The sequence below is a fragment of the Pecten maximus genome, chromosome 10 (assembly GCF_902652985.1).
Source record: "Pecten maximus chromosome 10, xPecMax1.1, whole genome shotgun sequence".
Classification (NCBI taxonomy): Eukaryota; Metazoa; Mollusca; class Bivalvia; order Pectinida; family Pectinidae; genus Pecten; species Pecten maximus.
Window position 1 is genome coordinate 30,406,142 of NC_047024.1, and position 144,179 is coordinate 30,550,320.

General features: G+C 37.2%; 1 protein-coding gene across 1 annotated transcript; it reads left to right on the forward strand.

Annotated features, from left to right (window-relative positions):
- The first annotated feature begins 812 nt into the window (after positions 1-812).
- LOC117336287 lies at positions 813-63,229 on the forward strand. Its single transcript, XM_033896769.1, has 3 exons — positions 813-1,015; positions 53,765-54,906; positions 62,780-63,229. Exons 2-3 carry the CDS (start codon positions 53,781-53,783, stop codon positions 62,809-62,811), a joined length of 1,158 nt encoding a protein of 385 aa, XP_033752660.1. The 5' UTR covers positions 813-1,015; positions 53,765-53,780; the 3' UTR covers positions 62,812-63,229.
- The last annotated feature ends 80,950 nt before the right edge of the window (positions 63,230-144,179 follow it).

Consider the following 144,179-nt stretch of genomic DNA (forward strand, 5'->3'; position numbering starts at 1 on the left):
GATTTGTTATAAATATCGAAACGTTATCATAGCTGTTACGATGACGTAAATATGGGAAAAAAGATCACACATGCTGACAACTTCAAGTAAGAAGTCTTTAAGATTATTTGAGCAGATCATATCTTTAAATGGATGTTTATTTGTTTCGGTTTTATCTTCTACAGTATAGATTGCACAAAATAATGCCAAAATGAAATGGTCCACAAGCCGTAAAACAAACCAAAACGGTAACATCCGGTACTGAATGGCCTTGTATGTTGTAGAATAATAAACAGCTCCTGCATTGCGATGAATAGTCATATATTGTGACGTATCAGATAGTTTTATGATCAAAACCAATATTAAAGATATACACAAGGGGTGTTTTACTATCGTCTGCTTGCTCAATTAGCGTAGGCCATTAGTGTATCAACGCAAGTGCCGTTTTGGCATCAGAGATTCACCTTTAATTTGACAATGATTTAAAGAGCCATGTCTATACGGAACCAGCGTTGTACCTACTACCTATCAAGATATATCCTGGGACAGCAATTACTCTAGTCCTGGCCCTGTCAGACCGCCTCTCTGGGTACTCATTTATAAAGCCCACGGAACAGCTCGAGCGTACCTAATTGGATTCATCTCAACAATATGACATTAAGATGCTGTGACCCTTGCATGACGATTGGTTCGCCAATAGCGCTGATAGGAGCAATCCCGAGCCGTCAGATATAGTTGTTTGGATATCGATTAATGACGGCCGCCTCCCCACCATCCCACCGACTCCGCTACGGTGTATCTGTATAAATAAGGAGCGCGAGTTGTCGTACAGTGGCTTGCAGAGAGATCAATGCAGTAACTTTACTCATATATTTATTGAACCAAGGCAATAATACTCCACAAAGTCGTGTTCACATCCTTGGGTACTTATTCACTCACGAGCTGTACGCTTATCGACAAACGGGGAATCAATTCTGTTGAACACTCACAGACAAAGAACTGAGGGACAGGAAAGTTTGTTATTCTGACTTTAAAGGTACGTTGTTGATTACAATTTATTTTTTGAATTCAACTTCAATTAACAAATTAATGTATGTGTAATTTGTTGAAAGTGTCCTCTTTATATAGGGGTCGCAACTAAGTATATAGTTGAAATATTCTATTTCTTATTGTCAATCATCACAAGAACAAAAGAAAAATAAAGACGTGAAAGTTAAGAAAGGATTGATACCTGTTTTCCCCACTATGTTCATAGAGATGTTAGAACCAATAGTAAATACAAATTCGTAGCCCGATCACCACTGATCAGTTCATTTGTTTTGTGTGTTTCTTTTTGAAAATGAAAATAATTGTTTCTTGAGACATTGATCAGACACATTATCAAACTGAGTACTGTGCGTGGCGATATTGATGTTTTAATATTGAAACTTCATATTCACTGGAGATGAGTAGACATGACAAGTAGTTTCTTTATTTTTAAAAAGTTTGTCAAGGCCAATTTTAACACTAATCCAATATACACAATCTTCCAATTTGTATATCACATATATTTTAATTTTAATGTATGCGCATTTCATACACAATTATGCTTGCCACTTTCAAATTTCTCATTCAGACTGAACCACAAATGTACATGATGCGTATTCCGTCTCTGTGATGAAGTTAAAATTAAATAAAACGTGTGTGAAACAAAAAACGTCTGAAAAGCAATCGGAATTTACACATGTAGACAAAATCCCGAAACATGGTATAGGGTTGTACTTTGCCTATCGAATTAAGACGTAATCGAAGTAAAATTAATATTTCTCTTTGTCCTCGTTTGTTTAGACTAGAAAGGAAACGGGAATATTGGCTTCATTAACAAATTAAACATTTTTCTAGGATTTATGTGGTTTCACTTTTGCGTCTGTAATGTTTTCATGAACTTGATGTCGTTTCCTAAATTGCAGATGGATGTTCTATAAAAAAAAAAACAATATTAAAATAGGTTTACTTAACCGTAATCGTTAAAAAAAAACCTGCAGGAAAATCGCCACAATGAGTTCTAATAGGTGAATTATGAAATATGTTCTGTATCTAATTAGCTTATTGCACGATATCTAAGGTGACACATGAATGGAAAGTAATTAGTACGTTCAATGGAAGATTTGAAAAGATTGCATTGGTCTACAACCAACAGGTGATATTTTACTTAAACAAAACAAATTTCAGGTCTCTCTTTTTTAATGATAGCCTGTTCGACCAAATTTAGCTAACCATTTATACTAGTTTTTATCTGAATGTGAGCATAGGGTCAATCTGTTTTTGTGTGTTTGTATAATACTGTTAGAGTACATCGGTACAGACTTTTATCATTAAAAAAATCCTTTTCGCCTACATGACCCACCATTTGTTTGCTCCAATGATATTTTCTGTGTAGATAGGCCGTTGAAATCAATATGGCCAATAAAATTAATATGAAAATAATAATAATCATGTGTTGACAGTAACTTGATTTTAAAATATCGATATCTGTAGTGTTTTTTCATTTCAATTTGTAAAAGTAAAATCGTATCAACAGGTATTTTGTAACCGGATGAGCAAGGGTTAGGCTACTAATATACAGAAATTAAAACACAAACATCGTAGAACACGCACGTTTTTGGGTGGATCATAGATTTCCGTACCTTCCATGGTGGTAGTAAAATCTTTGCTCTACCGATCACAACCGAAACTGATAAAACTCATTTAATAAGCGTCAATATTTAATCCAAATTATCTGGTTGATGGTTCAGGAAAACTTTATTTCAAAATCATTAACGGTAAACTGTGTATACTATTTATATGAGTAATTGAATTCAACAGAGTGTTCCTTACCTTTTGGGATTAGTAAATCCCCTTCGGTATTGTACGATTTCTAATTTATGTTAGTCATTACATATGCAGAGCATAATTCTGTCGGAAGGAACAGCATATGGCTAAGTTATGGCTTCGTACGTTTTTATTGGAAATAAATTATGTACACTGCCAATAATTCTTATTTCACTTGGGAAATAAAAGGTACCAGTAATTGCTTAATTGGAAGCTATTGCTATACCTTCGTGAAATGCCAATACTAAAGGAGGAACATTTCATATATTTTGCATGGGTGTCATCTTTGTTCGATACAATATTATAATGTTACTCACGTCATAGGTCTACCCATACATCACCAAGACGCCCACATTTTGTACCTTAATCTTTAATAAAGGACACCGTAGGCGTTAATTACTATGTTGCTTTCATCATTATGGCCCATTTTGCGAGGTAAATTATTATGTGTTACAAATGTTCAAAGTAGAATTTCATATATCATTACCCACCTTCAATCATCGGAACGTTGCTCACATTAAAATATTTTTACTCAAAGTTGTGTCATTTCGTTATGAACACCAAAGGATTGCATTGTTAAAATTAATTGTCAGCTTCATCACTTTTGACTCGCTCTACGAAAAAGAGCAACGTGCTCTAAACTTTACTTCATATCATTCAAAGCTATTATGAGGACTACATTGATATCGTGACGTAACGAATTTGTTGTTGAAGCTTCATAATTAACAGCCAGTTTCCGCTTGTCAAAATATCGCATTATGTCTTTGATACTTTTCCAGATATTATAAAATTGTGTGGGCGGACAAAAGGTCACCCAACTTCAAAGTTGCGTAACCCAAACACGTTTCATCATAAATAAATTTTAAGTTAAGGAATTAGAAAAATGATCACACATTTTTACAAGCTTTTAGTCATTATTTGATAAATTCCATATGAAACTTTTTGTTTGCTTGACTCAAAACTACGCCTTTCCGCTATTTATTCAATATTAATAGATCGGCTTGGCGATCATGACAAATACAGTTTACCTCCATATTTTTTGTTTACCATAAAAATTGGCCACTTCACAAATTATTAAATTTTCAATAACGTATCAATGGATGGTATGTTAGCATGGCAGAGCTATGCATATATATGATGTTACATATACATATATATGTATTTGTGTTATTGCTTTAGGAGTTTGCTGTTTTAAAAGTCCGGAAATAAAATTATATTATCAAATATTTCCTTATGATTACTGTGTCCGATATAATTTGTAAATAATATTAGCCATGTGTCGTTGCATGCTATCGTCAGAGGCGACCAATATGTCTTTTCCTCCTGTTGGGAGTTAAGTGTCCAAAATTCATATTTGCAACTCATGGGACTCTCATGACTACTCATTTCACAAAACGTCAATGCCCTGACTTCAAACTGTCACAGGTTGTTGACCCAGTGATATACGTGTTTTCCCTCTGGAGGGAACTCAAATTGAACAAATTCAGGATATATTGATGTCAGACTTCCTCAAGAGATATAACTGTCCAGAAAACTTTGTCTACACGTCATTTCGCAACCAAATTAAAACAGTCGTTAGCGATATATTATCGGCATGCAGTTGATTTTAAAGGCATGACGTTGTCTCTGTATCTCACTGCATCTTCTATTTACGGGACATTGGAGAAACCAAAATAAATCTTCTTTCTCAGTTGCAACACCTGCACCTTTCCTCTCCTTCCTCACTGCTCTGTCTTTCTGTGCTCGGTTTTCTCCCTCTGGATGTCTCCTTGACACCCGTTTTCCCATGACCCCTGCCGTTGCGAGGACGTTAAACTCCTAATGAGAAAAATGCCTCTTATAAGAGTTTAAACCATCCGGATTAATAACAGCTCTTTTCTGTTCTACATATATTTTGTATGTTGCCATTAATACGGGGCATTAATATATAATATATAATATATACAATAAAACATAATGAAATGAAATATAACCGGAATGTTTTCTCTGAATAATTCTACTTAATAGAAATTGTACCCGACGTTTCTGGAATTATGAAATAGTTTGGTAAACAGGTATTCGGCCAAGGATGTTATGGTATATTTTTTTAGGATTATTGTGCATTTTATAGAACATTTTGCGGTAATACTTACAATCTAGATTCCTATTAAAAATCTTAGATATGTCAGTGTTGCAGTCATATCCACTTGAAACAATCAAAAAATATTATTACTAGGGAAGTAATTGTTTTCATGGATAAACTGGACATGCACACTATCAAAAATCTTTAAAAATAAAAAGGTTAACGGCTTGCCTTATAATCTGACTGATAATCTATTCTAGGGAGCCAATAGATACAAGTATGGTCAAATTTACCTCCTTTCCGTATTGCCTTATATCCAGGACACCGTTTAGAGGCATGTACTTTATTTCAGTATTTCATTCGTCTTTCTTGCCATTTGGACTTAAATCGGTTTAAAAAGAGTTACTTCTAAAACAAGTTATTTAATCTTCTGATATTTCAGGACTGAGAACAGTCCTCGCAAAGTTGTTTGTAAACAAAAGGTACACAGAACTTAAGATGTATTTATCTGTAAATTGAACCATGCATTTCCAAGAGTTCATCGGTTGTTAATCTAATATGACAGTCTTGGAGTTCACGCTACTGTGGTTATGTCACGAGACTATCAGACATTTCTTTGTATATCTGTATGGGTTTATGACTTCGAGTACTATTCAATAAAGGCTCCAAGACGGTTAAATTCACGAATACCTTGCATTATATTCCACGTTTAAACAACAGTACTAACAGAACGGAGACAGCAACCTGAAAAAAAAAAAAAAAAAAAAAACAATATCTGACCGACACTATACAGACACGTGTAAACGCTTTCAAATATATTTAAATAACCTATTTAATACTCTAAAGTATCAAATATTTATACAGGTATTTATTAAACGTATTTATATTAAATTCTTTTTTTTCTTGGTTACACTTGGAACAATTTACATAATATTTTTACACTCACTTAGACTCCACCGAACCCGACCACATGTGTGTCCTCATGTAAATTAAAGATATATTTAAACTGTAATTATAATAAATTGATGTATTTATCATCTAAAGTAAATAGTTTAATTAGATTAAATATTTCATTTATATAACTTATGTTTAATTAATCTTACCTTTTTAACACTGTGGCTGTAAGGCACACAGGTTTTTATGGGACGTCTATCCGTGCTGGTCTTATAGCGTGGTGTGGTTTGACCTTACCTGGAAAGGGTCCGACAAGGCCTTGCACGTGCACGGGTATCCGCGGGGTCATGCAGGGTCAAAGTGACACTCTCAACCAATCATTTCACTCGTCTCTCACACGTCACAACGACAACTATATACACAGGTAGAATATACAGGGACTGATACAAACTATACACAATACACAGCGCAAGTATTTTGAACACACACTCGCATGTGGGGTTAATGTTGCATATATAATCAAAAAGAACTAAAATCGTTATGTTTTTTAATAAATGCATTATTTAATAATTTCCCCGTCAGTTCTGTTTGTTTCCTTGACCGGATGTTAATGTTAGGTGTCCAACGTCCTTATCGGGATGTTTTCGTCGGTCCTCGTGTTGTCGCGTGGTCACGTGACCGGCACGTAGGACTACATTAACACTTGGTCGGTAAATATGGCCAGAGAAACCAACTAACGTTTTTTGCCGTACAAACAAACGTGATACACTTGTTCATCGTACTAAGAAACCGAGGAAAAGTGCTGTACATTCTTCTATTTATTCACGTACAGTTACATAACGGCGTTATAAACTGGTATTAATTGACGAAGAGCCGATTAATTGACTACTTTTTTGATAATTGTGACGATGTTTGTCATTTTCGTAAGAATGTACAGCACTTTTCGTATTGATATTGGGTAGTCGGGTGCCATTTATAGAGCAAGTGTTAATGTCCACGCTTCAATATTGGAACTCTCCAGTGTTTCAAGTATCGAAATTGGCATAAAGAAACGAATAAACGTTGATAGACGAATGCAATGGATCGTAATTAATTCAATTAATTATTTACAGACGATTTCCAAAGACATAAGGTATAGTTGGAAGTTTTCGGTTGTACAAACAAGATTGTAGATTCGACACTGGTAAAACCACCGTCCTCGTCGTTGCCATGACAGCCGATTTAAGCCGCGATCACGAATGCACGGACCAAGTGAAAGTTGAAGTCTTTTGCGCAACATGCCGTTTTTTCATAAAAATACATTCACACCTCATATTGATTGAGGTTGTTTTACCATACCTGATCAATTGAAATTAAAGAAAACTAACAAAAACACTAAAAAATACAGAATGAAGCTTTCGTGTCAGGCAGTGCAGACACAACGCGGGATCTGTAAACAATGTGACGTCATCGGAATGTATGACAAGTTGCAACAATGTACAACAATGTTTATTTTACATGAATACACTAATGAGCAACGAAATGGGACGCAACATTAACCCATATGCGAATCCTATTTAAAATACCTAAAAGATTAGGTCAAACTTTAACATATAACGTTTGAACACCGCGACAGGAGGGGGAGTATGTAACCCGATCCCTAGCGGAGGCAGTGATTAAATTTACTTAATCATGCGCTCTGTTACAGTTATGTTTAGTATTTAAGAGCGGAAACATATTCTTTAAATGTCTCCGAGTTATCTGATGTCACGTTGCCCGCCTTAACATGTCTGATTATGACGAAATGGAATGAAAAAAACCAACACGACATAAAATGGTAATTACTGTCTGCTATCTGCCGATAAAACACCGCCATGCAATCTTTAAGTGTTTTCCACCTTCTTTCCGAAATGGTTATGATGTAATAAGTGTCATTTTCGAAATATCAACAAATCAAAAACCTTTTGTATTAGCTATTTTGAAGTCATTGCTTATGTCGTTAGATTCTAAGTTAACAAGTATTTTTAATGCGTCGACAAACAAATGATCGGGAATACGAGTTAACTGCAATGGTAATATCACCGGATACAGTTATATAGTTTTTTGACACCAGCTTCGCGAAATTCTAGAACCACATGTGAATGTCAAAGATTCGTGTTAGAGTAATACTAGTACCACCTGGAGCTACAATAAATTATATCATGAATGTGTACCGTTATTCAATTTCATAGTACACGTGACATTGGTTACAGCTATATACAATTACAGTAAACACGTTTCAGCAACGGTGTATTATACATGCGCTACAGCACGCTGTTCGAATTAAGCATTTACCGTCACTCTAGGTATGATTTTGAATTGATTTACGTCATGTTCACACCGAACAGACGGCGTTTCCAAATCATCATCTGTATGCAATTACACAATACAATGAAGTATGAAGAATGTTAGACAAACAACACTTTGACAACAAATACTTTATCAGATGACCTACATTTTGTTGTAAGTGTATCTTTAAATTATCGATTATGATTGTTTTTATCGCCTGTACTGTTGCATGAACACAATGGTCGAGAATAGAATACAAAAAATAGTTTGATCACTTTATTAACATGCCTTTTTCAAAACTTTATTTAAAAAAAAAAACTGCATCTTCTCTCAATTTTAGAAAAAAACGAACCACAATATACTATTCTCAAACCAATCAATAGAACTTCTTCATTATTATCAAATAGAAATGTATTTATTTTCTTCTTGGTAATGTTTTAGCATTACACTAGCAAGCTTCCAACACATGAAACATTGGCACGTCTTCTTTTCGAATCTTTGAAAGTTAAATTCGCCATATGATGCAGAATTTGTCACCTGTGCCTGTATTATTTAACGTGTATACCTCCTGGGTACGATTGGTCGGCAAGAGCCATGTGAGTTATTAGTGATTAATATCTTGTTTACCTGTCCAATTTATTTCGTAAAACGTGTATAGACTTCAGTCTGGTAAATCCTAACCTAAATACGACGCCAACAGGTAGAACAAATACCCAATAGACTTTGTAATGCGAATGTTTACCTTCTGATTACGTTTGGCCCTAACTGTTGGACTGCATGACCTATTGTCTCTGATCATACCGATTGCTTATAGTGTGAATAGCTAAAATGTGTGAATGGATGTCATTAATACCCGTACTCGGAGAGTGTCAAACCGCAGGCGGTCGGCATATAATGTCACGAGTATTGCATATTTCAGTGCATCACCGCAAGGATAAACTATCAATCAAAATCAGTTCATCTTCAGGGTATAATACACGTATGGGAGAATTCAGATGTACAGGATAGCCATATAGTAAGCTCATGCATGGGTGTCATTTCAGGTGTACAATAATCATTTCTGATAAACATCAATGCATCGAGAGTTTGATCAAGTATCTATACTGTAAAAGAATCTTACTCATTACTGTTAAAAGTGGTCAATATTCTAGTCATAAATTTTCTCTAAAACAAAAATTGTCACCCACTTAACAAGACAATATATTGTGAACATCATTTAAACACTTCCATAGATGTCTAGTATATTCGAAACACTCTGAGGAACTCTGTAATGACGGGAACCGTCTGCTCTTGTCCCGGAAGAGGCTGGAGGAGTGCCACACGCAAAATTCCGCTTCAATACTCGGTAAAATCTGACATGTAGGTTAACGAGCTTGCACGATCGCAACCAAAAACAACTTAAGCTAATTCTACTCAGACGTCAATTGGTATAAAATTGAAACAACGACTATGGAAATTAAATCACATGTACTGTAAATAACGCCCAGTCGCATCACACAATACATACAAGCGCCTTCAAGACATGCAAGCGTGTAAATGGAACTGATCAATTTAAATCATCGGACTGTGTACAACAATCAATCAATCACAGTGCAAGAACACGTTAAAAAGTGAAACTATGGTAGATTCCTAGTATAAAATTACATTACCTTACTTATAATGTTAAGGAGGAAGAACATAGTGTAGGGGATTCCTCGTTAAAAGAGGATTGCACAAAAAGATATTAACATAATCAAAAACAAAAGAGGTAAGGTTTGCCAGAGAAAAATGAATTAAACTGCACCATACGGCTCCTCAGCGATGGTTTGGGCCTAAAGCTTTGATGCCGATCTCGAATTAGGTTTGGTTTGGTTTGGTTTGGTTTATTTTGTTTAACGTCTTATTAAAAGCTAAGGTCATTTAAGGACGGCCTCCCGTGCGTGCGACATGTATGCGTGTGGCGAGTGCGTTGTCTCGAATAAGGTCAAAATGCCAATATCTACATTGGGACGCGCGAAAGACCTACAATGTATTATTTTATATATTTGTATTATAAGTTTAATAAAGATTATGAAGTTGCATTCCCGTTCGTCTGTCACTCAGCCCTGCAGGTAGGGCGTAAGAATTGTATCTGCTGCCCCATTGCATTATCGTAAGAGACGACTAAATTTGGGATCTTATCTTTTCTCTTCTTTCTGAACAACTTTCTTCTTCCTAATGTCTCCCTTAACAATGCTTCACTTTTGGTCTTCAGTTGAGCGTTCGCCCCTGTGAGGAAGGCTTTGGGTTCTGTCCCATGGGCGAGACATACCATAGTCATAAAAATGGTAGTTGCTACTCCTGCTAAGCGCTCAGCATTTTTGGAGTGGGACCACTGGTTTGCCCGTTGTCAGCATAATTTGACCGGGTGGGGTGTCCTGCTGGGTGTCTTCGGCAGTATGCTTCAGTGAGGTAGCACTATTAATCGGTAAAAGTTCCGGCCTATCACAAGGACACTTAACACGTACATACCGCAGCCTCCAAAAAATACACATACGCACTCGCCACACGCATGCATATCGCAAACACGGGAGGCTGTCCTTAAATGACCTTAGCTGTTAATAGGACGTTAAACAAATAAAACCAAAACCAAAAACCAAACCTGTCACTCACTTTTAGCACTTTTCTCAGTCATGCTTCAAGTATGTTGATGAACGTTGGTAGGTTACTGAAGTACGTGCAGCTACAAATCATGTTCCAGTTTTAAGGTTTTTAGGTCAATGTCAGGGTTCATAATTTAGCGTGGAGTGGTAGGGGACATGTATTTCTTTATCAATACCCAACATGCTTGTTTTTAATATTTTTTACAATTTCCAATATTTCATTTCAAAGTCACATTAAGACCATGTGTATGTCATGAATTGTATCACTACTCGAACAATTAAAACGTTACAAGCATGTTACAATAAGCTTCGAGGCCTAAAAAAACTTCAGCAGTGTCTATCACCTGCAATATCAAAGGATTGGACAAAAGGTAAACAAGATATTAGCACCTTTCGAAACATATCTATAATTAAGGTTCAGTAAAGCAAAACATCTGCAACAAACAGCTTATTCGTCTTTCTAGGACTCGTCAGTGATGGGACTTATTTAAGATAATTCCACTATGTCTACTTTACAATGATTGAATTTTAATCAAATCGGATTAGTTGGAGCAATTATTAAAAGATGTTATGAAGTAATTTGCTTTAGACGTTTTACAGATGATTGAAATAGCAGTTTCCGTTCTTTCGTTTGTACATGTAGCACTTCAATGTATGGCATATTAGTTTATGTTGATCTGGCAAGAAATAATTAAATTTGAATCAATATGTCTTTAAGAACAATAACACCATGCAGAACCGAAGAGTTCTCGCCTGTGTCCTAAATTTAGCGGACTATCTAGAGACAAGAATGATCTGTTATCCACGCAATAATGTAGGCCACACTAATATGGTGTTTCTAGATGAGTCATTCAAAAGGGTAATTTATAGCATCCTCACACTGAAATATGATGGACACAGTTGCATGACATTTCGTTAGGCAAATGGGTCGTACGTATTGTACTAATGCTCCCCAAAATTGCATGATTAAAAGAGATGACTAAGTTAGGGATCTTATCTTTTTTTTTTTACTTTATCTGAAAAAAGCACTTTCTTCAAAATGTCTGCCCTGGCACTGCCTTGCATTCGGCGTTTGGTGTTCAAAATTGCAGTTGCTGCTACTGCTTAGCACTAAGAATATCAGATAGTTTCCCCGGAAACGGATCATCGTATGTGTTTTGGGATGCTGCGGTATGTTGGTGTTAAGTCTCCTTGTGATAGGCCGGAACTTTCGCCGATTTATAGTGCTACCTCACTGAAGCATACTGCCGAAGACACCCAGCAGCACACCCCACCCGGTCACATTATACTGACAACGGGCGAACCAGTCGTCCCACTCCTAATATGATGAGCGCTAAGCAGGAGTAGCAACTACCATTTTTAAAGACTTTGGTATGTCTCGGCAAGGGGACAGAACCCAAAGCCGTCCTCCCAGCGGCGAACGCTCAACTAAAGACCAAAAGTAAGAAAGAAGAGAAAAGATAAGATACCAAATTTAGTCGCCTCATACGATCATGCCATGGGGGCAGCAGGTACAATTATTACGCCCTACCTGCCAGGCAGCGGAAACGGATCAGATGAATTCCGAGTATAAGTGATCGTATACTTGTACAGCTTGAACATATCCAGTGTACGGTGTAGACTATAGTAGTAAGTGGCACTGTCACAATTTGTGATTGACAAGGAATGATTGTTAGCAAAAAGTTGACAAACCAGAATCCACGGTATAAATCAAAAGTAACCTTAATGAGAAATTCCTTGGTTTTTCTTTCATTGTTTTGATCGATCGCAGCAAATGATAGGCGATATAGTGTTTGCCAAGTACATACCGTTGGGAATGGACCACACTGTTTTATTAGCATTACACAAGGCAAACTCTCGTTCTAATGTACACCAAACCCGAGAAAAGAACAAACAAACGGATTGTATGGGCCTTTAAGTTTTCTAAATAAAAAAACCTGTTAAGCAATAAACTGATCAATGGTGTTTCATTCGTCTTAAGAAGTTATTTTAAAGAAACATCATTTTAAATCCGTTTTAAAAGAAATACTTCTACGTAGCATTTGGCTGTTGAACCGTCGAAAGCGTGCCGAATAATGTAATTAAAACAGACATGGCAATCTACTTTGACCCTTGTGTAATTTCAGCGAGTGAATTTGGCTGTTGTAACAGCGGCGCGTAACGAGAAGACTTACATGTACATAATGTAGCTGGATACTATGAACGATTTTGTGTAGAAAATGATGGATGTAATAGACGTTGTGCACATAACCAATGTCAATCGGCGTACAGACTTTAGTGGTCAGATTTTTTAAAATGTATAAAAAACAATATATGATCAATCCAAATAAAAAGCCACTTCCGCAATTGACGTTTATCTTAATATATGTTTCATATTGTAAGTTTAAGATCAATTGAAACATAAAAACATACATCACAAACATCGGAACTTGTCAAACTTTTACGCAGATTGAACGTCGTCATGTATATCAAGTTTGATAACACGAACATAAATTCGACATACATCAGAGAAACATCGATCCAAAAAGAAGACCGGTGAAACGGATGTAATATAAAACACTCCATCAAGCAACAAGGAATATAATCAAAGGGCTGTTAAAATCCGGAAACGAAAGCATAACAGCTCGTGCTCCGTAAGCGTAATCGTTTCCTGTACTAAATGTGGCATCCATCGTGATGTTTCCCGCAACAACAAAACAGGTGTGTATCATCTAAGGTAAATGTCTTGATAGCAACATATTTCCGAAAAAAAAGTAGAAAACACGGAAGTATTGACTAATGCCCTATGGGATAGCCAACATGATATATTAGTAGCTTTACGACCGGTAAGTATTATCTGAAAGTTGTTGATCTGTACCACAAAATTTTAATAATCATAGCCGCATTTCAATAGGTCACCTGACCATCAGTTTTGAACACAACAACTTGGGTACATGTAACCTGTGATTGATGAAACTTGGTATAAAGTCTTAAATCGATAAGATCTCGGGCGAGTTTTAAAATCAGAATTATTCAACAGTAATTTGCATAGTTATTGACTTTTTGTAATAATATTATTATTGGACATTGTTAACACGATACCTTGAGTAAAAATTAACCAAGTTTAAATTAATGTGTATGTCGCCATATACTGACGGGATCTCGAATGAGTTCGAAAAGAGGAATTATTCGATGGTAACTTACGGAGTTATTGTTCTTTTAAATATATTATTATTGCCCTTGCTAATATTTTGTCTGCCCTGCAGGTAGGGACGTAAGAATTGTACCTGCTGTCCCCATTGCATGATCGTAAGAGGCGACAAAATTTGGGATCTTAATTTTTCCTCTCTTTCTTACTAACTTCCTAATGTCTCCCTTGACAATGCCTCACTTTTGGCCTTTAGTTGAGCGTTCGCCACTGTTAGGAAGACTTTGGGTTCTGTCCCCTGGCCGAGACATACCAGAGTCTTTAAAAGTGGTAGTTGCTGCTCCTGCTTTGCGCCCAGCATATAAGGAGTGGGACGACTGGTTTGCCCGTTGTCAGTATAATGTGACCGGGTGGGGTATGCTGCTGGGTGTCTTCGGCAGTATGCTTCAGTGAGGTGGCACTATAAATCGGCGAAAGTTCCGGCCTATCACAAGGAGACTAAACACCAACATACGCATTCGCCACACGCATGTATGTCTCACGCACGGGAGGCCGTCCTTAAATGACCTTAGCTGTTAATAGGACGTTAAACAAAATAAACCAAACCAAATCAAGATAGCACTATGAAATCAATGTCACTTTTGCACCAATACAAGATGGCAAACACGGACATACAGCGATCTCTCAAACACGCACACGCATGCATCTCACACGAGATGCCGTCATTACCCGACCATCAATGTTTGAGACGTTAACAAAAATAGCATCATTACCATGATTTATTATATTTATGTGAATGCATAACAAGATTATATTTTATTCTTGGGTAAATACATGTTATGAATTTAAACTTGAAATCAAGTATGCCCGTGTTGACAACAGTAATCAAGTTATCTATTCTTAACGGCCCATCAACAATGTAAAGGTCATTAAGGCCAGACAAAGATGACTATAAATGTTGAAATATGACGTTAAACAAAATAAACCAAACCAAATTACTTTTGTCCTTTTAAATATGATAATTAACACTTTTTAGGTCATCTAAGACAACGTCTCAAGTGATCTATTCTTAATGCTTTTTGTTCTGCGTCGTCCATTTGTAACCAGTATAAATTTTCGAAATCTTTTCCATAACTGCTGAACCAAATTCAATCTTTTGCCCATTTATTCATAATTTGACTTACAATGTTGTGGCCCTAACTACCTTTATTTAAAGTGTTTATGGGCCGTTGAAAACTAATAGCCTACTAACTAGCTTACATGGCTAAAAGTCATTAAAAGTTGTGTAATATATAGTCCCAACACACAAGGTGCATGAGAGGCGGGACCAAAATGAGTCGAATAAAATAAAATATCATATAATGTCGCCGCCTAGATATGGTACAATCAAATACTCTTCACAAATAGAAAGGTCTTAAGGTCCTTTACCTTAGCTGTTAATAGGACGTTAAACAAAATAAACCAAACCAAACCAATTAATGTCCTTTACAACAAATGTGAATATTATGACCCTTGGGTCTCATGTTTGCCCCTGGGGAGGGGGTAACCTTTACTATAGTACATATAGGGAAATCACATGTTGGCCGGAACTTTTGCCGATTTATAGTGCTACCTCACTGAAGCATACTACCGAAGACACACAGCAGCACACCCCACCCGGTCACATTATACTGACAACGGGCAAACCAGTCGTCCCACTCCAAATAGAGCTATCTTACTGGAGCATATAAATCGGCAAAAGTTCCGGCCTATCACAAGGAGACTTAACACGTACATACTGCAGCCTCCCAAAACACACATACGCACTCGCTACATGCATGCATATCGCAAACACGGGAGGCCGTCCTTAAAAGAACTTAGCTGTTAATAGGACATTAAAGAAATAAAACCAAACCAAACCTAGTAAGATATCACATCCGGTTACATTATAAAAACATTCTGTGCTATATAGTAGAGGCTAATTTAAGACGATTTCAAACTATAAAATGTAATTTAGAAAAGTCGTTTACCGATTTTTTCCCATTTTATGACTAAGTGTATCTTTTTAAGATGTGGTATTATCTTGTGTCTTTTGTACAATCCTTGTTTGGTCCTGCATGACTCATGGCGATATAATATATTAAGTTAATTATGACAACGTCTGATTTGTAAGTTATCTTCAACATAAATGAGGCTTAAGCTAATATAACTCGATAAGTCCAAGCTATTAAATTGAGTTTTGTTTGTTATGGTCTAAAACCCTTTAACAGCTATGGTCATTTAGGGATCGCCTCCCCTATGTGCAAGATTAATGCGTTGATGAGTGCTCGTTTTCGAACACCTGTCGTGTCGTGTTTGTCTCCATTTGAAAGTGCGCATTTAATGTCGACTTGATAGTAAATATTTAATGCCAGGTCCTTATTTTACTAGCATCACAATGCATGTAATGGAAGATGTCAAGGAACGGTATACCACATAGAATTCTATCACACTTTCCAGGATAACAGGGACACTCGAGAGACATTGGGATGCAATTTCATAGCATGGACACAAATTATGACACTGCATCTGGTCATATTCTACTGACAGTGGGTAAACTCGGTCAGGAAATAAAATACATAACATTCCCTTAATACGGTGGACTTCTCGTGCTAAGGGCAAGGAATAAATACGGTAACTGCTTTAATGAGTTGTAAGACGTGAATTGTATTTTACAACAGTTGCAATACGAGTTATATTAATTTATATTAATCACCGAGGGGTCTTGCTTTGAGAGAAAACTGGAGTCCGATCAAAAACCGTATGGTCAGCCGGTAACCCCTATACCTTTAAAATTTTCATTTTATTGTGTTCTGGCCTATCGCCAATTTGAGACATTTTGATCAATATAAACAGAATCGAATCAAAACCTAAATGTTAAACGGATTAATATTTTGGCTGAACCACAAGTTTTGAGTAACCATAGCCAAATCGTTAATTTCAAAATAAAAACGCGAGTGTTCAAATATATGTTTTATATTGAAATGTATTAACTAACTAACTAACTAACTGAACAAACGCTATTGTTGTACTAGTATATGGTTTGGTTGGTTTGGTTTTATTTGTTTAACGTCCTATTACCAGCTAAGGTCATTTAAGGACGGCCTCCCGTGTTTGCGACATGTGTGTTTTGGGAGGCTGCGGTATGTTCGTGTTAAGTCTCCTTGCGATAGGCCGGAACGTTTGCCGATTTATAGTGCTACCTCACTGAAGCATACTGCCGAAGACACCCCACCCCGCCCGGTCAAAAACTGCTACGGGCCAACCAGTCGGCCCACTCCCAAAATGCTGAGCGTTAAGCAGGGGTAGCAACTACCATTTTAATGACTATGGTATGTCTCGGCCAGGAGACAGAACCCAAAGCATTCCTCACTGGGGCGATTGCTTTGATTTGGTTTATTTTGTTTAACGTCCTATTAACAGCTAAGGTCATTTAAGGACGGCCTCCCGTGCGTGCGACATGCATGCGTGTGGCGAGTGCGTATGTGTGTTTTGGGAGGTTGCGGTATTTCCGTGTAAAGTCTCCTTGTTGGAACTTTTGCCGATGTATAGTGCTACCTCACTGAAGCATACTGCCGAAGACACCCAGCAGCACACCCCACCCGGTCACATTATACTGACAACGGGCGAACCAGTCATCCCACTCCTAATATGCTGAGCGCTAAGCAGGAGTAGCAACTACCATTATTGACTCTGGTATGTCTCGGCCAGGGGACAGAACCCAAAGCCTTCCTCGCAGGGGCGAACGCTCAACTAAAGACCAAAAGTGAGACATTGTCAAGGAAGACATTATTAGGAAGAGAGTTGTTAAGGAAGAAGAGAAAAGATAAGATCCCAAATTTAGTCGCCTCTTACGATCATGCAATTTAGATCAAAATAGCACTAGCCTAGAAGGACGTTCACAGAAAAAAAAACCCCAATAAACTAAAATGTTCAAAGATAAAAATATATAATTCACTTACATTTAATGATCTGTTAACCAGATCCCTGTTACGCAATAGAAACTAAATAAAATGCAATTTTAAGCCATTCCCGAAGATATATAACTAATCGATTGAAGTATATAAATGACTGACCAAATATACTTTTGCATTTGAATATTTAAAAGCCGTAAAACACTTTTAAACTTGTTGCTTCTATTATATACCTACGTTTTGAAGTTATTCGATCCATAACGTGTTTAATGTGCAAAATAGCACCCTTGATTATTGTGTGAATTTGTACAAAACTAAAAAGGATTCTTAAAATATTCAAAAACTGGAATATTGGAAATTAGATACTGCTCTTGCGTGCCAAAAAAACGCATGAGTTTTTTGGAATTATAACCTGCCTTAATGTCATCAACTGCGTGTTACTGTGTTACTGTATTGAATGTACTGCGAGGTTTGGATAGAAACACAATTACTGAAACACCAAACATCGACATGTTCTCACTTCAGCTGTAATTTGATCAGTGCTGATACTGGTATACTTCTGTCCCTTTAACAAAACCACAAAGGAACCCAGATTTTTGTAAAAATGTTATGTAAATAACTATCACCAAAACACAAACAAAATACACTAAAACATAATCGAATTTAAAGGAATAAAGGGGCAAATCAGTGTGCAATTACAGGATAAGTAGCACATAGAGATGTTGTTAAAAGTAAGAAAACATCTATTAATGCCACCGTATTTGGTCTAGCTTGTTTCATCTAATGCTATTGAGTAGTCTTAACTTTGACATATTTGGTTTGCGTTTTGTCATTATAACGCACAAATGCATGCATATGAAAATTGCAAAGCATTTATAAGGGACATATTTATATTAGTACGAGTATAGTTGGTTTGGTTTTATTTGTTTAACGTCCTATTAACATTGGTATGATCCATTGGCCCATTAGGTCACTGTCACTGTCACTTGCTATTATAATAAGGTAATGTGCCTGAATGGGTAAAACCTCAAACACTTTGTTCAATTAGTTAGTTGCTACATTGGTTTGGTTTGGTTTATTTTGTTTAACGTCCTATTAACAGCTATTTGCTACATTCCAAAAGGTCAATTGGCGCTGTAAGGTTTGGTTTGGTTTGTTTTTGTTTAACGTCCTATTAACAGCCAGGGTCATTTAAGGACATGCCAGGTTTTGGAGGTGGAGGAAAGCCGGAGTACCAGGAGAAAAACCACCGGCCTACATTCAGTACCTGGCAACTGCCCCACGTAGGTTTCGAACCCGCAACCCAGAGGTGGAGGGCTAGTGATAAAGTGTCGGGACACCTTAACCACTCTGCCACCGCTGGCGCTGTATGGATCATGACTAAACGGGCAAGTAAAATGGGCATAAAACGAACCATAAAGGAACCATAAAGGAAAGTAATATGACAAAACATATATTGACAAACCTACGTTACATTTTGAAATTAAAGGTTCAGACCAAATATTTGAAGAAAAAAAATTTTAGCATTTAATTTCGCATTAGGATGTAGACCTAAGTGTATGGCAATAACATCAAAACCTCTTCACTTAAAAACACCAGTGCATCAATGTACATAGTTGATTTTCAAATTGTTGAATCACGGTTATATTCTGAGAAACATTAATTGCATTTCTTGTGTTGAGAATTTGAACCGCATCATATATACTTCTTATCTCAATGCCGTTTCTCTCGATATTTGATATTGTTTCAATGTGAAATACGAATTAAACAGTTGTGTGCGAGAGATTTCAATGTTTCTGTTTTTCTCACATGGACAAATTCTCAGTTATGTGATGTAGAGTCATATAACACTATTTTGATACAAGTTTCAATCTTGTATGTCTTACTAAAAGAGATCAAGTTCTGTATTACAATTGTATTTGAATACATAACGTAAAGGACATCTATACACTATATGTAACCGAAAACATGAAACCAGATTTAATATAAGCTATAACCTAATCAAATCTAAAGTAACGTAGTTGACATTTTGTGTTGCTTCATCTGAATCTGGTCTATATTTACAGTGTATGGTTAGCTCCCTGACATTGTAGTTGAAAGGTAAAACACTAAGGCTTCCGGATTGTTAATGCGCTGGATGCCGCTATTCATATTAAATTTTGTTGTGTAACCGATTCAATTAAAATGGTTTTCATACAGTTCGGAAAATTTTATGCGCAATTTTGTCGAGTAAGGAGTATGGTCGATATCATCTTTAATTCATATAGAATATAGTGTACCATATGATATGCAATTATTTAGAAATTGTAATTAGAAAACGAAGTTTTTTTATCTGAAAATGCGTCTCCTGAGGTACAATGAGTATATATTTATATTATTTGTATGACCTTACGGTGTTACCTGGTATTGCAATACGATACATTTTACATTCCTACATATTGTATATTGATAATGTAAAAGGATACATTTATATTATATTTATACTATAAAAAGGTAGTGGCTCCTACCATCGTGGATACGGTCTTTGTGTGATGTACCGTTAGTTAATTAGTTAAAGTGATTAACGGCTCATCAACACTAAAGGTCATTTTGGCCAAAAAGTGATTAAATATATGAGCAAAATGGGAAAGAGAAATGGGAAATAAAACAAAAATGAAAATAAAAAAACAAACAAAAAAAACGAAACATGTAAATGTATATAGCTACACTTACGTTTAGTTTAAAATCAAAACGTGGCTATGGTTACTCAAATCTCAAGTCTGCTACAGACCAATAACTTTCAAATATTTCAAAATTTTGCATATACTAACAGACTCGTAAAGAATCTCAAGATTGCCATGCTTTAGTAAAAACAATCACGAGTTGAAAAATACGTTATAAGACGGGAATAATGTGCACTACGTCAACCTGTTACTATCACTGTCTCATCTACTACTTGTTTATATGTTAAAGGTCTTTTTTATAATGAAATGACCGGAAGTCAGAACAATTTATATCCTATTTGAACCCTCTTCTGACCTTTTTATCGTTCGATTTGTATCAACAGTTGTTATTCATCAAAGAAGAGTATGATAAAAGTCTCTTGAAAATTGTACGTACTTGTAACCTAATCGCTTTGCTTCAATCGTTTTTTTCCAAATGTTAGGGTTCTCGAGCCTATAAGGTGACGTCGTTTGGACGGATTTGTCATCCATCACGTTTCCTTTCCATGGTATTTCATCGTTGCCAATCCTACCATTGAGTCCATTAAAGAACAGTTCAAGCATAAAAATACCATAATAGCATTTAATAATAGGTATCAATTTTCAAACAAACATGAAATACCATACCTCTGTCCCATCCTTGCGTTCACGTCACCAGATTGTGTATGAATTAGGTGCATTTAACGCTTTTAAAATACATCTGTTTCTGAAAGAGGAAGAGGAGTTTTTATCGTCAAAGACATGTTTAAAATCCAATCGCTCGACCATCAGTACCTGTGTTTTCTTCATACTGTTACACATTCACTGTTTTATACAATGTTAACACCGTCGTCTTGACTATGTTATATTGGTTTTAAGTATGCACTTGTTTACAGAACACTCAATAGGGGTGGGTGATGTTAGTGTAGGTACACTAAAAATCATGTGTGCGTGTTCTTACCCGTTGTCGGGATTGGGGAGTCAGCGGGATTAACTTTGACAGCCATTGTAAAAGTTATGATTTGGCTTGGTTGCGAAACAGATGCCAACTACTGCCAAAGACTAAGCAGGACTACTCGCATAGTCAGAACAGGCGAACCAGTCGTTTTATTTTCAAAGAGTTAAGCTGGATTAGCAACTTCCATTTTCAGAGAACATAGCACAGAACCAACAGCCTTTAAAGGGCGTGAATGCTCTAGTAAAAGTTAAAGGTGAGGCAGTGCCATGGTAGGCATTAAGGGTAATAATAAGAGCCGCAGTGGTGTTTATTGTTTCTATATCGTAAATTTTAGTGCCATATTTATGGACGACCTCCCTTGGTCTTCAGTTGAGCGTTCTCTCCTGTGAGGATTTGGTTTGGTTTATTTTGTTTAACGTCCTATTAACAGCTATGGTCATTTAAGGACGGCATTCGGTGCGTGCGACATGCATGCGTGTGGTTAGTGCGTATGTGTGTTTTGGGAGGCTGCGGTATGTTCGTGTTGTCTCCTTGTGATAGGCCGGAACTTTTGCCGATTTATAGTGCTACCTCACTGAAGCATACTGCCGAAGACACCCAGCAGGACACCCAGCAGGACACCCAGCAGGACACCCCACCCGGTCACATTATACTAAGCGCTAAGCAGGAGTAGCAACTACCATTTTTATCCCCGGGGGAATATTTAATTGGGCTCCGTCCGTCCGTGCGTCCGAAATTCTTTTCCGGGCTATAACTCCATAACCGTTCAACGCAGCTCCTTGAAACTTTCTGTATATATCAGACTAGTGCCCTAGTTGTGCCTTTTGCTATTGCGGACCTTCCATTTTCGGTATTTTTTCTGTCACCATGGAAACTTATTAAAAATAACCAATTACTGTTTCCTTTGTTTCCGGGGATAATAACTCAAAAACCGTTAAGCGCAGCTCCTTGAAACTTTCTGTATGGATCAGACTAGTACTCTAGTCGTGCCTTTTGCTATTGCAGACCTTCCTTTTCGGAATTTTTTCTGTTATAATGAAAAAACTTGTCAAAACCAACAAATTACTAATGTTTCCTTTTGTTTGTAGTATCCTAGTTGTGTCCTATCTGTCCATTTGACATACTTTTCTGGGCTACAGCTGCAAAACAGTTCACCAGAACTTTTATGTACCTGTATTAGATTAATTCCCTAGTTGTGCCTCTTGTTCTTTCATATTATTTCTGTCACTATGGAAACATAGTAAAAAAAAACCCACAATATTATTGTTGTTTCCTTTCCTTTCTATGCTTCAACTTCATAACAGTTCACAAAAAAATATGATTTAACTGTACATGTGCAATTATGAGCGTTTTATAGGCAGTATGATGTTTTATTACTGAGGTATGAACGATTATTTTCTACGCTGTTTTCCATTAAGTTCCTCATCCACTTTGACCAACAGTGTATTATGTGAACCACACGGCATACACAAATTATACAATGTACATATTTAGGTATTAGAGCTTTTGTTATGTTTTGTTGTGTCAACAACTGCCTATCAGAATTCAGAATTGATTAGTTACCTCTAAAAATTCAGATAACTATTGTATATCAACATTATACATGGACTATCTTTGGTCATAAAAAGTGATTATTAAATTTCCTGTTTTGCTACATAAATATCATCATCATTTTGTATATATTGCATCAATTCTGTGTTATTTTATTGTTTTTATTTCATTCAAGGACGATGCCAAACTCAAATACATACATTTAAAGTTATACTTTAATAACTCTTACTTTGAGCTTGATATATACATGTATTTGGGTTTTCATACCAACTGCGGGGTGCGGGGGATAATGCCAAGCTTTGCGGCTCCTTGCTAATGAGGTGTTTGTGACAGTGCGAATCTGATGTTGACATTATAGTGCTACCTCACTGAGGCCGTCCTTAAATGACCTTAGCTGTTAATAGGACGTTAAACAAAATAAACCAAACGAAACCAAACCCCACTGAAGCATACTGCCGAAGACACCCAGAAGCCCAGCAGACTAGATTTGAATGCTGGGCGTGAAGCAGGTGCAGCAGCTACCATTTGTATAGACTTTGGTGCGTCAAGTCCAAAGGACAGAACCCTAAGCCTTCCTCAAATAGGCGAACGCTTTTATTAAGCTCAAATGTAAGGCATTGTCCATGGATACGTTTGAAAGAATGTTGTATAGAAAGGGAAAAGAAAAGATACCAATATTAGTCCTTTACTGTGATGAAATGTTGATAGCAAGTACAATGATTACGCCCAACCAAAGTCTGAAATCGGTACTTGTTCATTAGCTTGGTGATAAGATCTGGTTTACCTGTTGTCAAAACCATTTGACCGGTTCGGTTGGAATAATGCCACTTAGAGATAGAACAATATAAATGCACATTATAGCTATTATCAGCACGAATATGAAAACCTGGACATATACATCAGGTGTTCCGATAATATAAACAGAGAATGTTAAAGGCTGTAATATTACCGATACTGGTCTGATATAGCATCATTGTATCAAATATCATTTTTCATTCGTCTGTTGTTTACTTATATTGTTGATGATGGTATGTAATTTGTCTGTAAAATACCCATTTATTGCGAATAAATATGTATTTGTCGTCTTATAATTATACAAGAAACGCTATAATATGAGCTCTAATGTGCCATTGTCGCCAATATAATGAGATAAACGATGCAAACACGCTCGTTTTAAAAGACCATTATGATCCTATAATTTATATGCAAGTCGTCGACGGGATAATTAGCTGACAGGTAATGCATATTAATACGGTTTCTTACTTATTACCGTAACAGTAACTTGATGTAATGCCAATATGGCATTTGAAGGATTGCTGTGCTCTTAATAAACTTCGATTTCAAAGCAGTTTTCTCGACAGATTAAATCTGAGTAAACAGTTCAGCTGTTTCTTTTGTTTGATATGTATTCAGTATTCAGGATTTGCCCCCACACTCTACGCATAGAGAAAATTAATTTCTATATTTCCTCCAGCAGTTTTAACGCATGGACGATATTGATGAGCAGCAGCGATATAACAGACATGTGGACGTGAATTCACGTAACGGATATGTAGTATTTATGAACATGCACATTTATGTAATCTCACGAAAAGGTCCATATTAACACCGGTTATTCTCAAAAAATGTTTACTGGCCAGTAACATCTTCTTTCGAAAACATCTTCATCTGCGAATTTCGAATGGTATAAATGCAAAAATGAAACTTATCGTGTATTATATATTCTGCATTATAACATACGACTTAAATCTTTCATTAACTGATCTGAAAATGAAGATGGAAAGCAGGAATGGTTTCAGACATTGATTTAATAAGCATACCATTCAACATAGGGTCCATATCACAAGACAATGGTACAGAAGCTACGTGTTAATAATCCAGCAAAATACTTTTAGTACGACTATTGAGAAATAACTGCTATATCAAATTTAATTCATAAGAGACGACTAATTGCATCCAACTAATATGCCTTTTAGAGGAATCAGGAACCAGATGATGTTCTGACTTTTGCACTTTTTTAAATGGTGGCATTTGTCCTATTAACACAATATCATATGAGGGCCTTCCCTTAATGGTGAAAGCTGTTGTTAGAATGTTTAACAGTACAAAATCAAAAGTATAAAAAGGCAAATATAGGATTCATAGGAGGCAAGTAGATATAATGCCGCCAAACAATTTGCTTTGTATTTAACGCAGATTTCTTGTAGTTTTGATTATGGAACGCCTGACTTCGTTTAATATTCGGTGTAAGGAGTACGTTCATGTCGAAACAAATAATTTCAACATCACGTTTTGTAATGCTATTTAAAACTTACAATTACTTCAATGAGTCATAGGAAAAACAAGTACATTAAATGACTCGAACTGTCTTTGGGCCGTTAAACAATACAATACTTGAGTAGATTTAAAAGAGTTATTGTTATGGTGAAATGGAAAATTCATGAATCCTTTATATTGTTTCAATTGATACTAACAACTAACTTCAGTGCATATGTGTAGACCTTTTATTACCATGTTAGGCTCGCTGCTGCGACAAGAGCAAAAGAATAATAATACTAAAAGTGTTCTAACGTGATTTAGGATTTTATTTTTTTATAAATGTCGTGAAATGACTGTGTACATGTGTCTTCGAAGATATACGAGTCCTTTTGTATGCGCAATGTTATTTCATCATCATCAGTCTTTCAAAATTGACTGCTATTCTAGGTAAACACGATTGGGGATCTCATTTTAACCCAGCCTCTTTGTGTGTGCAGGTTGTCGATATTTCTGTTGATGTTATTACTCTCTACCCATTGGGATATGTACAATCAGGGCTTCGTCTCCGCTGATAAATTCCTTGTTTAGCTTCATACAGGCGGTTTTGTTCATCTGTAACATGATCCACCATCATAATTAGTGTGTATCCGTGTGTTGACACCAAATTTCAGCTTTCCAGACATAAATTTTCAAAATATTCAAATAGATTAATTTTACGCAACACACTGTCGTATCCCAAAGAAATTTGGCGCTGGATACGAGTTGTTAATATTGAACAAATCCGTATGTAGAATGTTTGATTTCCGATGCCAACCAAACATTCATCACATTCATTCATGTCGCATACATAGAAGGCCATCTTCAATGGCCTTAGCTGTTCGAAGGACGTTAAATAATACTTTACCAAACCAAACTACGGACGGTGTAAACTGAGCGGGTGATTTAAAGCACTATTACATTTCCGCATACTGAATGCCGTTATATCTCGTAACGGACTTTGCGTACCGATAACAGAAAAGGGCAGTAATGTCTTTTTTGTGTATTCATTTCGTTGTTGAGAATCATATATGTAGGATTATGAGTTATCTTAATGATTTTGTTACGTAACATTCATCAGTATACACACCTAGATGTCTCGAAATGACAGCATACATTTTGGACGTGTCAACCTTTTTTTTTTCATTTTCGACATCAAATAGGTCTAATGGTTAACACACACACAGAAATGCTGACTTGCGGTCAGTATGTTCGAAAAATGATTTTGTATTTACTCCTTATTACTTAGAAAGTGAATGGAATATGTCTACACGATAAATAACTAGGTATATATAAAGGAAATATTTTCGTGTTTGTTTTCAATACCGCTTTTATCTGGATCTACCATCTGTTTAGATATACAACGTCTAGTCACCTGCGCGTTTCTATTGAAAGATCATTCTCTTATCAATTATGAGTGTGTGGAATTGTCTTCCCAAAATCAATTCAAAACCAAAACCTGTGTGAAATGACTAAATGGTTGTCTGTTGTGCTTTGATACTATTATAACATCTAGAGCCATATGATGACGTCGATGGATGACGAGACTGAAATATCAAGGGCTTTTGTAAAGTGTATATCACTTAAATGTCAAGCTCTGAATCTCATTTTCACACCGATATCCGGATAAGAAGATCTTGTGTTTCACACAACTTATGTAAATGATGACATAGCATGTGTCTGAAAGGCATATGAGCTGAAGTTGTTAAAATTGGGGATACTGCTTGAAAAACGACACCGTCAGTAAAGTTCTCTTCGCTTTTCTCTTCTTACTCTTAATTATTTCAAAACAAACCTAAATAATAATTTTGAGAAAAATTCCAAAAAACTTCTCCATAAAAAAGCTTCGACTTTCTGAGAAATAACCATCAAATATTTTAGCTGACATAATTCAAAATGATCACTTGTTCGCCATCTTATTAAATCAGTCTCCAAGTTGAATATACACAAATTAGAACCAAGAGAAACATACATGTGAAAATTTGGAGAATAATCTATAAAATACTTCAACTACCAAAATTCAAAATAGTCTCAAATTATATCATTCACAACTGCGGATCAAGCAAAACCTACAAATGGCTTCAACGTGTCATTATTATTTTATTTCATTATCTTTTTTCCGATTTATCTCAAATTTCAATATGCACAGCAAGCGACCATTTGGATCGTACAAATATAACTTGAAACGTTCCAATCATTACTGATTGAGAAAGATCTACACAGTACTTTTTGAGAAATAGCGATAAAAAAAGAACGGACGGATGGAATGACAGACCAAGGTCCACAATCTGATGATGTTGGCTAACAAACGTTATAACGGACCCTATCTCTAGGTTACAAATGAATCGGTCGAATTTTCGAGATCTTAGTGATATAAGGATACGCATGACGATGGACTGGACAAAACATGACTGGAATAAGGTGACCGAAAAAAAAGTTGCTGATTTTGACCTATTGCTGATGCTACAACAGTATGCAACTCCAATGACGAGATAATATTAAATTTTTGTTTTTTAAATTTTCACTTTTAATATGCATTAGAGATTAAGTACGTGAATGTCGAATTCTACTTTCTAGTATGTGCTGAAAGTGTTGCCTACTTCATAGAGAATCGCTAACACATTAACCGGTTAGCTTCCAAACCAATGAATACATGAATACATAAAAATACTTCTTAACAGGAAAAACACACCTCTCTCTAAAATCTCTCAAATGTCTGCATTTTAAAGAATAATTTAAACAAGTTTGATTACAATAAGTGAGGATGTCTATGAAAAAACAACATTCTAAGTTTGGTTTTGAAGTGGCATCTTTATATGGTTCATCGAGAAAAGAATTATTTCAAAATCAACATTTAGGAAGAGATATACACAAAGAAATCCATCAATTTGTTTTCCTAGGGATTTTTGCGGTCTCAGAACATCTTCGGCGAAATGAAGAAGGGAAATTAGACTTTTGAAGTGCTATCACACCGAAATCGCTGGAAACGACACAAAATCTGAACAAAACACTTAAATATGAGAGAGAGAGAAAGAAAGATGTGAAAAAATAGAAAGTGACATCATCGAATTGGTTGCATCATGTAGATATGTAGTTTTTGGTTGTCTAGCGTTGTCTCAATACCGTTGAAGAATTCTACCTGCTGCCCCCATTGTATGACCATAGTAGGCGACTAAATTCTTTTTATAATCTCTCACTTTTGGCCTTTAATTGAGCGTTTGCCCACCTATGTGAGGAATGTTCTGGGGTCGGTCCCCTAGCCGATACACACCAGGGTCTTTGAAAATGGAAGTTGCTACTCATGCTTAGCGCACGTTGACAGTATAATGTTACCGGGTTGAGTGTTCTGCTGGGTGTCCTACGCAGTATGCGTCATTGAAGTAGCACTATAAATCTACAAAAGTTTCCTACTACTGCTACTACTACTATTAAAAGAGACTTAACACGAACATATCACAGACTCCAAAAACACATTCGCATTCACCACACGCGCGAATGGCCGTTCTTAAATTAACTTAGCTGTTGGTAGGACGTTAAATAATTACAAACTAAACCAAGCTATCACACTGAAATGACAGTCCTTGATAAGGTAGCAGAAAAACTCCATTCGATCACAAACTGATTCTGTATGATGCCAAGATGATCTATCTACAAGTAAACGCGTAAGGATGAATTATGTGATTTCTCATTAAATTACAAACTATTTATTACATCCTCATATGTTTTAAATGCTTATTATAGTACGCTTTTTGTTATGTCTAAAAACAAAGTAACATGGTGAACACGCTTGAAAATGTCACTTTTTCGGTCCAATCATGAATAAACAAAAACCAGCATGTGATCTCGTAGTGTACATATATTATTTTCAAAAATGAAGCTCTTCGACAAAAAGAGAATACAACAATGAAACTATTAGATATAAGTTATAACTTGCTATATGTTATATCGGGGGATGTTACTGTGAGACACCTTTTATAAGAATTTCGAATGATTGGACCTTGGCATATACATGTAAAAGTCGGCTGGAAATATCAAAATACCGACACAAGGATATAGATGTAAACCAAGACAAGTTTTATAGCAGCTTAGTACTATTCTATTACTGTCAACATATAGTCAATATCGTATGACACTGCGATTATTGACGTAGTCTCGTGTTGATGGTATATGTTAATAAAAACATACATATGAAAGTACCACGTGGTAATCAAGATAACATAGCAATGTAACGATGGATTAAAGCATAGCCAATACATTGACAATCCTGACTGCTTGTTTCCAAGCTCACCAGACCATGGGAAGCCTGGGAACGATTTTCTTTGTAAATTAGTGCAAACTGACATTATTACTGATATAACCTCCGTAACTATCGATAAACATATTTATATTTCTCAGTGCAACCTTTTGTATGTCATAATACTAATTATCCCACTCGCGTACATATTAAGTATGAACCGCCAATAGGCATTGTTTAAAATAGTAATACCTCAATATAGTTTCAACGAGTTGCGGTGTCGTGTTTGCGACCTGTCACCGCGATGATGCGCTTGTATCGATTGTTCTTGCCGGTACCAGTCACGGCTGTTTTCAATTGAACGTTCTCAACACGACAACTACAGATTTTCATATACACGGTGAATTGGTCTATCAGAGCCATCACGCTACAGCTAGAACTATCGGAGAGAAATCAATTTCACTGAATTGAAAAATAACAATCTGTGAGTTCTTGATTCATATATCTTCTTTTTCACACAAAGCAATTATCCTTTGAAACACTGAAATGTATTCTGATTGATTACACAGATTTTAGACACGATCACGACAGTTATTACTGCATGACCTGCCTGATAAAATATCATTGTTAACGCCAATATGTCCCGTATCTTTTTTTGTAAATGGTCTATATCAAAATTTGAAATAGTGTCAACGTAGCGCTAGTAATTATAATTAAATTTTCAATCTTCTTGTCATTTGGTTCCATTGTCAGATATGAAGCGAGGCAATTGTCCGTTAATTTTGGTACCCTCGCATGAATGGTACAAATGATAAATATGACCTTTGTTGTTTAACACACATATACGTTCGTGATACAGTGATTTTAGGATTTTATTGAAGGTTTTATGCCATTAATTTTTTTTTGAAAACCAATGTCTGACATTATTTTATATACGATGATAAGATTTTAGGAAAGTTGATTTATATATATATGAGGTTTTTGTGCAGATTTGGATCTCTCGGTTAGCCTCGTTCTTTTGGATTAAGTTGTGGGTCTGTTGTTATTGGATGATACGCCCTAAAATGACCGAGATCATATTTCATAATTATGAAGACGTAGGACACGTTTGTAGTACCATCAGATTGCCATATTATGACTTAAAACCTGTACGTGACTTTTTAGTTCGAGCATTAATAACGAATTCCTTCTAGGTGAAGCGCAAGGACCAGCATTAGTTCATCGCATGTAATGAACCACTTACCGGTTAATTGTTTCTTTTTGATTGCGTTGATCTACATCCTACAAGAGAAAGTTTCTACAACAGAATTGTTTGTCTAAACATTCTTTTCAACAAAACATACGGTATATTTCAGTGAGATAATACTATCAAATCGGCATCATTTCCGCGCTATCACAAGAAGGCAGACAAATATATTACAGCCTCCAAAAACTCGCACACATACACCACTCGAAACATCTTCTAAAATGTTGAACGTATAGCATATTGTAGGAACCACTTTTTTGTAAACCTACATATTCAAATCGCCCTGCGTCCGTGGTCCGTCCCTCCGTCCGTAAACGATTCTTGTTATCGCTATTTCTCGACCTTAGCTGTTAATAGGACGTTAAACAAAATAAACCAAACCAAACCAATTTCTCAGAAAGTACTGAAGGGGTCTATTTCAAATTTCATATGTAGGTTCCCCTTGGTGCCTAGTTATGAATATTCCATTTTGAGACCAATCCGAAAACAACATGGCCGACAGCCAGCCATCTTGGATTTTGACAATTGAATTTTGTTATCGCTATTTCTCAGAAAGTACTGAAGAGGTCTTTCTGAAATTTCATATGTAGGTTGGCCTTGATCCCTAGTTAAGCATATTCCATTTTGGGACCAGTTGGAAAACAACTTGGCCGAGAGACAGCCATCTTGGATTTTGACAATTGAAGTTTGTTATTGCTATTTCTCAGAAAGTACTGTAGGGATCTTTCTCAAATTTCATATGTAGGTTCCCCTTGGTCCTTCATATTGCATTTTGGGACCAATCTGTCCTGAAAACAACCTGGCCAACAAAGAGCCATTATCGCTAAGTTTCAAATTTCATATATAGCTAGGATTCCCTTGTTTGAAACGTACTGGAGGGATGTTTCTCAATTTGCACAGATTAGTAAAAGGAAGGGGAAAATAGAGAGAAGATCAATCTGACATAGAACCTATAACGATCATTCAATGGTGGGCGCCAAGATCCCTCTGGGATCTCTTGTTAATATTTTTATTTTGCCCTCCCTTAATTGATTTTGACTTTGAATGATGGCTCCGTTATTATGTCGGTAGACTTTAAGGACCATGATCCAAAGCCTTCCTCACAGGGGCGAACGCTTAATTAAAGACCAAAAGTGAGACATTGTCAATGGAGACAGAAGAAAACAAAATATTGTTTTTATTTAAAAAAAAGATAATGTTTAAAACTAGATTCCTGCTGAGAGTCGTACTGTTTCTGAAACCAACATTTGGAGGTTAGGCAAAACTATGGCATGTGCTTAGATGAAATACGAAGCGCTGTTGTAATCAAAGTGACGTCAGATTATCCTCACTTGGATTAGATATACTTTCATGCAATTCGGATTAGCAGCTAGTTAATTGGAAACCACGATACAATTGGTATATGAATATTTGAACACCTTACATATAACATATGATTAATTCACTATTTACGCCAGTGGCGGTCAATATAACAGAACGTCGAGAGGAAATAAGAGAAAAGTTCAAACATACCTGGAAGCAATAACTGTCACAAATATCACACTAGAGTTGGCAATGGGATATCGCAGATATCGCTTGTATTAAACTATTCACATCCATGTCAAAAGCATTTGTCATGTTAAAGCTTAACTATCAGGTTTTTTTAAGTAATAATGTTCGTTCGACGTCTTATTTATAGCTCTTTGATAAAGTTTAAATACAAGACAGAGTTTAAAGCTCATCCGAGACCGGGCGCGGAGCCGTTTGACATTTAACGCATGAACTTTTAACCATTTATGACAAAATTGTCAATCTCACGGGTAACATATTCTTATTTAAATGCTTCCTACATGGTTATGTGGCAGCATTTGTTTTACATTGGTGAGCTGTCGTTGTTTTCTTCTCTCGATGTAACACTAAAAGAAGACTGATCAGAAGCTAGTCTGTGTCTGTGACAACCATTACGCAAGTGCTTGGTTACTACTCTCGAAATTAAAGTACATAAATCAAAATTAAAAGAATGTTATTAAAGATGAACGCGAAGAGTGGGGTCTACACTTTGCCTTACTCAGTCTGTCTGACCAACAGGTGTTTTTTCCGATTTTTCATGTCAAAATGTAGATTTATTTATAACTGGCGAAACCACAAATATAGAGTCCTAGTAGAACATTGATACAACAATTGTTGTAGTAATGATCGGCATTTAATGTTTCCGTTACAAAGTTAGTGTTAAATGACGCCATTAACCCGTGCTGTTTTTATTTTACAATCCATTGATATAAACGGTCGGGGGTACACCATTGACTAACAATATGGTTATTACATGTTTATATTTATATCTCTAATCTAATAAACGAATTGTCATAATGATCATGACAGTGTTTTTGGCCGACCATTACTGCGCCATTACAACGTGGATGTGGTGCATGCATACCAGCAGTGAGTTCGAGGTCCGATCGGAGCACAAATCATAGCATTGTCTCTCTTCGTCATTTGTGTAACAATATTACATAATTTAATATTTACATATTTATCAATTACTGATGCAATCATTGTAATACTTCGTATTCTATCCGTAACATTAAATAATTTAAACAGGTGTCATGATAATTATCATGATGATAATCATGTTAATTATAACTTTCATACTTAAACTACATGTATACATGTACGTATTTTATACAAAACCACATCAACATTATAAAAAAGATGATTTAATAAACTATTTTTAATTGCACTCTTTTTCTTGTCTTCGGCAACTACTATTATATTGTTGTTCATAATATATTACATAATTAAAGCCCATATATGAGCGGGGACAGAATATATATTGTATCTCGCTTCATTGTGTAAAGGCGACAACAATTGTAAAATGACCTGCAGGGTTGGGGGTGGTTTCTCTCATGTCGTCTGTTCAGGGGACATAGAAGAGCCCAAACCTAAGACCCGCTGCATTTTGATCGTAGAAGTATACTAAAAGTGTGTCCCCTGAAGAATTGGAGATTGTGTTTAGGTGTCTTCTATATAGGGGACATAGAAGAGATCGACATAGATCTCCTGCGACACCATTTCGGTTCCTGGACATGTCATTTCTTTGATCAGTGCCCTGTCTAAATGTGCTTTGTTTTCCATTAAACGTGTCTCCTGGCACCAGTTATCATATGACCCTTGCTATTGCAAGGACGTTTACGCCCTAACAACCAAATATTAACATTCATAACGGCCGATCAACAATGATTAGGTCATTGATGCCAATAAATGGTAAGTAAAAATGGTATCTAACGGAACACCAAAGAAACGAACTATTTATGAAATCTTTTGGGACACTTACATATATAGTTTATGATCACAAACATCAGCATTGCATGTACTATATGCTTAAGTTGACGATTTACAATTGCTGGACATCGTGAAAATGGCGGTTGATGTTTAAGCTTTTCGTTGGCGTAATTCTCGGCACGTCAGCAGGATGATGCGTTCCGTGTTTAGCTTTACAATTTCCGATGCGATTCCACGGTCGCTATGGGAAGGTTCAGTATATACCACAGGTGTCCAGACTCACTCTTACGTCGACTAAACCATACTATGCGAAGAGCATTTAATGCAAGAAAGTGTACTCTGAAGAACTACATATATTTATTCATTTACGAATACGTTCCATGTTTTACGACAAACTGCGAGGATTTTACGGTACAGGTGATATAATACATACATTAAATAGTTCCACATAGGTGAAAGATTCTATAAATGGAACGTGTTCTGCTAGCTTTACTTTTGATTTCGTTTCGGAAACTGGAAATGTTCCGTTCTTTATTCTTAGAATTCCTTATTTTCGTTACAAGTGAGGGCTTGCTGAAAGCTACAATATAATGATGATGAGAGTCTGGCTGTGCCGACTAATTATTCACTAGTTGATATACATTTACCCTTCTGGCTAGATGCTGGCATGCTCAGTATATATATAAATAGAATATCTTTTGTGGAAAACTTCAGCAAATATTCAAAACATTTTCGCGAGAAAATGATTTCTATGATGAAAGACACTTCCCCTAAAATAATGAGACATACTAACAGGAAAAAACAAAATTTCTGTACACAACAATGGTGTGTCCAAAGGCCGTTTCATTTTAACGATAGGCGGCTATTTCCAAAATGCCCTTTGCATGTACAAACATTTAAGCCAATGTTGTATTCGATGACTCGTCCAGTACGATAACGATAGAGGATTGTTTACTAAATACAGTCTGCACACATCTGATGGAATGTGAGGTATTTACCCGACGTTGGGATATTGCGAATATAAGATACATAATGCTACTGACGACGTCATTTTACGACAACATTATGACACACGATGACCAATGCCATTGTTGTATTTCTGGTAGAATGCACTCAAAAGAAGCCTGTATGAACAAAGACGTTGAGTTGATAAAACATTGGATGCGCCTTTAAATTATGAGTTATGTCACCAGGCCAAAGTATAATGTATGGCAAAAACATGTTATTCAACTTCTATTCATAATTCTTTTTGGTCAGGATAAAAGAGACTGTTTGAGGAACTCGGGAGTTCCGGGGAAACCCACGTGGTCGAGCAAATGATGAAATTACCTTTTCACACCCGATCGGAAAATCAAGCCCCGGCGGCCTAGGTGAAAAGCAGGTGTGATACCACTGTGCTACCCGACTACCGAAAGTACATAAAACTGGTACGTGATGGACGTTCAGTATTTAATGGTCGTAGTAGTGACTGGATAGCGCGTATAACCGGGTAGAAGCTACATGTATATGCAAACATTTACAAAAATAACATTCCAATGTACTAGCACTATAAAATTATGACATATGAAGTGTTAAGACCAGCATCGATGCATCGTATTAAATAAATCATTTAAATAATTTACAGTTTAACACATTTTATTCAATTGCTTTAATCTACACAACCTACAAAAGAAAGTTTATATATCAGCATAACAAGTAACCATATCCACGTTTGTTCGTAAGTGTACCAATATAGAGACTCTATGAAATGATATATATTATCATATTTCTTATGTTTCATGTGATGCCAATTTGTTTCGCTCTAATGACCATTACAGTACTGTTGGGCTGTTTAGAATAAAATACCCCGAAATAGGTTTTAATATAACGTTTTGCCAATATTTGTCTATTCCTTCGCATTACCAATGTGCCCTTATCGTTATAGATCAATATTCTTTTCTCAATCCACATAGACGACTCGTCTTCGTACAGATTCATTGAAGTACTGATAAACTTGTGTCTTTGTGAATAGCCCAGTAAAATAAATGGCTTTTGATAGGCGACATATCAATGATTAATAGGCAACAGTGGAATAGCACATTATATTAACTCTGATAATTTAAGTGTTGCAAAATAAGAATCTATCTGCTTAACAAATTGGGAGTGAGTAATCGCCAAATGGATTACAATGTTGAAACATATATTAAGCAATGTCCGAAAGAACAGTTACTCACACGTCAAGTCAAGTTTAAAATTGCATCAAATTTACAAGAAAAATGTTTAGATAATTTCATTTGAAATCGAATAAATGGAAATTGAATTATGCCGGATTTGTAAGTGGGTTCAGCTCAAAAGAAGTCTTTCGGCATACAGAAACGTCATTACCATCCTTGTTAATACGACCGTTTCCATTTCATTCATTCCGTAAAAAATAAGTTATTTCCGTCATATTACTCCACGATACCAGAATATGATCAGCGTAAACCACACTAATCCTTGACTTTCTGGAAACACGTCGATTTTCAGTTATTGCATGATCTTTTACTTAACGACAATCGATAAAATGAAAGAAGTCATGAATTTCAACCTGGTTATCTCTTATCCCTGCCAGAGACCCTGTGAAGTTTTTCTTTTATTTGTTGACACTAATTCCTTTATTGAGTCTAGCGGGTAAGTGGTAAAACGTTACAGCCGAGACCGTGCTACTCGTTCCATGCATACTTGAGATCACATCAGCGTGTGTTCCAGAGAGATTGACTTTTCTATTACGGGTTTGTTGTAGATTTGATGGCTGCTCTCTACAATAATCACAACTATAGATGGTTTGGCATAAGTAAAGAGTTTGGCATCTGTCGCAATATCTGAAGGTAGCATACGAGAGTTGTTTTTACACTACACATTAGAATAACTGTAAAGAAAGTCTTCATATACTGCATTTGATTCTGAATGTGTGATTTAGCACCAAATACATCATCGTGGATAAAATATTTTTCAAAAAATATTTCATAGTATAGGGAAATAGTGGTGTAAAATGATATCAAATCGAACGAATTTAATATTTTACAGTAATACAATGTTGAATGGTTGTTGATATTGTGCCTATAGGATATTTTATGTCATTCGGGACCAAACAACACCAGATTAGAAAGACACCCACAGAAATAACACACACTCAAACGTTAAAATCTAAAAAAAAAAAAATTAATTTCCAACTGTTGGCAGAGCACATGATATTTATTTTATTGTATAGCAATATTGCATGCGAATAATCAAATATAAATAATAAAGCCTTCCTCACAGGGGCGAACGATCAACTAAAGTGATGTATTGTCAAGGGAAACATTAGGAAGAAAGTTAAGAAAGAAGAGAAGGGAATGAATTCATTTATTCGTCATGAAATGTATTTTGTGAAGTGTATAGTTTAATGACTTCACGTTTTGTACTAATATAACCTTATATGCTGTTGATGGGCCGTTAATCGTTTTATCAATAATTTCAGATAGTTCCGGGGAACAGGATTCATTGATAGCATAATAAAGATCAAGATAAAAGGTGATATATCTAAACTCGAATTAAAAGGTTGTTATATTGGTTACGGAAACATACAACGGGCAGCTATGTTAAGAAAATAAAATAAAAATAGAATGGTACTATTATTTTTAAGATAATAAGGGAAACTGTTTCATGTTATTAAATACTAATATCATCAGAAATGGTACTTTTGCCTTTTGTTTCTAAATGTACCAAAACTGTTACCGAAAAAAACATTCCTCCAGAATGATGTCGGTATAATGTGGCCGGGTGGGGTGTCCTGCTGGTTGTCTTCGGCAGTATGCTTCAGTGAGGTAGCACTATAAATCGGCAAAAGTCCCGGCCTATCACAAGGAGACATAACACGATCATACCGCAGCTTCCCAAAATACACATACGCACTCACCACACGCATGCATGTCGCACGCACGGGAGGCCGTCCTTAAATGACCTTAGCTGTTAAACAAAATAAACCAAACCAAACCAGACGTAAGAAAAACGTTATTGCCAAATACGTGTTGTAAACTTCACGAATTTATTTGAAATAGTGGTTACTAAAGTTAAAAAGGATAAATATAGTTTTCTTGTAATCAGCTTAGCTATGACCAGTTTCTACGACCCATCGGCAATTTGAGTCATTTAGGGCAAAAAAACACCAGACACAAATATACCGCAACCTCCCAGATCACCTTTATCTCCCACAAAGGGAAGGCCGTCCGCGAATGACCTAAACGGTTGGATGTTTTAAGGTATAATCTGAAAACCACCTCAATAAAAATCCAGGTGACGGTTAAACAAAATAAGCCAAACTAAACGCTGCAAAAATCTAGGTATATTTCTTTTAACCGATACAGCTGATTGTGACTATTAAAACACCTTCATGATCGTGTCAGCACAAAAAGCTGATATTTCCCAAAATACACATACGCACTCACCACACGCATGCATGTCGCACGCACGGGAGGCCGTCCTTAAATGACCTTAGCTGTTAAACAAAATAAACCAAACCAAACCAGACGTAAGAAAAACGTTATTGCCAAATACGTGTTGTAAACTTCACGAATTTATTTGAAATAGTGGTTACTAAAGTTAAAAAGGATAAATATAGTTTGCTTGTAATCAGCTTAGCTATGACCAGTTTCTACGACCCATCGGCAATTTGAGTCATTTAGGGCAAAAAAACACCAGACACAAATATACCGCAACCTCCCAGATCACCTTTATCTCCCACAAAGGGAAGGCCGTCCGCGAATGACCTAAACGGTTGGATGTTTTAAGGTATAATCTGAAAACCACCTCAATAAAAATCCAGGTGACAATAAACAAAATAAACCAAACCAAACTAAACGCTGCAAAAATCTAGGTATATTTCTTTTAACCGATACAGCTGATTGTGACTATTAAAACACCTTCATGATCGTGTCAGCACAAAAAGCTGATATTTAAGGCAAGATCCTTTCGATTGACTTCAATATTTGCACCATAAACAATGACATACATTGGCAGATTTTTCCTCGCCATAAATCAGGATTATTGTTTTGTCATTTTAAAGCTGTAGGCAGTATTAACATATTGACAATGCGTAATTTACACAAGAATGTCCGTAGAGCCTCATTCAGCGTCGACTGATCTAAGATTGCTAATTGTATATGTTTTCATTCAGGATACGTTCCAAACTGTCTAATCTAATCAATCAGTCAATTATTGTTAAGGAAATATATGGTAATATTTTCTCTACAATGCGACTTTAGACAGACGTTTGTTGATCTTTGAGTCAGCTACACTCCGTATGTGGGATGCATCTAAGGACAAAACAACTTGCGAAGCGGAACTCTTATAGTTATTTAGGTATGTTCATCCACCTACAAGCCATCAAACGCAAGATCTCATTTCGGGTCATGAAAATACCACAATATTTATAATGAGTCGTTGTGATTAGTGGTCCAAGGTAGTACTTTTGGAATTATTTGTTTAACGTCCTATTAAACGCTAAGGTCATTTAAGGACGGCCTCCCGTGTTTGCGATATGCATGCGTGTGGTGAGTGCGTATGTGTGTTTTGGGAGGCTGCGGTATGTTCGTGCTAGGTCTCCTTGTGATAGGCCAGAACTTTTACCTCACTGAAGCATACTGCCGAAGACACCCAGCAGCACACCCCACCTGATCACATTATACTGACAACGGGAGAACCTGTCGTTCCACTCCTAATATGCTGGGCGCTAAGCAGAAGTAGCAAATACTATTTTTAATGACTCTTGTATGTCTCGGCTAGGGAACAGAATCCTAAGCCTTCCTCACAGGGGCGAACGCTCAACTGAAGACAAAAAGTAAGGCATTGTCAAGGAAGACATTAGGAAGAAGAAAGTTGTTCAGAAAGAAAAGAAAAGGTAAAATCCCAAATTTAGTCGCCTCTTACGATCATGCAAAGTGGGCAGCAGGTACAATTCTCTTAGCCCTACCTGCAGGGACAATGGATGATGTAAGAAATTATCAAAGGATGGTCGAAACTGATATCAATCATAGCAGAATTAGGGTTATCAACGTATTCCGACCAGGATGTTGCTGTATAAACAAATATATCAACAGCTGAATGGATTTTGGGTCGATTCGTGAACAATTACTATTTTATACGATAATGTTGGGTAAGGCTTAAACAAAAAAAACAAAAGTATGTTAGATTCATGAATGGCTGCAGCGTTTCTAGTGCATGTCCTACCAAGAAGTGCAAATTTTACTGTTACATAGGTAATCCATAGACAATAAAGCTATCACTGATAATAATTATGTGAAGCATGAGGGAACAAGTATGTCAGAGAGGCATAGAGGGAAATGGCAAAATAGTGTACATAAGAAGGGTTCAATATTCTAACAAGAGGCCCATGGGCCTTAACGGTCATCTGACAAACACTTACACTTACAGCAGGGACACACACCCCAATCCAGCATTATTACCATAAATTATTTATTGCAGCCAGTTATGTTTTAGATCAAATTTGGTTTTTATCCATTTAGCTTGTCCAGGAAGAGCAGCATCATAAAGCAAAATTTTAGCCAAGTTCCCATTTTTGGGGCATGGGCAATGGGTCAGACAAGACTCATTTATATCAATTAGGATTGCCTTTCCCCAATGATGTTTCATACTAAATATGGTTGTAATCAATTCAGGCATTAAGGAGGAATTGCATTTTTAAGAAATGTTTAACCTAAGCGCTCCTTTTGCCCCATCTTTTTTTTCCCCAGGGGTCAAACCTGTCTCATTAAAAAATATGATTGCCGTCACCTTATGTTTCACATCAAATTTGGTTGTAATCCACCAAAAGGTTAGGGAGGATTAGGATTTAACAGCAAATATTCACCAAAGTTCCCCTTTTGGGGCCCTGCCCCTCAGGCCCCAGGGGTCACACTAGCCTCGTTTATATAAAATATGACCACGCTTCCCAAAGGATGTTTCACACCATATTTCGTATTAATCCACCCAAGGGTTAGAGAGAAGTAGGATTTATAGCAAAAATTCACCAAAGTTCCCCTTTTGGGGCCCCGCCCCTCTGGCCCTAGGGGTCAAACCAGCCTCATTTATATAAAATATGATTGTCCTCCTCCAATGATGTTTCACACCAAATTTGGTAATAATTCACTATGGGTGTTAGGAGGAGTAGGATTTTATAGCAAAATTTTATCAAAGTTCCCCTTTTGGGGCCCCGCCCCTCTGGCCCCAGGGGCCACACCAGCCTCATTTATATAAAATATGACCACCCTCCACCAATGATGTTTCACACAATATCTGGTTGAAATCCACCAAAGGGTTAAGGACGAGTAGGATTTTATAGCAAAATTTCATCAAAGTTCCCTTTTTTGGGCCCGTCACTCTGGCCCCAGGGCTCACACCAGCCTCATTTATATAAAATATGACCATCCTCCCCCAATGATGTTTCACAACATATCTGGTTGAAATCTACTAAAGGTTAAGGAGGAGTAGGATTTTATAGCAAAATTTCATCAAAGTTCCCCATTTGGGGCCCCACCCCTCAGGCCCCAGGGGTCACACCAGCCTCATTTATATAAAATATGACCGCCCTCCCCAAATGATGTTTCACAACATATCTGGTTGAAATCCACTAAAGGGTTAAGGAGGAGTAGGATTTTATAGCAAAATTTCATCAAAGTTCCCCATTTTGGGCCCCGCCCCTCAGGCCCTAGTGGTCACACCAGCCTCATTTATATAAAATATGACCGCCCTCCCCAAATGATGTTTCACAACATATCTGGTTGAAATCCACTAAAGGGTTAAGGAGGAGTAGGATTTTATAGCAAAATTTCATCAAAGTTCCCCTTTTGGGGCCCCGCCCCTCAGGCCCCAGGGGTCACACCAACTTCATTTATATAAAATATGACCGCCCTCCCCCAATGATGTTTCACACCAAATTTAGTTGTAATCCACCCAAGGGTAAAGGAGGAGTAGGATTTTATAGCAATATTCACCTAAGTTCCCTTTTTGGGGCCCCGCCCTTCTGGCCCCAGGGGTCAGACCAGCCTCATTTATATAAAATATGATTTTCCTCCCCCAATGATGCTTCAAACCAAATTTGGAAGTAATCCACCCAAGCGTTAAGGAGGAGTAGCGTTTTGAAAGAAAAAGTTTACGGACGGCGGACGGCGCACGGCGGACGACGACGGACGAAGCACGATGACTATAGGTCATCCTGACCCTTTGGGTCAGATGACCTAAAAAGGAAGGTCGTCGGCTATAGTAATTGGGAAAAAGTGCACATTCAATGTTTAAACAATGCAAATATAAAGTGATAGCAATTTCTTTGTTAGATAGTATACATGCTCAACGACCAGTTATAAGAATTATCACGTGTCAGTCTTCCCTTTGTGCATTGGACTACACATATTCTTTTTTAGTATTGCGTCTATGAAACACTTATTGGATACACTTTCTTCATCGCTTAAAATTTGATAATTTGCGTGCAATAGAACTATACAATCAAATGTTTTGTAACCAAATTATAACACAATTATCTACAGCTCCACTGGCCAAAGGTGATACTAGCCATTGAGTACTGAAAATAATTTAACCAAATTTGGTCAGAAATATCCTTGGGGGGGGGGGGGGGGGGGGGGGCAGGTTTTGAATACATGATGAGACTGACTCCATGGGGCCAGACGGGTAGGGTCAAATAGAAACAAGAGATCCCAGAGGGATCTTGGCGCCCACCATTGAACGATCTTTATAGGTTCCATGTCAGATTGATCTTTTCTCTATTTTCCCCTTCCTTTTACTAATCTGTGTCAATTGAGAAAGATCCCTCTAGTACTTTTCAAACAAGGGGAAGCTATATATGTAATTTGAGAAAGATCCCTTCAGTACTCTCTGAGAAATAGCGATAACAATCTTCAATTGTCAAAATCCAAGATGGCTGCCTGTCAGCCATGTTGTTTTCCATTTTGGTCTCAAAATGCAATATGTATAACTAGGAACCAAGGGGAACCTACATATGAAATTTTAGAAAGATCCCTTCAGTACTTTCTGAGAAATAGCGATTACAAACTTCAATTGTCAAAATCCAAGATGGCTGCCAGTCGGCCATGTTGTTTTTCCGATTAGTCTCAAAATGCAATATGCATAACTAGGCACCAAGGGGAACCTACATATGAAATTTGAGATGATGGTGGGCTAAAAATAGAAGCAAATACTTCAAATCGCTACCTATTACAAAGTACTGAATAAATTTCAACCAAATTTAAACAGAAACACCATTAGGGGGAGGGAAACTCTTAAATGGGTATGAGCCCATTAGGCAGGAAGTGCGGATGTGACCGGCTGGGTGTCCTCGGCAGTATGCTTCAGTGAGGTAGCACTATAAATCAGCAAAAGTTCCGGCCTATCACAAGGTGACTTAACACGAACATATCGCAGCCTCCCAAACACCCATACGCACTCGCCACATGCATGCATATCGCACGCACGAGGGGCGTCCTTAAAATTACCTTAGCTGTTAATAGGACGTTGAATAAATAAAACTTAAACCAAACCAAGCGGATTCCATTTCTGATAATTGTTGAAACACTTCGCAGGAGCTTGCCGCAGCCTCCCAAAACACACGTACGCACTCACCACACTCATGCATGTCGCACGCACGGGAGGCCGTCCTTAAATGACCTTAGCTGTTAATAGGACGTTAAACAAATAAAACCAAACAAAACCAAAAGGGGAAGTAAAGGAATAAGTACTGAATAGATTTGCATTGAAAGAATGTTTTCATATTTCGTGACTTCTGACCCAAAGGAGCCAGAGGACGGGACCGAATAGGGGAAATAGAAGTAAAACATTCCAAATACTATTTGTCATCATGGCAATAATTGATTTGGTCCATATTTAGTCTGAAGCAGTCTTTGGTGACGTAGAAACATTTTTAGCCCACCATCATCAGATGGTGGGCTATTCAAATCGCCCTACGTCCGTCCGTCCGTAAACAATTCTTGTTATCGCTATTTCTCAAAAAGTACTGAAGGGATCTTTCTCAAATTGTATATATAGGTTTCCCTTGGTGTTTAGTTATGGATATTGCATTTTTAGACCAATCGAAAAACAAAAATGGCCGACAGGCAGCCATCTTGGATTTTGACAATTGAAGTTTGCTATCGCTATTTATCATAAATTGCTGGAAGGATCTTTCTGAAATTTCATTTGTAGGTTGCCCTCTGTGCTTAGTTATGCATATTGGATTTTGAGACCAGTCAGAAAACAACCTGGCCGACAGGCAGACATCTTGTATTTTGACAATTGAAGTTTGTTATCGCAATTTTACAAAAGGTACTGAAGGGATCTTTCTCAAATTTCATATATAGGTTCCCCTTGGTCCCTGGTATTGAATTTTGGGACCAATCCGAAAACAACATGGCCGACAGACAGCCATTATCGCTTAATCTTAAATTTTGTATATAGGTTCACCTTGTTTGAAAAGTACTAGAGGGCTGTTTCTGAATTTACACAGATTAGTAAGACTTAGAGGAAGGGAAAAGTAGAGAAAAGATCAATCTGACATGGAACCTATAAAGATCATTCAATGGTGGGCGCCAAGATCCCTCTAGGGTCTCTTGTTGTAAAGTCTGACCCTCGGGGGCTTGAGGGAAGGAGGCGTACAGGACATATTTTGCATATTATTTCACATTCTTCTATAAGAATGAAGGGTTTGTTCTGAAAACTCCTTTGGCCCTCTTGTGATATTTTTTATAATTTAATAGGAGTAAGAGTTTGGTGGGTTTTTTCAGTGGATGTCCTTTTAATTTGTTGATGGCCCTAAATGACTCAAATTATCGATGGACCATAAAACAATACAATGCAATAAATACAGTAGGTTTTTTTCTCTTTCATATCCTGGTATGGCGTTGTAGTGTGTTGACACTATAAAGACGTCCCCGTCGTCTGTGATCAACGTCATTTAAACATTTGAATATTATGCACAGATATTTGCGCTGTAGCAAAAGGCATGTGCATCATGTAGGAAATACCTTTTCAGATAATTGACGGCGCTTTAGAAGAAAATATCAGTGTTGATGCATGTCGTACACACCAGATAACATTGTCTAACTAATAGGGACGTTAGGAACGTGTTAACATTTAACTAATATGGAATAACCAAATACGGCAATTTGATTTGGAATTAATTATTTATTGGACAATAAATCTGTTGTCTTTAATGTCGAATCGATTAGTTTTATCCAAGAAATACTGTGGTTTGAAAAGTCCCGACACTGTACTCAAATCTGTCCAACCATCTGCTTGAAAGTACTGACAGGGACTTCGCGTGTTACCATAAATGACACTAGCTGCTAAACGTACGTGATGAGGACAGTTTGATAGGTATTTTATAGTCACAGTCCTTATTTCTGTCCGTATTCTGACATTCACAAACGGCATCAAAGGGCTGACGTTACACAGTCGGGACAAACATATATGTTTGGTTGAGTAATACTAATGAGTAAATCATGTCATGCAACCGGATGTCTTCCTGTTAAGGTAGGGGGCGCCAGGAATTACTCGGTAACGTAAGTAACACAAGGGGATGTTTGGTCCTAAGTAGGAATTTAATGTACAATATTGTTTTAAATGAATTTCATAGTTTTTGCGATCGACATTTCTTAAAAAGAAATTGAACGTAACTATCCAAACTATTGCATGTTTGTGTGGTTTGCAATGATTCGTGCAAACTTCAAACATTATAGCATATACTGTGTACCAAAACATGGGCCTGAATATACCTTTAATGACAGGCTTCAATAGTCTCGATTAATCTGTTCTATATTTAAATGAAATGCTAAATAGCACACGACGTCCAATGGAAATCTAACTTTTATAGAGCTTTTGATTTACGTTTTAATCACAGTAAGTAAAATGTATGCATAATTTTTTTTTTTTTACCGAACTCTGATCAACTTCACAATTTTCCTTCTATGCTCGGTTTAGTTAATTTTGAATTGTAAACGATTTATCAGCAACTATGGTGATTAAAGGCTGTGTGCGAGTTGTATGTGTGGGTGTTTAGGATTTGGTTTGGTTTGGTTTATTTTGTTTAACGTCCTATTAACAGCTAAGGTCATTTAAGGACGGCCTCCCGTGCGTGCGACATGCATGCGTATGTGTGTTTTGGGAGGCTGCGGTATGAAGGATGCGGTATATTTGTGTTTGTCTCATTGTGATATCGCGACACTGATGTCCATTTTATATTACTACTTCACTAAAGCATATTGCTGAAGACATTAAGCAGGACACCCCACCCGGTCACATTGCACTGAGAACGGGAAAACTAAACCAATAGTCGCACTACCAAATGCTGAACATTAAGCAGAAGTCGCAAATGCTATTTTTATAAACTCTGGGAATATCTGGACCAGGGGTAAAAACCGAAATCCTTCCTCACGGGATGAACAGGTTTAATATTCATACATTTTTGGTGTATAGTAGCGCATTATATATATTTTTTTACAGATAAGCGCAATAATGAATTGGCATTATTGCTACAACTCTGGTATAAGCGTACTGATATTTAAACAGAAAAATAAGATAGTCGCTCAAATATGTATATATTTGCAGTGTTTGATGATATCCTTGTACCTTTTAAGGATTTATCAACTTGCCGTTGTTCTTTGCTATATTTTTGCCCCTTGCAGTTATTAAGAAACCCTCATGTTGCTAAAACACATGAAAGTGCTACATCGATTGAAAAAAACACCCTCCAAAAGTTTTAACTTCTCTTTTTATCTATTAAAATTGAAATGGACAATTCATTAATTGTACTCTCTAGAAAATCTACTTTGCTCGGCTTCTTTTTTTATGTACCTTTCGTTATTTAATGCGATCAATTCTCGGGTGCTTCATTTAAAATGCAATGCTATCATTTTTCAGTGTATATTAGATATAGTTCTGACCATTTGTTGGTGTTAATTATATATATTTCTATACCGTGGGTGCCATTTGTTTGTATTGATTTTATTTCTATACCGTGTTTATCATTTATTGAAATTAATTACATATATTTCTATACAACGGGTGCCATTTTATGCATTTTTGTAAGAAGCACGCTGTCGGTGCAATGGAAGTTTTGTGTTTATTATATACGTCTACACATCTCGCAATCCCCTTCCAGAACAGTTTTGCTTACGGTACCTGTATCTTATCCCGCCCATTGAACGATTCTCCTCTTATCAATACAAAACGAATACTTTAATACTTTCTAAATATTACATTTCGGTTACGATAGGAATGAATCAATCCTAATCCAACGACTAGTATATTTTTTCGCCAGGTTTTTGCCGTCATATTAAAAAAATAAAGACTTATATTTGCAATCGATCGTTCAGTTACCGCGTGATCCTTGCGACAGATACATGGAAACCTGCCAGCAGTGTCCATAAATGATATGTAATGTACATGGCAAGAAGGTATCTACCATGAAACACATTCTAGGCTAATACGACGATACCGAGCCCTTGTCTACATGCCAAATAAAGGAATTCTACGTTTGAGTTCCTAATTAAGATATATTATGACAAGGATCGTACAAGATAAATGTCGAAAACAGAGTTTATGGAATTTGGTTTCGTTCGTCATGATAAGAATTATAAATCATCCCTGCCACGATATGATATCAAGACTATGTACGAAGAAGGGAATCCTGCTACATGTTGCGCAGTTTTGAAGACAAATAAATATTTTCTAGGCTATCCCTTCTGAAGAAGTAACAGTGTATTATTTTCAGAATTGACGATCAATGTTGTACAGTATGTAATGAGCATCTCCTTGTAATAGGTGGATATTAAACACTTTTTAAAAAAAAAATACTAATCTATCTCGTACATTGGTACAAGGGAGTACTGCTGCTACATGTGGCGCGTGGCGCAGTAGAACATGAACTATTTGCGGATAATTTCTTACGTTTTGAAGACAAATACATATCTTCGTGCCTACTCCTTCAGAAGAAGTGACAGTGTATGATTTTCAGAATTGACGATCAATGTTGTTTGTAATGAGCATCTCCTTTTATGTAATATGTGGATATTAAAAAGTTTTTTTAATACTAATTTATCGCCTACATTGGTATGAGACAGATCATTTTGATAATGCATCGATTGCGATAAATTATTCAATATATGATACTCAACTAAATGCCATATTTAAATTATAAAGGGTCTTCTTACGTTTACATTATTGTATATTTGAAATAAAAATCAACATGTGTACTTTGATTGCAATAGATCTTGAAGATCATTTTTATTTTATTTTTTAGTTTTAATGAGTTTCCTAGCTATCACTTATATTCTACGATCACAGGCAGTCGGCCACCGCTAGTCGAAGTGAGTTGTCCAATGCCACGTTAACGGGATACATTGGACAGTTCACATCCCGATATACTGGTGTATATATCCCGTTATTGGCATTTAAGAATGTAAATGTGGTAACAATTGTTTAAAACAAACTTTAAGTATATTATTTCTGTGCCGGTTTGTGTTCGTCTTTAAATCGAACGCTTCGTGTGTATATGTCAAACATGATAGCAGTGTTTCTAATACATTATGGGAAACACGCTATAATCACAGTACTGGAGACCGCCTCTAGTGGTATTACAGGGAGCATTTCAAGATATCGATTGGGAAGGAAACCTACAATGTGACAGCAATTCGCGTCTACGTGTCATTATAAGTACTTTTAGCGATCAGAAAACTTCCCTAGTATCCTCTTAACTACACGCCCGTGAATATGGATTTAGTTGTCATGATTACACCGCTAGTGGCGCACAGGTTATTTGGAAATAACAGATTAATGAAGATATCGGGGACATAAACTTCCAAAAAGCCATTTGACCAAATAGAGGTTCCATTGGTCATAAATATTCCGGTCCTAGGGAATAACAGTATCGTTTAACGACATGCCCGGAAAGTTTCGTCCAAATGCTAAATCAGGGGTCATATTCGACCTTGGCCAAACTCGTGTAATTTGACTGTAACGGCATGTTCGGACGCCATTGGGGCAAGTTTATCCATGCAGGGCACCAGCGATTCTGCCAACTGTCTGTGTAAACATAGAATGATATTCATCTATTGAATGATATTGATGACATTACGTCTAAAAATTGTACTGTTAAGTTATTATTATATTCAGGATCTCATCTTCTACTTTAATTGCGTAACTTGAATTGAAATTAACACCTCAAGACAACATGAATAAATAGGTATACATTAAGGACGCTATTGAAAAAAATCATTTACTAGAATATTTCCTCAATAAAATTAATATGGTTTATCAAAAGAATACATGAAAGTGATTCCCGTAATACAAGAGTTCAGTCTCGTGTACAATTAACATTTATATACAAACAATGAAGCAGACCTTAAGAATGGAATCTTTATCAAATTACCTTTTTTTCCATTTTACTCCGATCAACTTATCAAATAACTGATTTAAGGTCCGACCTCAACGATTTAATGTCCGACGTCTTGGATGAAGGGATAAATACGTATCTGTAAATTCACTGGGTGATTTGTGGCTATAAACGGCACTGGGTTGATTTCCCAATGCTCTTACTTTCGTAAGCGACGATGTGCGCAGACAGTTTTCTAAGAATGCTTCCAAGTCATAATGTTTTGAGAATTACATTTTTGTATAGGAAAGACAATGGTAAGATAATCTTACCATTTACCATAGCCACTCTTTGATTTTAAAGTGATCATGAGTGTACTTATATCTACATTTTTACATTTTGTCTGTTGCTTATTTCGCTCGAATTTTAATCACATTTTTTGCCCTTATGACCTTTATAGTGTTATTGGGCCGTTAAACACTTAAACTAACTAACTCTATGTTGATAAGACCACTGAATTTACAGTAAGGTGGGTTTTTTTTTAATGTCCTATCAACAGCCAAGGTCTCCCGTCCGTGCGATATGCATGGGTGTGGTGAGTGCCTATGTGTGTTTTGGAAGGCTGCGGTATGTTTGTGTTAAGTATCTTTGTGATAGGCAGGAATGTTTGCCAATCTATAGTGCTACCTCATTGAAGCATACTGCCGATGACACCCCACCCGATCACATTATACTGATAGCGGGCCTGGATTTTCAGAATAATTAGTAACTCAATAATATCATCCTTTTTAATCCGCATTTGAAAAAAAAAGTATATCTTGTCGTATAAAACCATTGTTGTAGCTGTTAAGCAATGATAAGTCAGCGCGTCAAAGCTTAACCGAGCAGTCTCCAAAACACATTCACTATACGTATGTATCTCGCAAAATGAGGAGGCCGCTTCTTGACAGGACATTAAACAATACAACCCAAAGTGATTGACCATTTTCAGAGTTAATGTCGATGAACTCTCAACTGTGACAACTGTTTAGACAGGGACATCTGAATATGTTTCCTGTTAAACTTTGTAAAATATGGCATGAGCAGTACATTCATATTGTTTATCCACTTAAGTGTATTGGAAGTAGATGACTTGTGTACAGCTTACGTTGTTTTCATGTCATCAGTATGTTGTGTTTACGCACAAATAATGCCTGATAATTGTCTACAAATAAGATCAATCGAGCACGTACGATACAGTAGATAGACATAGGTTTAATTAATCTGTTGTAATTCCCCAATTAACTCGCTACATTAAATTACAATGATAGTATCGCATTTACCTCCCGTAGGGTACCACGTACTTAATCTCTAACATAGGCTATCACCTTTTGGAATTAATTAAGCGCGCCTTCGCGTACTTGCTGATGAAATATAGCACGGTGATCGATTTTAACGTAGTCGATGAATTCGTCCAACCATACGCCGATGTGCCTCAGTGGAATATATTGCACTTACGCTTGTTCACTATTATATAAGAAAACTTAGACTTGCCTGACCAATTAACTAATGGGACAGTTGGTGTTTCATCTCATCATGTACAGCGCTTTATTAGTTTACTTTGCCGACCGACATATCGCCGATATCTAATTTCAATATAAACACACATGTTCCGGGTCATTGTTTACTCAGTTGTGTTGACCAATATTTCCTTCAAATCAATTTATACAGATTTCAACCATTTGTAATCATTTCACTTGTAACACCTTGCAGCTTCCGTTTACAATTAAATTTGAACACTTGACTGGCTAATCGATACTATGTTCACTGAGCTAAATGTAAATATTGTGTTGTTGGTTATATGAAATGGAAGACAGTATTTGGTTCGTTATCTGTATTTACTGTATACATCGAAGTTCCTGGAATATATAATGACTTGAAAGAAGGTTTAACAAAATACAGAAAAAATGATAGTTTGATTTTGTATTGTTTAACATTCTGGTCTTATAAAAATAAGGATGGCGTCCCTTTTGTACTAGATGCATACATGCGAGTATTTTTAGGTTTATGAGGTTGTGGTATGTTCGTGTTTCTGCTGGAGATTACGCGGAGCTGATGCCGATTGTTTAATTGCTACCTAAATCAAGAATTGGTCTGGAAACTCACTTTTGTCTTGCCTGGGATCAACCTTTACTGTCAAGCATTTTATGCTGGAGTGCTCCGATTCCAAATGGACTCGAGAGAACGTGTTTAACGTTACGACTATGAAATGATTAATCGAATATTAGCGATGCAAAAAAATGACTTCCTCACAGGCGAACGTTCAAATAAAGTCCGAAATTGACACTACTATTGAGGAAGGGAGACAATAGAAAGATTGCAAATTTAGTTGACACTTCCGATCATGCAATTGGGCGAGCCGATACAATTCGTACGCCCTGCATCCAGGGCAGATTCAGAACAAAAGATGTTAACGGGATGTATTAGGCCATTTTGTAATGCTTACAGGAAGTCTTATTTCTAGAAGGTGCGAGAAGATCGGTTGAAACCGACATTGGTCGGCGGCTAGAGCACCTGTGGGAGTACATACGACACAGTCCCGCTAGACTAAGGTTCCTTTTCGTATCAAAGTGATGCAAAGCTTATTTTGTTTAAAACTCGTTATCACCTTTGGGCGTTTAATACAATAATGCAATTTTGATGAAAGTAATGGTATACATTTATGATGTTTGCGAGTAATAGATCTACATGTATCGTGTGTCGTACCGTATAATTTAATATAATATCCACTATAAAATGTTAATAATTTGATTGCATTGAGAATAAACACCACTCTTAAAATCTGTGGTCATAAATAAATGATGTCGATACCCTCATTCATTTAGACTGCTATACTGTGATATTTAAAACTTCAATAAAAATATTATATTTCGCAGACCTTGTTTGATACTCGTGAAATTGAATACAATGTACCATGCCGAGTAGATAATAATGACATTGCAATTATTTAAATGGGAATACGCGTGGTTTAACCATCGTCAACCAAATGGATATATACAGGTTCATTCTTTATTTGTAGTTATGTGTTATTGACTTTTGACTTAAACGAAACAGACGTTCTTCAAGAATTTAAAACAGTTAAATATAAATAAGTCAGGATACAATAATCCAAAATATCTTGTTTTTCTTTGACTTGTTTACGTTTTTCGTTTCCTTCTCTCTTTTCGTTTCCTTCTCTCAACGGTCAAATAGCATGTATGCCTATTACGAAAGGAAGGTCCTCACCTTTGCCTGCCTTGCCTTTGTAGGGCCAAACTAGCTATGTTTGATGTTTGAAGGACTTCTCTAGAAGTATGCGATGAATATCATTCATATTTAAATGGAAGCATTCCTGGTCAGTGGTGATTCAAAATTGTACAAAGGCCGACACTCGAGTTGCCTGATAGACAGGACCAAACAAGAGAAATATAGCAAGTCATTCGTAGGAATAAAAGGACTAGGTTCATATTTGGTGTGAAGCATACTTTAGTGAAGGGGAACCCATTTGGTATAAACGTTGAGGCTGCTAAAGCTTTAGTTCCCGACTGTTACCTTAGTATTAATTGACTGTTTTACACAAAATACATGCAATTTGGTCAAAATGTTAGAATCAATGGTGTCAAATTTCAAAAATCTTCCCAATACCTATATCAGATAGAATCAAATACTATCCATAGATGGAAGGGTCTTATGGTGCTTTACTAAAACTGTGAATTTAATGACCCTTGGGTCTCACGTTTGCTCCTGGGGAGGGCGTAAACTTTAGTATAGTTTATATAGGGAAATCACATGTTTGACCATTATTTGTTGGATTTGTATTGGAACTCATTCTAACCTGGTCAACATTATCAGCATTGAATAACAGTTTGATGGTATGCATATGTTGGCCATGACTGACCCCCAGGGGCTGATGGGCGGGGCTAAAAAGGGTCAAATCGACTGAAATTTCAAAAATCTTATTCTCAATACCTGTATAAAATAGAATCAAATACTTTTCATAGAAGGAAGGGTTTGATGGTGTTTTACTTAAATTGTGAATTTCATGACCCTGGGATCTCACGTTTGCCCCTAGGGAGAGGGTAAACTTTGCTATAGTTTATATTGGGAATTCATATTTTTGACAATCATTTGTATTATTTCTATTGGAATTCATTCTTACTTTCTTAAAATTATCACCATGGGATGACAGCTTAATGATAAACACATATTGGCCCTGACTGACCCCAAGGACTGATGGGTGGGGCCAAAAAGGGTCACTTAAATTAACTGAAATATTTCAAATATCAGGTGACCGTTAAGGCCCTTTGGGCCTCTTGTTATATAAAGTGTGAATTGAGTTTACTATTCATGTATAACCAATAATGTGTTTAATCTGTTACAGGCGTGTATTAGTTGAGATGACGAATGGACAACACAAATCGCAGCACTTGACAACTATACTTGCCTTCTTCTGTCTTGTTATTGCGGTTCACAGCTCAAAAGAGACTATCCAGTCACACAACACCAAACTCGTCAATAATATTCAGAAGCGGGAAGCAGACACAAGTCCTGAGAATGCCGATTTAGACTATAACTCTTTTAGTGTAGAACCTGTGAAACGTAGTACCAATGATATGCACATTGACGATTTACTGTTATCAGATTCCCCTGACAAGAGGGGACGAGGAGGCAATAGATATGGTTTCTACGGTACTCTTGGAAAACGAGCTGATTTAGAGGATATGGAAAAACGACGCAGGCGTAAAATGTTTTACGGATCGTTAGGAAAACGCAGGCAATCATTTTTCGCCGGATTGGGAAAACGAGATGAAGATTCTGCCGGGAACACACTTAATGATGATGATTTAGACAAACGAGGAAGGGCTAACAGATACTTCTTCGGAAATCTGGGAAAGAGAGATTTCCTAGAGGGGAAAGATGATGAAGAGGATGTAGACAAACGAAGGATGCCATTTTTTGGATCATTAGGCAAGCGGGGTGGCAATAGAAACTTTCGTTTCTATGGTAATCTTGGAAAACGGGTCGGAACCTCAATTGATGAGGACAGTGACATGGCCGAAAGTGACGAAATGGAAAAAAGGAGATATAGGCAACAATTCTTCGGAACACTTGGAAAACGCGATGACGGTTTGGATTTAGAAAAAAGACGAAGATATGCTTTTGCTTCATTGGGAAAGAGGTTTGATGATATTGAAGATGACGAGGACATCGAAAAGCGTCGAATGAAAATGCGCCCATCTTTTTATGGATCTCTTGGAAAACGGCGTCAAATGTTCTTTGGCACGCTTGGAAAAAGATCGATATCCTCTCCCGAAGAAGAACTCTTTGACGACCAGACTGAGAACGGCCATACCCGCAGGAAAAGGTCCATTTCATCGTTGAATCTGCCTAGGGCACTGAGGAATGGTTCGTCTTATGGTCGTGCTAGACGTTACAATAGGATTGCGCTTGGACGGCGTCTCATTCGGAGGACACAGGACTTTCGGTTCTTCCCCCAGCTTGGCAAGCGGTCATTTGAAACATGTGAGTATAATGCAGTGAACATTGCTTATTTCATTTCATAAGTTACCTTATACCGATTATTCTAATCGATTCAAACATGGTTGGTTTATAATCCTCATTGATATATGTGGATAATTGTTTGTGGAATGACACAGCATAATATAAGCGGTCCTCAATACCTATCTCTCCGAAATGTAAGTAAAGTATGATGCAACAAATGTAGGATCTTCAACGGTAACGAATGCGACATTGGAAAAACGGCCCTATGCCCAAGCGCGGGGTAGTGGCGGTGTTGAAAGGGTGATGCTGAAATATCCGCTTCCCCTACAACATACTGATCTACCAACATGGACACATTGTACTCTTTTCCTGTGGCTTTTTTTAGCGCAAGATTAACAAAATACAAAATATTTGATTTCATTTGTTAAGTATTAGTTAACGTCTTATCAACAACAAAGGTCATTTAGAGTGTGTCTTGGGAGACTGTTGTGTAACATAAGGAAGGAAAGTATTTAGAACGAGGAAAAATGATTAGATCCATAATTGCAAACTGCAAGGTAGCATTATAAAATACATTGACGACCATTCGTTTTATTAGCTCACCTGGACCGAGCGTTTGTCATGGTGCAGCGTCCGTCGTCCGTCAACATTTGCTTCAAATCGCTACTAGTCAAAAAGTTTGTATTGGATTTTGACCAAATTTGACCAGAAACATCCTTAGCAGAAGGGGAACAGATTTTGCATAAATGGTGACTCTGCCCCCAAAGAGGCCCAATAGGGGAAATAGATGTAATTCCTATAAATCCCTACTAGTCATAAAGTTCTACTAGTCATAAAGTTATGAATGGATTTGATCCCAACTTGGTCAGAAACATCCTTGTGGGAAGGGGAACAGATTTTGCATAAATGGTGACTCTGACCCCCAAGCGGCCAAAGGGGCGGGCCCAATAGGGGAAATAGAGGTAGTTTCTTTAAATCGCTACTAGTCATAAAGTTATGAATGGATTTGAACCCAATTTAGTCAGGAACATCCTTTGGGAAAGGGGATAAGATTTTGCATAAATGGTGACTGTGCCTCCCAAGGGGCCAAAGGGGCGGGGCCCAATAGGGGAAAGTAATTCCTTTCAAATCGCTACTAGTCATAAAGTTATGAATTGATTTCAACCCAAATTAGTCAGGAACATCCTTGGAGAAAGGGGAACATATATTGCACAAATGGCGACTCTGACCCCCGAGGGGCCAAAGGGACGGGGCCCGATAGGGGAAATAGAGGTAATTCATTTAAATCGCTACTTGTCATAAAGTTATGTATGGATTTGAACCCAATTTAGTCTGAAACATCTTTGGGGGGAAGGGGAACAGTTAATGCATAAATGGTGACTGAGCCCTGAGGGGCCAAAAATTGGCAGGGCCAAATAGGGGAAATAAAGGTAATTCCTTTAAATCGCTACTAGTCATAAAGTTATGAATGGATTTGAACCCAGTCTGATCAGAAATATCCTTCGGGGAAGGTGAACAGGTTTTGCATAAATGGTGAATTTGACCCCAAGGGGCCAAATAGGGGAAATAGAGGTAATTCCTTTAAACCGCTACTAGTCATAAAGTTATGAATGCATTTAAACCCAATTTAGTCGGAAACATCCTTGGGGAAGGGAAACTGATAATGCATAAATGGTGACTCTGACTCCCGAGGGGCCAAAGGGACGGGGCCCAATAGGGGAAATAGAGGTAATTCATTTAAATCGCTACTTGTCATAAAGTTATGAATGTATTTAAAGCCAATTTAGTCGGAAACATCCTTGGGGGACGGGGAACACATACTGAATAAATGGTGACTCTGACCCCCAATGGGACAAAGGGGCGGGGCCCAATAGGGGAAATAGAGGTAATTCCTTTAAATCACTACTTGTCATAAAGCTATTTTTGGGTTTGAACTTAATTTAGTAAAAAAAACATCCTAGGGGGAAGGGGATCAGATATGGCATAAATGGCGACTCTGACCCTGGGGGCCGAAGGGGCGGGGCCCAATAGGGGAAATAGAGGTAATTACTTTAAATTGCTACTCTAAAATCCTTCTTTGACGTGTTAGGGCGTTAGGAAAGTAATAATCAAATGTGTTTCGAAACAAATATCTTAAACGACTTGCAAATTAAAATATTTTAGTTTTATTAACAAACGACAGACTGTAGCGATTCATTAATATTATTATTGATTTTTTTTTAAATTCATCAATTTAAGACATCAAAATGAAGGTAATGAAAACGACATGTTTGCGTAAGCAAATTAACAATTTAATTTTTTTCATATACAATTCCCGTTAAATGTAATAATGATGCACCACTTAACTAAGAACAATAACCTTACAGTGCAATACGTAATCAAGAGTTAACAAGAGCTTCCGTAAAATGTTAAACCAGTAATGACGATCAGATGTATGCAATAAATGACGTCCAAAACTCATTGTTGCTGTTTGTCCATGCACTATTTAAGTTATTACAAATGTCATAAGGCCATGTAGGATACAACACACTGAGGCAGACTGACAGAAATCCAAATGTTACCTATAAAACATAGCGAAAACAACACGGACTATTTAAAATGGCAACGATGGTTAATATAAATCGCACCAGTGCTAACTTCCTGTCCATTTAGTGAGAGACAGTCACCGGTGTATCTCAATTACCGTAACACGATCACTAACGACTCTTAACTCATTTCAATGACAGCCGGTCATTACCAAAGTAACAAAAACGTTTAAATAACATTAAGAGTGGCGGCACAACAGTGTATTGTGGATGGTTGTATACGTAGAAAATACTCATCGAAACAAAACGGCACGAACACTTATTGCTTTGACACAACACTATATAGAGCCGAGCGACACGTGTGGGTGATATTTTTCCAAACCTACTTATTAGTCAATTGCTCTCTTCCTACACCAGGTGGTGATATTATATTAACAAGCAAGAAATCGATGTATAACGACCGATACGTTATGTTTTCACAAAGTTTGACTCCGTAATGTTTTGAGTTCGTATGTAGATGCATGTCAATGTATGCATACAAAATATCAGTCCTGAGGTCTTATGATGGGCGTTACATATACGTATATAACGCATTTGATATCATTGACGCGTGATGACCACCCTCAGTACGTCGCATGCAACACAAACCATTTACCGTTAAACGCATTTTATTTGGTTGTATTGATCAACAACTTAAAATTGATTCTTTCTTTAACATCAAAGCAGTTCTTAAAACATTTCTTTATTGAATTCTGTTTCCATATACAAAAGCTGTTGTTCTTCACCACAAGAGATGAGTAAGGATAGTCGCATTTCTCACTTAAAACTATAGCAAGATATATTATATCATTAGTGTATCACGATTTATTTCTATATTTTCTTCATATTTCGTTTACTTAATGTTATTTTGATTAATACCCATTTTACTTACTCATCTGTGGTCTCAATGATTTTTTTCGGAAACAAGATCCATAGCGGATATCTTGTATAAGCGTTCGATAGTCATGTTTAGATCAAATGAATCGGTCATTGTTTGTAATGAAAAGATTTGTTACAAGCTGGTTGGTTAATAGAGAAAGCAATCGAATCCTCACATTATACACGTAGAAAACATTTTGATCACACACAAAAATCGACCTTTCACACTGTACATTTTCCGATGTTGCTGCGAATGTTATAAAACTTACCTGTGTTGATGACATCAGTGTGTCTCTCCCCCCCCCCCCCCCCCCCCCCCCCCCCCCCTAGGATTATCGTTATATGAACAGTAGTTCCTCAAAATAAGTTCAATGTTCTGTCCCCTAGCCGAGACATACCAGAGTCTTAAAAATGATAGTTGCTGTCAGTATAATGTGACCGAGTGGGGTGTGCTGCTGGGTGTCTTCGGCAGTATTCTTCAGTGAGATAGCACTATAAATCGGCAAAAGTTCCGGCCTATCACAAGGAGACTTAACACGAACATACCACAGCCTCCAACCAGAGGGATCTTGGCGCCCACCATTGAATGATCTTTATAGGTTCCATGTCAGATTGATCTTTTCTCTTTTTTCCCTTCCTCTTACTAATCTGTATAAATTGAGAAACATCCCTCCAGTGCTTTTTAAACAAGGGAAACTTATATATGAAATTTGAGATAATGGTTGTCTGTCGACAATGTTTTCAGATTGGTCCAAAAATGCAATACAACTGACCAAGGAGAACCTACATATGAAATTTGAGAAAGATCCCTTCAGTACTTCCTCAGAAATAGCGATAACAAACTTTAATGGTCAAAATCCAAGATGGCTGCCTGTCGGCCATCTTGTTTTCCGATCGGTCCCAAAATATAATATGCATAACAAGGCACCAAAGGGAACCTACATATGAAATTTGAGAAAGATCCCTTCAGTTCTTTCTCAGAAATAGCGATAACAAACTTTAATTGTCAAAATCCAAGATGGCTGCCTGTCGGCCATGTTGTTTTCCGATCGGTCCCAAAATGCAATATGCATAACTAGGCACCAAAGGGAACCTACATATGAAATTTGAGAAAGATCCCTTCAGTACTTCCTCAGAAATAGCGATAACAAACTTCAATTGTCAAAATCCAAGATGGCTGCCTGTCGGCCATGTTGTTTTTCGATCGGTCCCAAAATGCAATAGGCCTAACTAGGCACCAAAGGGAACCTACATATGAAATTTGAGAAAGATCCCATCAGTAGTTTCTCAGAAATAGCGATAACAAGAATTGTTTACGGACGGAGGGACGGAGGGACGGACGGACGACGGACCACGGACGCAGGGCGATTTGAATAGCCCACCATCTGATGATGGTGGGCTAAAAACACACATACGCACTCACCACACGCATGCATATCGCACGCACGGGAGGCCGTCCTTAAATGATCTTAGCTGTAAATAGGACGTTACACAAGTAAACCAAACCAACTTCAACGTCTCCTTAACATTTAGTTATGCTTTCTTTCAAAAATGCAATTTTATTATGATACCATATGTTATACGTGCAGAGCAGCCAGGATGAAGCTTTGATATGTAGAATTGAAATGACAGTACTGGACAGTTGCGATCTCCTGAAATATATTGAATGGATGAAATATTTTAAAACATTAAATTGTACAAGATCCACACACTTACAATATGGGTTATATGATACTGATCAAAAAAGCAACACATATTACATTTACTACCGGTAATAACTTTCCATTTCGATGACTGGAATAAAAATCAGACTTGATCGTTACATGTAGCTCATGCGGTATTCTGTTCTAATGATATTTTCATTAAAATGAAATTTCAAATTAATTAGAATTCCTGCATGCAGATAATCAACTGTGATATACACATTATTCATGTACTGTAGACTTCTATTTTATGCATTAAACTGATTTTATGTATCTTTTTTCTATGTTTCTCAAAATATTTTCAGAAAAAGAAAGTGAAAATTATATTTATATATTAACATTTTGACAATTCGATCACTTACCAACAATTTCGTACATGCGCCCCTCTGTAACACCAGCAGTGTTGTTCTCTCTGTGATTTTTGTCCATTTCATCAATAAATTGGTACACAAAACGTTTCCCCGAATCATCAGTTCCAATCCGGAAAGTATCTTTAGTCATCTGTCTGGAATTTTCCCTCCCTCGCCTGCATAAGTAATACATGATCTCAAACCACACTTTATTCTGAAGTCCGCATGGTGAGCTTATGTAAAATACTGGTGTTTTCCCCGAGTACAGTGACTTCAGATCTTGTTCAGCGATTGGGGGGTAGTGGTCAACTTTACCATAGCCACGCCTTTTTAGATTGACCGACACGGCCTTAAATAAGTCAGAACTAGAAGTAAACTCTTGTTTACTGATGTCAACACCCATTTCCTTTAATATGTGTTTCTTCAGACCATATTTTAAGCAATTCATTGACGAACGCTTCAAAGACGTCCCGTCGCCTTTTTGTACTCCGGCATAAAATTCTCGAAGTCGAGAGTTCAAAGTAGCAGTATCCAGACTCTCAAAATCTCGGGACCGGCCTGTTGCTGTTAAAAAGTTTCGGAACGATTCTACCGCCCCATCGACGACCCTTTTGGTGTTCTTCGAATCCATTTCTTTCACCAAATTTGACATTTCTTCTTCAGTTGGCAGACGATAGCGCCCAGCACCCGCCATTGTTGTTGTCAATCGTTCGGAACTGTGCGGTCTTTACTTCACCGTACAAAACGGAGGTAATGACAGAGAGCTCCGAATGTGGGGCTCACGCGAGGGTGACATAACGATTTTCGGGGGCTCACGAGAGGGTGACATAACGATTTCCGGAGGGTGACATGATGTTTCCATAGCGATATCCAGCAAATGTTGAAAGCTTTCACAATTTTCGGTCGACATAAGAAATGTTTTTAGTCACATGACACGATTTTGACTAATCACAAATCAGGATACATACATGAGGTATAATAATCGGCGATGTGTAGACATGGGATTGACCGATATTTAGGGAGGCCGTCCTAAAATTACCTTCGCTGTCGAAAGGACGTAAAACTACGATAAACCAAATCAAGGCAATGAGTGAGACTGAGCAATAATAACGGCTTGATTTGATGAGGATTAAACAAGTGTATAAATATGATGAAGACTAGCAGATTTACTATGTTCGCCATATAAAAATAATTGACCTTTTACAATGTAAAAAAACTATTGCATATTAAACAAGTCCTGTACTCAATGCTTAGACATCATATTCATTTTCCAACCTTGAATTCTTAGTGGCTCCAATTCACAATATGAACAATGCCACTCATGCAAACACAACTTACCTATCTTGATTATAAAGTATACAGTTTTAAAGAGATCGGTTGAACATAAGAATGTAGTAGATATCGGGACAGGAACTCGTCAAATATTTATAAACGTATACAACCACCTAGTGAACTAGCACAAGCCGGCTTCAGTTCATCATTTTTACAAGGAGGCAAACAAGATATACCACAATCATATCAGAACAAAAAGAATACCGACATAAAAGCAAGCTCAAGATTGATAAAACGAAGACAAAATATGATCAAAATTTACATTGCTAAATGCACAAGCGAACAAGACCATGAATTGTGGAAGGGTATAAGCGCTCTCTGTTTCATCGACGACACCCGACGTACAAGTCTATGTCAAATAGGGGTTAAGTGACAACCAATCTAATTAAAATCTAGATGGTCATTCTCACTACGTTATATGCTCGTAGTGAGAAATGACCATCTAGATTTTGACTAGATTGAGTGACAAGCGACGAAACACACCACACGCATGCAGCTCGAACTTACGGCTGGTATTGATCAAGTGACCATGGCTGTTGATAGGATGTTGACGATTTAAAGTCTTTTTTCGTCAGATTATATACAAAAATACCATGTATCTTATATGAGTATCAAATGAGTTGTATTCGGTATGCGTTCATATTATAAATCAGACATATTTATCGATCGCCTAGGTCCATATATTTGAACACTCAAAAAGTGACGGTATCTTTAGGGTTGATGCACATTATAGTATTGTATTGTAATAAACATGCATTGAGTAAACTGACAGATACCGTTTTATAAATGTACGTACACGTGTTCTGAACAAGTATCGCTACCGGCCTTCTCCCCTAGACTGTTTTTCATAGTTTGTTTTTTTAAATAATCCAATTATTTAGCCATTAGTGTCTGAAGTTAAACCTATGCTGTCATGCATTCACAACATGCGAGAAATTAACAAATCAAAGATAATTATACATTCTTTACGATTCTTGTAAAATTCTTGTTGAAAAAAGAAAACGTATGAATAATGACTTTATTTGTTAACTGTATTCATAATTGCTATGTTTTGTACTATTTTCAGTCGAGGTTCCAGAGTATAACGGACAGTACTGAATGGGGACTTATTCATATGACCTAACCTGTGATTGGCTGGCTTTTGCACACTAATTTCCTACCAGCCATGGGGATTCATTTGACAGTGTTGACTTCATCTGATGGATCTAAACTTGTTTTCAAAGAAACTGTTTTAATATTTTGCTGAAATACGCGTAACAGAATCATCATATTCTATTTTTAATTAAATTATGATATTTTTCTTTGTATAGTGTCGTGTTCTGCAAATATATTTTATCTTACGTTACGTCAATGTAATTCCCTGTACAGTTTTCAAAAAGTTTTCTTTCTCGATCATTCCTTAAAATATTTGTTTTAAAATTCATCGACTTTAGTTTTTTTTTTCTATTTTCGAAACCAATATGTTGAATACATAATGACTGTTTTCTTTCGTTGAATAAAGTATTTTTCTACTCAACACAGGTGCTGCATTTTACTGTCGATTTCGAGAAGCATATCCATGACACTATTTTTTATCAGTAATTTCGCGCCAAAGTCAACAAGGCCATTCATTCAGGCCACTGTGAAAGCATGAACGCGCTTGTTATGTTTTCTCGATATCAAAAGACATGAAATATATATAAATTGGAAGTATTTAAGTTGACATCAAATTTAAATCTCAGCTCTACCTGCTTGCAGAGCTCACTGCACGGGACCCAGTCCTTTAACATAACACATCCGTATTTGATGATAGTTAATCTTACATAGAAATTATTACACATGCCATGTTGCTATTACGTCAGAAAATAGAGGAGAGCGATTTGGAAACCAAATAGATATATTGGAGCTGTCACTTCATCTCTGTTTAATTCAGTATTCATCGTAAGTTTGTATTTTACTACCGAATGTTCCCTGAGCTATCTTCTAAAATGTAATTCGTGTTGTTAATTCGTTAAGGTGATGTTTGTGCCATGGTCCCTTATATTGATGCATCGGAGGAGTTGTCGGATTATTAACGGCAATTGACGGGTTTCCTTGTTTGTGGAGAACTAATAATCACATCGAACCCGCCCAAAAAGTACGGAAACATGGCTAAGTTGTCCGTCATTTGCGTTTATTGTCATCTCATCAGTAATTATATACTACGCTAGAGGAGACGGCGAATAGACTAGCGCATCGTAATGGTCATGTTCAGCCAGACGTTTGATGTAAGCCGATTTTGCCAGGAGTGATGGAGAAGAAAAAATAACCACACACAGAAAATGACGAAGGTCAATACAGCAAGGAAGCCACAATTTGGATTAAGCCAAACTTCGACGTTTTCGAATGGAATAATTGCTTCCTTCAATCGTATGATTACAATAAACGGCCCACCTCGAAAGATGAGATTAGGTGTCGGTGACACGTCTAACAATGATTTCAACGGGTGTAAATATTAGATGCACTTCCTTGTTATACAAAAACCCAATTCTAGGACTAGCGACAAAATTTAAACGGAATGTACTTTTCTTAAAACGTTTAACTGAATATACCACCCAAACATGTAAACGAGAGGAAGATTAAGCACGAGGAACATTATTGTAATGACTAAAGCTGGTGACGGTACAACAACTGAAGACAAAAACAGCTCCAGCAAATGGTAACGATTGGTATTGATGCACGCAATATCTCTATTATATACTAGCACAAGAAGATGGACGAACACCTTAATCAGTTATGAACGCTACCCATTTCTCAACCTTCCAAACCAAATCGTATCGAAGAATTCGACAACAAAGCATATCTATCGAGTTTAATTGTAATGTTTGCGAATCAAACTAATATTTCCTCATGTTAAAACAGCAGAGCGAACCACATGGAGATAATTTTCTCACATACTTCACAGGGTCATCCCATGCTAGGGATGAGATAGCTAATACGAGGTATGACGCTATCTATAATTGCGTAACATCATCATTTATGTAGCTTAAACACCTCGCAAATTTATGCACATTCGATAGGAAATTGATGATAGCGCGATGAAAAGGTTTCATTTTAAAAGTGAGAAAATCATCCAACGGTTCCGTGAACAGATATATCAACCCTCGTGAGTTTGGCTGAACAGTACTCAGCAAGGCAGCTGACCAGACAATCACTTACACAGTGGTTGAGATAACCCTTAACATGGAACAGACCCATGCAAGACTTTATTAATCCCTGGACCAAATTTACATTTCGTAATCGGATGTAAAATCAACACGTAAAATAAGGTTATATTAAGGGGGGAAATTCTGATGGTTAAGGTAAATCACATGTTTTAATTGGCTGTGACTGTATAAAATCTCTCATTTCTTTAAAATCCATTACTCTTATCATGAAATTTGTAACTGTTGGCCTTCCGTTTTGTTTAATAAATAAGCGTGTATAACATTAGGAGTGGCCTGTGCTTAAACGCAACAAAACAATTTGATCTCGTCACTTTGTTCTACTGGAAGTGAAGATTCTTTTTTTGAGAGCGATGGTTTTGCCAATTCGTTTTAATGTAATTTGTTATAGGATTTCTAAAATCGGAGTACGGTATTTTTGAGAATATTTTTTGCCTTTAGGCAAGTTCTGCTTTAGAAGCTTTATCGGATTTTTCCTTCCAACTAATTTCTTCATAACCGGGAATTCAAAATGATTTCAAAACAGCATAGCAAGTTCCTTGTATTTTCTTTTTTTATAAATGTTTGATTCTTTAACGAACAGGCAGTAACACCGAACAAAATATTGGATTAGTTTCAAAATTATTACAAAAACTCATTATAAGTACATGCTAACAACCAAACATGAATTTGACTACTTCCATGGAGTTGAGGAAATGACGTCCGAAGCATGCTCCACAGGTCTCCTTGTGATAGCCGCCCTGCAGGTAAGGCGTAAGAATTGTACCTGCTGCCCCCATTGCATGATCGTAAGAGGCGACTAAATTTGGGATATTATATTTTCTCTTCTTAAATACATTCCTCATGTCTCGCTTGACAATGCCTTACTTTTGGCCTTTAGTTGAGCGTTCGCCCCTGTGAGGAAGGCAGTATGTTTCAGTGAGGTAGCAATATAAATCGGCAAAAGTTCCGGCTTATCACAAGGAGACTTAACACAAACATACCGCAGTCACCACACGCATGCATGTCGCACGCACGGGAGGCCGTCCTTAAATGACCTTAGCTTTTAATAGGACGTTAAACAAAATAAACCAAACCAAACTGCACAGCCCTCTATCTTACTATTCACACTTGCAGCATTATTCTCGCATTTTCGGTTGTTTTTTAAGTTGTGATAGGCTGTCAACTTTTGCCGATTTATAGTGCTACCTCACTGAAGCATACCGCCGAAGACACCCAGCAGCACACCCAACCCGGTCACATTATACTGACATCGGGCGAACCAGTCGTCCCACTCCAAATATGCTGAGCGCTAAGCAGGAGTAGCAACTACAATTTTTAAAGACTCTTGTATGTCTCGGCTAGGGAACATAACCCAAAGCCTTCCTCACAGGGGCGAAAGCTCAACTGAAGACCTAAAGTGACTAGTGAGGCATTGTCACGGGAGACACTTCGGAAGAAGAAAGTTGTTCAGAAAAAAAAATAAAATATAAGATTCCAATTTTAGTTGCCTCTTACGATCATGCAATGGGGGCAGCAGGTACAATTCTAACGCCCTACCTGCAGGGCAATCTTTGAAACCCCGAGATCCTGACCCAATAACCATACATTGCTGGCCATGAAGAGATGAACACCATTCTAATGTAAAAAGTATGCCCAGGGGTTTCTTAAACCAAAGGGACCCGGATTCCCTAAACAGAATCATGTTGTAAAACAATCCATGTTTGACATCAACAAATAAAACTTTAAACCAATATTGAACATATTTGATGTTTGGTCCAATCCAATCAAGTAAGTGATACAGGCCCTCTGAGCCTCTTATATCGTTTGATTGCCTTTCGTTATTTTGAGCCATTTAATGAAAAAAAAACTCAGATTATAAGGACATTCACAGGGCAAACCACAACAAACTGGAACTAAAAATTTTAAAAGATAAACATTCAATCGACACTGATATTTAACGAAGTGTTTGTTAAACACATTATGTTTAATAATATATACTTCTATTGAAAGGAAAACTAATCCAATATAAGCGATGCAAGACTTGTATGGGATAAACATTTGATATACATTCAAAAAGGTCTTCCAAGTTTGTTAAATATCGAAGTTCTCTTTCATTAACCACCTCGCAGTACAACATTGATAGCAGGCATGACAAAGGAGTGAATCTTCCTTTCGTCAGTATCAAGGAAACTGATAACATGCGTGTTTAATTTTGTTAGCATTTTGTTATAGGCTTACACGAAACATAAAAAGGAGCATTTACGGATCTTTAAAATTATGGCATAAGAAAATTTTCGACACATTATCGTGCCATTTAAAGCCCCATTCCGGGAAAGTTTGTTTAATATTTATTATTTTCTACAGAAAACATTCCTAACAAAGGAAAAAAACAATAAAAAATTAAAATTCGTCGTATTTATGGAGTTATTAACGGAATTCCATCGAAACGCTAAAATTTCTAGTGGTGAATGAGATATGGTAATTTCATATGTTAATGAGATAAAGCGCCACCTACCGGAGACCTATTATCGAGAAGCAATATGGCGTCCAAAACAAAAACGCCAAAGCTCGTTCGAAAAAAAAAACTTTTCTAAGTAACTCTGAAAAAAAACACCGCAGGAAACAGCGGTATGCAACGGAGCATCAGCAAATAACACTTGGAAAGGAGCATACCCGTTGGAGAGCTCTGAGGGAAGAACTGAGTCTGAAATCTGACCAGAAATTGGCGTCGATCGTGCTCGATCACTGGTAAGTGAAAGTGGTAGCGTTGAAGGAAAAAAGACCATTTCAGTCGCAGTGATCGCTTTATTGTTGTCAAACATTTGTATGTAATAGCTAGCATCGAATATCTAAATGTCTGCAAGAAAAGAAGTGCATGATTCAGTGAGACGTTGCTGTCAGAACTCGCCATGCTGCACACGTTTGTTTTGGGTATCATACAGCCTCATTTTCGATTTCTCTTCATTACCATACTATTTTGGGAGTTTATAAATAGATATGTACGCTCGGAATTTCCCGCGATTAATTAAGTAATTAATTAGTATTCAACTCTAAAAATACGACGAAACAACATGTAAATAAGCATTATATGCACACAGAAAAGTTTATTTATGAACATTGCTTCCCGGAATGGGGCTTTAAGATGAAACACTACCATAGTTGTCCACGTCGTCTGCTAGCGACGGGGACTTAAACAACCTAACACTGTACTCACGATGAGATACAATGTTGTGGGAAAGTCATTTAAACCAGCAATTCTGCAAGAAACATAAACTTCCAAAGGACAATTGATTGCTGCGCTTTTTTAAAGCAGGTGATAATACGTAAAGAATGAAGTGTAGTAAGGGGCGATAACTCGTTATCGTTCCTTACGGAACGTAATGATAGTATGAGCTAATTCGCGATTTTTGCCGGCTATTGTAGCGATTTGGGGGTGGAAAAAATGGCACATACAATTTTGAAGGGGTTTTGAACCATTGTAAAACTCGGCTCGATCTAGGTCTGGATGTATCTGGTATCCCTGTGGAAATTAGTATTTATGAGATATTTTGGGTCAAACATGCCAAAATCGTCATTTTGACTAAGAGGTTCTGTTTAAATCGCCCTCAAAATTCCCCCAAAAAATCCAGAAAACATATATGATGCACATGTAAATAGATAAATGTTTCCTGAAGAAAATGGTCTGTTTAGTTTTTCGATATCATTAACAGAACGGTCACAAGATTGTTTTGAAAATGGCCTATTTTTTCGACCTTCTCAGTATTTTTCCACTCTACAGTGGTATTTTCCTATAAATAGGCTGCCTGTTTTGATGACGTAAGACCGGGCGTTTCCATTCCGTTTAGCGGTTGAACAGATAGACCGGGTAGGCATATAAAGTTGTTAGCATTAAAATAATTATGGATCAGCCGGTTTTATATTTGTTTAGGGCGAATCATCTTCATGATGTCTTTCAAAGCCTGCAGAAACATAAACAGGTCCGTTAAGATTGATGTATGAAATTTATACGTAATATACTATTGACACAACTGGTTTGGTCGGCTTGTCCGCATATATAAAGGACAACTATAGAATAACGCCATCCTGAACTCATCGGGTATTGTCGCTGAAATGATTCCCCGAGGAGTTCCGGATGGAATAACACCGGGGACTTCACGCCGCTTACTCGTTCGACTCAAAGGCGTTTAGCTGCAGTCTAAGTAAGCTGTATTACATTTTCCCGTCAGGACTAGGATTTTTTAATATTATATCATATTAAAAGTGACATTTGAGGTTAAAGCTGTTCTACTATGACCAAATTTGTTGCTTGACAGGATCAGTATTCATCGTAAACCCAGACCAGCGTTCCATTGTTTTCGATAACAAATCTGTTATCTGGTAAGCTTCCAGTAGATCTACAGTCAATGTCATACGTGTTCATTAACGTTTTAGAGACAGGCGACGTTTAAATATGTTACATGCATATTTATTTTCTTAATTGTTTGTTTGTTTAATGAAATTAGGCCTACTGTTTCGTTACCTTTAGTTGATGCATGTTTATGTTTTGAAATCTTGACCAGCTGATATTTTGTTGATGTCGAGGAGCAACGTTTCGAGAATCGTATCACATACATATTAGCTTACGAAGACACGAACTTTCAAGGAACTACTGACTGTACACGTACTTCAGTACACACTAGCAGTATATTGAACAATTTGTTTTCTATAATAGAAGGTTTTTTTTCTCAAATTTTGAATGAAATATTTATATTCAAATGCTTTAAATTTTGAAACAAAAGTCTCTGACCTGCCCTTTATTGAGATGGTTCTTAGGACAGGGTCAAATTATATCATCTTTTGCATTAAATAGATAAATGAAGTAAATTTTCAAATATATTTGCCTCAAATACCATACGACATATTTAAACCTTTCACTTTTATACACCGCAGAAACTAATATGCAAGAGTGCTGTTGTGACAAATTTAAGCTAAAATACTGTCAATTATTATGTCGCATTAAGTAAAATTCAGTCACTTTGGGTGTAGAAAGATGTCATGTTTTTTTTTCTTCACCTGTTGAAATTAAATTAATTTCGACTTATATTAATACAAAAGGTATAAGATGGAAAATTATTTGACAAAATCAAAGAGTTTCCAAGTTTAAGCTATCTCAATTTAACAAAATAGTCTATGTAGACATTTCATAAATTAGTAAACTTTCAGATATCTATAGGTTGCGTTATTATAAACTCCATATCAACATATTTCAACCTTTTGTTAACATGTGCCAAAGAAAACATTGTGCGGGAAACCTGTTGTGACAAAATTTTACTAAAATTATGTCAATTGTTTCATTGCATTAAGTTAATTAACTAATTTAGGGTGTGGAACCATGTTGTATTTTTGTTTTATATATCTTTTGAGGTTAAATCAGTTTCAGCTTATTACAAAAGGTATTATAGAAAACTACTTGACAAAATTATGGAATTACCAATATTTTATTATCACTATTTTACAAAATAGTTTTTCTTCAAAATGTCATCTGCATACAAGTAGCAATAAGTAAATTTTGAAATATCTTTGCTTTAAATACCATACCAACATATTTCAACCTTTCGCTTACATATACCAAAAAAAAAAAAAATATGCAAGAAACCAATTCTGACAGATTTATACTAAAAGTTTTTGAACTATTATGTATATATTGTGTCGCACGAAGTTAAATTCAATTATTTTGGGGTGGGGAACCATGTAGTTGAATTTTTTTTATCTTTTGAATTTAAATTTATTTCAACTTATTGCTAAAGGTATTATAGAAAATTATTTGACAAATTCAAACAATGACCAGGATTCAATGATAGCAATTTTACAAAATAGTCTTCTTCGAAATGTCATCTGCACACAGGTAAAATACAGTAACACAGGGACTAGTGTAAATAGTTAATATGTTTCTATTTTTAGGCCAATGCCGCCATAGGCAAATATTTACATTAGGAAGCATGTTCTAAATTGCTGGCCAAAGACCATAGTTAATTTCCCTCTTTGTTCTATTGAAGAAACATATTCAGAATTTTGAAACTTTACATAAAATCTGGCTTTATTTTCATATTGTAGAAAAATTCTCTCAATTTCAAAGTATTTTGATATTGGGATAACACAATTATCTTCAATATTCACATCTTATACAATTGCAACTGTGACAAATAAGAAGAATTAGAAAGTTTAGACAGTTATTGTAATTGCAGACCTCAGACTGCATGAAATTACCCTCCATGATCTACTATTCTCTCAATTTCAAGCCATTTAGATATAATTTATAAAGAAACACATTTTCCCATAATTTTCACTTCTTTGGTGCTATTGCCACTGTGAGATAGTTTCTTTTCTCTTCTTTCTGAACAACTTTCTTCTTCCTAATGTCTCCCTTGACAATGCCTCACATTTGGCCTTTAGATGAGCGTTCGCCGCTGTGAGGAAGGCTATGGGCTCTGTCCCCTAGCCGAGACATACTAAAGTCTTTAAAAATGGTAGTTGCTGCTCCTGATTAGCGCTCAGCATATTAGGAGTGGGACGACTGGTTCGCCCGTTGTCAGTATAATGTGACCGGGTGGGGTGTGCTGCTGGGTGTCTTCAGCAGTATGCTTCAGTGAGGTAGCACTATAAATCGGAAAAAGTTCCGGCTTATCACAAGGAGACTTAACATGAATATACCGCAGCCTCCCAGAACACACATACGCACTCAGCACACGCATGCATGTCGCACGCACGGGAGGCCGTCCTTAAATGACCTTAGCTGTTAATAGGACGTTAAACAAAATAAACCAAACCAAACCAAATTAATAATTATTAATTATTGTGGGGCCGCGGTGGCCGAGTGGTAAAGGTGTCACGATACTTTAGCACTAGTCCACCACCTCTGGGTTGCTAGTTCGAAACCTATGGTGGGCAGTTGCCTGGTACTGAACGTAGACCGATGGATTTTCTCTGGGTACTCCAGGCACATCCTTAAATGACCCGTCTGTTAAACCAAACATACCTGTCTTTTAAACCAGATACACTGAAGAGTTTGAACAGTTATCCTGCAAAAGAAAAGGGAAGCTGACAATCAGGCCAGTATGTGCTGTCATGGTTGTGTCTTTGGGCAAGATTACTTTACCCTTATTGCCCTGGATGGCATGCAATGGGCCTCTTGTATGTTGTTCAGTCAGGTAGTCACCAACTATTACAAGGAGACCCAGCCACCGACTAAGAGATGCTACTGATTTTTCAGAAACCAGGTAAACTGGCCTACACTACTACCTTATAAGAAGTTTTAAACATTTATTTGAAAAGATAAAATGATTTTTTTTGCTTGGCAAACTTCATTTTCATAAATTATTGTTCCATTTCCTGGATGGCATGTGGACAGACAGGCTTCCTGCATGTTGTTCAGAGGTAGTCACTAACTACTACAAGGAGACCCAGCCTCAAACTGACTCTGGCTATTCACAGGGTGATAACCCAAGCTAACAAAGCAAATATATGTAAGAGTAAGAGATAATTGCCACTTAATTTTCAGAAACTGGGCAAACTGGTGTACACTGCTACCTGATAAAAGGTATTGACAAATAAAAACATGATTTATTATGCATGGTTAAGCTTACATAAATTATTGTTCAAATTCACATAAAACAATTTAAAACTTGCTAATGACCTTATTTTCATCTGTGATAGAAAAAGGGAGATAACTCGCTCACCTGTTCTTGATATTTGATTAATTATAATGTACCATTCATATTAATTAAATGCTTTTCCAGATATTTCCCTTAAGTTCTATTCATGATCGATCAATTATCGATATGATGATGATCGATCATGAACTCAAAAGTGATTCCCAACACTACTGAAGAAGTTGCACAATTTTCAAATAAAAAACAAATGTTATAAACAATTTCCAAATCTGCTCAACATGGACCACTGACATTGTCTGACAAAGAAACTGATAATGACTTTGAACTATAGGGAAAGTCTCGAAATACCATTTTAAGGAAATGGCTATTTCAAACAAAGAGACACTTTTCCTTCTCTCATTTGTATCACTATGTTCCACTGGGGAATTGAAACAAAAATGGGATTTTCCTCGTGCAAGTGTGATTTATTAACAATTTTCTCCCAAGATTAATATTGGGGCGAGCAAATTCCCCTCAAATCCTGGATATTCCTTTCGGAATGAGTTAATCCCAATTTTTCGAGAATATTTGTCCAAATTTAGAAATTTAGAAATTCATTGCAATGAAGTTTGGTATGCAGGTACATCATGGGTCACCGGTTACTCTTATAACCTCACTTTAACTTTTGTAACAAAATGGTTTTCATTTCCTGGTCTTTAATTGGTCCAAATTAAGATATATTGTCTGTCTGATTTTAATGACATTTGATATGTATATATATAGATACATCATGGGGCACCAGTCTTTCTCTTAAACTCATTTTCACATTTCAACAAAATGGTTGCCATTTCCTGGACTCTGAATTGGTCCAAATTTAGTTATTGTCTGACTTTGATGAAATTTGCTGTGTAAGTACATCTATGGACACCTGTCACACTTGTAACCTCATATTCACATTTAAAGAAAATGGCCGCAATTAACTGGCCTCTGATTGGTCCAAATTAAGATGTGGGATTTTGATGAAATTTGATAATGATACAGGTACATAATGGGACACTGTTTACTCTCATCACCTCACTTAAACGTTTTAACAAAATGGCCTCCATTTATACTGACCACTGATTGGTCAACATTTAGATATTGTCGGATTTCAATGAGATTTGGTATGTAGGTACATAATTGGACACCGGTCACTCTTGTAGCCTCACTTTCGCATTTAACAAAATGGCCGCCTTTTCTAGGCCTCTGATTGGTCCAATTTAAGATATTGTCCGATTTTGATGACATTTGATATGCAGGTACATCATGGGACAGCAGTTACTCTTGTAACCTCACTTTCACATTTAAACTATATGGCCGCCAATTGCTGGCGTCTAATTGGTCAAAATTAAGATATTGTTCGATTACGATTAAATTTGGTATGTAGGTGTATTAGGGGACTGCAAATTCGACTTTATGGGTTTCGTTGCCATGTGAACAACACAGTCTTTTATTGGTCGAAATGTATATATTAAGCGGTTTTGATGAAAACCGTGCTGAAAAGGAGCTATCGCCCCTCACTACACTTCATTCTTTCTGTGACACTCCTTTAGGTGTCACCCCACTAGTTTACTAATGTTGAAGAGAATGGCATGATTGCGAAGTGTTTCAACAATTATCAGAAATGGAATCCGCTTGGTTTGGTTTAAGTTTCATTTAGTCAACGTCATATTAACAGCTAAGGTAATTTTAAGGACGCCCCTCGTGCGTGCGATATGCATGCATGTGGCGAGTGCGTATGGGTGTTTGGGAGGCTGCGATATGTTTGTGTTAAGTCACCTTGTGATAGGCCGGATCGTTTGCCGATTTATAGTGCTACCTCACTGAAGCTTACTGCCGAAGACACCCCACCCGGTCACATTATACTGACAGCAGACGAACCGGTCGTCCCACTCCTAATATGCTGAGCTCTAAGCAGGAGTAGCAACTACCATTTTTAAAGACTCCAGTATGTCTCGACTAGGGAACAGAACCCAAAAACCTTCCTCACAGCGGCGAACGCTCGACTAAAGGCCAAATGTGAGGCATTGTCAAGGGAGACATTAGGAAGAAGAAAGTTGTTCTGAAAGAAGAGAAAAGATAAGATCCAAAATTTAGTCGCCTCTTACGATCATGCAATGGGGGCAGCAGGTACAATTCTTACGCCCTACCTGAAGGGCTAAGGAAATTTCAGTTAAACAAATCAAACTAAAAAACTGTGATACACATTTGGCCAACTTGAAACGCAAGTAGAAAAACTTCCTCTCGGTGATTCGCTCTGCTTGAAGAACATGTATCCACATTAGGTATGGAAAACAAAATATATCAACCTAGTCACTCTCAAAGCGTACATTTGGTACTCTAGTGAAATAAATTCAACTCTTATGGATTGCTCTAGTGTCTTCATTGATAAATATAGGAAATGACCAATACTATAAGCGTGCAGGAAGATTAATGATAGTCTTAGGATTACAACAGTACATCAAACTTTCACATTGACCAGACGAAGGTAATTGACTTTCTGGTGACGAATTTGTTACGATATCCAATATATCAGATTCAGGTCACCACGACAGGTTTCCTCGCCAATCAGATATGTACATGTACTTGTAACAGTGAAACATAAAAATCAAAACAAAGTTCTGTTAGTGCGATCAGGTCTAGATTTGTCCCAGAATCCCAAGGGAAACCGGACATGTTGCCGTTAGCCATATGTCAGTGAACTTAAGATTACTTGTGAGGTTATCATTAAGAGACTGCTCAGCCTTAGACGTCATTAAAGAAACCAATATACTGGGGTCGAGTATTTTTATCTCTGAATCTCTCGATGAGTTATTTACGGAAATTATCCCTAGCAAGGTTCTTTACCAAGCCAAACATCAAACGAAACAGTAAAAGACTTTCACAACGTCATAGAAAATTGTTAATTGCAATTTTTATTATCATATTGTTAACGACCCATCAACACAAAATATGAAAAATAATGTTAGTACACACACTTATATATCTTACAAAAGTAAACGAGGCGGTGGTTTGTCAATTATTGTGATCTAGACCGACGGCTTACAATTTTACTCATTTGAACAGTTTCGAATAGAAGTTTTAGGCTTGTTATAGGGTAATCAAAACTAAGCCCCTAGCTTAAACGCAGACTGATATCGGGACGTATATATAAGGGAGTATTCATTAGGTTGGATGTGTTTTACCACTTTATGGGTTTTAGTTGTAGAAAAGAAAATACTGATAAAATGCCGCTTTGGAATGCTAATCCATGTACAACCAACCTAGCTTACAGGTGTTTATATACCTTGTTACCAGATGTTTGACGAAACACGCGCTACATTCCCGTACACTGGGCATACCATTTTATCAAAAAATAAGTTGAAGAAACATTAATTATACAGTGATAGTTAACAGTATTTCTTTTGAATTTGATGCAAAGATCATCGCCTCTAGCAACCCCATACGCATATACCTAAAATGAACATGTGCATGAATTGACACAGGGACCCGGTGGGTTATTTTAATTATAAATTATAAAATGGTGACGTAAAGTTTTTCGTTATTGTTCGAGATTTACTGACAGATTAAAATAATAAAATTCCTCTTTCTGGTTTGCTGCCCTGCAGGCAGGGCGTAAGAATTGTACCTGCTGCCCCCATTGCATGATCGTAAGAGGCGACTAAATTTGTGATCTTATCTTTTCTATTCTTTCTGAACTTTCTTCCTAATGTCTCTCTTGACAATGCCTCACTTTTGGCCTTTAGTTGAGCGTTCGCCCCTGTGAGGAAGGCTTTGGGTTCTGTCCCATGGCCGAGACATACCAGAGTCTTGTGGTAGTTGCTACTCCTGCTTAGCGCTCAGCATATTGGGAGTGGGACGACTGGTTGGCCCGTTGTCAGTATAATGTGACCGGGTGGGGTCTGCTGCTGGGTGTCTTCGGCAGTATGCTTCAGTGAGGTAGCACTATAAATCGGCAAAAGTTCCGGCCTATCACAAGGAGACTTAACACAAACATACCGCAGCCTCCCAAAACACATACGCACTCACCACACGCATGGGAGGCCGTACTTAAATGACCTTAGATGTTAATAGGACGTTAAACAAAATAAACCAAACCAAACATTTTACTCTGTTAGGCCCAATATGACCGAAGATACTAATTGGTCATTAAATATCCTATCAATCGATCAATAATGAAGTCGATATGTTATGTCCTTCTTTCCAGATAGAGACATTTGAAACGGCATCAGAATGAATATATATGTAGTGAATAAGGCTGATAGGGTCAAACAACCTCAGATTCGAAAATAATTTTGAAAACATATTGAAATGCCAACCAATTTGAACCTTTTGGGCCCCGTCGCTCAGTCCTTGAGAGTAAGCATGGGGCCAACATGTGCACAACATCACATATAATGATACCTACCCTGTTTGAATTATTTCAAATATAAACGAAACAAATGGTGCTCAAAAATGATTAAGTTGGAATTCGCCTCTCCCAAGGTAGAAACGTCCATGGAATTGACATTTTCGATAATCACCCTTCTATTTATTAAGAGCCTTTTATTCTTCTATATCTGGGTCTTAAGAAGAACTGTTCAGAAATTGAAAATGTCATCGATTTGACAATCTTTGGCTTTGTCCTTCATGCCCCTTCAATGGTGATTGGGACCATATAATTGATCTTAAGCCCAGGAATGCTGCAAAAACATAGCAGTGGGGAAAGATTTCAAATCGAAAGTGTTACGAAAGGAGATACGATCTATTTTGGTCTTTACTTTGCCACGATAAGTCGCCTTTTTCGACATCAGTGAGACACTGCAGGCATGCTCCTCCTACGCTCGAGCTTGGTTTTCTGGGTACCTGTATTAGCTTGTTATCGGTAACGTTCAATGCCTTATTCAGCGTTGTCAGTATAATAGGGCGGAGCGGGATATCCTGTTCGGTGTCTTTGTTTATATGATTCAGTGAAGAAACAACATAAAGTCGGGATCAGATCCTGCTGCCACAAGGAGACTAACAAACTGCTAACTTCCAAACCACACGCATACATCCCGCCTATAAGGTAGGCCGTTTATCGTTGAGTGCGTTAAACAATTCAAAATCAAACCAAACCGAACAAGTCCATTCAGCAATTGATGTATCCCTGTAGTTTAAAGGTACTTCAAATGATGTTTTAGTCATGGTGGGGAAACTGGTATATCGCTTAGTAAAATGAACGTTTTTTTTTTTTCTACTTCTAAAGGAAATGACATTAGCATGCCAAGTCAGAAATTGGGTATAAAGGGATTTAAGGAGGAAATTAATTGTCAAATGATGAAATTGTTTACATCGTACATCTGATATTTCAGCTGTCAAGTAAAATGTTCAGTGTCTTGGGATTAGCAAATTAACTATTTATTAGGTGAAAATGATAAATGAGAAGCTACAGCAGTCATGTGCTGTCTTTTACAACTCTAGATCTAATATGTGACATGTAGCGCCGGTTCTTTTTTTCCATTTCGATCAAACTCCCTCAGTAGTCTTTTAACGATGTCTTTTGTACGTCATTTTAGCGGAAATTTGCTAATATCTCTTGGGTATCTGAACTGATAATGTTGTTCTTAACAGATGAATTTACGGATATCTCTCAGAATTGTCAAGTGCAAAATTATAACGTAAACCACATCGGTAACGTTATCCCGCATATCTTCATGTATATTTCATGTCATAATACAAGAGTTTGAGCTGCATTGACTTTGTATACCGTAATTTCCTGTGTATTGCAATGGTTTAACACATTAAAAATGTCATCTGCAGCTATCTGACACAATGTTTTCTATAAACATGAAAACTGCCGGCTATACAATACGATATTTGTGTTGATCAAGTATCGGCATTGCTGTTTACATCAGAAATATGAATTGTGCATTTACCTATGCGTCGAATTAGCAAGTAAAAACCAATCGAAAGTAATTCTAGAGATATGTGTATTAACAATGTTCACTTTCACTTAACATTGCAATACATGTCTTAACTGTGAGAGCAAAACACGCACAGCGAGTTTTCAGTTTTAACTTAATTATGTAATAGAAGATAACTCCCGGGCAATGTACTAAAGCGGGCTATCTGCAGGTTTGTAAGTACATGTACTTGGTTTGGTTTGGTTGATTTTGATCAACGTCCTATTAACAGAAGTTCATTTAAGGACGGCCTCCCATGCGTGCGACATGCATGCGTGTGGTGAGTGCGTATGTGTGTTTTGGGAGGCTGTGGTATGTTCGTGTTAACTCCTGCAGGTAGGGCGTAAGAATTGTACCTGCTGCCCCCATTGCATGATCGTAAGAGGCGACTAAATTTGGGATCTTATCTTTTCTCTTCTTTCTGAACAACTTTCTTCTTTCTAATGTCTCCCTTGACAATGCCTCACTTTTGGCCTTTAGTTGAGCGTTCGCCCCTGTGAGGAAGGCTTTGGGCCCTGTCCCCTAGCCGAGACATACCAGAGTCTTTAAAAATGGTAGTTGCTGCTCCTTGCTTAGCGCTCAGCATATTAGGAGTGGGACGACTGGTTCGCCCGTTGTCAGTATAATGTGACCGGGTGGGGTGTGCTGCTGGGTGTCTTCGGCAGTATGCTTCAGTGAGGTAGCACTATAAATCGGCAAAAGTTCCGGCCTATCACAAGGAGACTTAACACGAATATACCGCAGCCTCCCCAAACGCACATACGCACTCACCACAAGCATGCATGTCGCACGCACGGGAGGCCGTCCTTAAATGACCTTAGCTGTTAATAGGACGTTAAACAAATAAACCAAACCAAACCAAGTGTTAACTCTCCTTGTGATAGGCCGGAACTTTTGCCGATTGATAGTGCTACCTCACTGAAGCATACTGCCGAAAACACCCAGCAGCACACACCACCCGGTCACATTATACTGACAACGGGCGAACCAGTCGTCTCACTCCTAATATGCTGAGCGCTAAGCAGGATCAGCAACTACCATTTTTAATTACTCTGGTATGTCTCGGCTAGGAGACAGAACCCAAAGCCTTCCTCACAGCGGCGAACGCTTAACTAAAGGCCAAAAGTGAGGCATTGTCGAGGGAGACATTAGGAAGAAGAAAGCTGTTAAGAAAGAAGAGAAAAGATAAGATCCCAAATTTAGTCGCCTCTTACGATCATGCAATGGGGGCAGCAGGTACAAGAATACCCAAAACATCAAAGACATATAAAAGTAACGCACTAGTTTTACGAGATCTAAATTATCGGTATAACCATTTTTGTAATAACATATAACAGAGAAAAGAAAGCCCAAAAGATTATCTACAAATAATTCTTTTGCATAAGAACTGAAAGTGTTTTCGAAATTTAGTCATTTCAAACATTTTAGGCATAAGGTCATAGCGGCCATAATATTTGCGGACATGGTGTCATGCTGGATAAGCTGTTAATAGGACGTTAAACAAAATAAACCAAAATAAACCAAACCAAACCAAATCGACAGTATACTTCAGAGAGGTAGCACAATAAATCGGCAGGCGGTTCTGAAATGGTTTGGTTTGGTTTACCCTGTTAAACGTCCTATTAACAGCCAAGGTCATTTAAGCACGGCCTCCCGTGCGTGCGACATGCATGCGTGTGGCGAGTGCGTATGTGTGTTTTGGGAGGCTGCGGTATGTTCATGTTAAGTCTCCTTGTGATAGACCGGAACTTTTGCCAATTTATAGTGCTACCTCACGGAAGCATAATGCCGAAGACACCCAGCAGGACACCCCACCCGGTCACATTATACTGACAACGGGCGAACCAGTCGTTCCACTCCTAATATACTGAGCGCTAAGCACGAGTAGGAACTACCATTTTTAATTACTCTGGTATGTCTCGGCCAGGGGACAGAACCCAAATCCTTCCTCACAGGGGCGAACGCTCAACCGAAAAAATTACCTAATTACATTGCACTAAACTTGTTGAAGGATGATATAGGTATACTGGTTTGGTTTGGTTTATTTTGTTTAACGTACTATTAACAGCTAAGGTCATTTAAGGACGGCCTCCCGTGCGTGCGACATGCATGCGTGTGGTGAGTGCGTATGTGTGTTTTGGGAGGCTGCGGTATGTTCGTGTTAAGTCTCCTTGTGATAGGCCGGAACGTTTGCCGATTTATAATGCTACCTCACTGAAGCCTACTGCCGAAGATTTGGTTTGGTTTGGTTTATTTTGTTTAACGTCCTATTAACAGCTAAGGTCATTTAAAGACGGCCTCCCGTGCGTGCGACATGCATGCGTGTAGCGAATGCGTATGTGTGTTTTGGAAGGCTGCCGAAGACACCCAGCAGCACACTCAACCCGGTCACATTATACTGACAACGTGCGAACCAGTCGTCCGACTCTAAATATGCTGAGCGCTAAGCAGGAGTAGCAACTACCATTTTTAAAGATAAGAATTGGTATGTCTCGGCGAGGGGACAGAACCCAAAGCCTCCCTCACAGGGGCGAACGCTCAAATAAACATTGTCAAGGGAGACTTCAGGAAGAAGAAAGTTGCTCAGAAAGAGAAAATATATGATCCCAAATTAAGTCGCCTCTTGCGATCATGCAATGGGGACAGCCAGTTATCGCCCAGGGAAGAATTATTGTGTGCATTAAGGCACAAAATATAATATAAATATTGTATATGGCATAATAGGCATTCATAGAATTAGGTAACTGTAGTCAACCTTAGCTGTTAATAGGACGTTAAACAAAATAAACCAAACCAAATCAACTTATTTATAATGATTTTTTTTTTCAATCTGGTTATATTTTTAACATATCAATGCATCATGGTTATGAAAACGTAAGTAAATATGTCAAATTAGTGATTTTTACAATTATTTTAGGGCATTTTTAGCATTCAAGTGCCATTTCGTGATATTGCCGATTTCGATATCTCATGGCTCTACCGCTTTGATTATTAATATGCATGTTGTGTAACTTGTTGATTAATGATCGAATTCCTTCCTCTCACCAAATCATCCACGGCCAGTCTGATGACTTTGTTGTTCAGCGATGACATTAGTCCCGTATCATAAATTATAGGTGTCGTGCAAAGTATGTTTTGCTTCATAACACTGTGATTCGTTTCGTTGGACTTGAAATGTGCACTTTCGGAAGCAAAATTCAAAGAACTCATGGGAAACTCTTAATTTCTTATAATTACGTTTCTTCCAATAACTTGTCTTTAAGTTATCTTTTTTGTCATTGTATTGACTATTTAGGCCCTTATCTGTCTATTTGATCATGTTGTGCTACTCCGAAGCGTTATTCGAAATGGCAATGGATGATATAGTATAATGGTCTGATAATACAACTGGGATTTAAAATCATCAAAGGGCAGGCGGGTATACTCATTGCTAATTATCGATCGTGCTTAAATTGTATTGTAGTGTCACATGCACATTCGTCTTTATTGCTGTGATCATTGAAATAAAATAAATAGATATCCAGCAGGACACTTCACCCGATCCTGCCCTGCAGGTAGGCCATACGAATAATCTGTTGCCCAGATTTTGCCTAAATTTCAGATCCTTTCTGTTCTAAACAATTTTCTTCCTAATGTCTCCCTTGACATCGCCTCACTTTTGGCCTTTAGTTGAGCGTTCGCCTCTGTGAGAAAGGCTTTGGTTTCTATTTCTGATATATTGTGACGCGTGTGGGTTATCGTTGCACCCTAATTATATTGCTCTTGTGTATTCATTTATAGTAACACTAGCTGTACTTTGATGCAACTTCGCGTTGTGTCCACACGTTGTTGGTTTTCTTATCTTTAACGTAATCGGATTTGATAAAACATCAATAAGAGGTATAAATGTAGATTTACAAATTAACCGTATGATACGCATACAATTCCAACTTTCACTTTGTCAGTGCATTTGTGATTTCAGATTTTCCAATGTTGAATCTACAAACGTGTATGTACAGCCAAACAGTTTCTAAATACGATAAACAGGTGTATCAAGTTAATTTGTACGAAAACAAATACGTTAATATGGTGCTTGGACATATTTATTAACCAGGTGTTAGTTAGTTTTTCGTACCTGTCACGCGACCACGCGATGACAGGAGACTTCGGACGTCGAACATTGAATGAAATCCGGTTGTGAAAACAACGAGAACATGTTTAACACTGTACTTCTTTTAAAAAACAACAACAATGTTTTCGCTCTGTTCAATCAATTATTAAGGGGCCGCCAGGGCCGAGTAATTAAGTTTTCCCGACACTTTATCACTAGCCCTCTACCTCTGAGTTGCGAGTTCGAACCCTACGTGGGGCAGTTGCCAGGTACTGATCGTAGGCTTGTGGTTTTTCTCCGGGTACACCGGCTTTCTTCCACCTCCAAAACCTGGCACGTTCTTAAATTACCCTGACTGTTAATAGAACGTTAAACAAAAACAAGCCAAACCACAAACTATTCAATTATAAATGCAACATAAGCCCACATGCGGACAGGGTTGGCTGTCCAGTCTTCAACAGCATGATTCAGTGAGGTAGCACTTTAAAGTCGGCATCTGTTCCGAGCTATGACAAAAGAGACAAACATACCGCAGCCTTCAAAATTGCTCACACATGCATCTTTAACATAGGAGAGACCGTCCTAAAATAACGTTAGCTGTTGATAGGAAGTTCGACAATACTAAACCAAACCTCACGCGGGCATATCAATCGTAGATCGTGCCACTCCCCGATACTCGTAGTCGGTATAATATGTCCGGATCGGTAAATTGTATGCTCATTTTACAGGTTTTAACGTTATCGGTCTTTATGATATTCCGCAAAAAACCAGCTGCGCCAGTTAAATTACTCAAAAATGGCTCTCCAAATCACTTACACTGGTAATCTACATCTCTGTTGCGAGGTTGTATAAACCTGCTTAACGCTCAGCATTTTGGTATTAGTATACAAGCTCATAAATCTGAGTAGTTAAATCGACGATTTCGATTTTTTCAAATTCGGGAACCGAACCGAAAGTTGTACCGATGCATATAACTGATTGTGCAAATTCTAAGTAACAATTTGAATGGAGTCGGTTTTTCCGTAATGCAAATTCCCTTGATATTACTATCGCTGTAAATTAATGCTTTTAAGGAACAAAACAAGGAAACAATATTTGTTGACAGAACACGGTCATTCATCACTGAAGTATTAATCTAGCTATCCTCCTTTGTGGATAGCGTTAAAATATTTGTTTCATGGCACGACACCAAACTCATATAATGTATTAGAGGGAGCACGATCTAACACCAGTTATTTGGTTTGCTTGCTTCTGTGTTTTATCAAACCGGCTGGATTTTGGTATCGTAGAGTGACATGGCAGTTAATGTTTACAACATATTTTAAAATCAATGAAAGTAGTTACTCTGATAATAGAGAAGGGTTCATAACAAGGCGTGAAATGCCATCGATTCAATCTACTTCGAAGACATTTGTCGATGTGTTTAGTCCAGAAGTCCATTATTAGGGATTGCAGTAATGAAGACTGATTAGGGTCTCCTGGAAGTCTACGTTTGGTGTTCAAATTGGGAAAAACCCTATTACGGCGAATTAGGATCTAAATGCTAGGTAACAGTAGGGTTCCGATTATTATGTCGTTTGGAAATGTTTTGCCATTAATGGGAAGGTGCATTCTAGCCACAAATAATTATAAAATGCGTTTACAGCTATCCACTTTGCTCCATCTACCAAATGCTGGTATAAATCATTCATATTTTCAAAAGTAAGATTTAGATTCAGGTCGGAGACAGGTTTGTAGCATATTGAATTGATCAAGCTAGGATTATTTACAGTTTATTATTGATGTAATCCTGTTCGATATGAAATATTTGGACACAAGTTACAGCTTGGAAAGGTAATTGAATAAACGATTGCTGCTTCTTTCAGAACAATTAATTTTTTTAACTCATCATTTTTTATTACCATACCATATATACCGTGGCTTCAGTCGTCCGTCCGTCAACAATTAACTTCTTCTTCATAACCACCGATCGGAATATGACCAAAATTGTACAAATGGTGGGGCTGAGGGGCGGGGTCAAAAGGGGTCAATTTGGCTAAATTGATACAATCGACTTCTTCTCTGAAACTGAACAATGGATATCGCTCACATTCGCCTTGTAGCATCCCCTTTGAGTAGGGATTCAAAATAGTATAAATGACGGGGCTGACTCCCACGTGTGTCATGTGAGGCTGCGGTATGTTCGTGTTAAGTCTCCTTGTGATTCAAACATTGTATAAAGGAAGGAGCTGGCCACCCATCCCGGGCTGGGGTCAATTGGTTTCTCTGAAACTAAGCAATGTGTATCACTCACATTTTTGTGGTAGCAATCCCTATGGGGTTGCGCTCAAAGTCAATTTCATTTCATCGAATTATTGTACTTTTCGACCTATAAACCACATTTGTATGATAGCATGGCTATGGGGTGGGTATTCAAAATTGTACAAATGTGGGGCTGAGAGGCGGGGCCAAAAGGGGTCAAATTGTCTAAATTGACATTTTTAGAATTACAATAAAACCAATGTACATATATATGCACTGTCCTGCAGGTAGGGCGTAAGAATTGTACCTGCTGCCCCCATTGCATGATCGTAAGAGGCGACTAAACTTGGGATCTTATCTTTCTGAACAACTTTCTTCTTCCTAATGTCTCTCTTGACAATGCCTCACTTTTGGCCTTTAGTTGAGCGTTCGCCCCTGTGAGGAAGGCTTTGGGTTCTGTCCCCCTGGCCGGGACATACCAGAGTCTTTAAAAATGGTAGTTGCTGCTCCTGCTTAGCGCTCAGCAAATAAGGAGTGGGACGACTGGTTCGCCCGTTGTCAGTATAATGTGACCGGGTGGGGTGTGCTGCTGGGTGTCTTCGGCAGTATGCTTCAGTGAGGTAGCACTCTAAATCGGCAAAAGATCCGGCCTATCACAAGGAGACTTAACACGAACATACCGAAGCCTCCCAAAACACACATACGCACTCGCTACACGCATGCATGTTGCACGCACGGGAGGCCGTCCTTAAATGACCTTAGCTGTTAATAGGACGTTAAACAAAATAAACCAAACTAAACCAAATCATATATATGCATGTACCCCTATAAACTGCTTTGGATATATTGACATAGCAATACCAGCAACAAATATACTTAAGCATCATTCTTGTTTCATATCTCATGAAACCAGGTGAATGTGTGTAGTTGGTATAGCGAGTATAGTTGTAACGAAAACGTAGGTAAGCGGTCATGGTTCGAAAAAGATTCAAATAAAGTTAAATTAAAATTATTTTAATTATATTCCTAACGGCTCATCAGCATTGAATGGTTTTAGGGTCAATAAATGATGAGAAAAAACTTTTGAACTAAACAAAATGAAACAAGCTAAAAAGTAAAAACATGTTGGTAAGTGTGGCTATTATTAATACTATCTTGTGGTAAAGACCGTCGTCTTTCTGATAGTTCATAACGTTGTATATGTTAGCATTTCCGAACAGAACGTTTGTTGAACATGTTATATTGCTATTGAAAATAGGTTTAAGATCAATACAGCCCAATACGATGTTCAACAATAAACAGTTCATTACATGCGATACAATGAGGTTGGTCCTTACGCCTCAGTAAGCAAGAGTGAGTCGTATATGTATGACCAATCCTGATAAAGAAGGAGGAAACCTTCGTCTCGGCAACAATCTATAAGAAGGAGACCATTCACGATAGTAACAATGGGAAGGTCGATACGTCATGTTTTGTTCAGTGGAACAGCGCGTCAGATTTTACAACCAGCCTGTAATTGACCTTTAACTACCGACAAGTATGCTAAAAGATCTCTATATCCTTGCATTTAAACAGTCTAAAATACCATAGGCCAATTAAGATCCAATTTTATTCTCTTAGAACCACGTTGCTGGCAGTTTATCTTTATTTTGTTGAAATGAAGTACACTCCTACTTTCTGTGACATGAAAGAAGTTGATCTGATTTGATAAATAGGTTAAAATAAAATAAAAACGATTGATGTCGGTGCTTGGTTTGGTTGATTTTTTTTAACGTCCTATTACAGCTAAGGTCATTTAAGGACGGCCTCCCGTGCGTGCGACATACATGCGAGTGCGTATGTGTATTTTGGGAGGCTGCGGTATGTTCGTGTTAAGTCTCCTTGTGATAGGCCGGAACGTTTGCCGATGTATAGTGCTACCTCACTGAAGCATACTGCCGAAGACACCCAGCAGGACACCTCACCCGGTCACATTATACTGACAACGGGCTAACCAGTCGTCCCACTCCAGATATGCTGAGCGCTAAGCAGGTCTCCCCGCTATCTCCGTAAAAGCTGAAATGTTTAGCTTCAATACCGTTGTGTGGATAGAATGCACTTGGTTTGGTATATTATTATTTAACGTCCAATCAACTGATCAGGTCGTTTAAGGACGGCCTTCCGTGCGTGCAACATGCATGCGTTTTGGGAGGAACACGTTTATCGAAACATTTTTCGACATACCTGAATGTACGTAAATGCATGTCAACATATATAAACAAGTCGATCCATTAATTTTATAATGTGACCAACGATATTTCACGAAAAATGGCGATTACTCATGCTGAATGAAAATAGCTTGCGGTGAGACCTTTAATAATATGACTCAAATTACAAATATGGCGAAGTTGAAGTTAAGGACAATATCTAACAATAATCCTGTATTGGATAAAACCTTATACGTATCATACCAGTATATCGAAGTGAAAGGAAACAAGGGCACAATGGGCCCAAATCGCTCACCTACAATGCAGTGATCTTTTCATATATGGATCCTGCAGTTATTTGAAAGCATGCTACATGACCAATATAATGTCTCTCTGCACTTTGGCTTTTCACTAAAAGTCATTTAAAGATTTAAGCATACTTGATCGACGTGACCTTGAATGTGAGTCGGGGTCATTCATTTGAACAAACTTGGTAGCCCTTTACCCCAGCATTTTACAGACCCAATATCAACTCCCTGGGACTCTTGGTTATTGAGAAGAAGTCGTTTAAAGATTTTAGCCTTTTTGACTTCTGTGACCTTGAATGAAGGTCAAGGTCATTCATTTGAACAAACTTGAGAGCCCTTCACCCCAGCATGCCACAGTCCAAATATTAGGTATCTGGGACTGTTGGTTATTGAGAAGTCGTTTAAAGATTTTAGCCTTTTTGACCGCTGTGACCTTGAATGAAGGTCAATGCCATTCATTTGAACAAACTTGGTAGCCCTTTACCCCAGCATGCTACAGACCCAATATCAACTCCCTGGGCCTCTTGGTTATTGGGAAGAAGTTGTTTAAAGATTTTAGCCTTTCTGACTCCTGAGACCTTGAATGAAGGTCAAGGTCATTCATTTGAACAAACTTGGGAGCCCTTCACCCTAGCATGCGACAGACCAAATATTAGGTCTCTGGATCTGTTGGTTATTGAGAAGTCGTTTGAAGATTTTAGCCTTTTTGACTCCTGTGACCTTGAATGAAGGTCAAGGTCATTCATTTGAACAAACTTGGTAGCCCTTCTCCCCAGCATGCTACAGACCCAATATCAAGTCCCTGGGTCTTTTGGCTATTTAGAAGAAGTCGTTTAATTTTTTTTAGCATATTTGACCCCTGTGACCTTGAATGAAAGTCAATGTCATTCATTTGAACAAACTTGGTAGCCCTTCACCCCAGCATGCTACAGACCCAATATCAACTCCCTGGGATTCTTGGTTATTGAGAAGAAGTCGTTTAAAGATTTTAGCCTTTTTGACCCCTTTGACCTTGAATGAAGGTCAACGTTATTCATTTGAACAAACTTGGTAGCCCTTCACCCCAGCATGCTACAAGCCCAATATTAGGTCTCTGGGCCTTTTGGTTATTGAGAAGAAGTTGCTTGAATGGAAAAGTTGACGCCGGACGGACGGCCGACGGACGCCGCGCCACGGCATAAGCTCACTTGCCCTTTGGGCAGGTGAGCTAACAAGAATCACATCATATTATGTTTAATGTGTACCTTTAATGTGTACCTATGTATTTCACTTTCCACTTCCAATTGCAAATGTCAATCTAAACCTGTGCGATAGAGGTAGTTGATTATTGAGGATAAATGACCACACGACGGGGCTTTGCTGTAAGTGTTCTACTTTGCTTTTAAATACATGGCACGGAGAGGCGGATCCCTTATTTTGAAAAGTAATGGTGATATAACTTAACGGTGCTTTTCCATAATTACTGAAATATCTGTCATCGAAAGAGGCCAGATGTGAGTGTACCAACATATAAAATATTGCGCTGGTTGATGTAAAGTTTAAAGAGGCTTACCCGCAGACGGACTGGTAAACGGCACATCTCCGATCACTAACTAAACTTCAGTACACGTTTCTATGTGACAAAATTGTAGGCTTTCCGACTTTATTTCTTGAAAACAATTACAGAATATGTATTTAAAAGACGTTTTAAAACTCAACCTGAGAGGGAAATGTATGGAATATAACGGCAAATCTTCTTTGTAAATCGCCGCTGCCTTTGAAGTTATCACTGTGCGGCACTGTGCACGTGTTTGTTTCTTATAAAACGCTGAAAAGTGATATTAAAACCTCATTTTTAATATTATTTATTTAATCGCAACCCGCAATAAGTCCCCGCTATAAAGTGGAGTCTAATTTGATTGACACATCAAAGAAACAAGCACCAGTGCCGCACAGTGATAACTTCAAAGGCAGCGGCGATTTACAAAGAAGATTTGCCGTTATATTCCATACATTTCTCTCTCAGGTTGAGTTTTAAAACGTCTTTTAAATACATATTCTGTAATTGTTTTCAAGAAATAAAGTCGGAAAGCCTCTAATTTTGTCACATAGAAACGTGTACTGAAGTTTATTTAGTGATCGGAGATGTGCCGTTTAACGGTCCGTCTGCGGGTAAGCCTCTTTAATACCGACTTTTTTACTTAACCTTTTATGTGTTAAGAATATGATATGAATACAGATTCTGTAAACTGTTGTTTTGAATCGGCGTGAATTGGATTAAAATACGGCATTCGTCTTCTAAATCAAATCATCATACAAGATTAATCAAATTAATATATCAGCACATGTATAATTTGAGACATAACTAGCATATTATATGCATGCACATAGATTAACTGGATCAATATAAAGTGTTTCACACGCAACACTTCAGATCGTATATTGGTTTACAATGACATCCGGTGATGGCCAGACAAGATATCCTTTTCATATAATATATCAAAATAGAGATCAATTATTCGTTCAAAAAATATAGCAAAATGCTATATAAAAACAACACGTTGAATTATTTGGCACAAACAATCTCCGCGGGGAAATACCATCTGTGATACACCACGGTACAATGTCGCCTAATAACGTACATCAGTATCACATCTGTACCCACTGACTGTTTGTATATTGTGCGATGGAAATGTATTTTAAGTAAAATATTGTTGTAAAGCTTTGCGATTGCTTGAAGGTGAACTGTTGTGATTAAACGCTAAACACGATCGTCCACAGGTTGAAGATTAGTTATCGAGCGAGCAATGTGCACGAACCAGAAGAGCCCCGTAATCCAAGAATCAGCAGCAGACACGGCTTTATATGATATGTTGTGCGTTATATTCAATCATATTTAGTTTCCTATGGCAGTGTTCTCTCTTCTCCCATATTCTTTATTTTTAATGTTGCACTCGATAGCACAGCGACGAAATTGTTATAAACGTAAATGGATACATAGATGAAAATAAAAATTACACATATTAATGATCCCTTATATCTTTTTAGTATGATTTAAATAATAGCAGCATTATTTCCAGCATATGAACATTAGCGACAACCGGTAACTATAGAATCGCAGAAATATGTTCAATTTGCACTACTATAGTTTGTATATTGAGCACATAACATTATACTAAGTCAAACTCGATTAGATATGAATCTTGTTCATCATATGCGCAGTTTTAACAATTTTTACACTTTAGTTTACAGATAGGTCCCATACTGCAGCCTTCCAAAACACACATACGCACTCACCACACGCATGCATATCGCAAACACAGGAGGCCGTCCTTAAAAGTAGGTTGCCTCCTACCATCATGAAATGGGGGCAGCAGGTACAATTCATACGCCCTACTTAAATTTTTTCATGTTTTGTAACAGATCGTGTTTATTTTCCTTGACGGAAGAGAGTACTATCAGTGGTAATCTAGTTAGTCAAGTGTTTAACGTCCCATCAACACTATAAAGGTTATTAGGGCCAAAAAAAAGCGATTAAAAATATTAGCAAAACTGGCAAGAGACGAAATGACATGAAAAAAACGAAACGTTTAAAAATGTAAATATATGTTGGTTATGATTAGAATTAGAAAGCTGGTTATGGTGACTCAAATCTTGTGATACTGACCAATGAGTTTCAGATAGTTCAAATGTTGTATATATCATCAGACACGAAAAGAATCAATGCTTTTTAACACAATGAATGTAAATATTGACCATTGATAACCAGAATATATGTAAATCTTGTAACTGTATGATGTACATATTACGTCAATCTGTCTACGGGTTCATGGAATTTGTTAACGTTCTATCAACTGCTAAGTCATTTACGGACGACCTGTGTGCGAGAAACATGTCAGTACTAAATATTTGTGTTGTTTGAGACCGTGGTACGTTGTGTTTTGTTTCCTTGTAAGATTCTTAAACTCATGTTGACTTTAAAACTATCAATGTAATTCGCTTGAGCATACTGCGGAAGACATTAATCAAGACATCCCACCCGGTTACAATGTCTGGTAAACTAGTTCTGTTTGTTATATGCCCAATTTCTATATTGGGACGCATCACAAATCAATTTCTTTTACACTAGGTCTGGTGGAACAGTTACAATCTCGCACTAAGAAACATTCGGTTATTTTAAAAAATCGGTTTGTTGCATACGGCCTAGTGGTAATGTACGGAATGTAGTAAATAGAATGTAAATTATCGGATAATGTTCTTAAACATATCACGTACGATTCTTTTTGTAATGAAAACCCTTAATATATTTTAAGAGTAAATAAGTAACCAAGTATTAGCTGTGAGCTAGATACTGCAAAGTACACACTGATCAGAATAACGTAATATAAACATGCCTCCATGGTTGTAATTAAGATTTAGACTTCTGTTTGTCTTACAGTGAGAAGCCACATCAATCCTTTCCAACGGCGGTATTCTTTTTACATGAAATTTGTTTCGTAATTAAGAGGAACTAAGATAGATTGTGTAACTGAAAACCTGATGTTTACTGTTCCTTAAAAGGTTTCTAAACTTAACCACTTGGAATGTTATATGGCGCAGACCCAAAATAACATTTCCTATTTAACTTGGACAAATCGCTGTTTATTTCAGATTAGAATGAGATTACACGTAACGTAGCTTCGATGGCAAATAATTCTTAGAAAGAGCTTTCTGAAGTCAAAGAGACCTTGAAAAACTTTGGTGTAGACTTAATTCCATTCAGATTTCTTTACCCATTGTGACTCGATTTTTAAGTTGGGAAACCATTGAGGACAACTCTCTTATTACATACTCTAATCGCATGTTATCCTTGATTGTGCATCGTCCGTCGTTCGCCTAAACACAATTTACATTTTCGACTCTTTGGAACCCCTGAACCAAATTCAGTGAAATTGAAGTGAAATGATAAAATGGACTGATATTTCAAAACCCTCCTTAACGAGACACAAATCATGTAGAATAAAGGAATTGTACCAAAATTGTAAACTAAAGACCCTGGGGTCATATCTTTGCACCTGGGAGTGTTTATATAGGGATATCACATGTTTTGTTATGTGGAATTCATTTTTATTCGGTTTGACTAACTGGTTGAAATAACAGTTTGACGTTATGCACATTTTGGGCCTAAGTAACAAAAGATGTATATGGTTATTGGTTGGTGATCCTAAATAGTTCAAAGATATATCAAAGAAACTTTTTACAATTTTTACAACAGGGTTTTGTTGGTTTGGTGTGGTTTATTTTGTTTATAGGCTAGGTTAGGGGAGAGAACCCAAAGCCTTCCTCACAGCGGCGAACGCTTAACTAAAGGCCAAAAGTGAGGCATTGTTCGCTGTAAAATTTTGTTGAATACCACCCTATGTTTATGGTAATTTCAACCAATCGGAGGCCCAATAAGATATGCAGCAAAACCAAGAAAAAAAGAAGAAACGGAGCAAAACCAAAATGTCTGCTCAAACTTTGTTTCGAGGACAACCAAATGCCAAAAGTGAGGCATTGTTCGCTGTAACATTTTGTTGAATACCACCCTATGTTGATGGTAATTTCTACCAATCGGAGGCCCAATAAGATATGTAGCAAAACCAAGAAAAAAAGAAGAAACGGAGCAAAACCAAAATGTCTGCCCAAACTTTGTTTCGAGTACATAAGTATGGAGATTTATTAGAAAGAAGTGAAAAGACAAGGTCCAAAATTGAGTCACTTCCAACAATCATGCAATTGGTATAGCTCTACCGGTGAGAGACTAATAATATCTAGCATTTTATGTATTTCAATTAATGAAAAAACTTTTAGTATGTCAATTGACCGCTGTTATCTTACTCTGATGATCATGAGATGCAGGCGACCCTTATACATTATCCGTAAAGCATGATGCATTATGATGTATCTTTAGCCGATGTAAGGACAAACGAAGGAACCGATACGTTACCATTGTTTATTTCAAGTTTATACTCTTTCGACATGATTAATCGATTGGGATAGTTTACACGTCATTTAACTTTGTCGGCGTTCGAGTGATGTTTCAAATACTGTCAGGTGATAATAAATCACAACCCTTGTTTGAGCGAAATGATGGAACGCATCTTTACCTCCTTAGAGTGATGCTAGGACGGATGTCGCCTCCACATGTTGAATAGAGTATGAACTGTCTTTGTGGTGATGCTGAAGACTCTACATGTGGTCTAAAGAAACATCGATTTAGTGTTGCGTAAATATTGATTATCGATGTGCATTTCTCATGGTATTATATACAGATCCATAGTAGGACTGAGTACACTGATGGGCATATATAATTTAATTAAACGTTCTGATGAAATGCATTTTTTAATTTTAAATTTGAATTTTTGCCCCCTTTGCTCCATTTTCCGTCTGGAAATGACTTATTGTTTTTTCGATTCGATTGACCAAAGACTTTTCAGTAATACCTAAGGTCACATGGACTATACAGGGTAGGAAGCAATCCAAGAACAAATCAACTATTTTCACCAATAGTTGGTTTGGTTTTATTTGTTTAACGTCCTATTAACAGCTTAGGTCATTTAAGGACGGTCTTTCGTTTGGTTTAGTTTATTTTGTTTAACGTCCTATTAACAACTTTCTTCTTCCTAATGTCTTCCTTGACAATGCCTCACTTTTGGCCTTTAGTTGAGCGTTCGCCCCTGTGAGGAAGGTTTTGGGTTCTGTCCCCTGGCCGAGACATACCATAGTCTTTAACAAGAGATCCCAGAGGGATCTTGGCGCCCACCATTGAATGATCTTCATAGGTTCCATGTCAGATTGATCTTTTCTCTACTTTTCCCTTCTTCTAAGTCTTACTAATCTGTGTAAATTCAGAAACAGCCCTCTATAGATAGTACTTTTCAAACAAGGGAAAGCTATATATAAAATAAAAAATTTAGCGATAATGGCTGTCTGTCGACCATGTTGTTTTTGGATTGGTCCCAATATGCAAAACTAGGCACTGAGGGGAACCTACATATGAAATTTGAGAAAGATCCCTTGAGTGCTTTCTGAGAAATAGCGATAACAAACTTCAATTGTCAAAATCCAAGATGGCTGCCTGTCGCCATGTTGTTTTCCGATTGGTCTCAAAATGCAATATGCATAACTAGGCACCAAGTGGATCCTACATATGAAATTTGAGAAAGATCCCTTCAGTACTTTCTGAGAAATAGCGATAACAAACTTCAATTGTCAAAATCCAAAATGGCTGCCTGTCGCCATGTTGTTTTCCGATTGGTCTCAAAATGCAATATGCATAACTAGGCACCAAGTGGATCCTACATATGAAATTTGAGAAAGATCCCTTCAGTACTTTCTGAGAAATAGCGATAACAAACTTCAATTGTCAAAATCCAAGATGGCTGCCTGTCGGCCATGTTGTTTTCTGATTGATCTCAAAATGCAATATGCATAACTAGGCACCAAGAGGAACCTACATATGAAATTTGAAAAAGATCCCTTCAGTACTTTCTGAGAAATAGCGATAACAAACTTCAATTGTCAAAATCCAAGATGGCTGTCTGTCACCCATGTTTTCCGATTGGTCTCAAAATGCAATATGCATAACTAGGCACCAAGGGGAACCTACATATGAAATTGGAGAAAGATCCCTTCAGTACTTTCTGAGGATTAGCGATAACAAGAATTGTTTACGGACGGACGGACGGACGGACCACGGACGCAGGGCGATTTGAATAGCCCATCATCTGATGATGGTGGGCTAAAAATGGTAGTTGCTGCTCCTGCTTAGCGCTCAGCAAATTAGGAGTGGGACGACTGGTTCGCCCGTTGTCAGTATAATGTGACCGGGTGGGGTGTGCTGCTGGGTGTCTTCGGCAGTATGCTTCAGTGAGGTAGCACTCTAAATCGGCAAAAGATCCGGCCTATCACAAGGAGACTTAACACAAACATACCGCAGCTTCCCAAAACACACATACGCACTCACCACACGCATGCATGTCGCACGCACGGGAGGCCGTCCTTAAATGACCTTAGCTGTTAATAGTTTGGTTTGGTTTATTTTGTTTAACGTCCTACATTATACTGACAACGGACCAACCAGTCGTCCTACTCCCAATATGCTGAGCGCTAAGCACGAGTAGCAACTACCATTTTTAGGTCATCTGACCCAAAGGGTCAGGATGACCTATAGTCATCGTGCTTCGTCCGTCGTCGTCCGCCGTGCGCCGTCCGTAAACTTTTTCTTTCAAAACGCTACTCCTCCTTAACGCTTGGGTGGATTACTTCCAAATTTGGTTTGAAGCATCATTGGGGGAGGGCAATCATATTTTATATAAATGAGGCTGGTCTGACCCCTGGGGCCAGAAGGGCGGGGCCCCAAAAAGGGAACTTAGGTGAATATTGCTATAAAATCCTACTCCTCCTTTACCCTTGGGTGGATTACAACTAAATTTGGTGTGAAACATCATTGGGGGGGGGGGGGGGGGTTATATTTTATATAAATGAAGTTGGTGTGACCCCTGGGGCCTGAGGGGCGGGGCCCCAAAAAGGGGAACTTTGATGAAATTTTGCTATAAAATCCTACTCCTCCTTAACCCTTTAGTGGATTTCAACCAGATATGTTGTGAAACATCATTTGGGGAGGGCGGTCATATTTTATATAAATGAGGCTGGTGTGACCACTAGGGCCTGAGGGGCGGGGCCCCAAATGGGGAACTTTGATGAAATTTTGCTATAAAATCCTACTCCTCCTTAATCCTTTAGTGGATTTCAACCAGATATGTTGTGAAACATCATTTGGGGAGGGCGGTCATATTTTATATAAATGAGGCTAGTGTGACCCCTGGGGCCTGAGGGGTGGGGCCCCAAATGGGGAACTTTGATGAAATTTTGCTATAAAATCCTACTCCTCCTTAACCCTTTAGTAGATTTCAACCAGATATGTTGTGAAACATCATTGGGGGAGGGTGGTCATATTTTATATAAATGAGGCTGGTGTGAGCCCTGGGGCCAGAGTGACGGGCCCAAAAAAGGGAACTTTGATGAAATTTTGCTATAAAATCCTACTCGTCCTTAACCCTTTGGTGGATTTCAACCAGATATTGTGTGAAACATCATTGGTGGAGGGTGGTCATATTTTATATAAACGAGGCTGGTGTGGCCCCTGGGGCCAGAGGGGCGGGGCCCCAAAAGGGGAACTTTGATGAAATTTTGCTATAAAATCCTACTCCTCCTAACACCCATAGTGAATTATTACCAAATTTGGTGCGAAACATCATTGGAGGAGGACAATCATATTTTATATAAATGAGGCTGGTTTGACCCCTAGGGCCAGAGGGGCGGGGCCCCAAAAGGGGAACTTTGGTGAATTTTTGCTATAAATCCTACTTCTCTCTAACCCTTGGGTGGATTAATACGAAATATGGTGTGAAACATCCTTTGGGAAGGGTGGTCATATTTTATATAAACGAGGCTAGTGTGACCCCTGGGACCTGAGGGGCAGGGCCCCAAAAGGGGAACTTTGGTGAATATTTGCTGTTAAATCCTAATCCTCCCTAACCTTTTGGTGGATTACAACCAAATTTGATGTGAAACATAAGGTGACGGCAATCATATTTTTTAATGAGACAGGTTTGACCCCTGGGGAAAAAAAGATGGGGCAAAAGGAGCGCTTAGGTTAAACATTTCTTAAAAATGCAATTCCTCCTTAATGCCTGAATTGATTACAACCATATTTAGTATGAAACATCATTGGGGAAAGGCAATCCTAATTGATATAAATGAGTCTTGTCTGACCCATTGGGACAGAGGGGCATGCCCCGAAAATGGGAACTTGGCTAAAATTTTGCATTATGATGCTGCTCTTCCTGGACAAGCTAAATGGATAAAAACCAAATTTGATCTAAAACATAACTGGCTGCAATAAATAATTTATGGTAATAATGCTGGATTGGGGTGTGTGTCCCTGCTGTAAGTGTAAGTGTTTGTCAGATGACCGTTTAGGCCCATGGGCCTCTTGTTAAAGATTCTGGTATGTCTCGGCCAGGGGACAGAACCCGAAGCCTTCCTCACAGGGGCGAACGCTCAACTAAAGGCCAAAAGTGAGGCAGTGTCAAGGGAGACATTAGGAAGAAGAAAGTTAAGAAAGAAGAGAAAAGATAAGATCCCAAGTTTAGTCGTCTCTTACGATCATGCAATGGGGGCAGCAGGTACAATTCTTACGCCCTACCTGGAGGGCAGATTTTTTTCTGTTAAGAATATCGAGGTATAATGACAGTGAAAGTGAGAGTGAGGATGATGATGAGACTGAGGATGTGCAAAATAGTGTAGATCTCATGAAGTATGGTCCATACCCAAAATGCTTAGGGTGGGGGTTACTAAGATCTATTAAGCGTCATGAAGCAACTTGCTGTGCTTCAGACGGAACAACATCGACTACCGAACATTCTGCAGTCTGATAAAGTTGTGGGCAATATTTTGAAGAGACTTCAAACAATCCTCACAAAGGAAGTATATCCAACAATGCAGTTAGATGATGTAGCAAAGGCAGCTAAGAGCGACAGTCTGGTAATTAATATCGGCAACAAATGGATGGGAACAAAGTAAACAGAAAGTATTATACAAGCTCTACAATGATTTGGTTTGGTTCGGTTTATTTTGTTTAACGTCCTATTAACAGCTAAGGTCATTTAAGGACGGCCTCCCGTGCGTGCGACATGCATGCGTGTGGTGAGTGCGTATGTGTGTTTTGGGAGGCTGCAGTATGTTCGTGTTCAGTCTCCTTGTGATAGGCCGGAACTTTTGCCGATTTATAGTGCTACCTCACTGAAGCACACTGCCGAAGACACCCAGCAGCACACCCCATCCGGTCACATTATACTGACAACGGGCGAACCAGTCGTCCCACTCCATTTTTAAAGACTCTGGTATGTCTCGGCCAGGGGACAGAACCCAAAGCCATCCTCACAGGGGCGAACGCTCAAGTAAAGGCCAAAAGTGAGGCATTGTCAAGGGAGACATCAGGAAGAAAAAAGTTGTTAAGAGAAAAGATAAGATCCCAAATTTAGTCGCCTCTTACGATCATGCAATAAACTAAACTAAACGTTAATGCTCCTAAATTAGATGAATCTGCGTAAAATTAGTTGCTTGACATTATTTTGCCGGCATCCCTCCACGACAATCAAAATTTGGTTCTGTCTTGAAACAATTGCCCTACAAGGCATAGACATTTCTCATATATCGCGATATTATCGTATCCTGTCCCTTGTATCGCAATACAAATCGTATCGCTACCCACCTTGCATACACAGCTCTACAGTTTATATTTCCATTTTACTGGTTGTCATTTCATCTTTTGCTCCTTTTTTGCTGGAAGATTTTAATCATCACTTTGATAGTATTGATGGGCCGTTCAGAATTGATAACTACCTAACCGTGGATATTGCATTTTGGAACTGACCGGAAAACAGCATGGCCGGTAGGCAATTTTAGATTTTGTCGATTGAAGTTTGTTATCGTTATTTTTCTGAAAAAACTGAAGGGATCTTTCTCGAATGGAAAAAAAAGAAGAGAAAAGATAAGGTTTATTTTTTCAATTTACTCAAATAAGGCCGCAGTTGTTTATCTTTCGAGAACACACAGAACGAATATTCATTAAACGCATACATTTCGCACACAGGGAAGCTTAAATGACCTTCATTATTGATAGACGTTACACAATACAAACCTATCGGAACAACCGGTATATTCAATTTAGTTCACGGTACAAAATACTCGGTACATTTCAGATTTTAAACATTCAAAGCGGCAATGCACCACAGAACGTTTTATTTAATATCTTAAAAGCAAAATAAAGTACCTGAGTTGTACCAGAGTCATTTTGTAATTAAAACGTGAATCATGTTGTTAGGAAATAAACGGGCTTAGTTCACAGCAAAATGGCTTTAAAATCTAACAGATCATCAAATCTGATACATAGGTTGCATTTTTATCTTTAAAATGGTTTGGTTTGGTTCTTGTCCCAAAGAGCGTCATACTCATCAACTAAAATGCTGCCATAGATCAAAGATGTATAACTACAAAACACACTACGGGGATGGTGATTGAGAACTGTAATGTTAATCACTTATCTTACAATGCATCACGATCTCTACGGGCAAAACCAAGAGCAACACACACTACATTATTAAATTGATAGTTATTAAAGGAGTTATTCAGATCACATAACAGTGTTAAAAACATTTCTGTTACAAAATTCGGCAACACATTCATAGCAATTGTATCTCTACAGCCTATTTAGGAGGATTGGTTTGGTTTGGTTTGGTTTATTTTGTTTAACGTCCTATCGTCGTAAATCAGCAGGCGTAGAGTGGGTTGCGAGGTTGCATCTCGGGATAAACCTAAACATTAATGCATTCGAACATTTCCAAACCGATTGCAGATTGTTAAGGTCACAAAAATTAAAGATGACTTCATGAAAATTGTTTCGTTTTATATTGTTTAATGTCCTACCACCAGCTGTTTGTGCTTATGTATGGAAATATGTTAGATTATATTCCGACTTATGGGAATTTGCCGTCAATACATTAAATAAGGAAAACAGGTTTTATAAATGATTATTTTGCATCATTATAGACAAAACAAACTTTATTCCAAAATTAAAAAAAAACAAATCAGATTTTTTGTATATTGATAATTCGTATTAAATTGGCCGATTTAATTACAAATAATTTCAGTGTAATTGATTATCTTTAATAACAGCTAAGTATTTTCCAGAATCTTGGAAGTGAATTTTATATGTCCGAATTAGCATAACTAGAGTGCATAGCTTGCATAATCTTTCAATTTGTTTCTAGTCATTTCGTCTCACAAAGCATAATAGCTATATACATGCTGTGCCGAAATGGTTTGCTTCAGATGCAAGCTGTGACGAAATGTTTTGCTTCGATGACATCGACAAATTGACAATTCGCCCCGAAAATGATATACACACATCTTAAAGGTCACCCCAACGTGACCCCTTAATTATGGGATGTTGTTAGATGTTCAAACCAAACCAAACCATCTAGATTTTAATTAGATAGACATTTTTAAACAATACTTGGAAGTTCTTTGTGTAAAGCATTTAATGAATTACAGGCCATGTGTGACCCCAGTTCATCATAATTCCTAGCCCCAATATACTGCTCGGCCAGAGAGATCCTCATAAGCCAGAGGTCCCGGGTTCGATCCCTAGCGGAGGCAGCGATTTAAATTCAATTAATCACGCGCTCTGTTACACACGTATACCATTCGTCTTCTGATCACCCTTGTTACTGAGTTAGATTTGTTGATATACGAAAATCAATTATTGCTATCGATAATCACTTCTTACTTTACGTTCCCATGCAAGCCATGATAGTCATACGAAAATACAAATATTTCACAAATTAAACAAATACGTCAGTGATGAACATACTAATTGATTGGGTTATATTACTGAGACACCATAACCGGGACACGCATGCATCTTGTTAGTTTAAGTGCTCAACGGCCTATCAACAATAAAAGGGTCATAAGGGCCAAAAAAAGTGATAAAATATACGATCAAATTGGGCAAGAGGCGAAATGTCATTGAAAAAAAACGAAACATGTAAAAATGTAGATATATATTGGTACTCTAACGATCATCATCTGGACCGGGAAATTTGTTTTTTTTTTCTTGTCCTATCAACATCATATCGAGGATGACGTCAAGAAATGTTTAAACAATATTAAAACAAAACATATTCTCTCATAGGTTCTGTTAAACAGATTGATGCCGAATAATATGTAGGGGGGGGGGGGGACACAACGCATATTTATGAATTGGACATAAATCGAGACTTTCGATTAGGCCACGTTTTACTGACATCGGCCAAAGTAAATCCTTAACATCAGGCAATTGGCAGCAAGTATAAATATGTACTAATTTTACGGTTGTTTTGAACGGTCAGGAGATAAAATAGACTCATTAACTATTAACAATGAATGATGCTGCTGCGCCAACTCATTAGATCCATCACTGAAGTCAAACCAAATGATAGCAGTTGAGTAACATTTTTATAACGTGGGTGGATCATTACCTGGTAAGTGGACGATAACACGGGTATTTCAAATATCAAACACCCTATATATCACACAGGGATTGATTCGACAGTAGCCGTCACGAAAAAAAACAAAGTACATTTAGAAATTAATCTTTCTGACGCATTGTGTAAAAGTACATATGCGTTTATGAACATAACTCCGCGTGCCATGGTAACACAATAATGCCCCGAGGAGTATGTATAAAAATACAGAACTAATAACTGACAACATAAACAGCATGTAATATCTCAAATTTGACCATCATATACATATTTGAAAAGTTTATCAACAAAAACTGCCTAATGAAATGAAATTAAGCACTTTTTTCACACAATCGTTTTACTTGTAAATCACATAGAGTGGATAGCTATGCTACTATGCATCCACGTGCAGGGTATATAATTTGTGGAGGAGTTCCGCGTGCGAAACAATATACGCCCGTTGGTTGTTATGTAGTCGTTTATACTATCTTACAATAAAATGATAGAAATCTGAAGATCAGTACAAAAATATAAACAAAGGGCAATAACGTCCGTAAAAATAACCTAATGTTTTTAGCAACCTGACTTGATATCAGAAGCATCCTGCATTCAAGCCTCACGAGGACAGCTACCTCTCGACGTTTTGCTCCAATTCATCATCAAGGACTTCGTCAGGCGTTAGGTGCATTTTGCACATCATCAGCTGCAAAGGAACAGCCGCTTACGAACCGAAAGGCACACATATCCTTCAATTTTACTCTTAGCTAAAATTGAACAAGAAAATACAGCTTTCATATATTTTTTTTATCCCAGCTATATTGAACGTTTTGATCGCAATAGTTTATTCCCACTTCACAATACCCCCGCCCCCTACTACCACATAAAATACAGCGATGACTCGAAGGTAGAGGAGATAGCAGCAACAGCATGTGTTGCTGGTGGCAACAAGTAATGTACCCTCAGCATGAACAATTTGTACAGCTGACACCGATGTCATGTTACCTTATCCTGTTTTGGATTCAATGTCATCGGAATTACTGGAAATTAGATGCTGATATTACTGTGCTAAGGCAGCATGTTACCTACCTTAAACCGACATTAGAATGCCACAGTTTTTGTTGATAACGAACCTGATTGAATAATACATTCAAGGCATTTGGTCAAAAATGGTAAACGATCAACCTCGTAGCGTTAAGCATTTCATGACTAAATACTAAGACTTCAGACTCGCGAGACCTTTTTAATCGTTACGTCTAAGACATGCTGGTAAGATTACATTTCTACATCGCATCTATTTGAATGAGGTAGCAGTGCACAGTAAAAATGCCCAATTCTGAAAAATATGGCACACGTTTTTAATATTTAAACATTGCCTGTTAACCCTACATATTACCCCAATAAAGTATATATATATATATGTAATCTGTACAACATTTGCAATTTCAATACAGCTCTGAAGGATAAGTAAACATATTTTTTCTGTGTTTTTTAGAGCTGTGAATAACATGGTAACAACTTTAAATTGCAAAATATTATGATGTTTGACCCAAAATGACACAATTATGTACAATATTTTTTTAACTATTTGAAATTAAATATATCTATGCCAAAGACAGCATTTATCTTGTTTTGACATATGTTGTAAATTAATTTTTCCCGCTACTGACCTTGACTATGAACTTCATTTTTTCGCTGTAGGCAAAACTAAATTTCCTGTGTAAACACCCTTTCGGAAAATCAGGAAATTTGAAATCCAGAACTAATTTATTTATATTAGTTTTAACAAATGTGAAGCCTGTATGTACTACTTCATAATGAATATACCAATTAAAGTGTACATTTGGGTGTCTTCGGTAGTATGCTTCAGTGAGGTAGCACTTTAAATCGGCAAAAGTTCCGGCCTATCACAAGGAGACTTAACACGAACATACCGCAGCCTCCCAAAACACATACGCACTCACAACACGCATGTCATTTTGTTTGTCGGAACACATTCTAGACATTCATGGGGATTTTAGCAAAATTAGAATTTAAAAAAGTGATGTATAAGGTAGCACACCACAGTAAGACAGCCTGGCCATGGGCAATTTTTTTCTTAAGCAAATAACTCCTGTATTATGATATGCATAAAAAATGAAAAAATAAATGTACACTATAATTGGTATATTCAGTATGAAGTAGTACATACAGGCTTCACATTTATTAAAACAAAAATCAATAAATCGGTTCCGGATTTTAAATATCCGGATTTTCCGAACGTGTGTTTACAAGGGAAATTTAGTTTTGCCTACAGCGCAAAATGGAAGCCCACAGAAAAGGTAAGATAGCGGAAAAACTTAATTTACAACATATGTCCAAACAAGATTAATTCTGTCTTTGGGATAGAGATATTTATTAGCTCACCTGCCCGAAGGTCCGTCCGGCCGTCCGGCGTCAACTTTTTCATTTAAACAACTTCTTCTCAATAACCAAGAGGCCCAGGAACTTCATATTGGGCCTGTAGTATACTGGGGTGAAGGGCTACCAAGTTTGTTCAAATAATTGACCTTGACCTTCATTCAAGGTCACATGGGTCAAATAGGCTATAATCTTCAAACGACTTCTTCTCAATAACCAAGAGGCCCAGGGACTTGATATTGGGCCTGTAGCATGCTGGGGTGAAGGGCTACTAAGTTGTTTAAATAAATGACCTTGACCTTCATTCAAGGTCACATTGGTCAAATAGGCTATAATCTTCAAACAACTTCTTCTAAATAACCGAGAGGCCCAGGGACTTGATATTGGGCCTGTATCATGCTGGGGTGAAGGGCTACAAAGTGTGTTCAAATAAATGACCTTGACCTTCATTCAAGGTCACATTTGTCAAATAGGCTATAATCTTCAAACGACTTCTTCTCAATAACTAAGAGGCCCAGAGACTTGATATTGGGCCTGTAGCATGCTGGGATGAAGGGCTACAAAGTTTGTTCAAATAAATGACATTGACCTTCATTCAAGGTCACATGGGTCAAATAGGCTATAATCTTCAAACGACTTCTTCTCAATAACCAAGAGACCCAGGGACTTGATATTCGGCCTGTAGCATGCTGGGGTGAAGGGCAACACAGTTTGTTCAAATGCATGACCTTGACCTTCATTCAAGGTCAAATAGGTTATATTCTTCAAACAACTTCTTCTCAATAACCAAGAGGCCCAGGGACTTGATATTGAGCATGTAACATGCTGGGGTGAAGGGCTATAAAGTTTGTTCAAATAAATGACCTTGACCTTCATTCAAGGTCACATTGGTCAAATAGGTTATAATCTTCAGATGACTTCTTAATAAACAAGAGGCCCAGGGACTTGATATTGGGTCTGAAGGGCTTCAAAGTTTGTTCAAATGAATGACCCTTGACCTACATTTAAGGTCACAGGGATGAAATCGGCTTAAATCTGTAAACAATAATTTTGCGATAGCCAAGAGCCTCCTAGACCAGATATTAGGCCAATAAAATGCTGGAATGAAGGACAAGAAAATTTATTAATATGAATAAACCTAGCTTACTATGATAATCAGCATAGTATCTGTGGAATGACCTCAATCAACTTCAAAGTTGCTGTAGAGCCAGGTGAGCGATACAGGCCCATTGGGCCTCTTGTTTTTAAATAGTTTTCAGAAAAAAAATTGTGTAGAGAATTGTGCCATTTTGGGTCAAATATCATAATATTTTGCAATTTTTGAGAATTACCATGGTATTCACAGCTCTAAAAATCACAGAAAATATCAGTTTACTTATCCTTCAGAGCTCTATTAAAATTGGAAGTGTTGTACAGATTTCAAATATATATACTTTATTAGAGGTTATATGTAAGGTTAACTGGCAATGTTTACATATCTAAAACATGTGCCATATTTTTCAGAATTTGGCATTTTTACTGTACACTGCTACTTAAATGACCTTAGATGTTAATAGGACGTTAAACAAAATAAACCAAACCAAACCCAAAACACACATACGCACTCACCACACGCACGCATGTCACAAGCACGAGAGGCCGTCCTTAAATGACCTAAGCTGTTAATAGGACGTTAAACAAAATAAACCAAACGATGGCCAATGATCAGCATGTCTTTTGCATCTCGGTCCATAGAAATAACGTTCAATCTATTCTCAATAATAGCATTGTCTTCAAATTCAGAAAGACATTTCTTGGAACATTTTGTTCTGACATTATGTAGAGATTCCCGAATGTCGCTATTTACATCATGTTTATTATTACCATCGATCACTTTCACTGGTTTATCCAGACACAAATTGTTTCAAACGAGTCTGAATCAAAGAAAAACATGAAGCATCACTATCCTGAACATTTTCTTCAAAATCGTAAAACAAATCATTATTGTTATTAGAGTCGCTGTCACTGAACCCACCTCTAACTTCAGAGTGAATAGTTGAATTATTCCTTTGTAAATCAGGTAAGAAATCCTCAAATGTGGTCCGTATACGATTTTTTGTGCGAAAACAATTGATTTCAACCCAAACATTGTTTAAAATAAATAAATCAGAGTATCATTTTCTTTTTTCAAATCTTTCATATTATATTTATTCAGTTTTATCAAGTAAAATATCCATTTTTTTACTAGCAGGCGAACAGTGATGGTGGCGGGAAATCTTGATATTTTTAGATCAATGTCATGCGGAATGTCCTTTTTTCTCCACTTTCATTGGTGATGTTGTAAGGACCCTTTTGTCAGATCCTGACTCAAATATAAAGTCAAATACATAACCAGATAGGAACATTCACCAGAATTAAATGTAGTGGATATGTTTCATAAAAACATCTGGAAGATAAATTGAGTATTGCTTTCACTTGTGAGCAACTTAATAATCTCGTCTCGCAACACCCAGCACCATACATAATTCTCGGAGATTTTAATGGGCATAACAGTCTAGATCTGTGGGGCTCCCCGAACACAGATAAATGAGGAAAACGTATTGAGGAATTTATAGATCAAAACAACTTGTGTCTTTTTAACAAAAATACCCCAACATATCTACACCTGCACGGGAGGCCGTCCTTAAATGACTCTAGCTGTTAATAGGACGTTAAACAAACTAAACCAAACCAAACCATACCCTGCTAGATTCTCGTACCCACATAGACCTATCATTATGCCATCCATCCATTTTACTTGATTATTACTGGAGGGTAAATGATGATCTATGTGGGAGTGACCACTTCCCTATTTTTGTTAAGAATATTGGGACCCCTCTTGATAAACCACTTCCTCGATGGAATGTGCACAAAGCAGATTGGGCCCAATTCCAACACCTGTGCTTACCGTAGAAAAAATTACTAACCTTGATGACCCAATTAAAATATTCACTGAAACGATTACTTCTATTGCTTGCCACAAAAACGATACCAAAGTCCGTCCCAAAATCTACCAAGTTCATTTTATCTGAAGAATCTTTTGTCAATAAAATCCGGCCGAAAGGCAGCTCTAAGACGATTCTTGACTTCCCCTACAACTGAAAATTACAACATTTTAAAATTTGGAAGGCGAAGACTCGGCGATCTATTAAGTCCGACAAAAAGAATGGCTGGAAGGAATACATTTCTAAAAATATCTTCAAACACATCATCTAAAAAGATACGAACAATAAGTGGAAAACGAAAAACACCATCATCATTCCATCTTATCAGCAATAACCAATTTTTCTCTTCTACATCTGAAATTGCAAATGCATTTGCTAAAATATAGCCCAGAACTCATCCGCCAAAAATCACTCCAAAAAATTCCAAACTTTCAAAAAAGACAAAGAAAAGAAACGTCTTAACTTTAAATCATCCAACACAGAAAGTTACAACAAGCCTTTCGATCTCCTGGAGTTGCTTGAATCGCTAAAAAGATCAAACGATTCAGCAGCTGGGCCAGATGAAATTCCGTACCAATTCCTGAAACATTTACCAGAATCATCATTACGATGTCTCATATATTTTACGATGTCTCATATATTTTTAATCAAGTATACGCTTCAGGAAAGATCCCGAGTCGTGGAAGGAATCTACAATTATTCAAATTCCAAAATCTGGTAAGGACGCCAATGAACCAGATAATTATCGCCCTATCTCTCTAACAAGCTGCATCTGTAAAACACTTGAACGAATGATAAATACTATACTAGTTTGGTTCCTTGAATCCAATAATATTTTTGAAATCACTCCAAAGCGGATTTAGAAACCGCAGAGGAATGGTAGACCATCTGGTCAGATTAAACCTTCATTCGAGAAGCTTTCGCAAAAGAAGGAACATCTTGTTGCTGTGTTCTTTGATCTGGAGAAAGCATACGATACTACATGGCAATGTGGTATTACGAAAGACCTGCATGAAATTGGTGTACGTGGAAATCTCCCAAAATTCATTTCAAATTACATATCTGACAGACATTTTAAAGTTCGCGTTGGCTCCACTTATTCCGAAACAGCCAAACAGGAGATGTGAGTCCCTCAGGGTGGGATCCTTTCCGTAACTCTTTTCGGTCTGAAAATCAACAGTATAACTAAATGTCTCGGTAAGTCAACTAAAGGGTCTCTATTTGTTGATGACTTTTTGATCTGCTATAGGTCGAAGAACATGCATCAAAAACTGTCTGCATGCACTTCTGCCAAAAAACGAAAACCACATAATGATCCAGATCTAACATTAAATGTTAGGAAAATTCCAGTTGTCTAGCAGACCAAATTCCTCGGACTAATTTTCGATTCGAAACTCCTTTGTTCCACATATTAAACAACTAAAGGACAAGTGCTCAAAGGCAATGAACATTTTACGCGTACTTTCGCATACTGACTGAGGTGCGGACCGTGAAATGCTCTTGCGCCTTTATGGGGCACTTACTCGATCAAAAACTCGACTATGGGTCCATCGTGTATGGATCGGCACGGAATTCTTACCTGCAAATGTTGGATCCTATCCATAACCAAGGATTATGTCTAGCACTTGGTGCTTTCCGAACAACACCAGTGCAGAGCCTTTATGTAGAGGCAAATGAAACATCTTTAAATGACCGAAGGACAAAACTTGCTCTTCAATATGCCGCCCAATTGAAATCCAACCCGAAAAATCCGGCTTTTGATATTGTTGTCAATCCGCAATACCGAATCATATTCACTCAAAACCAAAAACTCTTACGAACATTTGGCATTAGAATTTCGAATTTTCTTCATGAACTTAACATAAGCTTAGACAACATAGGCGAGTACACAGTATCGGATGTACCGCCATGGCTTGTCGAAACACCGGATATTAATATTACTCTACACGAGAGGGCAAAATCGATTGCATTATCCAAAGAACACAAATCCTCCTTTCGGGAGTGCATTACAGATTTTTAGCTCACCTGGACCGAAGGTCCGGTGAGCTTATGTCATGGCCCAGCGTCCGTCGTCCGTCAACATTTGCTTCAAATCGCTACTAGTCAAAAAGTTCTTATTGGATCTGCCCTGCAGGTAGGGCGTAAGAATTGTACCTGCTGCCCCCATTGCATGATCGTAAGAGGCGACTAAATTTGGGATCTTATCTTTTCTCTTCTTTCTTAATAACTTTTTTCTTCCTAATGTCTCCCTTGACAATGCCTCACTTTTGGCCTTTAGTTGAGCGTTCGCCGCTGTGAGGAAGGCTTTGGGTTCTGTCCCCTAGCCGAGACATACCAGAGTCTTTAAAAATGGTAGTTGCTACTCCTGCTTAGCGCTCAGCATATAAGGAGTGGGACGACTGGTTCACCCGTTGTCAGTATAATGTGACCGGGTGGGGTGTGCTGCTGGGTGTCTTCGGCAGTATGCTCCAGTGAGGTAGCACTATAAATCGGCAAAAGTTCCGGCCTATCACAAGGAGACTTAACACGAACATACCACAGCCTCCCAAAACACACATACGCACTCACAACACGCATGCATGTCGCACGCACGGGAGGCCGTCCTTAAATGACCTTAGCTGTTAATAGGACGTTAAACTAAATAAACCAAACCAAACCAAATCTTATTGGATTTTGACCAAATTTGGCCAGAAACATCCTTGGCAGAAGGGGAACAGATTTTGCATAAATGGTGACTCTGACCCCAAAGGGGCCAAAGGGGTGGGGTCCAATGGGGAAATAGAGGTAATTCCTTTAAATTGCAACTAGTCATAAAGTTATCGATGGATTTGAACCCAATTTGGTCAGAAATGTCCTTGGGGGAAGGGGAACAGATTTTGCATAAATGGTGGCTCTGACCCCAAAGGGGCGGGGCCCAATATGGGAAATAGAGGTAATTCCTTTAAATCGCTACTAGTCATCAAGTTATGAATGGATTTGAACCAAATTTGATCAGAAACATCCTTGAGGGAAGGAGAACAGATTTTGCATAAATGGTGACTCTGACCCCCGAGGGGCCAAAGGGGCGGGCCCAATAGGGGAAATAAGAGGTTATTCCTTTAAATCATTACATGTCATAAAGTTATGAATGGATTTGAACCCAATTTAGTCAGAAACATCCTTGGGGAAAGGGGAACAGATTTTGCATAAATGGTGATTCTGACCCCCGAGGGGCCAAAGGGGCGGGCCCAAATATGGGAAATAGAGGTAATTCCTCTAAATCTCTTCTAGTCATAAAGTTATGAATGGATTTGAACCCAATTTGGTCAAAAACATCCTTGGGGGAAGGGGAAGAGATTTTGCATCAATGGTGGCTCTGACCCCAAAGGGGCAAAAGGGGCGGGGCCCAATAGGGGAAATAGAGGTAATTCCTTTAAATCGCTACTAGTCATGTCATAAAGTTATGAATGGATTTGAACCCAATTTGATCAGAAACATCCTTGGGGGAAGGGGAACAGATTTTGCATAAACAATGACTCTGACCCTAAAGGGGTCAAAAGGGCGGGGTCCAATAGGGGAAATGGAGGTAATTCCTTTAAATCGCTACTAGTCATAAAGTTATGAATGGAGTTGAACCCAATTTGGTCAGAAACATCCTTGGGAGAAGGGGAACAGATTTTGCATAAATGGTGGCTCTGACCCCGGAGGGGCCAAATGGGTGGGGCCCAATAAGGGATATAGAGGTAATTCCTTTAAATTGCTACTAGTCATGAAGTTATGAATGGATTTGAACCCAATTTGGTCCGAAACATCCTTGGGGGAAGGGGAACAGATATTGCATAAACGGTGACTCTGACCCTAAAGGGGTCAAAAGGGCGGGGCCCAATAGGGGAAATGGAGGTAATTCCTTTAAATCGCTACTTGTCATAAAGTTATGAATGGAGTTGAACCCAATTTGGTCAGAAACATCCTTGGGAGAAGGGAAACAGATTTTGCATAAATGGTGGATCTGACCCCGGAGGGGCCAAATGGGTGGGGCCCAATAAGGGATATAGAGGTAATTCCTTTAAATTGCTACTAGTCATGAAGTTATGAATGGATTTGAACCCAATTTGGTCCGAAACATCCTTGGGGGAAGGGGAACAGATTTTGCATAAACGGTGACTCTGACCCTAAAGGGGCCAAAAGGGCGGGGCCCAGTGGGGGAAATAGAGGTAATTCCTTTGAATCGCTACTAGTCATCAAATTATGAATGGATTTGAACCCAATTTGGTCAGAAACAGGGGAACAGATTTTGCATAAATGGTGACTCTGACCCCCGAAAGGCCAAAGGGGCGGGGCCCAAAGCTGAAATAGAGGTAATTCCTTTAAATCGCTACTAGTCATAAAGTGATGAATTCATGTTCTATAAACAATTCTTGAGGTCTTTCAGACCTTAGAGAGTCTGGACTTCATTAATCTTTAAAGCAGTTCGGATTCCCACACTATAACCATATATAGCATTGTTAGAGTTTTACAAATAAAACAAATTGAATATGAATATTATTTCGACATTTGGTCTAATCCAACCAGGTGAGCGATACAGGCCCCATGGGCCTCTTGTTTTTATCATAATGATCTAAATCTACAATACGAATGCTTTTTAAAATGACCAACTTTATCTGATTTTAACGTTAAAAATAAAAACGATAGTATATTGTTTGGCCCTAAATGATCCTAGTTGTCGATGGGCCGTAAAAAATAAACAAACAAAACAAACAAAAACATCTGGTTATGTTAAAAAAATGCAAATGCATTTAATAATTTCTACATATATTTACCAAACATTCATTTGTCACTCGACAGATTATAAAAAAAACAACTACAATGCAAATTTAGATTTTTTTTCTTGGGACTGTCAACCAAACAATATTTTTATCTACCACCTATGTAACCACCTATGTAACTTAACGTAACAAGGAACATGAAAGAACCACAATGGGCCTCGAACGGAGGACCCCCGAAACTTTTGTGTCAATTAAGCGATACCAACATCAGACCATTAAGAGGTTTATCAGCTCTTTGCATGTCATTGATCAGCATATAGCCTATGGAGTAGTAGGTCAAGGTATTGATTGGCATCTTATTTAAATGGCCTTGTGCTAATAGGACGAAAAACAATTCCAAACCATACTTTAAAATTAATAATATATATTTTTGTCTTGTTATATTTGGAATCTCTTTCCCGGACTTCGGCGTATATCAATTCACATTTAACACGCTGTTCAAATTTTGAAATAAAATATAAATAATGTACAATTAATGTTAAAATAAAAATTAGATTTTCTACAATGTCTATACCTGGAATGCTATAAATTTTACTTCCATCTATTCTAGGAAATATTGATGAGCTGAATCCCTGTTATACAAAGTTTATTTGACAGTTGCATCAATAAAGTAATGACTAAATCTGCCTGCATAGGTACACCATAGAACTATCAGCGATGAAAATATCTGTTGAAACATTTTCATTTGTTATTAACGGAACTGTGTAACAAATAGTTTTCTGAAAAAACAATCATATTATGTCACCAATGTGAACGAATGTATCCAGGTCGCTACGGTAATGATCACATCTCACAGCTCATGGTCGCTTTCAGCGAAGGCAAAGCCACTCCTGTTTGTCCACAGCGGCGTTATAAATATGGTTACGTCCCTGTATAATGTTGTCAATAGCTCAACACGTGTCTAGCATACAGTTTGTTGACAGTTTCCTTGATCAAATCGTACATAACTTTCAATAGATTTCCACATGGAATACATATACATGGTGGGTACCATATGACACTGCCATCGCGCTTAATGGATCAAAATAGATCTTATGCCCCAGTTACAGCATTTCGAATCTGGAATCTTTCCTTTCTTTTCTCACATGATTTAAGCATTTGTCTCCCGTATATTAGATATGCCTATACAAATCGGAGGTTTTGAGTTTCTGCAAATGGTAGTTTTGTATCTCACGAATTGCAGAATTTATCAAACTGAAAGTTAAGAACCAAACATAATAATTGCCCCTTACATGCAGGTAATCATACTTTCATTGATTGCCTATAAATAACAGCATCACCGGTTACAGGGTCCCTGCAGGTAGGGCGTAAGAATTGTACCTGATGCCCCCATTGCATGATCGTAAGAGGCGACTAAACTTGGGATCTTATCTTTTCTCTTCTTTCTTGATAACTTTCTTCTTCCTAATGTCTCCCTTGACAATGCCTCACTTTTGGCCTTTAGTTGAGCGTTCGTCGCTGTGAGGAAGCTTTTAGGTTTTGAGTTCTGTCCCCTAGCCGAGACATACCAGAGTCTTTAAAAATGGTAGTTGCTACTCCTGCTTAGCGCTCAGCATATTTGGAGTGGGACGACTGGTTGGCCCGTTGTCAGTATAATGTGACCGGGTGGGGTGTGCTGCTGGGTGTCTTCGACACACGGGAGGCCGTCCACCCGTGTGTGCGACATGCATGCGTGTGGTGAGTGCGTATGTGTGTTTTGGGAGGCTGCGGTATGTTCGTGTTATGTCTCCTTGTGATAGGCCGGAACTTTTGCCGATTTATAGTGCTACCTCACTAAAGCATACTGCCGAAGACACCCAGCAGCACACCCAACCCGGTCACATTATACTGACAACGGGCGAACCAGTCGTCCCACTCCTTATATGCTGAGCGCTAAGCAGGAGCAGCAACTACCATTTTTAAAGACTCTGGTATGTCTCGGCTAGGGGACAGAACCCAAAACCTTCCTCACAGCGGCGAACGCTCAACTAAAGGCCAAAAGTGAGGCATTGTCAAGGGAGACATTAGGAAGAAGAAAGTTGGTAAGAAAGAAGAGAAAAGATTAGATCCCAAATTAAGTCGCCTCTTACGATCATGCAATGGGGGCAGCAGGTACAATTCTTACGCCCTGCCTGCAGGGCAGCATTTATGAAGGTTGTTCATGATTAACAAATATAGAAACTGTGTTGGTAGACTTGTTCTTGGAAAATTGTAATCATAGGTCAAAAGAGCGATACACCTACAACGTTGGGAGGCGTTTATTCAAATAACTAACATTGTTATCAGATACCGCGGATGTATTTGTTTTAGTATGATATAATCGTGAGATTAACACATACTCTCGTTTAGGCTGTGATCAATCGTAACGATCACAGTCAAGGGGGTAATAACAATTGGGTTAAAAGTGTCCGCTCATGCTCGTCCGGGTCTCGTGGCTCTCAATTTTTCCTATTTCGTTATAGTCCATCACGCTTTGAGCCACATGGGGGTTTAAACGAACATTTTACAATACCAGCTTTGAGCCTATATTGACGCGCTGTTTGTTCCGTATGTTCAAGTAACGCACGCTATTAATGCAGGTAACTGATAGAAGTCCGTTTTGTAAGCATCCCCATTTGGAATAGAACTACCTCCCTGTTAGGATTATCACTTGATTGCTTGTCCTCTTGGGAGTAGTAAAGACGATTCACTAACGACATAGGTTTAGTATTGATTGTAATTTCCTGTTTGCTCTTCTTTCGAGTATGATTAACAACAATTACAAATGGAGGTTTCAACACGTTATCATCAAGGGTGTAATGTGACTATTTACAGCCTGCGAAAGTTCCATGTTCTATTTGGGGTGACTTGTGTATCCCTCTCGGGAATAGATTCTTTGTGTGTGTGTCGAACATATTACACAATTGTTAGTATTGTAATTATAACGGTCCATCCTATTATTTATTTCGGACAGTAAACGTTGTAAATGCTATATTTATAACGTATTTTACCACCAGATCTTTTGCTACTAGTAATTACTTTTTAATAATCTAACTTGGGCCTGATGTGTGATTCCTTTTGTAAAACGTCTTTCAAGTCAGTTTACAAGGATTGTGTTAATATCCAAACATTATCAAGTATAACATTTAAACTTGTTTGTGTCTGTTGCTATTAGATCGAAGCTTAAACAGCAAATAAGATTTGATCATTTTTACATTTCTTTTTGCCTTTAAGTCCAGCAAGATTCTAATTCTTCAATAGAATAATAATAATTAGAACAGTGCCCTTTAAAATTAATGTTCATGGTATAAATATTCTGACCGCCAAGGGAAAAAAGCATTACTTCTTCTAAAATAATTACTATATCGGATGCTTTCATTACAAAGAACTGACACATTTAGTCTTATGATTTTATTAAGTTCATACGATATACAACAATACCAAACCGTCAAAGACAAGTATAGCGCCAACTATATTTAATGTCTCCACCCTCTATTACCATGAAAAAGTGTTGCAGCAATACATCTTAAAAGCGATGTTTTACATGTATAAGGAACATTCCAATTTGAGCATGTTTAATGGATAGTGTGATGTCACATAAATGAATAATTCGGTATTTTATTTCAATTAGTGACGAAGTTCCAATACCTCAGTTGATATCACTGGTTGAAGATTACGACAATGCAATTTATTTACCGAACGAAATTAATCTAGAGTGTATTGAAGCTATATTCCATGCGCTGCCTTTATAATTCAAACTACATGCTATTTGTCCTGATAACAGATGATTATTTTGAACGTGTAGAATGTTGCCATTGTATTCCCTCGGGATTCGCAAGTCATGTAGATGTAACGAAATTTTCTTTCAGTAATGGAGTCTGTTCATAAATACATAATTTTCTTTCCTAAAAACCAGATTGTGTGTCAGTTTCTCTGTACCGTTGTTATCTGTATTTTGATGCAATTATTTTACTTAAAAGTTTATGCAAGTCAGGTAACAGGGAGGTTGCGATTAATATCGCAGTGTCTATTAAGGATGATGTCCGACCAGCAAGTTATAATCATTACATTCTTCATGGCCCACGGTCACCGCGATGCTTATGATTATTGCCAGTAAATTTGGGTTTTGGTTTATTTTGTTTAACGTCCTATTAACAGCTAAGATCATTTAAGGACGGCCTCCCGTGCGTGCGACATGCATGCGTATGGTGAGTGCGTATGTGTGTTCTGGAGGCTGCGGTATGTTCGTGTTAAGTCTCCTTGTGATAGGCCGGAACTTTTTGCCGATTTATAGTGCTACCTCACTGAAGCATTCTGCCTGAGACACCCAAACCAAACCAGTAAATTTTGGGTAAAAACAATTATAAACTAGACAACTGTGTTGTATATTTGCCCTGCAGATAGGGCGTAAGAATTTTACCTGCTGCCCCAATTGCATGATTGTAAGAGGCGACTAAATTTGGGATATGATCTCTTCTTTCATCTTCCTAATGTCTCCCTTGACAATACCACACTTTTAGCTTTTAATTGAGTGCTCTGTAAGGAAGGCGGCATACCAGAGTCTTTAAAAATTGTAGTTGCTGCTCTTAATAAGCGCTCAGCATTTTGGAAATGGGACGACTTGCTTGCCCGTTGTCAGTATAATTTGCCCGGGTGAGGGTATCCTGCTTGGTGTCTTTGTCAGAATGCACAATTGTTCGGCCCTAATCGATCGGAGACGATGCCCGTCGAAAATAGAGTCAAGACCCAGATATGCTTTTATACATGGTCAGCTCGTTCATCTAGGCACTGGCCTGAGGGACATTACCTTTGGTTTGATTTGGTTTATTTTGTTTAACGTTCACATTAACTTTGGAATGTGTAGCCAGTCAGTCACATATCAGAATAAGAAAAAATCCCAATACGAAGTAGGTATTAAGTCATAAAGTTAGTTTTGTAGAAAGTCTATACATTGTAGACAAAACACTTTCCCATGGGCCATAGTTTAAATGTAATAAGACTAAAAACTTGTCGACTGGATTGATAAATGTTCGACGTTATCCCGGGGGCAGCATCGCGCGTCTTAACATAATTACAGAACGTCCTCTTGTGGTGGAAGACTTAATAATTTATCCTTCGTACTAAAACCTCCGACATTTCTATAAGCATCATCTGAGAACTGAGCGCTATAATATCCCTCTAGGAATAGGTCTAGCTCTCGGGGCAGTCATATATCATCAAACATCAACAAGACGGATAAATGCATGTTTTGTTTTGTTCTTGGTAAAAGTAAATCCTTTCCTCAAAAGAACTCGAGGCTGTATGAAGACGGTTCATAAGAAGACATGGACGTTAACTAAGTTGCAAAAGTAAGATATAACATAAAGGCACAGGGTTTATTCATCTCGTTAGTATTATTACCAGAGTCATTAAAATGGTAGTTGCTACTCCTGCTTACCGCTCAGCATTTTGGGAGTAGGACGACTGGTTGGCCCGTTGTCAGTATAATGTGACCGGGTGTCTTCGGCAGTATGCTTCAGTGAGGTAGCACTATAAATCGGCACCAATTCCGGCCTATCACAAGGCTTTGGTTTGGTTTGGTTTATTTTGTTTAACGTCCTATTAACAGCTAAGGTCATTGAAGGACGGCCTTCCGTGCGTGCGACATGCTTGCGTGTGGTATGTGTGTTTTGGGAGGCTGCGGTATGCTCGTGCATATACACATGCACACAGCCGAGTCCTCTCTTAAATGGCCTTAGCTGTTTGAAGGACTTGAAATAATACTAGCTGTTTGAAGGACTTGAAATAATACTAACACAAATCAAATCCCGTGTCTTTTCGGCAGTATTCTTCATTGAGGTAGCGCTATACAGTCGACATCAGTTCTCCCGATATCGCAGGGAGATTAACACGAACACATCGCAGGCTCCTTCATTGGTGGGACGTTAATAAAATAAAACCAATATTGTAGCCATCCCGGCCTGCATTTAGACCTACAAAAAGTAGGATTACCTTACAGTTGATGACTATGTCAAGAAAGTATTAGATAACACATTTTCCTGTTTAATTTGTACATTGATTAATTAAAACGTCGTTTTCTGACGTTTCCGTGAAATATATTAAGCCGCTGTTCACAGATTGTCTTCAAGCATGATGAGAAGGTTAAATGTTTAAAGGACCCTGCCAAATTCGCCAGATATTATTTGGCAGAGTTGCGCCCCCTTGATTAACGATTTTGTTTTCTTCATGCAATCACCTAATAATTAATATCCGATTTTTATCAAACATAGCAACGGAGTTATTGCCCCAGATTTAACATATGCTTTCATTCTGTCAAGCTATGATGACATGTTTATTTGTAAAATGTTTTCTAAAATATGCCAGGAAAGCGGGGAAATTAATTCCGAGAATCTGCTGGTTTGTTAATATTTTACCCCGTTATCTGATTGATTTTTCGTGAAAAATCCGAGATAAGTAAGGTACACCTACTAGATTTGATATTGCATAACGTTTATCATTACTCAAATGAGCCGACATCAGGTAATTAATTACGATGTACTTTAATGTATATAAACGAATATTACTCGCGAGGAGCTTCCTTGGATTAATTGAACGTTTTGTAGCCCGTACGTACTGGTTCATAATGACTTTAGCTGCTGATAGGACTTTAATCAATAAGTATAGCTTTATAATGATTTTTTATTTACTTTTCGTGTCACTAGACATTAATACTGATACCTGCCTGCGTGTTTAAACTCTGAACAAGAAAAATCATCTCCGTCTTATATAATTCTTTTTTTATGAATCAGTGTATCCAAGCTGTAGACTAATATACATCTTTCAAGTCATGGGTGTCAATATAAAACACTCAAGTGAAGAAAAAAGTGTACAATTCATTTACAGGATGCAGTTTAATATTCGGGTTCATCTGTCCTCGCAACAGCCAAGACCATAGGGATCAGTATCAACACTTTTAGTTGACGATAAACAATCAGTGCAATACAGCCGACCCATCCATCATATTGTTTATCTTCGCTAGCGATTTGGTTTAGTAAACGATATCACTGACATTGTCAAACTGCAAATCCTGAAGAGGACCGTGATATCTGTATACAACCATCCCTGTGTTACCTTTCTTCATCGTCCGAGATAACAAAAAATAACGGGAGCGAGTTATCAAATAGTGTTATATAGTTGCACCTTTCATATATAGGTGTCCAGTATGTTGACAAAGGAGTTTGCTTGCACACTCAGCAGTCGAATATTAACACAAAGAGAGCTAATTTAAACGGAGCTACTTTTAGGTATCTTGATAAGATGTAGATAGAAAGAACACATTTCGACTTTACCGCCTCCAAGTGTTCTTTCTATTAACATATTGGACTTTTATCATTGTACTGGCTTTCTTTGATCGACACCATATCGTGAATTCGGTATATAATAATACGTTATAATGCTGACCGCTTCGCAAATCACATAGCTTGTACCTTCGAATAAGGCTTCTAGAATCGTGAAGTTATTTCGGTTCAACTATTCTGTCTTAATTGTAACCATAACAATTATAAGAGTTATTTCCCTTACACAATGGGAATTTTGTGCGCAATTGCGAGAGTTTTTGGGTTGGTGATTCAAGCCTCTCGGCGATATTGACAAAAATAGAACGCTTCGGGCAGACAAATACCAAAAGACTGAACAGTGAGTGTTGTTTCTATTAAGTGTGTGCAGAAGGTATCCTCGATGCGATAAATTCGTTATATAGTCACTAACTACCCTAACTACCAAACAACCTTAATGAAATAACTTTAACAATCAAAGACGTAAAAGATGTATTGGTTAACCTTGATGTTTCTAAGGCCGTGGGACCCGACTTGATTAGTTCCAGAATTCTTAAAGAGACGGCGTCAGCCTTATGTATTACTCTTGCCTTCTTGTTTAACAAATCACTTTCTTTGTCAAAAATACCATCGCAATGGAAGGAAGCGAATGTAATTCCAATTCACAAGAAAGAAAATCGTGCCGATGTTAAAAATTATCGTCCAATATCTTTATTGGGTGTTATTGGGAAAGTCTTTGAACGCTGTGTTTTTAAATATATACATAACTTCTTCTGTGACAACAATCTGATAACTAGTCGTCAATCAGGGTTTACCCCTGGATATTCAACTATAAACCAACTTGTTAGTATAGCTGATGATGTTGGTAAAGCCTTAGATGTAGGCAAAGAAATTCGAGTTGTCTTCTGCGACGTAAGTAAAGCTTTCGATCGAGTCTGGCATCGAGGTCTCCTTTTCAAACTTTCCAAATTTGGTATTTCTGGGAGCTTAATTAAATGGTTTGAAAATTATCTCAATGGAAGGAAACAGCGGGTGATTTTAAATAATTGTGTATCGGATTGGGCCTCCATCAAGGCTGGGGTACCTCAGGGCTCGATCCTTGGTCCTCTTCTATTTCTTGTGTATATAAATGACATTGTTTATGATATCAATTCTGTAATTAAGTTATTTGCCGATGATACGTCGGTGTACATAATAGTTGAAAATCCCATCACGGCACATGCCACTCTAGAGTCAGATATCAACAAAATTCATATATGGTCCCGTCAGTGGCTTGTAGACTTCAATCCCCAAAAAACTGAAACTATGCTAATAAGTCGAAAAAGAAATCCCATTAATCATCCCTCTATACATGTATATATGAACGATACTTCTATAAATAATGTATCTTCTCATAAACACCTGGGTGTGTTCTTCTCAGGAGATGGTCGTTGGATAGATCAAGTAAATTACTTAATTGCCAAAACTTCATCTAAAATCAATATGATGAGATCGTTGAAATTTCAGTTAGACAGAAAAACTTTGCAAACTATTTATTTCTCTTTTATAAGACCACTACTTGAATATGCCGATATTGTATGGGGAAATATTCCTAAAGAATGGGAAAAAAAACTTGAAAATTTTAATATTGAAGCTGCACGTATAGTAACTGGCGCAACAAAGCTAACCAGTACTGATAAATTGTTCAATGAGGTAGGATGGACTAGTTTATTTGATCGTAGACAAAATCGAAAAATTCTTCAATTTCATAAAATGTTCTATCAATATACTCCTCTATATTTATATGGTCTTATACCTAACACAGTTTCGGAGGGACATAACTATGATGCAGGAAACTCGGACCAAACATTTGTCACTCCAATATTTTGCAAAACTGCTTTTTATAAACAATCGTTTTTACCCTCTACAAAAGATCAATGGAATAAACTTCCACCTCACGTTCGATCAAACCCATCTGTTGCTGCTCTAAAATCTTACCTCGATCAACAGTTAAGCAGGAACATACCTATCCACTACACATTTGGAACCCGAAATGGTCAAATATATCATGCTCGTCTACGAATGGAATGTAGTTCCCTAAACAGTTATTTATATAATAAAAACATTGTTCAATCTCCGCTTTGTCTGTGCGGCCAAGTTGAAAGCGCTACCCATTTCCTTTTAGAATGTGCCAGGTACGACGACATAAGAAGGCAGTATTTATATTCCTTACCTTTTAATATTACAACAGATATCTTACTATTTGGGAACCAAACACTTTCACCACAAGAAAATAAGGTCATCGTCTTAGCTGTTCAAGATTATATACTTAAAACAAACAGGTTTTCATAAAATTGTATTTATTTTGTATTTTGTTTAACGTCCTATTAACAAAAGCATGTTTTTGTACTTAAAGTCAAGTTGTCTGTCTCAACAATCTGAACTCTACACCAAGTATTTACCATTTTCCTTTTCTTCTCCTTGCTTAAACTTTTGTTATTCATTGTTAATATATGGTCTTATATGCCAATAATATGTTGTCCATCCTCATTATATTTGCTGTTTATGATAAGGAGATAGATTTACATAAGTGTCTGAGACACTTGTTTCTATTTCCTATTCTGTACATTCAATTTTGTAACTAAACATGTTTTGAAATGTCTGAATAAAAGAAAGTTTAAACTAACTACCCTCTATAGAGTCAGTTAGTGACTATATAACGTATATTAGGTCCGATAAATGGTGGGGAAATCGGGTAGAAAGGCACCATTTAATAAAAAAAAATAAGGTAAAAAAAAGAATCAACGTCTAACAATTTCACACAGATGCAGACGATATATATCATCAAGCCGACGTGTTGATAACAAGACGCCCATGGACCTTAAGCTGTTTTCAAAATATTTCAATCTATTTGACCCATATTTTGGCCCCGCTCATCAATCAAGGACGGCATCCCGTGCTTGCGACATGCATGCGTGTGCCGTGTGCGCATGCATGCTTTAGAAGCATGCGGTATGTCCTTTTGATAGTTCGGAAGCTTTGCCAATGTATAGTGCCAACTTACTGAAGCACCCCACCTAGTCTCATTAAACTGACAACAGACATACAAGTCGTTCCACTCATGATATGATCAGCGCTAAGGAGTAGCAACTACCAATTTTATAGACTCTAGCATATTGTGACGCCAAAGTGGTCTGGACCCAATCTCAAACCTCTTAATATGGTAGCGTGCAGGCTGTCACAATATATATAGAGGTAAAATACCCAATAAAATAATAAATAAACAGCAACTCTTCACCAGGTTCCTCAGTTTCCATTCGTCTCCAATCAGGTCTATGGCTTCATGTAGTAATATATAAGTTAGCTATAGTTGATGTGTTGATAAAACAAATCCTGGTTCTCCTTGGTCCTTGTAGTTAAGTTGACCTAATTATTACTTTGACCTTGACTTGACCTAGTTCTGTCATCCAATATCAGGAAAGATGACCAGCCAGTCACAGTGACTATATAAGTGCTGCATCAGCACTAAACCATCAAATGGTTCCATGACTGAGTCATGATTCTCATGTAGAACCTCGATTGTAAAGGAAAACCAGAAGAGTGAAATAAAGTTTAATATTTAATTAAGTAGGGAACGCATCCCAAAACAAAGTTATAAATTACATAAATAATCCTAACTGACTCTCACAATCTTTCACCCTTCTAAGTTGAATGAGATGTGATGGACATTTACTTTAGAAACTTTATCATTACCCCTAGACTATTGAAGTTTTAAACAGTAATAAGTATATTTTACATGAACCAGTTACTATTACTACTGTTTTCAGCTTAACCGACTGTACAAGTACCTATCTGAGATGAAAATGGAGAACTATGTTAATAATTTATCATTCCTGTATTTACACACATAAATTAGCAATTACAATATCAATGAAACAGCTGTATAACTATCCATCCAAGAATAAAACCTAAACTTCCCTAAGATCACTTCCTCACAAAACATTCTCAGTACAAACTCATACTCACTGGAAACATAAGAATATTAATATTACTTGACCTAACTTCCATAATGAATATCACCCTACCTACATTTATCCTACTCTATAATACTGGACCTAACAATCAAACTCAGGTCACTTCCTGCCAAAAACACTCTCCAACTAATACTGTCGAGCACTTTTCGGTAATAAAAAAAATAAGCTACATGTTCAGTTAAATAATAGCCACCCATCTAACCTCACTGTGATGCGTAAGCTGTGTCAACATTTCTAAGTAAACTTTACATTTGACCCAAAATAACTACTAAAAAGTCCCAAAAATACTACAAATTATCATTATCCCCAACACTTATACATCCACAACATTCAAAAGACTAAGGACAAGCCGCATCGGGATTAGGTTAACTAAGTTACCCGGCGGATGGTACATACACAACACACATACAACACGTTCAATATTCTATTCAACAGCTAAACATCAACTGAATCTCGTCGGAACAAATCATGGAACGCGGTCGGTTCTCTCGTGCTACTGTTCTACCGTCGGTTTATCCGTCGGAATCCCGAGATCTCATTACCACGATAATTATTAATAATTAATAAATTACATCGCTAATACATCCATTAATTATTTCTTTAAAATAAGTAAAGTATTCCTATAACTAAGTTGAAAATACCGCTATATTATCGATAATAAAAATAACTTCCACAAGAGTGCGCACAATCCTAAACGTCACTTCCGGTCTGAACATCGAGCATGGCGAAGTATAAACATCGTCGATATAACACTGATGAATTTCAGGCATTTCTTAGATTACAGAAGATAACAACTATCATGAAGTATTCACACATCCTTCAGAAGGATTAAGGTATACAAATTACGTGAGAATTACTGCTAAAACTGATGTTTACAAGTATAAAGGTAAATAACATTGTTTACGGACGGAGGAACGGACGGACCACGGACGTAGGGCGATTTGAAAAATTTGAGAAAGATCCCATTTTGGGACCGAGCGGAAAACAACATGGCCGACAGGCAGCCATCTTGGATTTTAACAATTGAAGTTTGTTGTCGCTATTTCTCAGAAAGTACTGAAGGTATCTCTCTCAATTTTCATATGTAGGTTCCCCTTGGTCCCTCGTATTGCATTTTGGGACCAGTCTGTCCTGAAAACAACCTGGCAAACAAACAGCCATTATCGCAAAATCTCAAATTTCTTATATAGCTAGGATTCCCTTGTTTGAAAAGTACTGGAGGGATGTTTCTCAATTTGCACAGATTAGTAAAATGAAGGGAAAAGTAGAGAGAAGATCAATCTGACATAGAACCTATAAAGATCATTCAATGGTGGGCGCCAAGATCCCTCTGGGATCTCTTGTTTTAATAATATGGCTGGACCAATCACCAGTGATGATATAAGTAGACGCATTGAGGATGGCGTCAACAATCAAATCGAGTGCTTGTTTAACAAGTAAGCTTACTTACATATTCTCAAACCCACACTGACCTATCGCTATGCCATTCATCCTTCTACATGTACCTTGACTAAAATTAGAATGTCATTGATAATTTTTGAGGAAGCGACCATTTTCCGATTATTTTTGTGAAAACGGCGGACCACCATTTGATGGACCTGTCGCTCGTTAAAAAATGCACACAACTGACTAATATAAGACTTTTGTGCGAGAAGTCTTTGCCAAGAAGGAACACCTTGTGGTAGTATTGCATCATTATTGATCTTCACAAATACGCTATGCGTGGGAATCTCCGACATTTCAACTCTAGCTACTTTTCAGACAGGAATGATAAAGTAAAGTATTCAATTTTCTCCCCGAAACCTTAATGCAAACATGTGCCTTTCATAATAAATAACCTGTAGCACACATACAAGTAATGCCGACATGTTTTGGCCACGTCCTTAAATGACCATCGCGGTTATTTATAATTCGGACGTTAAATACGATATATTACATGTTCGATACAGAACTTAACAAATCTTCCAACATATACCCCAATTTCATTGTTTTTTGTTTTACATTACTTTTTACATTTTCGTCAAGTAAATACCTTTATGTCCATGATTTGAAATATTATATTAAAGCGTTTCTATCTTTATTAAAAAGACCGCATCTGACGGAGGCTTTAAACATAGCATTCTGACAAGGAGAGTTGAGGTTGTAGGTGCGGGTTTCGAAATAGTGTTCAGGAGAGACAATAAATGATATCCCTCTACGCTGCGTTTCTCCTATTTTATTAATGCAGATTGTAAAGTCTGGACAGGCTGGACAAGAACTCAAGTTTCTAGAAATTATTTCACATCGTTTGTCCTCTATTGACACAGGTACGAGAACTCCAAACTACGAGGGTGCACTTCTTTGTTCTTAGTAAAAGCGAAGACTGAAACCAGTGGTTACCTGTTTTTTAACACGTCAGTTTCCAGTACCTTGGAAACAGATTATTCCATAGTAAAATCACTATTTCATTGTGGTCAGATGAAGCGGCTGTATTTGAAGTTCATGAGCATAGTCATGCCTAATGGTAACATTCTGGACACAGTAGGTCCTTTCCTTGGAAGCGGTAATAATTCGATTACAAAAGCCATCGTAATATGATAATGTTGTTGTTGATCGAAGGTTTAGGGATGTTTTGTCAGATTTGGAATCACGTGGATGCCGTTTTATCTCAACTTGGCTGACTGGGTTAACCTTGATAGATCGACATCACACACGATCAAACAATTTGCCTCAAACTATTTCATTGGAATATCAACAGCCTGTCTCACTGAAATCCGATGACCAATATATGTTTCATCACAGTCAGACGCATAAGGATAGGGTGCTGGCTGACAAATGAAGGAGCTTAAGTGTGTTCACAACACCTAAGCCCAGCGCATGAAGGACGAGACAGATCTTACAAGAAGGATCAAATAACAGTTTGTTAAACCAGATGCGACATATTCTTTACTTCAATCAGAATAGCTGAACATCTAGAACTTATAAATACATACATGAGTGCAACCATCGTGGCAAATAGAAAAGGCACCCCTTACGCAGTAAAAAAGGTAAAGATAAAGATATCAAAATCTTCTTACTACAGCATTCGACAAACGTCAGATCACATTTTTTCTACATGACTGTGAAGAACCAGGCATGAGCGAAAATGCAAACAAGCCGCATGTAAATATTTTGTACAATACACACATTGGCGGTGTTGACAAGCTTGTGCCACACTACCGAGTAGGACGTCAAGGCAATAAGTAGTGGAGATATACAATGTACTTGGAAATATTAAATACCTGGATTGTGTATCAGAAAACTGTAAACATAGACCCCCCTCCTTAAAAGTTCTATGACTCATCGTCAATTCCGTGTTGGTGGCTGAGCAGGTATGGGCACGATTTCCCTCATGAAAATACCATTTTTCAGGTAAAAGATCCAAAAATGATTAGAACCAAACCATGATTTGTTCTTTAAATCCTTACTAATTAGTAGCCAAAAGTAGGTTTGCTGTGAGTGCAAAAACAAGGAGGTAAACCCCAAAATGAACATTAAGAAGAACGTGAGATTCCGTTGTTTCGTGTAGAATATGTCATTGATTATCATGGCAGAACTGTTACCAATTAGTTATCAGGAATAAACTAACAAATTTTAATGGACTGGGGGGAAATTTTGCTGAAAACTAAAGATTTGTGTGTGGGGGGGGGGGGGGGGGGGGGGGGGGGATTTTGAATATTTAACCTGTATCTCATATGTGCTCGTTCACTCTGATGATAAACGTGTTGATTTACCTCATCTGCATGCGGCTTCAAATACAGCATGGTTGTGTCTGAAGCAGTTCTTTTCATTACCTGTTTAAACTGATGGAATTTTGTCAGATATATCTGCTTTTTACCGACATCTTTGTCACCGCACCTGACTTGGCAAAAGTTCCGGCCTACCATAAGGAAACATAACACAAACATACCGCAGCCTCCCAAACTACACATACGCACTCACCACACGCATGTTTATCGCACGCACGGGATGCCGTCCTTAAATGACCTTAGTTATTAATAGGACGTTAAACAAATCAAACCAAACCAAACCTAAGATAAGTAATCAGTAGCAATCAATGATTTTCTCTTCAAAGATAATATGAATTACTAAAGAGTTTTTGGTACCCTTAATAAATAATTATATGCAGAATTATTGGTCTGATACATATTTTTATCGCCAATCTTTAATTAGCTGTTTTACCTGTCACTCATACAGATAAATGAGGTTCAGTCAGTCAGTCAATATTCATAATTCTCAGGTATGTTTAGGTCATCTGACCCAAAGGGTCAAGATGACCTATAGCCGTCGTGCTTCGTCCGCCGGTGCCCTGACCAAGTGTTGTTATTTTTCGGGTCCATCCGAAATCCAAGATGGCCACCATAGTCGCCTTCTTGAAAACACATTTAAAACTTCTTCTCAAGTTCGACCAGTGGTATTGAGATGAACCTTGTCTGAAATGATCCTGAGATAATCCCGATCAAGTGTTGTTATTTCTCGGGCCGATCCGAAATCCAAGATGGCCGTCATAGCCGCCATCTCGAAAAACACATTTTTATCTTCTCCATTTCCACTGGTACCATTGAACTGGATATTGGTGAGGATGTAACGGAAGGGGAGCCAACAAAGTGTTGTTATTGTTCGGCCTTATAAAAACTTAGACTTGGCAGCTACGGCGGTTTGGTTGGATTTGGTTTATTTTATTTAACGTCCTATCAACAGCTAAGGTCATTTAAGGACGGCCTCCCGTGCGTGAGCTATGCATGCGTGCGATGAGTGGGTATGTGTGTCTTGGGAGGCTGCGGTATGTTTATGTTAAGTCTCCTTGTGATAGGCCGGATCTTTTGCCGAATTATAGTGCTACCTCACTGAAGCATACTGCCGAAGACACCCAGAAGGACACCCCACCCTGGTCACATTATACTGACAACGGACCAACCAGTCGTCCCACTCCCAAAATGCTGAGCGCTAAGCAGGAGTAGCAACTACCATTTTTAATGACTCTGGTATGTCTCGGCCAGGGGAACTTCTCCAGTCCAACTGATGCCATAAGACTGGAAATTGGTGAGGATGTTAAAGAAGGAGAGCTAACAAAGTGTTGTTATTTTTCGACCTCGTAAACAACTTTTGACATTGCAGCCATGGCGGCCATTTTTTAATATGATTGCGCAATCATGGTTTTCCTGAACAACACATATTTCAAACTTCTTCTCAAGTTCCACCACTGGGACTCAGCACTCACATAAATGAAATATTCCTGAGATACCAAGTCTTGTTTATGTTCTGGTCATTACTATATTTGAGGTTATCGGGGAACATGGCGGGCCATTCTGAAAGTGGAAATTTCATTTTGTTCAGGTGTCACTTGGACGCAGCCATCTTGGTATGTTTCTATTTTCGAGAGGAAGAAGTGCTTTATTAGCAAGAACCGACGATGGGTGCAGTATGATGCACAATAAGAGATGTTATGTCTCAACTCGACATTTCAGAAAAATTATATTACAAAATTCGTCTGCATTTTGTTCGAGGTAGATGATGCCTTTTAAAGATATAGAGTATTGTTAGACCATTAAAGAGCGATAACCAACCAAAAGTATTTGCTACATTTGGGACTTTATCGTAAAAGCATCGTAGAATTAAAAGTATGCCGTTACTGACCATGCACTAATTTAACATATATCACAATTGACAGTATCCTTTTTTTTATCATTATAGAATAATGACAGGTTGTCATTTAGGCATTCGAAAGACGTTATATTTTAAAATATGTCCCCGGCTGTGAAAAAAAATGGAGACAGAACTGGCACACTTATTGCCGCCGCAATGCTAGCAGCTCGTTAATATGGATTGTTTCGCAAATTTTATAACGTGTTTAAGTGTTTCTCATATCAACAGAGACATTAAACTCCTACTGATAGTATCATTCACTTTTGATACGTCGCAGTTACAATCGCACGTTTGCATGTAGTTGTATAATGTTCCATCACTATCGTATCATATTGTGATATCACAAGGTCGTGTCCCTTTTATATATGATTGTTTTATGATCCTTCAACACGTTTGTTGTTTATGGCGCACAACAACCAGTTGATATGAGGATGAGCATCTACATTAAACCTTAAGAGGAACGGCCTCTTTCTGAACATTCTACCAACGTTTTTTTGTGTGAAAAGGTTACAATTGAGGCTATAGGCGCCAGTAGCATATTTCACCTCAGTAGACTTTATTTATATTTGAGACCTTAGCATACATCGCCATTGTAGACTGAATTTTCCTTCAGCTTTCTCTTCAAAACCCTGCAGGTAGGGCGTAAGAATTGTACCTGCTGCCCCCATTGCATGATCGTAAGAGGCGACTAAATTTGGGATCTTGATAACAAGTGATGGGCCAGGTAAATATATCGAACGGTATAGATTTATATCATCAGGACCAAACGGTTTATTTTTTATCAATATCAGTGTCGTGAATCTTATAAATCTTTAAATAATATAAATGTCTGACATGTATTACAAAAATAAATATGGAACTTGGAAGTCAATAAACAAATGTATGCTATAAACTGCAATGATACTTTTTTATACTCATACAACTGATTGATGCCTCTGTATCTTATGGTGTAACATGTACTTAACAATGCTGAAGGTGCACGGTGTCAAATGGTACTATTTACTTTGTATACATATTGTGTGTTTTTGTTTTAACGTTTTTCTAACTTTGAAAGGAGACATCTGTAGGTGGAATGATGTACAATGTGTTTCTTTTGTTTTCTAATAATTGAAACGATTTGTAGACTTGTAAGTGTAATTATAGAGGAGTTCTCTATAATGGATAGAATGGGAAGCTGGGGGAGAATAGAAAATGTTTTTGAAAAAAATAATCACATCATCTATATAATCCTGCAACTTAATGTATTTATACTTCTATTTTTTCATTCTTATGTTACTCTCGAATATGTACATGTTTTTGATCGCTGTTCTGGAAATTATGTAACCATACACATCCTTTATCAGTATTTCATTGTATCTATTATTTTAAAAACATGGCAGTATTCATTTGACTATGGCTGAAGGTCTCAGGATTGGAAGTATTAATTGTAGAGGTTTGTCATCAGATCCAATAAAGCGCAGAGATATTTTTGATAAATGTAGGCAGAAGTATGACATTACTTTTCTTATAGATACACATTCTGTTAAAAAGATTGAGAATTCATGGAAAATCGAATGGGGATATGAAGCCTGGTTTAGTTCGTATACATCAAATAGTAGGGGTGTAGCAATATTGTTTAAGAATTCTTTTGGATTCTCTTTTTTATCAAAGAAAGAAGACAAAAATGGTAATTTTTTAATGATAAATATTCATCTTACTTCATGTGATAAGAATTTAACTTTAATTGCAGTGTATGGACCAAATGGTACAGATGTCAACTTTTATCATCAACTCTCTAGCCATCTTGAATTTTGTGAAAATACCTCTCTCATTATAGGTGGTGATTGGAATACACCACAGAATTATGCAAAGGATACTAGAAACTATATAAATAGGAACAATGCTATAAATCGAGATAAAATTTTGGACATTATGGATTCATTTGATCTTGTAGATATCTGGCGAGAACAAAATCAAGATATAAATTTATATACTTGGCATGGTCCAAATAATAAACAGGCAAGGTTAGACTATTTTTTGATATCTTCAGATTTGGCTCCATTAGTTAATAAGAGTGACATAGGGATAAGTTACAGGTCAGATCATAGTCCAATATCAATAGTACTAGATTTTATAAAACAGAAAAGGGGAAAGGGAACATGGAAGTTCAATAATAGTTTGCTGAGAGATCAAGAATATGTAATTTTAGTAAAGAGATGTATTAATGAAGTAATTAATCAATATGCAGAAAATCCAGAAATAGATAATAAGGACTTATTAATTTTTAGAATCAGTGACTCTTTATTATGGGAAACATTAAAATTCACTATTAGGGGAATGACTATTGCTTATACAGCACAGAAAAAAAAGAGATAGGGGGAAGGAAGAGAAGCAGTTAGAATCCAAATTAGAAACACTACAAAAAGCAGAACATAGACAGGTAGAACATATACAGGAATTAGAAATTACTTAGAGAAAAGAAAATTAATGGTATTATCTTAAGAGCAAAAGCTAGATGGAAGATAGAAGGTGATAAAAGTACCAAATATTTTTGTAACTTAGAGAAAAGACACTATCAGGAGAAACTGATTCCTAAACTTATAAAAGATAATGGACATGAGGTAACAGATTTAGGAGATATTTTACTTGAACAAAAACTCTATTATGAAAAACTCTATACAAAAAAAACATTGGATAATAATCATCATATATTTTTTGATGAAACAAATCCATTTATGAAAAAAATATCTACAGCTCAGAGTGATCAATTGGAAGGTAAACTGGAATACTGTGAGTGTCTTTTCTCAGTTAAAAACATGAAAAATGATAAGTCACCTGGTATTGATGGATACACTGCTGAGTTTTATAAATTTTTCTGGGTAGATATCTATAGATTTCTGATATGTTCTTTAAACCAGGCACATAGAGATGGTCAGTTTTCAATTTCACAGCGACGTGGTATGATTACATGTATTCCCAAGGAAGGAAAATCCAAGTTATATATGAAGAATTGGAGGTCCATAACACTTTTAAATGTTGATTATAAAATCGCATCATCAGCTATTTCAAACAGAATAAAGAAAATTTTAGACACTCTTATTAGTGATACACAAAAAGGTTTTATTAAAGGGAGATATATTGGTGAATGCACTAGATTAATTGCAGATTTATTAGAAAACACAGAAAAAAATAACATTCCAGGACTCCTTTTATTGATTGATTTCGAAAAAGCTTTCGACTCTTTAGATTTTAATTTCATCTTTGACTCTTTACATTTTTATGGTTTTGGGCCTTCAATTATTCAGTGGATTAAATCCTAATATAGAAATAGTTCATGTTGTATTACAAATAATGGCCACTGTTAAGATTTTTTTGAAATACAGCGTGGAGTAAGGCAGGGCGATCCTTTGAGCCCGTATATTTTTATCTTATGTGTAGAACTACTTAGTTCAGCTATAAAAATTAATCCAAATATAAATGGCATTACAATTAATAATTCAGAATATTTAGTAAACCAGTTTGCAGATGATACATCTTTCACATTATCAGATGATCCAGTTTCCCTTGCAACAACCTTAAATGTTTTAGATGACTTTGCAAAAGTATCAGGCCTCAAAATAAATCTTGAAAAAACACAAGCAATATGGATTGGGGCAAGACGGGGTTGTGGGTTGGAACTTCTACCCGAAAAAAATTTATTTTGGAACCACGAAGGTGCCTTTAAACTTCTTGGTATTAAATATAATTTTCAAAAAACAAACATTTTTGAAGATAACTACACTGAAAAACTAAAAGGAGTTCAAAAATTATTAAAAGATTGGTCATTTAGAAATTTATCCTACATTGGAAGGGTAACAATTATTCGAACTCTAGCTTTGCCTATTTTTATTCAGACTTTAACTGTCCTCCCGGACCCTCCTTCATATATTACTACTGAACTACAAAAAACTTTTTTTAATTTCCTATGGGATGGTAAGCCAGACAAAATCAAGAGAAATATAATGTATAGTGATTATATAAATGGGGGATTACGCCTACCACATGTTTTAACTTTTTGTCATGCTTTAAAGATGTCATGGATAAAAAAAGATTATGGATCCCTCAAGTCATGCAGCGTGGAAAACATTACTTTTAGATAAATTAGAATGTGTTGGAGGGGATAAAAATTTTAAAATGACTAGAGATGGTTTAAGAGAATTATCAAAAAAAAATTAATACTTTTTGGAGTGAAGTTTTCATATCTTGGGCCTCTATACAAGAACATGTATCCCCCACAACCCCCGAAGAAATAATATCACAACCTATTTTTCTCAATAACTATATTAAAAGAGGCAATAGATTTTTTCTCTTTGAACACTGGTGTAAAAAAGATATATTTTTTGTCTCAGATTTATTAGAAAACAATCAATTTATGTCCTATGAAACTTTTTCTCATAAATACAGTATAAATGTAAACTTTATAGAATACTTTGGTGTTATTAATGCCATACCAAGAAACTGGAAGGACATTCTACGGAATAGTAATGGTATTGTAGATATACCTATAATTCCATATAAGTTGATTAATTATTTGAATACACACGATAAAGTCACTAAATATTTTTATCATATTATGATCAGACCTCTTTCTGAAAAACCAATTAATAGCCAAAGAAAGTGGCAAGAAATATTAAATACGGACATCAGTGATGAAACTTGGGAATTACTTTATCTTCTACCAAGGGAGGTAACTGATGATACTAAACTTATTAACTTTCATTATAAACTAGTACACAGGATATTGTATACCAACACTAAGTTGATGAAATGTAAACTTTCAGAAACTGAAAGATGTACCTTCTGCACAATTGGAAGAGAAACTATTCTTCATTTATTTTGGGATTGTAGTATTGTTAAAACCTTCTGGCTTTTGTTTATGGAAATGTTGGAAAACAAATTCCAAATAACTTTACCTAGACACCCAATGACCTTTCTTTTTGGTGTGACAGACATAGAACATAATTATGAGATAAACTTTCTATTGCTGCTTATGAGATACTATATATATTTGTGTAAATTGAAAAACACAACTCCAATATTTTCTGAAAGCAAAAAATACATCAACCATTACAATAAAATAGAAGATATGGGATTATATACATATCATCATAAAAAACAAGAAAAGGTAAAATATCAATGGATTTTTATTAATCAACTTTTAAGTTAACTGGATGGTAAATTACACAATTTTTGTACTTTTGGCAAACCAAGGAGTTTGTTAACTACACACTTTCTGTTTACAGTTTTACCATGTTTTCGTGAGGTAACAATTAACAGATACATGTTCATATTTTACATGTGTAATATACTGTACATTCTTATTATGAATGTAAAGAAAAGTTCAGTAAAGGTAAAATATAAATGGATTTTTATTAATCAACTTTTAAGTTTAACAAATAATTAGCCGGTGGGCAAATTACGCAAATATTTGTCTATTGTCAAACCAATGGGTTTGTAAACTACACAGTTTCTGTTTATAATTTTACCATGTTTCATGAGGTAACAACAGGTACATGTCCATATTTTACATATGTTGTACTTGTACATGTATATTAGGATTATAAAGATAAGGTCAGTAAAAGGGAAAAGGTAAAATATAAAGATAACAAATTAGCTGGCTGGTAAATTACTTAATTTTTATCTATTGCTAAACCAATGGGTTTGTAAACTACACAGTTTCTGTTTTAAAATTTAACCATGTTTCATGAGGTAACAAAGATACATGTCCTTTCATTTTTACATGTGTAATATACTGTACATTCATTTTAGGAATATAAGGAAAATTTAAATAATCTATTTAGAATTGTCATTGAATATTAAGTTGTAATGTGAATAATACGATATCCAATTACATATGCGATGTATAGATGTATGTGATTATGTGGAAAAAAATTGAATTAAAAAAAAAAACAATTTGGGATCTTATCTTTTCTCTTCTTTCTTACAAACTTTCTTCTTCCTAATGTCTCCCTTGACACTGCCTCACTTTTGGCCTTTAGTTGAGCGTTCGCCTCTCTGAGGAAGGCTTTGGGTTCTGTCCCCTGGCCGAGACATACCAGCTGCTCCTGCTTAGCGCTCAGCATACACGGAGTGGGACGACTAGTTCGCCCGTTGTCAGTATAATGTGACCGGGTGGGGTGTCCTGCTGGGTGTCTTCGGCAGTATGCTTCAGTGAGGTAGCACTATAAATCGGCAAAAGTTCCGGCCTATAACAAGGAAACTTCACACAAACATACCACAGCCTCCCTCAACACACATGTCGCACCCACGGGAGGCCGTCCTTAAATGACCTTAGCTGTTAATACAGACCCATGTACGTTCGCAGTTCCTTCTTAACGCAAACGCTACGGTAACGATACGGAAATGGTACGGAAGTGCTACGGTTTTAGGACGGAAGTGCTACGGTTGACGCTCACAAATATTCGACCGTTTCTGAATAAATTGTCTGGTTCTTATAAAAAGCGGATCCTAGACGAAGCGAACAAGTAGAAACGACAGTGAAATGGTTTCTGATGGAGTGAATGTTGTATCGATAAGTTTTTGAAACCGGAAATATTAAGGTCATATAAAGATCTTTCAAATTTAGGAAAATTTATTATTCTCGACAACAAAAGATGATAGCATTTAATTCAAAATAAACTCTCTACAATAGCGCTGCGGTCGCGTGTATGTGTGGTCTCTGTGTGTCCGAACTTTATTGTTTTGTTTGTATGTATTTATCTATATTTCCATTGTATTTATTCACTATATTTGTACTGATAAACCGTAAGGTTTAAGTAATAAACTATTGAATTGAAAAACCGAAGTGTTAATTTAGGTACAGGTAAACAGATCAAGAAATCTAACCACAGATAAATTGCCTTAGTTGACCAGGCTATGAATAGACCCCTTATAGGGCTAATTGTATAAAGGAGAAACTGACCAGGTGTGGTGATGACTTACACATCTGAGCCCGATGACTCCTAATCAATTGTATATCCAATATAATATATACTTAAGAATATACAATGTACATGTGCAATCATAGACGTTTATATCATACGTCTCTGGTGCAATGTAGCAGACTCTGTGTTTACGTGATTGGATAAAACTCTGAAATTCTTTGTTAATGGACTTGTTTTGTGATTTAACCTTCATTTTGATACAAACAGATATTAGTATGAAGGTGTCGTTTTCTAGGGCTCATGGGTGGGGGGGTGGGGGGGGGGGTCCGTACCCCTCGGTAGAGTGACGATCAGTTAACCTTTGCACCCTAGGAGAAGTGAGGAGTGCACGAGATTTAAGGTACAGAAGAAAACGTATAATTAGTGCAAAACGGGGTTTTTTTAAAACTTATTATCACAAAAGACATAACCCGGTAGTACATTGTACAATGTTTCAATATATAAAGAATCTACTTTTGCAATTAATTTTGATGCTGTTTGCGACCATTTTAATCATTTACATGCTTCTATTACAACACATCAGTTTGTGTCAGAGGCCTAATTATGATGGCCGACTCGGGTGTACACGTACTTTTTGTCAGACAAAATATTAATATTTTAATTTTTTATTGAATGATAATTTACTTATGTTTCTTTTACAATGTTATTTTAAACTTGAAATTTTCTTTTACAGTACATGTCATCTATATGATATAACATTGTATGTTCTGTCGACATATCTTGAGACATGTACCTGTCCAGACTACATGTACATTACATAATACTAATACTATATTGAAGCCAAACATCTAGGGACAGGCCTATAACCCTGTTGCCAATGGCCACCTGGGCCCAATTTGCAACCCCTCGACAGCCTTGAGGACATGCATCCAATCACACCTTACCTGTAAGATGATGATCAGTCTAGCACTTTAGTGTCGGACACATGGTACACCTTGCCAGGTGACCTGTCCCCAATTAACCCCCGGGGTCCAATTATGGTTCATTCTCACCTTTTTTCAGTTTATTTATTCCAAATGCAACACAGCATATAGGATAACACAATATTCATATAATATGTATACGTATTGCAACTTGAATGACAAGATGGCGGAGGGACACAACACAAGCAATATAATTACGACACATGATAATTAATTACATAATGATTTTGAAAGCTTGTAACTGATGCATTACAATTCAGCATTTACGTATTGCATGCCTATGACGTCATGACAGTATGACGTCATAATTTAAACATGTACTATTCAATATAAGTAACATACCTTCTAAATACAAACAAGAACACTATATATGAAAACTGTTATCTCAGTTTCCAAAACACATTTAATTTAATTACTTACGAGGAGAGCTTTTCTTTCTGCAGTGGCATGTAACAAAAATTTACCCAATCTATTCAAAGTTTTAACACTTTTACTGAAAAATAATTTGATCAGTTTATAAACACTTGGACAAGAATAATAATACTTTTTGATGTATGTTTTTCTTTATTCAGAATATGCAGGACAAAGAAGTACAAAATGTACTTCGTCCACGACGTCATGTTTTTCACAAACAGTGAAAATTCTTTGACTTCTAGCTATTTTATTGTAGCGCCCGGATTCAATATTTAGACTGTGTCCTTGCATACAAAATTGACTCAACAACTTTTTAAATTATAATCAATTGGCTTAATAAGATAAAATTGAGTATTGAAGCTATCCACAATATGTTTGTATAAATAACATTTCGGCGATATATCAAACGCACTGCCTAATTCTTGAATAAATACATCATGAACACGCTGGACATATACATGTACTTTCATAAAATGACTTTAATTTAAAACGTATTGGCTGTTCCAAATATGACAAAAACCGAAACTACAAAGCTCATTTTTAATATGATAAACCCAATTACTTTTACAATTAGGTTTTTTGTTATTCAATTCGACAAGTGCATCATTACATGATTTTAAAACGCAATTATTGGTTTTTAGTAATTTCAGCCAATATTTCATTACTGCTATTTTACGTTGCACATACAATGAATATCTACCAGTTTCGAAGAAGATCATAGCAGAAAGTCTTTGAGAAAAAGAAGATGATTTGTTTTCAATTTGTGGTGATACAGCTTGTCCGCATACTTCACATCCGTAATTCAAAACACATGCAACATAAGTGTCAAATAAAGACATTTTCGTTTCAATATTAGGAGTGAAAACATTTATTTTTCTTTTTAAATGATAATATGCTTTTCTTCCTTGGCAAGCCAAAGTATCTAATGCTGCAGTGAATCTACCGTTAAAGTTAAAAATCAGGCGAAGGTAACAAAACTTATCGACAATTTCTATTGGGTTTCCATTAAAAGTCCAGTTTTCAGAGGGTAGCATTCTTCTTTTCCTATAAACAAAATTTCTTTGTTTTATCTGTGTTTATTTTTAAGTTCCATTTAAGAGTATACGTCTAAACTATCAAGCATATTTTGGAGGTCGGCAGCGTCCTCTGAAAACAGGACTGTATCGTCTGCGTACATTAATATAAAGAGGTTAATCAGCTCTAATGCAAATCGAACATGGCGAATAATTTACCATTTAGTTTAACACAGGAACGTACATTATCGTAAATTGATTTAATTACATTCAGTAATCGCCCCCTAATACCATTTCTCCAAAGTTTATACCATAATTTAAGCTAACATTCTGAAATTTACCTGTATTACCTGGCTAACATGTCAAATTTTACACCTGAGTGAGTTTAAACTATAGCCTGTTCTTACTTTTCATGAAAGTTAGGTTTGGTTTGGTTTATTTTGACAATTTTAGAAAAGACACGAAAGGAAATATTTTCTGTGCATACCAATAATTATAAAATTCTATCAAACTAGCAGCGGATGTGTTTCTTAATGAAGTAAAGCAACGTTACCATGAAGAAAGTTTGTGCTATTCCAGCTATCTTTGACGAGGTATTCGTTTTGATGTTGTTTGTGTGATGATACAAAATAAATCTACAGTAAAACTCACTTGTGTCGAACACGGTTGAATGGAATACATCGGGTGAGTCGAATGTTTCGTTCGGTCCCGATTTTTTCCCTTCTTTATCTTAGTAAATTAAGCACGGATGATTCGGACACTGTTGAATCGAATACTGCGGTTGTGTCGAATATATTTTGTAGTCCCTCCCTTCTAAACTATACCAAAATTTCCATTTTTGTGTCGAATATTTGAAAAATTTGCTTGCTTCGCCTTTCTGATTGACTGAGTGTGACCGATCAGCCGTAACGGTGTTACCAGAGCCTATTGTTATTTTCCGGCTGTCGGTCGTACATCATCCCATTGTTTTTACAGGTGCACATGGTGACTTCTAGGTCTACAGGAAAGTTGAGATTCTAAGTGTGTTTTAGTGATTATCTAATAAAACAAGTATATCACGGGTGTCTGTGCAATAGTCCAGAATATTTGACCCCTAGTGACCTATTGCTCAGACACCCATGATATATTTGTATAATAGTACATGGGTCTTTAGAGTCGGATGACCGTTAAGGCCCTTGGGCCTCTTGTTCTTTTTAAATTGTACGTGAGTCTACCAATCTATATTAACATTGTTCGTTCATGTTCACCATTGCGAGACCCTAATGATCTTCATAGAGGTAAGGTGAGAAGTCGACAACTTACTAACTTACAGGAATAGAAAGAGACTTTCCGCCTAAACACATATTGTCAAACTTTATTGTCACCTGGATTGGTCAACCAAACAGGAACACATGAACATAACCTCAGATCCCCTGGAAACTTTGATAACATAAAATGTAGCATGCCATACTCTTCTCTGTTTACGGCGGACAGTTCTAGGTCATATGATCGTGTTCCGTCAGAGATGGGATAAGCTGTAACAGAAATCACAAAACCGTCTAGCATCTAGCCACTGCAGCCCCACCCCCCACCCCCCCCCCCAAAAAAAACACACGCACACACCCACGCATGCGTGTCGCACGCACGCACGCACAGGAGGCCGTCCTTAAATGGCCTTAGCTTTTAATAGGACGTTAAGCAAGATAAACCAAGCCATAGCCAATTTTATCTTTTTTAAATCATCTATACGTGTGTGTATCAACATATTAAATATAAAATCTTACCAACACAGAATAACCATCGGTAAGGATGACACTTGTTCAGAAATCGTTTTATGTCTTGGACCAGGAGGAAGGGAGATAACTGCTACGACATTCGGTTGTGCGTTATTTACAGCTCATCACTGACCAAAACAAAAGAGCGAATAAATGCGCTTATTCCCCTTGGACTGTTATGTTCTCACTTGGGCTATTTGTTAATGTAATAAATATCGACAGTATTGGCACACTTGTGTTCGGCCGTTCAGTTTTAAGTAGCATGATATATAGTAGTAGTATGCAGATTTTAAACACATTCGTGATAGACTTCAATGTTTGATACAGTATTTCTGTCACTAATATTTGATTATCTACAAGCAATCGCTTTTTACCAAAACATGATTGCTGACATACATTTGGTTTACATGCATAACTTTATATATTTTTATGATATCAGGCAATATTTGCCCATTCTGTTGTGCAATCAGCCTCAAAATTGTCCATGCACAACGAAGATCAATTTAGAAACTCCATATGAAAGTTGAGAACGAAACAATAAATACTTGGTTGGAAATAGAACTAACAAAACTAACAAGCGTCAGTTGTCAAATTCGAAACAGCGTCTCGTTTGTTTTCCGATGGGTCTCAAAACTGGAAACATTTTCAACTAAGGGAACCTGGGGATATAAAAAAAATGTTGTTGATATACTTCATTTTTCAAAATTCCATATTTTCGAGTATTTCCCTCTCTGCCTAAACATTATTTTTATTTATCTATACTGTACTTGTCTGGATTGTCAGCCTTCAAAGATTTTCTGGCAAACGTATTAGAAAGTTTGTTTTCCAAAGCGCTTTGAGGTTCATGACCACACTTCTGACATACAATTTCCGTTCATATTATTTTACCCGTAAACCAAGGGCTCCTTACGAAGCGAAGTTTCAATTTATTCTCCGTGTAAACGAACCAATCAGTTTAGGAAGAGTTTGTAGGCCTTTGTGAATACAAGAGTGTTCCATTTTCAAACGAAACACAGGTAAAAAACCATAGCTAATCTCGCAAACAACCTGGTGTTTGTACAAACTATTTCAATAGCAAGTAACATTTACTGGAAGTGTGGTCATGAACCTTAAATAATCCCAATTTACTTGATTATGAAAGACTTGTTCTTTTTGATTTGGTGGTAAATGGACAGCCTAAAAGAAAAAATTTTGGTAAATTTCCTGCTATGTTTGGCAATATTCTGTATTTACGAAGGAACATAAAAGATAATCTGTGCCATTGGAACTTTGATATTTTTGTTTTATTTTTTGCTTATTTTCGCAATCCGTTTATAACGCTCAGCGCACCAATCGGAAAAAGCGATATATTTTGATACTGTGGGAATCACAATACATATGTAGGTCGTGTGATATTTTCCCTTTTAAGCTTAGGCTATCGCTGTACGTGGAGGTCAGGAAAACGGACAATTATTCTTGAAAAACCCACGACAATCTTATAGAAATATTGCAATAACAAATTTCAACAGTCAAACATCAAAATGGCTGCCTAAAGGCCACATTTCCCCCAATCAGATACAATTGTCATGCAGAACCAAGTAAAGACCAAGGAATACATATCAGAAGGATTTGAAAAAATCATGCATGTGCTTTTCAAGAAATAGTGGCAACAAGTATCCTATACGAACGGACATATGACGGACCACATACATGTACATGTACCACGAACGAGTGCGATTTGATTAGCCTCCCATCATTACACGTTTGGCTAAAATGTTCGGAACTTTAGATTAATTATAACGTTCCGTGATGTACAAGTGGCTTTATAAGACAAACTAGAAATATCTAATCTTACCAACACTCTAAAAGTCTTCTCGGGTGCGATTGATAGAGTCCCGTGGTGCATAGGAGGGGAAAACTATCGTTTTCCGAATCAAATCCTTTTTGAGGTTTCGACATTTGCGAGTCGAAAGCGTTTGAAATCGAATGGTGCATTGTTGAAGAATAAAGACACTTGAACCTATCGGTAAACAAGAGTGGAGGTAATCGTTCCGTATATCAGACTTTTCAACCCGTCTGATTAGTGCCGATAATTCACGTTAAGAACCGTGCGATATGTGATGTGCCCCAGACCATAGGTACAGGGGAACTTCACAAGTTAAGCTTGAGTTAACATATTATTGTGATATATGTGTCAAATAGTTTTATTGTCACCAATTGTGGTGTAAAATGGAACTGGCCTGTGTGGCTTGAATATGGTCTCTGCCACTCAGCTAATGGAGCATATTTGTTTGGTTCAGGGACTAGAACTGACCCGGTGTTACATGTATATATAATATTGGCCCCCCTTAAAATACCGATGCGGGTCAGTATTTCATGCATAAAATAATGACCTACCCCATAAAATATTGATCCCCCCCTAACTTGTGATGAAACAGTTTTTATAAAAGCAAACTTAACAGCATTATTAAATCATCTGAGCTCTTACACATAATTCCTACATGTACATGTCAGTCCTGCTGGTAATACATAGGGGCTTATTCTCACAGCTGATGATGGGGCCAAGGGGCTAATTATAATCAGCTGCAAAGGTGAGATCATGACCTGTTGCTATAGATGACCAGCACACAGGTGTGGCCTTCAGGCCTATACAATGTATAATATATATGGTTAAAGAAAGCTTATAGTGTTAATAATTTATTATCAATTAATTAATTTAATGATTTATTATCAATTAATTAATCTATGTACATTTAAACATGATATACATGTATATACTATCATTTTTTCTGATTTAAATAAACAAGTGTATTACATAAGAATTCTATATAATTATATTTATATATAAATATAGTTAGTTATATATAGATCTCTGATTACATGTATATAAATTAATTGATTCTTAAACTTGTACTTCAGTACAAGAAATATAATGTTATAGACACATGTATTTAAAATCAATATGGCAGAAGAAGATTTTATTAGTTTTGGTGTAAATCATATTTAATCACTTAAACATATATAACTTATGATGCTTTAAGTGAAGATGTTTTAAACCCTACTTAAAACCTTTTGTTTTGTGATTATATATACAAGTATAATTCCATTGCTTATATGAGGATATATAGATAATATTACTTTGATATAAACCTTAACAAATAAGATAAATGCCTCAAATAAAATTCAGTTATAATAAAGGTGTCATATGCTATTTTCACAAAAAAACTTCTGTAAACATTCTAGGTACATGTAACCTGTACACGGGTACCTTACCAGAACAGGTAAATTAAGGTTCCTGTTACTTGTACAGAAAATTACATCAACAGAGATCTACATGTATATATATCCAGCAAATATTTATATAAATCTCTGATATATTACTGACCCTTATGGATATACTGTATTTAATTTAATACCTTACATTATACATTGGTTCTATCTACCTAATTCATATGTACATGTAAATCAATTGAACATGTCTGTTACTTAATTGTTTTGACATACATTGTATAAAATCTACAGAATTTTACTAATTTTACTGCTATTTAAAATACATCTGACTAACTTTTATACATATATGTACATATAATTTGTGTAGAAAAAATACTTCACAATGGTTTGATCAATAGGATGAATAATAGCAAGACCAACTGTTAAAATTCAGACTTTCTAAATAGACAGTGTTGGGAAATATTTTGGGTGAATCAATATATTTAATTAACTCTTTTTTTCTAAGACGTATATTACATTCAACTTGATGTTTGTAATGTGAATAAATTCATACTATCTCATCATCATCTTTATATCTGCTCCGGACAGTCCTACATAAAGAATTACTAATCTTTATCATACAGCCTCCTACAATAACAACCTCTATCATACAGCCTCCCAAATTAACAACCTCTATATCCTACATCCTCTCATAGTAACAACCTCTATCATATATCCTCTCATAGTAACAACCTCTATCATATATCCTCCTACAGTAACAACCTCTATCCTACATCCTCCTACAGTAACAACCTCTATCATATATCCTCCTACAGTAACAACCTCTATCATACATCCTCCTACAGTAACAACCTCTATCCTACATCCTCCTACCGTAACAACCTCTATCATACAGCCTCCTACAGTAACAACCTCTATCCTACATCCTCCTACAGTAACAACCTCTATCCTACATCCTCCTACAGTAACAACCTCTATATCCTACATCCTCTCATAGTAACAACCTCTATCATATATCCTCCTACAGTAACAACCTCTATCCTACATCCTCCTACAGTAACAACCTCTATCCTACATCCTCCTACAGTAACAACCTCTATCCTACATCCTCCTACAGTAACAACCTCTATCATACATCCTCCTACAGTAACAACCTCTATCATATATCCTCCTACAGTAACAACCTCTATCCTACATCCTCCTACAGTAACAACCTCTATCATATATCCTCCTACAGTAACAACCTCTATCCTACATCCTCCTACAGTAACAACCTCTATTCTACATCCTCCTACAGTAACAACCTCTATCATATATCCTCCTACAGTAACAACCTCTATCCTACATCCTCCTACAGTAACAACCTCTATCCTACATCCTCCTACAGTAACAACCTCTATCATATATCCTCCTACAGTAACAACCTCT

Coding starts and splice junctions, on each gene's coding strand:
- LOC117336287 (XM_033896769.1), top strand. CDS start 53,781: ATGACGAATGGACAACACAAATCGCAGCACTTGACAACTATACTTGCC. Junction 54,907..62,779: donor CAAGCGGTCATTTGAAACAT/GTGAGTATAATG, acceptor TACTATTTTCAG/TCGAGGTTCCAGAGTATAAC.